General features: G+C 43.8%; 2 protein-coding genes and 1 long non-coding RNA gene across 14 annotated transcripts; 1 reads left to right on the top strand and 2 right to left on the bottom strand.

Moving 5' to 3' along the window:
* Nucleotides 1-21,836: 21,836 nt before the first annotated feature.
* On the bottom strand, nucleotides 21,837-61,026 carry LOC124487466 (rho-associated protein kinase 2-like). 7 transcript variants are annotated; one of them, XM_047049822.1, is made up of 34 exons: nucleotides 60,443-61,025; nucleotides 52,574-52,655; nucleotides 51,911-52,011; nucleotides 51,423-51,560; nucleotides 51,048-51,308; nucleotides 47,677-47,821; nucleotides 47,269-47,407; nucleotides 45,454-45,545; nucleotides 42,128-42,287; nucleotides 41,358-41,451; nucleotides 41,073-41,158; nucleotides 40,643-40,691; nucleotides 40,403-40,538; nucleotides 40,069-40,160; nucleotides 37,326-37,572; nucleotides 34,808-34,914; nucleotides 34,350-34,509; nucleotides 33,994-34,154; nucleotides 33,631-33,815; nucleotides 31,511-31,580; nucleotides 31,124-31,227; nucleotides 29,647-29,833; nucleotides 28,880-28,973; nucleotides 28,558-28,652; nucleotides 27,963-28,157; nucleotides 27,079-27,247; nucleotides 26,549-26,770; nucleotides 26,092-26,159; nucleotides 25,896-25,984; nucleotides 25,311-25,389; nucleotides 24,925-25,192; nucleotides 23,962-24,232; nucleotides 22,880-22,970; nucleotides 21,837-22,480 (listed from the first exon to the last, which is right to left on the bottom strand). In XM_047049822.1, the coding sequence occupies exons 1-33, from the start codon at nucleotides 60,539-60,541 to the stop codon at nucleotides 22,895-22,897; spliced, it is 4,521 nt and encodes a 1,506-aa protein (XP_046905778.1). In that variant the 5' UTR covers nucleotides 60,542-61,025; the 3' UTR covers nucleotides 21,837-22,480; nucleotides 22,880-22,894. The 7 variants fall into 7 exon arrangements, with proteins under 7 accessions (XP_046905778.1, XP_046905781.1, XP_046905779.1 ...); XM_047049825.1 differs by lacking the exon at nucleotides 22,880-22,970 and having other exon boundaries at nucleotides 60,443-61,024; XM_047049823.1 differs by having other exon boundaries at nucleotides 22,426-22,970; nucleotides 41,073-41,146; nucleotides 60,443-61,026.
* Nucleotides 61,027-62,667: 1,641 nt separating this feature from the next.
* LOC124487467 (sine oculis-binding protein homolog) lies at nucleotides 62,668-73,542 on the bottom strand. Of its 6 annotated transcripts, XR_006958384.1 has the most exons (9): nucleotides 73,232-73,542; nucleotides 70,434-70,569; nucleotides 69,675-69,863; nucleotides 69,411-69,562; nucleotides 68,273-68,368; nucleotides 66,053-67,929; nucleotides 65,585-65,744; nucleotides 64,863-64,926; nucleotides 62,668-63,881 (listed from the first exon to the last, which is right to left on the bottom strand). XR_006958384.1 is itself a non-coding variant. In XM_047049830.1 (7 exons), exons 1-6 carry the CDS (start codon nucleotides 73,322-73,324, stop codon nucleotides 66,064-66,066), a joined length of 2,511 nt encoding a protein of 836 aa, XP_046905786.1. In that variant the 5' UTR covers nucleotides 73,325-73,542; the 3' UTR covers nucleotides 62,668-63,881; nucleotides 66,053-66,063. The 6 variants fall into 6 exon arrangements, 3 of the variants coding, with proteins under 3 accessions (XP_046905786.1, XP_046905784.1, XP_046905787.1); XR_006958386.1 differs by lacking the exon at nucleotides 64,863-64,926; XR_006958385.1 differs by lacking the exon at nucleotides 65,585-65,744.
* Nucleotides 73,543-75,484: 1,942 nt separating this feature from the next.
* LOC124487364 lies at nucleotides 75,485-77,567 on the top strand. Its single transcript, XR_006958372.1, has 2 exons — nucleotides 75,485-75,627; nucleotides 76,502-77,567. It is a non-coding gene; the product is annotated as an uncharacterized LOC124487364 (long non-coding RNA).
* Nucleotides 77,568-105,700: the final 28,133 nt, after the last annotated feature.

Genomic DNA, 105,700 nt, shown 5'->3' with positions numbered 1-105,700 from the left:
ATTTTTTCTGTTCTGTTGTGACAATAAAACAAACACGTTTATCTTTTAACTGCATTATCATATTATTTTTGCGAGGAAATAATAACAGGAGTCAGATGGCTGAGCGGTTAGAGAATCAGGCTATTCAGAAGGTTGCCGGTTCGATTCTGGCCGAGTAAAATGACGTTGGGTCCTTGGGCAAAGGCACTTCACCCTACTTGCCTCGGGGAATGTCCCTGTACTTAATGCAAGTCGCTCTGGATAAGAACGTCTGCTAAAAATGACTAAATGTAAACTACAGATAAATATTAGGGAAATCAGTTTGTTTTGTTACGCGTTTCTGGATTTTTTTTTTATTTTTTATATTTTCTGAATTTATGGAAAAAGACTTCAGACACAGTATGTGGTCAACAGGCCTATATAAAAGCATCCAAAAACAGCATTTAAAGCACCTTTAAAGTAACAGCTCCATAAAAAATACAATTACCTATTAAGACAGAGAGTGGCACGCTTCGTACAAGTAGCTGTGTCAGTCTCAAATAATTTTTTTCTATAACAGGCTGACATTCTCATTTGGCAACATCTGCATTCCCTGTAAACTTTTTGGTTAATTTCTTAAATTGGCAACATCCCCTTTTAGAGAGATTACTAACCTGTAATACTTTTTAACATCTCCACCAGGGATGGAACAGTACATGTATTCGTACCGAACCGTACGGTACGGGCATCACGGTTCGGTACGTGAAATTACACGGAGAATACACGGTATAAAAATTAATAAAACTCGCGTGCAAATTAATTAATGTAATGCGGAACTACTGTAAGATATTTGTGTTCTTTAGGGACAATCTGTAGCCCAGCCTTAGCTCTGAAACTGATTGGCGCCGCCACTTGTGTAGCCGAGCTGTGCCTGAGTGAGTCAGAGATAGCCAGCAGCAGCACTAAAGACGTAGCCTATGCAACGCTAGTGCTAAATATGAATGTTCGTAGTGTAAGTATAGCGAAAAATAGCCTAAACTTTCCTAGACTTTTAGCTGTGGTACTTATGCTGAGGGCTCGCTGATATTGCTGTCTTACTAGAACGAGCATTTAGTCTAGCAGACGCTTTTATCCAGAGCGTAGTATCTACGAGTTGTTGCTAACGTGTGCTGACGTTGTATACACCCAATAAATTCAAAATTTCCAGGCCTCTATAGTTTCTACTCTGCCACGATCTTCTGTAGCTTCTCAGCTAGGTGAGTGCTTGTGTGCTGCTCATACAGGGGCCGTGTCTGTAGAACTGACGCTTTCATTTCCCACTCAGTCAATAAAATGAGCAATCACCTTGAGGTAGCTTTCGGTAGCACGAGAAGTCCAACCATCAGTCGTTAGTGAAACGGAAGGTGCTGCTGACAACTCGCGCTCCATCATTGTCCGTGTATATGTAAGGGTCCAGGGCCGGCGTTGCTGCAACTGTATCCCTGCCTGTGTTTGCGCTGTTGCTCAGCTAGTACATTTACATTTAGTGATTTGGCAGATGCTCTTATCCAGAGCGACTTACAGTAAGTACAGGGACATTCCCCCCGAGGCAAGTAGGGTGAAGTGCCTTGCCCAAGGACACAACATCATGTGGCGCGGCGGGGAATCGATCCGGCAACCTTCTGATTACTAGCCCGACTCCCTCACCGCTCAGCCATCTGACTCCAGTAGCCAATCGTGTCGTAGTGTAGGAGGACTGATCGACAAGCGCATCATACATTTAGCTAAGACTTGCATGTACAGTAGTTAGTCTGGAGCCCTGCTTCTGCATTTTTGTTTTGCTTTTCCCCCCATTGTACCGAACTCGTACCGAACCGTGATGTCTGAACCGCGGTACGAACCGAACCGTGACTCCAGTGTACCGTTCCACCTCTAATCTCCACACAGCAAGAGAAGAAGTTGGTCGACTCTTCTGTTTGCCTGGCCTCGTAGAAACTGGTATTTCAACGTAAGGAAGAATCTTTAAGACAGATAGGCATGAAAAACGTGAAAAGCTTGACAATTACAAATCTGACACCCACCATACAATCTCCTCCATACCATCCGCTTCCTTTTAAATTCCTATTTAAATTACATCTATGCATTTAGCTGACGCTTTTAATCAAAGCGACTTCCAAGAGAGCGCTTTACAAAAGAGCATAGGTCACTGATCATAACAAAGAGGTAGCCCCAAACATTGCGAGCAGCCTAAAACATGAAGCATACATTGTGAAAAACCAAATAAGTGCCAAAGGGAAGAACCATAAGAGCATGCAGTTATACAAGTTACAAATTAAGACAACATGAACCCCAAAAAGTGCAAGACTGTACCTGTAGAAGAACAATCAACAGTAAAATATTTCCCTCACCAGCTCTCCACTGGTGTCCCACAGGGATCCGTCCTTGGACCCCTCCTCTTCTCTCTGTACACCACCTCACTTGGACCAATCACCTCCCATGGCTTCTCCTACCACTGCTACGCTGACGACACGCAGCTGTACCTGTCGTTCCCCCCGACTGATCCGGAGATCTCAGCTAGGATTGAGGCCTGCCTCGCAGACATCTCCGCCTAGATGACCGAGCACCACCTCCAGCTGAACCTCGCCAAAACAGAACTTTTCATCATCCCGGCTAAACCCTCCATCTCCCATGATCTTACAATCACCCTGGGATCTGCAACGGTGACCCCTTCATCCTCTGCCAGGAACCTTGGGGTTACCATGGATGACGAGCTCTCCCTCACAGCCCACATTGCTGCAGTTTCCTGGTCGTTAAGATTCACCCTCTACAACATCCGGAAGATCAGGACATACCTGTCTGAGCACTCCACCCAGCTGCTAGTCCAAGCACTCGTCTTCTCCAAGTTGGACTACTGCAACTCGCTGCGCGCTGGTCTCCCAGCATGTGCAACCCGCCCTCTTCAGAGGATTCATAACACAGCAGCCCGCCTGGTCTACAATCTACCCAGACGCTCCCATGTTACTCCGCTCCTCATCTCTCTCCACTGGCTACCCATCAACGCCCGTATCAGATTCAAGAACCTGGTACTGACCTTCCGAGCAGTGAACGGGACTGCACCCGACTACATCAAGTTTCTCCTGCAGCCTTACACCCCCACCCATCAACTACAGTCTTTTTCAGGCAACCGCCTGGTGGTCCCACTGCTCAAGACCGCCCGGTCCCAACACAAGCTTTTCTCCTGCCTGGCTCCCCAATGGTAGTACCAGTTCCCCACCTCCATCAGGTACACTGACTGTCAGCCCACCTTCAAGAAAAGGCTCAAGACGCACTTGTTCCCGGGAGTACAACGGCACTTAGGAATGCTTGATTGGACCTGATATTAGTTTCCTCCAGGATCACAATGACTCTTATTGAGAGACTTGTTGCTCTTGTAGGTTAGTTATAACAAAGTTAACTCTTGAACTCTTGTATTCGCTGTGAAATATTTTACTGTTGATTGTTCTTCTACAGTTACAGTCTTGCACTTTTTGGGGTTCATGTTGTCTTAATTTGTAACTTGTATAACTGCATGCTCTCATGGGTCTTCCCTTGGCACTTGTTTAGTTTTTCACAATGTATACTAAATGTTTTGGCTGCTTGCAGTGTTTGGGACTACCTCGTTGTTATGATCAGTGACCTATGCTCTTTTGTAAAGCTCTCTCTTGGAAGTCGCTTTGGATAAAAGCGTCTGCTAAATGCGTAAATGTACATTTGTTATTATCCATTTACTATTTATTAATATTATTATTTGCTACTATTTATTTATCTAAATTTTGCTTATTATTATTGTGTATTAACGGCTATTCATTATCTATTACTTTCTTATTTTATTAGTCTATTAACTCAACTTATTTATTCAGTAATATTACTCTTTCGGATAATACCTTTGCAAATGTTACCTTTTCAAACAAATCCCTTTTTAAGTGTTACCCCTTGAATAAATCCTTTTTAAATGTTACCCGGGTAACCAAATAAAATAAAATACATACATTTAAATAATATTTAATAGCCCCATGCCATTTTGAGAACAGCCAGAGACTGGCACTGTATTTGCATACATGCATAATTTGAGGAACATGATGGTTAGGCTATAAGCACAACAATGATTAGAAGTATTATTGGCAAATGTAAGTAAAATACCTTTCAGCCTTGTTGTTTGTCTCACTGCTACAGTGATAGAACGTTCTTCCAAAGTTGACCCACAGCTCCGCATAAGTAAACCAATTTGTCTTCAGATAAGTTGTTACATGGGGACTACCCAAAAATGTGTTGATCTCACTGCATGTCTTGGCAGAGACATTGAGAAACTCTTCCTCCTGAGGGGATTTTTTTTCTCTTTTTCGTCTGAGATGCTTATATACCAACATTAAAAAGAAAAAGCATAAACTTAAAGTCACTATTATAATGTAGACTACAGAATACATAATCTGGCCAGGACTCCTGCGGTTGCACTGGGGTCATAAATGTAAAAAATATAATATAGTACTGTTACGGTCGTCGTAACAGCGGCAAGCCCCGACAGGTGGAAAGTGGAAGGAGAAAACTGGAACACTCACCCCAGCCAGGTAGACTCCCACCCCAAGCTCCGGGACAGCCCAAACCGCCGTTCCGTTGGACAGCTCGCTCGTGGTTGGTCGTATTCAGATGGTAGAGGTTCGGCACATTAAGCACGGCGTGTGCAACATAAGTATGGATCCGCAGATTGGGTAAACAGAAACCCAGGGGGACAACCGATCGTGTTGAGGGTGACACACTTAAACAACTCTCAGGTCCCCCCCCCCCTTTCCGCCATCCGGGAGTTCCTCCCCTTAATTACCCGGGCCCCAATCAGGAAACCGTTCCACTCTCCTCCAATCACCACCATGTGTAAGGCCGCCGTGCCACTAAAGTGTTACAATTAAAAGTTACTCCTGAGACAGGAATCTACTAGCCTGACGTTGTCAAACTCATAATTCTAGTCAGAATATGAGTCTGAGAACTCTCCGTTGGGCTTTGACTACAGGACGTGTTTCAAACGAGCCTGGAAAACAAATGCCTCTTCGCTCAATTGGATAGATCTACAACCAATCAGAGCAACAGAGTATGTGACGTATGTTAAGCACCGCATAGTTGTTGTCAACAGAACTAAACTACAAGCAGACTTGAAGTATGCTTGAAGAATGAATACAAACGATTTTTGCCGGTTTTGTAAAATTAATTTAAGGGTAGGGGGAGTACTTGTTCACACGGTCAACCTTTTTGAGCGAAACAATAAAGGGCAATGCATATACGAACAAGTTCTCCGTTTAGGATTACAACTCCACAAAAGAAAAGGAGAAACCACAATGGCCACTGGGTTTTCATTGTGTCCCATCTTCTTCGCGACCATCGGGGCCAGCTAATAAATTCAACTTTTACCGAATCCCGTAGGAAGGACGGCAAAAACATATTTTCCATCGACAAATGCCTTGATTGCGTCTCTCTGTTCCTCTTTCAAAATTAATGCGCTGTCGATGTCTTCTAAAACAGACTCGATGGCAAATCATAACATCCCAGATCTCCAGCGGTAGCCATGTTTGTTCAAAACAAATTCAACTTAAGCGCTCTTTTGTGACGTGGGTGATTACGTTACTGTTGATCATCTGTCCATCATCGTATAAAGCCCGCCCTGGCAATTTCATTGGTTCGCCCAGATTCTGGTTTTCTGTAGTTGGTCCCCAATACGAGACCCTCCAGACCCAACTTCCCGACCAAATTTTCTTTTGGGGCGGGGAGAAGTTGGGCTGGCAGCCAGGCTAGGAATCTACCTCCCTCTCACCCTGCCACTAGGCGTGTGCGTAACAGTCCTCCCCCCTTCAAGAGAAAAAGACAACAAAAAAATAATACCATAACACTTTTCGCATTTCATTTCCACTCCCCTAACCCTAGAGGAGTCCAATAAAATAATTTTCAATATCAGTAGCAGTAGTCCTAACTCTCTACTCTAACCACCCTACATCTTGAGTAGAAACTTACTTGTCACAGTCCGGGTAAAAGTCACGTCAGGAGAATTTGGTATCTCCGAAACCATGGCCAAGGGAATCCTATCTCCACCTCAACCACCGTCATTGATGTGCATCACCACTGGATCTCTGAACAATGCAGGGTAGGCCCCTACCAAGTTCACCACATAGGCACCTCCCAAGTCCACGATATCCCATCTCGCACCCAAAAGGACAGGCCTTGCCACATCCCAGTCCTTGGGACACTCCACACCAAAGGTGTGCACCATTGCCCGCAGGGTCAGCTGGCCACTCTCAAGAGCCCCCTGTGACTCGGGGTGATAGGCAGAGGACCGTACCAGGGTGATCCCAAGCGCACACATGTCCTTCGGGAAAACACCAGATTCTAAATGGGTCCCCCTACCTGACTGAACCTCTTTAGGCAGCTCCACCAGTGAACCAAACTGCAGCAGTGTCTCACCGCTCGTCGGCGCCCAGAGGTCGGGCAAAGGCACCACCTCTGGAAACTGCGTGGCCACATCCATAAGGGTCAACCAATATTAATTCCCCTTCTTGGTTCTGGGCAGAGGGCCAACCCCCTCTGCGATCATCCGACCTTCCAACTCATCATCCCGCCCTGGAGCCAGAGGGGAACCAAGGCCTTCCTTAATGGAACACAGGTGCTCACAACCCACAGCCTGAGCAAACACCGTGTCCGCCAACCCAATTAGATCCTCCTCCCCTGCAGAGGGCGAAACCCCTGGCCTCACCTCAACCAGAGGCGGTACTGGACCAGCCTGGGCTTCTGCTTTCCTGGTCGGAGCACGAGTCACCACATCCGCAGTGACCCCCTTAGGATGCTCTCGCACCACCGCCTGCGTTTCTGGCAGCTCCACTGGAGCAGACACGACAACAGGTGTCACCCACACCTGGGAACCTGCCAGGTCATTCCCCAGTACCAGGCTAATGCCTGGAACGGGCAGCGTGGGCACCACAGTCACCTCCCCAGACACAATACCAGAACTTAAAACCACTTGGTGCAGGGGCACACGGTCATACTGCCCTCCTAGACCTTTAATTAGGGCAGACCGGGTGGAGGCAGCACCGGATGGCTCCACCACCCCTTCCAGCAAGAGAGAATGAGCCGCACCAGTATCCCTCAGAATGGTGATCGGCCTCCCCACTCCCCCAGGGGTCACGGACAACATCCCTAGAGAGGTGAATGGTTTGTAGCTGGATGGGAGGGACAAAGCTACCTCCCAGGGGCCCCCATAGCCTAGCTCCTCCGTGCCTCGGGTCAGGGCGGCCACCAGTGCCACTGCCTTGGTCTGACCTTCCCACTGACCACGCTGGGGACACTGGGACTGCACATGGCCTGGTCGCCGACACCCGTGGCAGACAATCTCCCGGTCCCTCTTGAGGAGCGGGCAGCGGGGCTTAATGTGGCCCGGTTCCTGTCAGTGGTGACACACTACGGTGAAGCGAGACTTCCCTTCTCTCTCCACCCCAAACCGCTGGGCACTAGCTCGGCTGCCTTCCCCTACAGCCTCCAGGCCACGTTACTCTTCAGCAGGCCCCCAGGCATTGTGTCCCGACCCTGTGGGCCCACTATGGATGGTCTCATAGGCATCAGCGGCTTGAGCAGCCTCCTGGAGCGTAGCCACCTTCTGCTCACTGAGGTACATCTCAACCGCCCTGGGGACGCAGTTCTTAAATTGCTCCAGCATAATCAACGCCTTCAGTTGCCCAAAGTCATAAGTTGCAGTGGCCTTTAACCAGCGACCACACGCTACCCCTAACTTCCTGGACAGGTCTAGATGAGATTCACGTTCCTTCCGCCTCACTGAGCCGAAATGCTGCCGGTAGGCCTCTGGCACACCACCATAGGCAGTCAGAACAGCCTTCTTCAAGGCCTCATATTCCAACCCCTGACGAGGATCCAAGGCCGCAAAAGCCACTTGTGCCTTGCCCTTCAGCACACTCTGCACCAGCAGAGGCCATTTAGCTTCGGGCCAGTCACATTCCCGAGCTACAACCTCAAAAAAGGTATCCACGTCCTCCACCGAGAACATTGCCATTAAAGGCAGGGCGGAGCGGACATCAAACCGGGGCTCAAAAGGGCCACCCCCCCTGGTGGCCTTTACTCGCCCCAACTCCAGCTGAGCTCCCTAGATTCCCGCTCTTCCCTTTCAGCATGAAGGCCCCTATCCCGCTTCTCCTCAGCCCACAACTCTTCCAACTCCAGTGAGGTAATAAGGAGTTTAACCAGCGCGGGTTTCAGGGTACCTTCCGGCACCTCTACCTCCTGCTATGCCGCCAACTGCAGCAGGTGAGCTTTTGTAAGCTGTCGGAGCTCTCGGCGGGAGGGCAACGTCATCCTCCCCCCTAGCTCATCTCCCTACCCATCATTCGACATGACCGCGGTAATCACGGCAACAACACCGAGAGAAAACTGTCTCCAACCGGCAAAGAGACCTGCACCACCAGTTAAATGTGAAGAGCTTGCTTTGTTCTTCAAGAACAAAATAACTTTGATCAGAGTTAGTATTATTAATAGTGGGGTCGAAACTGACATCAGTAGATTCTGCAACATCTTCTCCAAAAGAGAGATGCTTACTAAGAATCTAGGAGGCTTAACCCCCTGTCTTAACCCCTTCAGACCTGAATTTCTTCTGCTGGGAAAAAAAATGGTTCCTAATTGATTATTTCTATGCTATAAAGGAGTAAGAAAGGGGAAAAACAAGTTTTTTGAAAACTTTTATTGGTATTTTTTCATGTCCATTACAATGGACGCCAGGACTAAATGAGACCATGAAAACTTATTTTTACATAGGCCATGTTTTTAACATAGGAATCATGCAACAGTGGAACCTCCAAACACAATTAAGTTGATTATTATCTTATTATCTTATTGTTTTACTTTTAATATTGTAAGCTAATAACAGATCACACAACTGTTAAACAAATGGAAAATAACAAAAATATCATAAAATGATATAAATCTCCCGGATTTTCCCATATATTCTCTCATTTGCGATGAGCAGCCTTAAAGCAGTTTCGGTGTGGCACAAAGCAAAGGTGGATGTTGCATTTGTCACAGAATACACGTGTTTTTCCTGTGCAGTATGGCCTCTTGCACCTGGTGGCCTCTGTCTTCTCATCATAATTTGGCATGTGGTCAACCATATCATACTGCCCTTCAGGTAGAGGTCTTGCATCTTGAACTCGTGGTCTGTGGGCATGTGGTTGTGGCTCTGGAGACATACTGGGCCTTCAATGTTTTACTGCCACTGGTTTATGGACATTCACCAGACACCGGGCCACATTCATCTTGAAATGGAGGAGATCCAGGGTGTCTTTTGTCTGGAGATTGGCCCTGTTGGCATCCAGCCTGTACTCCAGCCAACTGTTGACCACAGCCAGATCAAAAGCGTGTGTGATCATTCTCAGGGTCCACTTTCTTGACCGAATTTCTGTGCGGTACAGACTGACAAGTTGATCAAGCAGGTCAACACCTCCCATCGCTTCATTGTACAGCTTGACCACCTCTGGACGGGACACCTTCAAAAATATTTTCTGCTTTTTATCCCACCGCTGCACCTCATCCATCCTGCCAACACCAACAAAGTTGAAGGCCATGACAACTGATCTGCTGTCAAACCATTTGACCAGTGCGACCTTACCATCACGGCTTACAGCTTCATCGCAGCTTCCTCGTGGCATTTTTGTCATCACTGTCGGACTGTAGAGGAGGGTTGGCAAAGCGACAGATCCTTGCTGTTCAAGCGGCATGAATTTTCCTCTCAGCCAGCAGTTCCAGAATATTGTATGACGGTGAAATAATTGTCAAAATACAATTTGTGGTTGGCCTCTGTGATGCGCTGGCAGAGATGGTACACCACTCCAGCTCCAAGTCCTAGCTGCGTCTTCAACTGCTCTGACACTTCCATTGTAGCCCATTAATGCAGCAGGAAGTCATAGGCCATGCCACTTTTCCCACACAGGAAGTATAATTTCACCCCCCAAGGGTGTGGCTTGCCTTTAACATACTGCTTGACGGAGAGAGCTCCACGAAATGGCACCATTTGTTTGTCAACACAAAGGTTTTCCTAGTCTAGTGGAAGCTCCAAGCATCTCCTGCGCAGGGCATCATAGAGAGGACGTACCTTATAAAACACGTCATTGTTCTCTGCTGGCCTCTCCAAATTGTTAACCAAATGCAAATGTGACCAAAGCTGGAAGAATCTGTCACAGATCATAGTGTTACGAAAAATACCAATGTCCATCCCGGCTTCCCAGTACATGGAGACTCTTGGCATTTTCATCACGCCCATAGCAAGGTGGAGACCAATGAGGGTTCTGAGTTCTCTTGAACTGGTGGGTTTGAAACCTAGTGTGCCACTTTGCATTGCATAGATGTTGGTGCTGTCAGACATGAGATCGAAGAGTTCATCTGGTACATCTGGTGAAGTATTCGTATGGGCTCATGGGATGTCGGTCATAAATGAAATGATTCTCAAAGGAAGTATCAATGATTGTGGTAAATGGCCTATGGCGCCACTTTATCTCATCCTTCCTGGTTACTGTAATCTGCTCATGGACATCTTCCTCTCTGTTCACAGTAATCTCTTCCTGATCCTCTGTCACTACACTTTCTTCTATCTCAACCTCAGCTGCCACCTCAAGTTCCTCAAGCATGCATGGAACCTCTTCACTGTCACTTTTCTCTCTCCCTCGTCCTATCCAATAACAAAACAATTCGATTTATAACTATTTTTCCATAGTCATACAACTTTTTACTATACTCTCAATATCTACACTTAATCTCTATCTCATTCCTGCTCTTATCTTCCTCATTTCCTGAATCCAAGCAGTCAAGATCAGATAACTCTCCATTTACAAGGTGATCTAGGAAGTCTGTGACTTTATACTCTAAAAGCATGTGTGATAAAATGGGTTATATACCTAATATACATATATATATACACAATATAAATCAATTGTGAAGTCATAGTTTAGCTCTGAAATGCTTATAGGTATTTTTTTCTTTGCATGTAGACACTGACTAAATGTGTGCTGGCTAATATCTCTTGACTCCCAATGTCCATTGGGATGGACATTAAACTTTAAAAAAATCCTGTAACTTAATTAAATGGAATATTGTCAAAATAACTTGAAATATTAACACTTGAAATGGTTAAAATTATGCTGAGAGAAAATGCATTAGGCTAGCATGAACATTAATTAACATTTTTAATGAAATATAGGCACTTACTCCTCCCTCTCTCGAGCTTCAGAGCCATGCTTGTCTTGTTTAATGTCTGAAGCGCTCTCAGATGAAGTCAAAGGTCATTGCACCATTGTGATTGGATAATAAGGAACCAATGAATGATAAGCATCATTCAAATAATGAAATCACAGATTTTATATTGGTTTAGACCCAGAAATATGCAATGTCCATTCCAATGGACCAGAGGTGACGAGACTCAGCTCAAAGACTACAGCTCATTCAAAATTCTGCAGCTAGATTATTAACTAAAAGGAGAGAACACATTACTCCTGTCCTAGCTACTTTACACTGGCTCCCTGTTACCTTTAGAATTGACTTTAAGGTCCTTTTCCCTCACATACAAAGCTCTACACGGACAAGGACCTAGCTACATTGCTAACTCCCTTATAAACTACACACCAGCTAGAACACTGCGATCATCAAATGCAGGCCTATTAGAGGTCACCAGAAGCAGTCATAAGAAGATTGGTGATTCGGCCTTTGCTAATTATGCAAAACTATGGAACAAATTACCGATAAATATTAGGGAAGCAAACACGCGAAACATTTTTAAAAGACATCTTAAAACCTACCTTTTTACCGAAGCATTTAAGTAATTTAGATCTCAGAAGGGCTTTACTACTTTTATTAGTTATATTATTGTTGCTATATTAATTACTACTTTTATCACTTGTATTATTGTTTCAGGGCTCTCAAGTTTTGAAGACAGGCAAGAGTCCGCCCCCCCACCCCCTTCAGGGGGTCAACATTAATTAATTAATTGCTTTTTACCTGACATCTTTGAAAGGCAGCAATGATTAATGCATCCATGGCCAGGATATAATAATAAATCATGACATTATTTCAAACGTCAAAGGAATCGGGCATGTGTACATCCCGCACTGGGTTCGATCCTCCCACCTCTAACATCCCAAGCGCCGCCACTACCAACTACGCCAACGAAAAGCTAGCCAACCATTGATGCGGGTGGCCTGTTACTTACGTGACGAGTGAGTTTCACCAATACACACCGGCTACATCTATGAACTACTTGTTCTGAGCAGGTGTTGTCAGTGAACAGGCTGTAAAACTGTTGGTTAAGAGACTCATGAAAAACTGATGCTAATTATCTGGGAAACATTATTTTACAGTAGTCAAGTTGTCATTGTTTGGGTCAAACAAATTGTGAATTTGTTGTAACATTAAAACAGGAGATCATGACTGTGCTCAAAGTGATGCTCGAGCTCCAGCGGTTTGCTTTGTAGGTTAACAAAACCTTCGGAAGACGTAGCAGAATCCCGAAAAATGACAGGATATGCTTTTTTTCCATTGGTTGTTGCATTAAATCTTACCCAGATACAATGGTGCTATTTTCCGATTGGCTATTGTATAGACCCTTTCTTTTTTTTGATTGGCTGATAAGTGGCAGGCTCGACTAAGAACTCCAGGGGAGACGCGCTTGACTGCCGGTTCCATAGTGAGAGTGGGGCGGCCAGAGGAATTTTGGTTGGGTGCTGCGGCATATTAAATATATTAGAAATATTTTATTTCGGCGTGAGAAATACAATGTGTGGCGGGAGGGCGTGACTAAAGACCGAAATGAGTGACTGTCACTCTCAGTGCGTGACACTTGAGAGCCCTGTTCATTGTTTTTATTGATTTTATGTAAAGCACCTAGCTTGAGCTACAATTCTTGTATGAAATGTGCTATATAAATAAAGTCTTACTTACTTACCAAGCTTCTCCCACAATAATAACCAGGCAGCACAAAACCAAATCGCAGTCACAGACGTCAACTCAAAACTGGCTAACAAAATGCAAAGCAACTGCTGTCAACAATACCAAAAATCCCTCACTTTACCGATTAGGCTACTAACCTAACTAGCTTCTAACCTCAAGACCTAGTTCCGCTAACCCAGCAACAAGCCCGACAAAACAAACGGAGCTCTACCCCGCTGTACTACTAGTCTGGTCTAAACAGTCAGAAATACCCTACCTGTTAGCTAATACAATTAGACCAAACAGCTTGATATTGAGATTTCGGACGAGCTCCCCAATTGTTACGGTCGTCGTTGTCTAGGGGGTATATTAGGGCTAGCACAGATGCTAATTGAAACAGCGGCAAGCCCCGTAATTCCCACGGTCACAGCCATAGTGATAATAGTCCTGCCGGGGGCAGACTGGGGGTCTGAAGTAGCAATGCTCCTTCTCCTGCACTTCGTTGATATAACCTTCCATGAACTCCTTGGCATCCCCACTAATAATGCTAACATCTTGGTGGACCCTGGAGTCAAGTGGCTTCTTCAACTGTCTTTTAACCCCATTCACCAAGTGTGTCGCCATATTCTGAAATTAGAAAAAGACACTGTACACTGACTTCAGCATGTCCAACAACACTGGAGGGTGAAGTAAACAGGCAATGGGGTAACATAGTTTAATAATAATAAGAAAACTAACATGTCCTTTCATCTTGCTCTTTCCTATTTACAAGTCTTGGCTGCATTTATCTCTCCCCTGACTTCTTTTTCGCTTGATGGAATATTGAGCCCCTAATGGCGCCTTCCAGACAGCCCTGCCTGCAGTGCAAGGCACAACCTTAATCATAACCCCCTAAACCCGACTTCTGCCCTGAGACCAGGAGATTCACCTGCCCTCAGACAACCTGCCCTGAGACCAGAGGAGACAGTTGACTCCCTGCCCTGAGAACAGAAAAATACAACTTCTGCCCTGAGACCAGGAGATTCACCTGCCCTCAGACAATCTGACCTGAGACCAGGAGATTCACCTGCCCTCAGACAACCTGCTCTGAGACCAGGAGATTCACCTGCCCTCAGACAACCTGCCCTGAGACCACGAGATTTCGAAAATTGCAACAAAAACTAAATTGCAGGAAACGATGGTCTCTGCCCTGGGACCAGATGAGACTAAACAGCTATCAAGAAAACCCAAATATATAAATTTGACTACACTGCCCTAAATAGCCATTGTTTTTTTGAAAACGAGTAGAGTAAAGCTTAATGCAATGTACATAACAGGCTTTCTAGCTAGCTTAGCTAAGCTTTCTAGCTCACCTGATTAGCTTGACTACTAGCTAGCTTAGCTACGGTTTCTAGAAGTTGTGTCGGCGCAATTCCAGCGAAAATCAAATTAAGATACTTGTTGTGCAGAAGCTTGGATGAAGGAACTAAAAAAATACTTTTGTTCAGATTTGTACATCCAAGCACTGAGCAACTGTTATGCTTCGTTTGTTTGCTCGCCATGATGTCTCTCCAGGAAAAACCGGTATCGCACTCGCCCTTGCATGGTGGTAGTTCAGTTTCTCATGGGCGGGCCAGATAATCTGGACGGGCAAAGCAGAGAGAGGGGAGGTAACCTTCCCCCTATCTACGTCACTAGGGGGAGATTTTCAAACAGAGCAATTGAGCCTTCATTTTGTCAAAGGCGGAGAAGAACACGCAGGGCTTGGTTCAGTGTTTCCCACACATAGACTAATTTGTGGCGGTGCGCCACAGATTCAACACCGGCCGCCACACATTGCGTTTCGTAAAACTTTTTTTTAAATCGCTATTTAGGTTAAGACACGCAGCGTATTCGTTCAGCTGCATTTCCTTTCCCCTGCTCTCCCTCCGTCTCTCTGTCACTCATGCGTCTTTCTCACATATGCACACAGTCACAACGTCAGCACACGCTAGAAACAATGCATACATATGCCGTTCTAGTAAGACCGACAGCTATATCAGCGAGCCTTCAGCATTAATGCCGTAGCTAAAAGTCGAGGAAAGTTGAGGCTACTTTTCGCTAGGTACCTTACTCACATTTACATTTAGTCATTTAGCAGTCGCTCTTATCAATGTCCATTCAACAACTTACAGTACTCGAAGTTTCCCCTTCGTTCTTTTGGTGAGAAGTCTCAAGAGCTAGCTAGTTACTTACCCGGCGTCATGGAGCCGACCAGTTAAATAGTTGTTTAGCACTAGCGTTGCTACATGCATAATGCACAAATGATATGTTAGTTGTTGTTAATTTGTGAAGGTGTGAATCATTTTGGATTAATATTTAATGTAACAAATTATTAACAAATTAACTGTGTAACGAATTATTAACGAAGGAATTATTACGACCCCCCCCCCCCCCTGGATTTTTAATGTAACAAATTATTAACAAATTAACTGTGTAACGAATTATTAACGAAGGAATTATTACGACCCCCCCCCCCCCTTAGATTTCTAATCTGTGGGAAACACTGTGGTTTACACTTATCGAAAATAATAGCCACTGAGGGACCAAAGGCAGGCTAGGGGAACTCATATTAATGTTAAATAACCTCACAAAATGAGGTTTTCATGTCATGTCTCCTTTAACCGTCCCTTGAAAGTGTCGCCTACCAGTAGAAATTTCTACTGGCGTCGTCACAGTATTGCGCAAGTGTGATTGACTAGATACACGGCACGCGTCTTTGACTGCATAGTTTTGAATTTTCAGTGAACGCTCAACAGCTGTTTAAGATGGAAAGAATAAAGGAGAGATTGGCAGAGCAAGTTAGAACATATCAACACCTTTAGAATGCCTCTAAAAATTAGCTACAGCCATTTTCTCTGATCGATCACCTAGGCTACAGAGCGTAAACAATGTAACCATAGTTATATGTTTGCCGAAGTATAAATGCAGCAGCCTGAGCAACACTTTTTTTTCCCGTCAGCGACCATTTCAAAAGTGTCGGCAACATAAGTATAAATTAGGCTTTAAGCCCAATTTATACTTTGGTCGCAGACACTTTTGAAAAGGTCGGTGACAGAAATGGCGTCACGGTCGACACTTTTAACCGTCGCTTGAAAGTGTCGCCTACCAGGAGAAATTTCTACTGGCGCTGATGTCATCACATAGTGTCGCGCAAGTGTGATTGGCTAGATACACGGCACGCGTCTTTGACTGCATAGTTTTGAATTTTCAGTGAACACTCAACAGCTGTTTAAGATGGAAAGAATAAAGGAGAGATTGGCAGAGCAAGTTAGAACATATCCACACCTTTATAATGCCTCTCAAAATTAGCTACAGCCATTTTCTCCGATCGATCACCTAGGCTACAAAGCGTAAACAATGTAATCATGGCTATGAATGTAACGGTAAAATTATTCTGTTTACGTCTCGAGAACTTTGAACACAGGCGACTGTTTGCCGAAGTATAAATGCAGCAGCCTGGGCGACACTTTTTGTTTTTCGTCGGCGACCATTTCAAAAGTGTCAGCGAAATAAGTATAAATTAGGCTCAAGCCCCCCCCAAAAGTGAGAACCTAGATTCGCCCCTGCAGCCGACCAAGGTACAAAGTCGCAACAACGTTGTCCACGGGACTTAAAATAACGTAACCAGCCGACCGATGTAGGACGTTGCGGCAACGTTGTCCAAGGGTCTAAAAATAACGTAACCAACCAGTAGGACGTCGCGGCAACGTTGTCCACGGGTCTAAGCTAACGTAAGCAGCCGACCAATGTACGACGTCGTTGTCCACGGGACCAACTGGCAACATTCCCTTTATAAAGTTGTTACGACGTTGCCACAACGTAGCCAGAAGGTAAACGTCCAACTGAGGGTTTCCAACTGAGCACTTCCTGGCAACGTTGCCGTAACGTCATGTGTTAGCCGGGAGGAATGATGAGATCCAGAAGAACAATGTTCGTCAACCAACAACTTGTACACCATCAAAGGCATCAAAAGTCTTACATGTTGGTCTTGGTCTATGGTCCTACTGGGTGGTTTTGCTGGTGGTAGCACTGGGCTGCGTTTCCCGATAACGATGGATCGTAGCAACTATCGAGCAAAAAACGGAACAATCGATATTTCTTACGTGCGTTTCCCAAACATGCTTGTAAAGGAGTAGGCTAATCTATGCGCTTTCAAGAGTTAAGAATTTTCAAGAAACAATTCAGCTACGATGTCTTTGGGAACGGCCCGTAAAACTAAAACTCGCCCTATGATGGATTCTACAATCAAATTAGGCTTACGACGTTTTCGGGAAACGCAGCCCTGATGGTTACCGGTGTTATCTCCATACACAAAAGCTGACCGTGGGCCTACAGTAGCCTACATAGAAAAGGTCTCGACTTGTCTCAGTCTTTGCAAGTACACTGTAAACGTGTTGTAAAACATCTTATTGGGTTAACCCTAGTGTTGTCTAAACATTCTGTACAATCCCCTTGTCCTAAGGGTAAAAAACGACCCACCTTTACCAAACCCCTAAAATAAAGCAACTTTATTGAATTTTAAACTCCTAATCTATTTTGCATGGAGAAACAGCATGTACTTCTTCACAACATTTGAGAATATGCAGGGTTTACCTCTTCACATTGCAGAAAGAGTAATCAGTGGATAACTATTCGTTTTTATTACAGCAGACCTGTCATAACTGTTTTCTTTACTAAAGTAGAAGTGTATTATTGCTTCAAGCTCCGGGTTGTATTATTCCCCATGTTCTTCATCAGATACCTCCTCTTCCAAATCATTGTACTCTTGTTCCTTCTGGACATCTGAAAATATCAGATCTACAACCTGTAGATCTGAGAGCTGAGACCCTAACCCTGTTGGGCACTGAAATATGCAGTCATGGCTTCAGCAAAGAATACTGGGGGTACTGTCATTTGCAGGACCTTTGTAGCCTCTGACTGCATTCCCCATTATTAAACAATGCTTTGGAGACATTGTTATTTAGTCTGAAATTTGGTTTAGTTTGTCTGAAATTGTTTTTATTTTGTCTTTGAGCTTGAGTCATGAAGGGAGGGGAGATGCTGCACCTGCACACGGAAGTTTTAACTTTGTCTGAGTTCAATCAGTAGCACAAATAATGTAATTATCTTATTGTATCAAGGGCGTAATTATATGGGGGGACAGGGGGACACGTCCCCCCCAATATTTAAAAAAGGACAATTTGTCCCTCCCAATATTTGTTCATACTGTATGATTAGGCAGGCAATATCGATGACTAATAGCTACGTCTTTCCAGCTTCGAAATGATCAAATCCCGGCCAGGTCATTTCCCAAACGTGTCCCCCTGTCCCCCCATATAATTGCCTATATGCCACGTACTTCCGCTCCACGGTCTCAGCCACCACGTTCACTTCCTGTCTCTCTGTCAACGCAACAACAATGGCTGCATTTTTCACCCGCTCACTCCTGGATCTCCCAACAATATCCCTGACAGATGTGAGCAGAATTATCCAGGCTAATTCAGCCACAGCCACCGCAAGAAAGGACAAAGGATTTAAACTCTAGTTTCGAATTATGTCCATAATTATGAAGGTAAGGTTAAAATTAAGTGTTTGCCTAGCGTACATGTTAGCGAGAGTAGCTAACGGCGTTACTGTAACGCTCAGTTGCACTAATCATCCTTATTACTGTTGTATTTTGTCCAGTGTCTTATTGGTATAATGTATTTAACCGTAATTCAATGTTAATCACAGTTTCAAACCAGGGTCTGGCAGGGCTAACAATTAGGTGTCAGTGCTACCGATCAATGAGGAAAAGTCAACCTTTATTAAGTCGCAAACAAATGTGATGCATTCCCAACTATCTTTTGTCATGAATTTCACTAACATTGCAGGTACCGGTAGACATTATCCTGATATTAACCACAGAAGAATTCACCTGGCATGACGTTTGAACAGTAACACAATGTTGGCATGTCGACTGTCCATGTGATGTCGATTCAACCTGTAGCTTCTCATGTAGCGAGCTACTTCAAAGCTAACAAGCACAACAAAAGTAGCTCGATACACGCTACAGGTTAAATCGACATCACATGGAGACTTAGCTTGCTACATTTACTGGTAGCTTAGCTCACTACATTTTCCAAGTAGCTTACCCAACACTTATTTTTAGGCTACACGTAGCCACATACCCAATACACTGTCCTCTACAATCTAGGTAACATTAGATTACATTGCAGCGGAAGTAAACGTGGTGACTGAGAGTTTTAGGCGGAAGTACGTCAGCTCACCGTGGCATATAGGCAATTACACCCTTGATACAATAAGATAATTAAAAACAATTGACTGTTTGCCGAAGTATAAATGCAGCAGCCTGAGCGACACTTTTTTTCCGTCGGCGACCATTTCAAAAGTGTCTGCGAAATAAGTATAAATTAGGCTTAAAGAATGTTCAGTTTATGAAGTTTAACGTCTTTGGCAAACTATTTCTCTGCTGATCAGCACTACGAAAGACACACTGTGTTAAGTAATTTTTTTGGCAAGTAGCCGTGTAATAAGCGGGATAATGTATAGAACGGCGTTGTCATTATCGGGAAAATAAGCCCCTTCAGAGCGAAACAACACCCCGACGCGAAGCCCCTGACGCGAAGCCGTCGGGGCTTATTTTCCCGATAATGACCAGCGTTCTATACATTATCCCTTACGTATGATGTGCTTTGCTGCAATCGATGGAATAGTCCGTCGTAAGCCTAAATTGATTGTAGAATCCATCATAGGGCGAGTTTTAGTTTTACGGACCGTTCCCAAAGACATCGTAGCTAAATTGTCTCTTGAAAATTCGTAACTCTTGAAAGCGCATAGATTAGCCTACTCGTTTACAAGCATGTTTGGGAAACGCACGTAAGAAATATCGATTGTTCCGTTTTTTGCTCGATAGTTGCTACGATCCATCCTTATCGGGAAACGCAGCCCAGTGCTACCACCAGCAAAGCCACCCAGTAGGACCATAGACCAAGACCAACATGTAAGACTTTTGATGCCTTTGATGGTGTACAAGTTGTTGGTTGACGAACATTGTTCTTCTGGATCATCATTCCTCCCAGCTAACACATGACGTTGCGGCAACGTTGCCAGTAAGTGCTCAGTTGGAAACCCTCAGTTGGACGTTTACCTTCTGGCTACGTTGTGGCAACGTCGTAGCAACTTTATAAAGGGAATGTTGCCAGTTGGTCCCGTGGACAACGACGTCGTACATTGGTCGGCTGGTTACGTTAGCTTAGACCCGTGGACAACGTTGCCGCGACGTCCTACTGGTTGGTTACGTTATTTTTAGACCCTTGGACAACGTTGCCGCGACGTCCTACATCGGTTGGCTGGTTACGTTATTTTAAGTCCCGTGGACAACGTTGTTGCAACTTTGTACCTTGGTCGGCTGCAGGGGCGAATCTAGGTTCTCACTTTTGGAGGGGCTTGAGCCTAATTTATACTTATTTCGCTGACACTTTTGAAATGGTCGCCGACGAAAAACAAAAGTGTCGCCCAGGCTGCTGCATTTATACTTCGGCAAACAGTCGCCTGTGCTCAAAGTTCGTAGCTTTCTACAGCGTTAAGAACAGCCGTCTAATAACAGTTGGTTAATGTGAGACAGTAGAAGAGTGAAGTGAATGCAAAAACCAATTTGCTAAATGTAACGAAACTCCCCAAGCGGAGCACAAAAGAGAAAGACAAAAGAGGAGGGTAAACAAGTAATTGCCAAACTGAAACTACAGAAGGAAACGTAATTTTCCTCCACTGGTATCCAATGATGCGGCAGCTAGCACAAGTGCTGCTCAGTGAAGTTTGGCTAGCAACAGCAGCTAGGCTAGCTTGCTCGTAGCACAATTTACCGGGGTCAGCTTCTCCACGCAGGGCTCTAGACTGAGACCAGATTTGGCATTGGTACTGACAATGATCGCCTCCAGCAAACGTTTTTTGAATTAAGCATTTCCCCCTAAATAATTGTCAAGCTTATGTACGTTTTTGGGGGCCTATTTTCAGTTAACAGATGGTAACTACTGTACTGTTTGAAATGCCATTCCATCTGAAATACTGCCGGTGACAATGTTGTTACAATAGCTTGTTTCAAAGGGGGTTCTTGATGAATTAATGCAATATGAGTAGGCTAAATGCTTGAAAATATCCCTAGAAGAGTAATAGGTGACAAAGTCATAGAGGTTAGGACCGTTTTCACCGCATTGCCCAATATCTTCATTTGATCCAACTTTTCAACTGAGGCTGCTATAGCTTATCAATATTATATATATATATGTATTAATAATGAGTATATGGATTGAAAAGAGTAAGAATAGGAGTTAAGGGGGCCCCATGCCTGTCTTCGCCTGGGACCCCCAAATCACTAAATCCGCCACTGAACAGAGTAGTAGTTAATTTAACATGTTTTAAGGTATTTTAAGGACACCAGACTGACATTAATAGCTTTTAACTGACATTGTAAGTGATGGGTAAGATGGGGTAATAAGCCCAACACAGAAAGTCCCACAGCTGTCCCCCCCAATGTTTGACTATTTCGCCCTTGTATTGTATGTGTGTGAGTGTGTGTACATTTTCTTTTTTGTGGTGTGTATAATGGTTTTATAACTGCCGGGTTAAAAATGACCCCTAAGACAATCGTTGTACCCTAGTGGTGTACAGCTTTCATGGAAATGTGAACAAAGACAATGTTTCACTTTTTCTAATGTTGGGGTCATTCTAGGAAAAGTCATAAATGTTCAGGTAAAAAAATAACATTTAGGGGGTTTTCTCTGCCGATAAACATACCTATGGGTCATTTTTGACCCCTAAGACAACACAAGGGTTAAGAGCTAATACAAAACAAGCAAACATGCAATCAAAAGATTTCTGAGCAAAACTATAATTTTATGAATGCACAATAAAACCTTCCACATAACATTTATTCATCTTTTTTCAAACATGATAGGTAGTGAACAGATAGTTAACATACTCAGTTCTTTGTCTGGCTGTGTACATGGCAATAAGACGGCAAAAAGATTATTTTCACATTTCCCTGTAAAATGAACACATCCTTTTCTGAATAACAGCAAAAATATGTTTTGTGTAGACATAGAATTCTGACAGCTGACAACAACAATTTCAATTTTGTACTTTCATCCATTTTGCAGGTCCTGTGATGTACGGAATATGAGGAAAGTAATATTTTGTCTTCAGAAAAATAAAACGATCACATGAAAGGAGACATGCTTGAAGATAATCTCTATTTGGCAACAAACCTTATAGACCATTCACTCTGTTATGTACAAACTCTCACTAACTTTGCCAATACCACCAAATGACACTTGAAGAAGTGCAGGTAGATACGATGTTTTGGTTTGTAGCCAAAAATGATGACAATAAGCCTAGCAGTATAAATATAATTTTCACAATTTATATTGGACTTTCTATAATGCACAATATTTGGTTGACGTGACCATTATTGAATAAGAAATGTAAATTTCGGGCATTTTGAAGTGACAATGTCCATGTGACAGGACGTAGCACTCCTCCGTGTAAACCAGGTTAGCTGTGAAGAGAAAAAAAAAAACAATTTTTTATAACAAAAGTCAATGGTTATCTGATCTGTTCTTAGTCCATTCCCTGACTCGTGTGTGTGTGTATATATATATATATTTTTTTTTCTTGCATCTTTTGCACTCACTCACTACATGCAATATATTAGCTACAACAGACCAGTTAACATCCTTTTGTCAGACTTCAAGTACCATGCTTTACCTCAGTATTGACTCTTCTTGTTTGGTTGGAAGAGAAGTGGAAGTCTCTTAGAGAATCAAGTTTGAGTTTCAAACCACAAAAACTTGGCACATTACAAAATGGTAGATCATCTCAAGAGGTTATACTATCCAAGCAACTCAAACATGCAGGCCTCAAGCCCTATGCATCACAGCAAGCACTGCTGAGTTACCCTCAGTTTCCTTCTTTAGAAGTCAAACACATCGTCATCATCGTCCTCATCCAGTGACCAATTCCAGTCCTTAAGGCCAAACTCAAGCAACCTGAAACAGTCCATATTCACCCTGATCTCAATTTACTGCACTGGTTCTCAATCCTGGTCCTCATGCCCCTTGCCCTGCATGTTTTAGATGTTTCCCTGCTACAACACACCTGATTCAAATGAATGATTCAGTATCAGGCTTCTGGTGAGCCTGATAATGAACTATTAATATGAATGATGACACAGTTCATGCGCAGACAACTTGATGGCAGGATTGAGGCATTGTGGTTCGTTTTTTTTTTACCAGTGAATTACATACAACATGATGGTAAAGCTCACAGTAAGAGATGAGGAAAAGATTGGTTGGTTAAAAGATAATACACAGCAGCAAATGAACAGGCAGACAGACAAACAGAAAGACAAGCAGGCAGGCAGACATACTGCAGTCTGCTACTTACTTTCTGCCACAGAAACACAAGAATGGTGAGTGGTCAGTGAGATGAGGTTGTCAGTGCAGGATAATTCGGAGCATAGGGCCACAGCTGGGTATGGGGGGGGGAGTGACAAAGTTAGACTAGCTCTATATGGAAGCAGTTAAGAGTACAGAGCAGCTAGTAAAGCTACAGTAGTGAAGGATGTGTGTTGTCTACGGCATACAATGTTGAGCACATTGTCCCGGAAACTGAGAGAATATATTTTATGTTCAGCCACATACATCTGACTGCTTGGTATACTACCATTTAGCTTTCATGGTAGAGGGATATCTACAGTCACCAGATGTGTTAAACAGACGCGCTGTAATGTGAATGCTGAATAATCAACATGGCCATGACGTGCAATATTGGAGTGCTGAGTTGAAAAGAATTGTGAGTCACCACCATTAAAATTACAACATTGCTTTAACTCTTGTGTAGTCAAAACATTCTGTATACTCCTCATGTCCTAAAGGACATTTGTCAGGTAATTTTTTACATGACACATTTTTGACTTCACAAAGATCAAATAACCACCCACTTTGAAAACCAACCACAAAGCCCTTTCCCTCCCCTCACCTGGGCTTCTCTACAGGTTGTTGTCGGCTGGACTGCAACTTGATTGCCATGCGGTGGGTGGACAGGGCAGGGGAGTTCCTGGGGGAGGGCCGGGGTGAGATCCGGGGAGACGAGCGGGCTGCCGGCTGCAAGGGAGAGCTTCCACCCGCCGGGACGGTGGTGGGGTGTTTTCTAGGTATGCGTTTGATCAGACGGCTGACCCATCGCTGCTGTTCCTTTTGGGAACCCGCCAACAGGAGGAGGTGTTTGGCTGTTGACATGTCGTAGTTCACTGAGGAGGAATGAGAGGATGAGAGTAGTAGAAGAGGTAGCCAGGGTGAGAGGTTTTAGGGTTCAGGTTTGCATCATTACCGATAAGCTCACAAAGCTGTTCCACAATATTGCTTTTACATACTGTGCATGGATAGGTGTTATATAATGTCTCTATGCTAGAAGAAACAAGACAAAAACATAGTTATTCAGTATGAAAACATGCTGTAAAATAAATTGGATTTCCTATGTGCTTATGTTAATTACAATCAGTATATCAGCTGATATTACCTTATGAATTCATATATTCTCTCTTATTCCATGTATGTTTTCCTACTGTAACCTACTGTGTTCTGATGACAGTCACAGTTCTATGGTGCAGTATCTGCCTGCCTATAATGACAAACACCTATTGGCTGTATGTTATTTTTGTTTTTCTCTATCCACTCAACACCGTCCTCTGGCTTTCAGAGCTGAGAGACATTATTGACTGAAGCCTGGTGTTGTGTTGTCATTTATTGTTGAGGTTTAGTTTCCTTTCCCAATCTGCAGATTGCTAATACTTATAAAACCTAGAACTCATTGAAATTAGTCACTCTGTTAATAAAGAAAACGAACACTCAATTGACTCATGTTCTGGCTGCTGCCAATGCCTCAAAATCATCATATCCTCGTGTCGAAAGCCACTGGACTATCTGCGTTGTGGGTACTTACCCTTACAGGGGGCAATGACCTCCTCCTTTCTGTCCAGGTGGTCTTTGTGGCACTTGGTGTGGCAGCGGCGGCACTCGAGAGCAGGCGGAGGCTTGAAGACGTTCCAGAGGGGCCGTGTGCACGCCTCGCAGCTGGAGGGGAAGTGGTAGAGTGTGGGGATGAACTCGTGACCTTTGTGGCCAATGTAGGATGCGCGCTCACTCGGAGGCAGCGGCTCCACTGCTAACTCCTGCTCCCGCTTGCTCTCACCCTCGTTGGCGTACAGGATCTGAAGGGGTGGAGAGGGGAGAGGATGGGATCAGGTGTTAACAAGCTGGTTCTGCAGATGCTGATCGCGTTAGATCCTGGGAGAAGAATGTTCTCTAAACCATATATTTTGAACCCACCTGAAATATCCTTGGTATCTCTCGGGCATCAGCACGGTAAACATCTGTTTGAGTGACTGGTCGAACGTGGAACAGCTTACTGTAAGGAAAAGAGTAGTGACAATGTACTGAAAGAGGAGAGACGGAGTAGTGTGTGAGAGAGAAGAGGGGCATGAACATTTTGAGAAAGTACACACACACACACACACACAATACAAACAGCTCAGACTTGAACGTGAGGGATAACTTTTTTACTTCTGAACCTTCATTTTTGAATGCATTTTCTAAATGCACTATTTGTACGTATATTGCTTTGAGGAAAATAATCTGCTAAATTAATAAATATAATAAAATCAAATGTAAACGTTAAAACAGCACAGGATCAGCAGTGTGATGCGTTCTCAAACGTATACAGTGAGATCTAAAATTGTCAAGACCACTTGTCAAGATACTTCCCTTTTGCTTTCATTAAATATCTCATCTTCATAACTTCTTATTTTTTGAAATGTTTCTGTGGTACTCTGAATTATTTTCAGGTTTACGTGAATAATTTTTTTGATTTTCATGTGGTGTCAGAATTTGACCCTAGAGGGTCAGAGGACTCACTCAATATCCAGGATCAAGAAGGGGTTGGACTGCTCTCGGTCTACCTCGCTGTTGTAGAACAGAATCTTCCTACTGCTCATAACCACGTACTTCAGAGCAACAGACAAACACGAGCTGTTAGTGTTACCACCCCACACATCATCCACCTCAGGGACAACCCAAGAGCAATTCTGGCCTTATGAGTTACTGCTGTCACCTTTCTTTCCCAGCCAAACCTCTTGGTGTTCTTGGAAGGAAGTGACAGCCAGCCTTCCAACCTGGCATCTGGGGAAAAAAACAAAAAACAGGAAGCGTGATGGTCTGTTTGATGCTGAGAAAGGATTCACAAAGCACACACTACTCTGGAACATTGTGCAACATATTACTCTAGAACAATTATAGTCCACTGACGAGGTAGTACATTTTGCGTATGCATTTCATGTTAACAATGCCATACAACATTTGAAGTGTGAGGGTTAACACACACAAAAACAACAAGCATTTGCAAGCTCACAAATTCACTCATTTGCGTGCATGCACACACACAGACATACACACACACATACAGACATACACACACACACACAGTCTGAGGAGGGCGAGCAAAAGTGAGTGTGAGAGGGGCCGAAGGGCATAGGTTCCACTGTTGCATCTGAGCCACCATGCTGGGTCACCTGCGTGCTGAGGCTCAAGGGATTGGTCATGGGTGAGAGCCAAGGGCAGGTGACCATGATTTAACCGGCTACCCCCTCCACACTCCTCCTCATCCTCAGAGTCAGATTCAAAGAGGGTGTGAGCGGCTCTGAGGTTGGGCCGGGTGTCGATGCAGACAGATTGGTGGGTGCGCTGGTATTTGAAGGACATGGACTCAGAGGTGTGGGAGTGAGTGATACGCACTGCACCACCCCAGAGGGAGGGGAGGAAGAAAGCAAAGTGGAGGGGAAAAGAAGAAGGAACAGTCAAAGCAGAAAGGTTTAGGGACAACAAAAGTCAGTGACTGGACTGTGCAAAGAGCACAGACAAGAGGTGGCCAAAGAAAAGGAAAAGGTCTTGAAGTTTTGACATGTATGTCATCATGGAGTTAAGAAACTGATTTTGATTTGTCTATCATTATGTTTAGTATGTGTGTGTGTGTATGTATACACAAGTAAGCAGTGTGTCTGTGTACTGTAGATGTTGACAGTTAGTGTTTGTACATTGTTACCTGGGTAGGTGTCATCCATGTCCAGGTCATTACCACTGCTGATGCTGGTGGACTCCATAGAATGGACACTGAGAGAGCTGATCTGACAGCGAAGCTGTTCAATATCACTGTCCTTACTGTCCAGAGCCATCTGCAGCTCCAGACGGACCTGGCTGTCATCTGAAATCAACTACAGAACACACACACGCTCAACTAAGTGAATTTACTTTGCTTCAACCAAGTTGTGCAATTCATTTGGCGTACGTGGGCAAGTGTACGGCAGTTAGCTAAATGGTTGTTTGATAAGTTGGGTCATGTGATACAGGAAGTCATATAGATACTTAAAGTGCAATTAATCTTGCCAATTTAGGCTTTAAACTGCCCCTTAATATAAAACAAATGGGTAAATAATTTATTTTGGAGCTTCCCTTAAATGCTCAGAGTAATACACAAACTGGACCAAATAACATAACCTGAGATGCAAATTTCTTCAACTGTTTTATGACCACTGGAAGCAAAACGTTTCTGGACTTGCCACCAAAAATCTCAAATAACATCTTTGCAAAGATTTGTTTGTGCATGGGTATGGGGTTACCTCAATAAAGAGGGTTTGGAGTTTATTTACAATTTAAAGACAGACCCACTTATAAAAACTTCACTTTCAAACATGTGGAGAGGCATACACCAGATAATATCTAGAAATGAGAAACTCAATTATACTGTCCGTACCTGTGGAAATAACTTAATAAAAACAAAGGCATAGGCCAACAGACACTGAAAAAACATTTGTTACTTCATCTGTAGAGGGAAATGCCCCTTGTTGTTTAGAGCCTGCCTTTAACTGGAGCTCCAACTCTCATTGGTCAGTGTACAGCATGTTTGGAGGTGGGTGTGTTAATACTGACCGCCTGCATGTCGTTGATCTCTTTCTGGTATTTGATGATGGTGCTGTTGAGCTTCTCACGCTCCGACCTCAGCTGCAGCTGTAGCTTCCTGTTCTCCTTCTCTTTCCTGTGGACGTCCGTGTCCACGCTACTGACTCGGTGACTGCCACGCACCCCCTCCTTCCGGTTCATGATCTCCGCCAGCTTGTTGACAGCCTTGGAGGTATAGACATAAGATACAGCTATGGAGACACTAATTATACCCAGCCTGGCACACATTATGTGTAATGTATGTCAAGAATATGGAGATCTCTGGCAGATAAGATTAAACTGTATCCAAGTGGTGAGTCCATACACCTGTAGTGTAGGCCTCAAACACACACAGACACTCTCATACATACATATCTGTGCAAAAGTCACAAATACAAAAATTTCTCCTAAAGTAACAATGCTTAAAGACATAAGGAAATGAAAAGACTAAACAAAAGGTTTCTCAACATTGCACTTTTGTACTGCAGCACAAACACAGAAAAAAATAAAATATTTAAGAATATTAGATATAATATAAAAAACCTTGGCTGCCTAAGACTTCCTTACAGTACATGCATATGCACACCTGTATTTTGAGAGTCCTCTCATTCTGTAGCTGCTTCTCAAAGGAGAGTTTCACAGAGTTCATCTGTCTCTCCTCCTCCTTGGACTTTTGGAGCTCTGTACCCAACAAAGGGAACAACTATCACCAAACCAAACCCCAAACATACTTCCACCACCCCTGTTCTAGATGGATAAACTAAGACAGCTCGAGGATGGATGAAAGCTAGGAAGGAAAGATGCATTTTTGGAGATCCCAAAAAGCGACAGGAAACATGGAGAGATAGGTAATTTCAGAGAATCAGGAGCAGAATTAATACAATAGAGGAGGAAGAGAAGAGACGCACGCTGCTGCATCTCCTTCAGCTGGTTGTTCAGCTCTTCTTTTTCATTGGCCAGGTTGGCCACGTCCACTGTCAACGTGCGGTTGGATTCTTCCAGCTGTAGGGGGCAGCACAGGACAAAATAGTTGAGTGTAGGGGGAATAATCTGTTTGCCTAATCCAGATGTACACACTGCACAGGCAGACATCATACATGTGTGAAATTACTACCAATGCAACTATAAAGGCAGGTATCTCTGTCTTTCTGTGTGCGTGCCTGTGGCTCAATGATCTTGAGAAGCGGGCACCTGTGTGAAGTTGAAAATGGGACCCAAGGACATGCAGTGTAAAGTTGTTTGGATGAGCGCTGAAATGTGTTCAACACCATGTTGAGCTGCTATAATCCATGGAGCCTTGGATCTCATGAGACATAAATATGACAGCATTGAGCTGCACTTAGAGACGGATCCATGGATGTGGCGAGCCATCAACGGACACTGCACGAGCATTTGCCACATGGCCACTACAAACGGGCATTGCACTCATGAGGTAACTTCAAGAAAAGCTCTTCAATCTCATGTCAATGTTTGTCCCTAAAGTGGAGGACACCTTGTCTTCCAGTATTCCTCTCAGACCAGATTTATGTCCCACACTCCCTTTGCATTGTTGCTTGCTAATGTGCCGCTCTCACAGGCTTTCAATTAGAACCTTTTTCCTACCTCCCTTCCCTCTCACCCCTCTATCTCTCCTGCATTCCTACTCCCGAGCCCCCTCTCCCTGTGTGCTTCCTACAGAGCTGATGGTGGCCTCCTTGTCTCCCAGCTCCTGTCGGTGACGGGCCATCATATCCTTGATCTCCAGCTCCTTCATGATCTTCTCCTTCTCCAGGTCTGAGTATTGCTCCTCGGCTATGGAGCGGGCAAGCTGCTCAGAATCTGCCTTGGTCAGGCTCACCTCCAACTGGGCAGCCAAGGAGTCCCTGTAGGCAAAGGCGAAAAATCCCAGTTCACTAGGATAAACCAGGAACGTGGCCAATCTAAGATTGATTGTGCACAGTAGCTGAACATCAATATATTGCGCTAAATTCCACTACAATCAATGAAACTACTAAAAAGTTCAGGAGCAAACACTAGAAGATCACTGAAAGTATCAAAATAATAATCACCTCATACATATTTATTATTATTTTCCCACCCTTAGAACACTGTAAATCTTTGCACTGCATACACAATGTCGGTATCAAAATGTTAACCGTGGTCCCGATTGGGTTGCTTGTATCTCCTCGAATGATCCATTTGACGGTTTGACGGTTTTTGCGTCTAAGGCGTTTTAAGTTTTTGTGGCGAAAACTGAAGGTAACGGTAGCTAACTAGCAAGACAAACGTCCCTAACTTCACAACGTCACAAACCCATGTGCGATAACCTAGAACATCAGTTTAGTAGCTGTTAACTTCTGGGAGATCTTCTATCTTATGCAGAAATATCAGTTAAGTACACCCTTGAAAATTCTCCAAATGTTTGGACATTTGGACATGTTTGGATATTAGCCTAAACAATAGGTTTGGAGGTGAAAAGAAAGAAAGAAAACTGTCCCAGGTGCAACTGATGCAACCACACCTCACAACTTCCCCAGAAATGGAACCCTCTCTAGTTTTCCATATTTTAGCATATACTGCAGATTAAAATAAAACTCCAGCCACACAACTAAAACAAAAAAACAAGAGACCACAACAAATTTTGTACCCAGTATAATTTGACCAATAAAAGAACTAAAGGGTCATACTACATGGATTTCTCGGCTCTCAGTTTCTCAGCTCTCAGCTCCTATTGATCTAATAACACCAAATCCTCCTTACTGGCTGTGAGGTGATTTACTTATTAGTGTAAGCTAATACCGAAGCTAGCTTTTAAAGACAAATCATGTTAGATCCTTAAAATTTCTGTGGAGATTTTGTCAACTGCCCAGGTACAGTAACACTTCTAATCCTTGATCATCAGCTGTACTTTCTATATGCACTATTTGTACATGGCTTTGGATAAAAGCATCGGCTGAATTGTAAAAGATTATGTAAAATCTGATACAGCTGGCTATTCAAGTACACCCCCACAGCACAGAAAACCACTGTGAAGTGCCAAGCAGTGCATTTTAACATGGATAATTTTTCTATGACTCCCCTACCTTTCAATGTCAGTCCTGTGAGTTGGTGACAGTATAACTGCTGAAGTATTCTGGGCACGCAGTACGTCTTGGATATTACTAGTTTCTTACCTCTCCTCCTGATACTCTTCCAGTCTTTGCTGGGCATCCTTATACAGTTTATTCTTCTCATCACACTCCTCCTTTAGCTCCCGGATCTGAGTCTTATACAGGGTCTGGAACATAGAAACAACTGGGCTTCAACATGCTTCCAGTGAATACTAACTCTATTACACACACAGTAGGACTGTACATTATTGACATTACACTGCTGTTAGATTACTGAATTGATTTGCTTTACAAAAACGTAGCACAAACCAGTATCAATGATATTTCAGATGTGTTCTCGGATGCTTTGCCCGTCGATGATATAGCAGGTACTGCATGTTTTGTATAAGTCTAAGTAGGTACTGTAGGAATTATGATCAAATAATTATTCATTTATGGGGTGAAAAGTACCGTGAAATACTGCTCTGCCTCCAACTGGTCTTTTAGCTCCTTCAGTTGCCCGTCAGCCTCTTGCCTCTCCCTGGGATTGGACAAGCCTGCCGTCAATCACTGTCATCGACTAATTGTAAAGAACAACTAACCAACCAGTATTGCAAACAACAAGAGAAGAAATGTGTGTGTCTGTGAAGGTGAGAGTACAAGTGAGTAAGTGATTGTGTGTGTGAATATCCCTGTAAGACCCCTTGTTGTAAAATTACAACGTCACATTTAGCTCTTTAATTGCTCATTTCTTTTTTTGAAAGACTAAATTTATCCAATAGTATTGCAAGGCAAGACAATAGGACCTATTGGCTATGTAAATGTAGTCTTTCAAAAGCTAATCTTATTTGCAAATGTGTTTTTTGGAGAGCTAAAAGTTATGTTGTAATTTTAAACCGGAGTGATTAAAACAGACGAGAGGGTGAGAGATTGTCTGTGCTTACACAGTCATGGCCGAAATTGTTGGCACCCCAGAAATGTTTCCAGAAAATCAAGTATTTCTCACAGAAAAGTATTGCAGTAACACATGTTTTGCTATCCACATGTTTATTCCCTTTGTGTGTATTGGAATAAAAACAAAAAAAGGGAGGAAAAAATGCAAATTGGACATAATGTCACACAAAACTCAAAAAATGGGCTGGTCAAAATTCTTGGCACCCTTTCAAAATTGTGTATAAATAAGATTGTTTCAAGCATGTGATGCTCCTTTAAACTCACCTGGGGCAAGTAACATGTGTGGGCAATATCAAAATCACACCTGAGAGCAGATAAAAAGGAGAGAAGTTCACTTAGCTTTGATTGTGTGTGCCACACTAAGCATGGACAACAGAAAGAGTAGAAGAGAACTGTCTGAGGACTTGAGAACCAAATTTGTGGAAAAATATCAACAATCTCAAGGTTACAAGTCCATCTCCAGAGATCTAGATGTGCCTTTGTCCACAGTGCGCAACATTATCAAGAAGTTTGCAATCCATGGCACTGTAGCTAATCTCTCTGGACGTGGATGGAAGAGAAAAATTGATGAAAGGTTGCAACGCAGGATAGTCCGTATGGTGGATAAGCAGCCCCAAACAAGTTCCAAAGAAATTCAAGCTGTCCTGCAGGCTCAGGGAGCATCAGTGTCAGCGCAAACTATCCGTCAACATTTAAATGAAATGAAACGCTATGGCACGAGACCCAGGAGGACCCCCACTTCTGACACAGAGACAAAAAACTAGACTACTGTTTGCCAAAATGTACTTGAGTAAGCCAAAATCCTTCTGGAAAAACGTCTTGTGGACAGATGAGACCAAGATAGAGCTTTTTGGTAAAGCACATCATTCTACTGTTTACGGAAAAAAGAATGAGGCCTACAAAGAAAAGAACACAGTACCTACAGTGAAATACGGTGGAGGTTCAATTATGTTTTGGGGTTGTTTTGCTGCCTCTGGCACTGGGTGCCTTGAATGTGTACAAGGCATCATGAAATCTGACGATTACCAAAGGAATTTGGGTCGCAATGTACAGCCCAGTGTCAGAAAGCTGGGTTTGCGTCCGAGATCTTGGGTCTTCCAGCAGGACAATGACCCCAAACATACGTCAAAAGGATGTGAGAAATGGATGGCAACAAAGCGCTGGAGAGTTTTAAAGTGGCCAGCAATGAGTCCAGATCTAAATCCCTTTGAACACCTGTGGAGAGATCTTAAAATTGCTGTTGGGAAAAGGCACCCTTCCAAAAAGAGAGACCTGGAGCAGTTTGCAAAGGAAAAGTGGTCCAAAATTCCGGATGAGAGGTGTAAGAAGCTTATTGATGGTTATAGGAAGCGACTGATTTCAGTTATTTTTTCCAAAGGGTGTGCAACCAAATATTAAGTTAAGGGTGCCAAGAATTTTGACCAGCCCATTTTGGGAATTTTGTGTGACATTTTGACCAATTTGCATTTTTTCCTCCTTTTTTTTTTTTTGTTCCAATACACACAAAGGGAATAAACATGTGTATAGCAAAACATTTGTTACTGCAATACTTTTCTGTGAGAAATACTTGATTTTCTGGAAACATTTCTGGGGTGCCAACAATTTCGGCCATGACTGTATATGTGTGTTGACCTGACCTGCGTAGCTCCTGGTTCTGTTTCTCCAGGCTGTGCTTCTTGTCCAGCAGGTGATTAAGTTCCTGCTTCAACTGCTTCTCAGAGGAGCGTAGCACTGTGGCCTGCTGGGTCTGTACCTTCAGGTCAGTCTGGGTAAGTCTACGTTTCTGCATCTCCTGCTCCAGGAGCAAGGTCAAATTTGATGCCTGGGGAGATGGGCAGAAGGCCGGGGGCCAAAAAAAGGTTGGGTTGAAACAAGAATGTGAAGGCAGCGATTTGAGAGAATGAGAAAGAAAGGGAGAAAGAAAGAGAGAGAAAAGGGCGAGAATGCAGATAGACTCACAAACACAGAGACATGCACTGATGCCCCCCCCCTCCCCCCACCTCCTCGGTGAGCTTGTCCTTGGTTGTGTGCAGTTCTTCCAGTTTGTTCTGGGCCTGCTTGTAGTCACAGACCAGCAGAGAGTGGTCTTTCTCGAGCTGCAGAAGTTGGCCCTCCAGCTGCAGCTTGGTGTTATGTTCCTCATGTAGGCTCTTCTCCATCACTGCTCAGAGAATACAGTTTACACATTTTATGTAGAGGTGTGTTGCATATAATAATACAAAAAAACATTTGACAGACATATCCTTCTTTATTCCTTCTCATAATTTCACTCTACATATCACACTCTATCAAATGCTTTCACTCTACATATCACACACTATCTTGAAGCATTTATGGTCCAATGTTCTTCTCTCACCTTTGAGAGTTTCAGATTTGGCCTCCTCAATTGATTGGTTGATCTGGCTCTTGTCTGCTAGTTTTGCCTTTGTGGCCTTGTGCTCCGCCTCTTCCTGCTCCAGACATTGTTGGAGGGACTTGAGCTTGAAGGTCAGATCGATTGCCTGGTTGCTCTTCGCCTGAGGATCCACCAGAGGTTTGGACACATTTGCTCATGTATGATCTCTCAGTTAAGGCAGGTGGATTAAACAGAAGTGATTCAGATGTGTTAAGTATTTCCTTTTCCAGGTAATTCTGCTATATTGACTTGAATTTGCCATGCCATGGTTGTCAAATTATAATTATTTGAAGTTACAAGAAGGAAACAATAGTCCGAACCCTAACCCCAAATATTACTGTTTAACGAGGGGGGTTATGTTATTTAGGTATATGAGAGGATGATATGATTAAAGAGGCCTAACTCAGAATTGTTCTTACTCTTTCCAGGTCTGCAAGCTTCTGCTGTAGCCTTTTCTCCTCGGTCTGGGCCAGAGAAAGAGAGATCTTCATCTGCTTAACCTCATCCTCCTGAACTGATAAACGCCCTGTAGGACAGAGAAAGAAGTCACTTCACTGTGTACAGTGCCCTCCAAAAGTATTGGAACAGTGAGGCGAATTCCTTTATTTTTGCTGTAGACTGAAAACATTTGGGCTTGACATCAAATAATGAACGTGAGACCAGAGATCAACGTTTCAGCTTTTATTTCCAGGTATTTACATCAGGATCTGATGCACAACTAAGAAAATATCACATTTTGTTTGAATCCACCCATTTGTCATGTGATCAAAAGTATTGGAACAGATATACTTAAAACATATTTAAGTGAATAAGACTTAATATTTAGTTGCAAATCCTTTGCTTTCAATAACTGCAGCAAGTCTGTGACCCATTGACGTCACCAAACTTTTGCATTCTTCCTTTTTGATGCTTTCCCAGGCTTTCACTGCAGCCTCTTTCAGTTGTTGTTTGTTTTGTGGGGTTCCTCCCTTCAGTCTCCTCTTAAGCAGGTAAAATGCATGCTCTATAGGGTTTAAGTCTGGAGATTGACTTGGCCAGTCTAATACCTTCCATTTCTTGCCCCTGATGAACTCCTTTGTTGTTTTGGCAGTGTGTTTTGGGTCGTTATCTTTCTGCATGATGAAGGCTCTGCCAATCAGTTTGGTTGCATCTTTCCTTAAATTGGCAGACAAAATGTTTCTGTAGACTTCCGAGTTCATTTTGCTGCTGCCATCATGTGTTACATCCTCAATGAAGATTAATGAGCCCGTCCCAGAAGAAGCCATGCAAGCCCAAGCCATGACATTACCTCCACCGTGTTTCACAGATGAGCTTGTGTGTTTGGGATCATGAGCAGTTCCTTTCTTTCTCCAAACTTTAGCCTTTCCATCACTTTGGTAAAAGTTAATCTTTGTCTCATCAGTCCATAAACCTTTGTCCCAGAATATTTGAGGTTCATCTCTGTACTTTTTGGCAAATTCCAGCCTGGCCTTCCTATTCTTCTTGCTAATGAGTGGTTTGCATCTTCTGGTGTAGCCCTTGTACTTTTGTTCATGAAGTCTTCTGCGAACAGTAGATAGTGATACCTTCACTCCTGCCATCTGGAGGTTGTTGCTGATCTCACTAACAGTTGTTTTAGGGTCTTTCTTTACAGCTCTCACAATGTTTCTGTCATCAACTGCTGATGTTTTCCTTGGTCTACCTGTTCGACGTCTGTTACTTAGTACACCAGTAGTTTTCTTCTTCTTCAGGACATTCCAAATGGTTGTACTGGCTATGGCCAATGTTTCTGCAATGGCTCTGATTGATTTTCCATCTTCTCTAAGACTCACAATTGCTTGTTTTTCACCCAAAGACAGCGCTCTGGTTTTCATGTTGTTTTCACCTCTGAATACAGTCTGCATAGACAAAACCTATCTTACCCAATCTGAACCTGAGTGTAGACATTCAGTGGTATTTATTGATTGAATAATGTATGTAATAGGACACACCTGGGCAACAAAACACACCTGTCAGTCACATGTTCCAATACTTTTGCTCACGTGACAAATGGGTGGGTTCGAACAAAAAGGTGATATTTTCTAATTTGTGCATCAGATCCTGATGTAAATACCTGGAAATCAAAGCTGAAACGTTGATCTCTGGTTTCACATTCATCGTTTGATGTCAAGCCCAAATGTTTTCAGTCTACAGCAAAAATAAAGGAATTGGCCTAACTGTTCCAATACTTTTGGAGGGCACTGTATGTCAAAACAACAAGCATCAATGTTTATTTTCACCGCCACCTACCACACCCTAGTAAATACTTGGAAAAAAGATGCTTGTTCAAACAAGCAATGTGCCTATTAGAATTTGTGCCCACTGCCCATGGAGTTGTGAGAGCAGGCCACACATTGTCCATGCAAAATTTTCAAATGTTCTCACAGTGGCTAACACCTATATGTATCGCAAAACAGGAACAAGCTTTACTTTAATAAAAACTTGCTTTTGGTCAAGGCTGCAGTATGTGGCTCTTCGTGACAAGACATTTCCAGCTTTGATGAGACCAAACAGTGAGTCTCTAAACTCACATGTTTTTTTTATGTGCATTCTAACTAAATATTGTAGTCTACATGTTAATCCAAGTTTATATCTGGTCTCATTCTTCTCCATAGTTCTGCTCTAAAACCTAGTCCTTGTTAAAGGGTCATCTCTTTATTCTGAGAAATTAAATATGCCATTCTACACTCCCTGTCTAAACTCAGTCATACTGAAAGTAAGCCTGCGAAACAGACCAATCTGCAAGCGTATGGTTTACTTGCTCTGGCAGATAGGTATGGCTACCTACCATTCAAACAGATTTCCCTCAGGCATGAAAAGTGCCGGATCAATTGCAACCATGTTTGATATGGGCAGGTTTAATGCAATGACTGTACAGAGGAGCACCACTGAGGCATTTCGTAAACCACCAAGACTTACCCTGCAAGTCAGCAATGATCTCCGACCCTTGGCTGCGGTCTCTCTTCTCTGCCTCTAGGGCTGCCTGGAGGCTGATCAGGTGCTGCTCCAGTTCCATCTTGCTGTTCTCCAGCAGGCTGAGCTTATCCTGGTGATCACGGAGGCTGAGCTCCAAAACTTGGGTCTGCTTTTGAGCCTCCATCTGGCTCTTTTTCAGCTTCTCCCCGGCCTCCTGTTCCCCCTGGAGCAATGCCGTAGCCTCCTCCAGCTGGGGTTTGATTAAAAAGAAAAAGGGACGAAAAAGGAGGGACAGGAGATAAATAAGGGGGAGAGGGAAGAGAGGAAGAAGCTCTAAATAACCGTAATACTGTATTGTTCTAGAATAATGGATAGTTTGTCTGAAGTATAGTTTTGTTTGACATGTAAGCGGCAAAGGTGATATTTGACATGTGGCAAAACAGCTCACTGAGCACCTCTCCTCAAATCAGCTCTATGAACCTCTCCAGTCTGGATTTCGTCTTCACCACAGCACTGAAACTGCATTAGCCAAGGTAGTCAATGATCTATTATTAGCCTCTGACGCGGGCTTTAGCTCTGTCCTTGTTCTTCTAGACCTAAGTGCAGCTTTTGACACTGTAGATCATGAGATTCTCCTGGAACGTATGGAGAACTATGTTGGGATTTCTGGTACTTCACTTCAGTGGTTCAGATCGTATCTATCTGATAGATCACAATATGTCCACTATGATGGTTGCTCATCCAGGAGCTCCATTGTAAAATACGGAGTACCACAGGGTTCAGTTTTAGGCCCTCTGTTATTTTCACTCTATATGTTGCCTTTAGGAAACATAATTAGAAGTTTTGGGGTAGATTTTCACTGCTATGCAGATGATACTCAGCTATACATGTCTATAAAGCCGGGAGAATTTCCACATGCTATGGAAACCTGTGTTTCCGGGTTGAAAACTTGGATGACTGCAAATTTCCTTCTTCTTAATTCGGATAAAACCGAGGTTCAAATTTTTGGTCCGAAAAAACACCGAAATAATTTATCCCATCTAACCTTAGACTTAGACGGCGTCAAAGTATCTCAAAGCCAGCTGGTAAAAAATCTGGGAGTCACAATGGACCCAGACCTTTCATTTGAGTACCATATTAAGCAAATCACCAGAACAGCATTTTTCCATCTACGTAATATTGCCAAAATACGAAAATTCCTCTCAAAGGATGATGCTGAAAAACTAATACATGCTTTTGTTACGTCCCGATTGGACTACTGCAATGTGTTGTTCTCTGGCCTCCCAATTACCTACCTAAAAAACTTACAGCGGGTGCAAAATGCTGCTGCTAGACTATTGACTAAAACTAGAAAGTTTGAACATATAACATCGACTCTTATCTCTTTACACTGGCTCCCTATCCAAGCCAGAGCTGATTTCAAAGTTCTACTACTAACTTACAAATCTCTGCATGGATTGGCACCACTGTACCTCTCCGGTCTCCTTGCACCCTATTGCCCCGCAAGGTCTCTAAGATCTCAAAATGCCGGCTATCTGGTAATACCCAAAGTTAAGAAAAAAACTGCTGGAGGTAGGGCGTTCTCATATAGAGCACCTCTTCTTTGGAACAAATTACCCATCTCAATTAAGGAAGCTGATACTGTCTCGACATTTAAAACTAGATTAAAAACGTTCTTGTTTAGTCAATTCTATGATTGTTAAAGGGAAGTATGTGTGTACTTTCTATGTAAACCTGGGATGTGTGCTTGCCTATGTGTGTATCACATGTAACTTTTAAATTTTAATTATAGCTTATGTTCACATTGCCCAGCTAGATGTTACAAATAAAGTAAACCTGTTACTGTATATTGTTAGTATTATTATTATTATAGTTCCGTTGCTGTATATTGTTACTGTTATAGTTTTTATTACTAGTTGGAGACAACGGGGGACTGGCTGTTTTCATCCTTATTCGTATAAGTATAACCTACTTTAGAGTTCTTTCCCCTGGAACAGATTTCATGTTCCAACTGAGGGGGGCTGTCGTTGTTTTGGTGTGTGGGGCTGCATCAAATACCCTTTTTGCTCTGTTAAATTGCTGCACTAGTCCACACTTGACCGGTGGGGATCTCATTCTATTTTGACTGTAACTGTTAGCTGCTCCTGGCATTCTCTAATCCCTGCTCTCCTCTCTGTCCCCCCCCCACACATTCCCTGTGGTGTGGGGGGTTTGAGCTGTCAGGACCTGCTTGGTCGTCGGTCTGCCAACGCTGAACCAGGTCGTCACCCGGAATCCAGTCTCCATGACGGCCAACAGCGAGTTTCCCGGTCCCATCCAACGTCTATAAAGCCGAACAATGGATTTTGGTGTTTCAAAACCCATTGACACTGTATGACTATGTTTAGCTTGTGTTCTGCTCCTCTCTCTTACCAACCGTCTCTGGAGGAGGGGATCCCTCTCTGAATTGCTCCTCCCAAGGTTTCTTCCATTTTTTCTCCCGGTGGGAGTTTTTCTGGGAGTTTTTCCTTGTCTTCCTTGAGGGTTTAGGTTGGTTGAGGGGCAGTTCTATGGGCGCATGTGAAGCCCTCTGTGACATGCTTGCGTGTAAAAAGGGCTATACAAATAAATTTGATTTGATTTGATTTAAGCAGGGCTTCCCTGAAAGCTCAGTCTGAATAGAACTGCACCGATCAAAAAAGTAATCAAGTTTCAACAAAGATGTAATTCAAATCTCGTCGAAGTGTTTCTATCAGGGCGGACTGACCTGTCTCTGCAGTTGGATGTTTTTCTCATTGAAGACCTGAGAGCTGTGATTCCTCCTCTTTAGCTCCTCTAGCTGGTCTCGCAGGCTGTTGACTAAATATTGAGATACTAATGAGTTTGAATCAGAGTTGACAAAGAGATAAGAAGTTCCTACACTCAGATCCAGATCTGACCTGTGGAGTCTTAGCATGACCAGAATCAAGAGAGATCAAAACTCCATCTCTGGTTGATATAATACAAATGTAGGATTATTATTAAGAACCTGCTTATTGGTTAATAAAACCTACTAATGTGAAACTGAATTGTGTTAAGTATGTGCGACTGCGGAGGCAAACCTTCGTTCTCTAGGGTGCGTTTGCGTTCCGTCTCAAGCTCAACCCTGCGGAGGTTCTCCGAGCTCTGGTGCTGCAGTAGGGCTCTCTCTCTCTCCAGCTGCCTCAGGGACAACTCAACCTTCTGTCTGCTACTCATCTGGGTAGGAGGATAAGGTAAAGATGGTAAGAATCCCAAAACAACAAATAGTACATTAATGAATGAATGTTGTAACTTATATCCATTCAGTGGTCTGTCCTTGCCTCCTCGTCAAGTTCTCGGACCAGTTTCTCTAAACGGCTGGTGGCATTTCTGGGGGACAGAGAGGGTGTATTGGGACTTTAATGAGTAAAAAAGTGTGTGTGTTGAGTTGCACTTTATTTTTAGCAGTTTCATACTTCAACTAAATACAGATGTTAAAGAAGTGGATATTATGTACTGGGGCCTCAAAAGGAAACGCGAGACCAGCTTCTTGACTTTAACCTTACTGTCGATACAATACAATAACGTGATCTGTAGTTAAGAGTATTCAAACAAAACAGCTCAGCTGGTTGTAGATGGTATCACTGAGGTATATTTTGTCACGACTGTGTTTGGGTGGATATATACTGTATACAATGTGTGTTCATGAACGTACGTTGTACGGGTTTTTGTGTTTCTGTAAGCATGTGTGTGTGTGTGTGTGTCCTATACCTGCACTTGAGCTCCAGATTGTCTTTAGCTTGCATCTCATGGTTGAGTTGTTCCTCGAGATGATGACATTTCTTCTGCAGATCAGGCTTTGAAAGTGTCATAATCAAGTCATTTTATAACAAATTATATTCAAAAACACAATACAGAGTTAATTTACAGCATCCCAGATACAGTAGTAAATGTAATAAATGACGCCTGTTGACTACTATACCTACCACTCACCCAAACTGAAGTAAACAATACCAGCATACGCAAGGACTAAGCAAGGAATAGTTGTGTATTTACCTCTTTGTCTTCAGAGAGGTCCTCTTGTTTCTTAAAGCAATCCACAACGTCGTCTGTTTCTTCTAAAGTGCCCCCTATTTTTCCTCTTAGTAGCCTAAAAGACAGAAAGAGAGAGAGAGAAGACCAAAAATTTTAGAAAGAACACGAGGTAGTGCAAGAAGTAGAGGGAAAACATGAGTAAGAAGTGGGTTCATCTGAGGAGCCCTGCCAACCCATGCCAAACACCATCCCTCACCTCCTGATCTGATCGCTACTGCCACTGCTTGTATTCACATCCTGCCCAGCCCCATGTCTACTACAATCCCCATTCACTGGTCTCAGTCAGGCCTAGGACCAGTCCTGGGTATGAGACTGGGGGTCTTAGTAAAAAGCCTCATCTGAACAAGGTGGCAGTGTAGGACTAGAACAGTCTTTCAGTGTCTGGCTGACTTAACAGTATTACAGGTTTTGGGGGTGAAGCAGTCAGACTCTACTGTAGCTCTCTCCTTCTCCTCACAGCGAGCATAGGGCCTGTGCAGAACACGTTTCCTGTACTGCATAAAGAGTCTAACAATTCCAGTTCAAATACAGACACACATAAAAACAAGTACATTTATAGAGCACATTTTTATCGCCATGAAACCTACAAGAAAAAAAAGAAAACAAATGCAAAGGCTTTGATAGGCCTATAATACATTCCCAGGACCAAAACATGCCAGAGATGACTGTTCCCAAAAAAATTTAATGCATGAAAGCTGATTACATAGACATACGCCGATAAAATAACTTACTCATCTTCCTTGAAGTAAGTAAAGCCCACGAAAGGCAGGTGGTTTCCCACAAAGGCTCTGGGAGGAGGGAAGGTCTCTGCATCTCCTTTATCATCCTCAATCTCATCAAAGTTGCTGGTGTCTATGTCACTGTTCAGCTCTGGCACCACTGGAGCCACCGCTGAGAGCGGCAAAGAGGGAGAGAGGGAAGAGGGAGAGAGGTATGAGTGAGCGAGAAAGAGACGAAGAGACTAAGGAGGTAGAGACGGGAAAAGAGAGTGATCGAAAGAGAGGAGTGAGATGGAAAGTGAAAGGGAATAACAGAGGGTGAGAGACTAGGAGAGGAAGAGGTAGAGAAGGGAAGGGAAAAGAGATAAAGATACACAGAGAGAGAAGTGAGATGGAAAGTGAAAGGGTGAGAGACTGGGAGAAGAACAGGTAGAGAAGGGAAAAGAGAGAAAGGGAAAACGAGGTACAGTATGCGAGAGGAAAGAGTGGGTTTGGGAAAAATAGTCCTCATGTGACTCTCTAATACTTGCACAGTCCACGTGTGATTAAATCTAAGTGTGTGTGTCTTTTCCAAGCACCAGCTCCCAGGTGTGCATGCTGAGCCAACATAGGCACAAGCAGCAGGAGAGGTAGCAGTGAACAGCAAGCTGACGACACTCCTCTCCTCATTCCCACAGTACACGCTTTGTGCCCTGCACACACTGTGCCTTTCAGACACACACCCACATACACTCAGAGAGAAAACTATCCTACTTGTCCCCACTCAAAAGTAACAGAGTATCTTTAATGGCGTTTCAACTGTAGACTCAGAAATGTGTCAAAGGTCTAAAGAACAGAGATATGTTTTGGACCCAAATTCTTGTGAGTCCTGGGGTCAAATATCAAATTCTATATTCATTCATTCATTAACGAATGCATAAGGAAAAAACTGAAATACTGTCCAATAAGGTTTTTGTGAGATTTATAAACACAGCATACGTGAAGAGTAGGCCCATTTGTCTTCATAGATCCTTGTCCACAACCCTGTCAACTCCGATATTTACCTCACATGGCTGTTAAAACAGCCATAATTTGTCTGATTTAACAAGTAAATGTCTCGCTGAACTGGTTCTGAACAATGAGTGATTCTTGAGTGAAGACAAATTATTGAAAAAATATTCGGGATTGTGAAAAGTCGGAGAAGTGTCTTGTTTGGGGGCCTTAGGGTCACAAACAACATCAAGCAGATTGATTAAACAGAAACTATTGCATAAGTAAAGTTAATTATATGAAAAACAGATATGTACATTGGAAACTGGCATTGCCGCAATCGGGCAAGTGTTGCGTCCACTGGGGGTCTATCTTTCAGGGAAATGGTATGTCCACCATTGTAGATGTGTGCCATTCTAGACAACACTGTTATCAGTGGAATAGTGGGAAAGGAGAGAATATGGCACCTTTACACACTGCCTTTAATAAATTACACGCTATAGAGCAGGTGCTTTTATCCAAAGAAACAAGAGTACTGCACATTTAAGTGCTGTATATGGTGCCGTGCTTATCAACTGATACTTTGATCATTTTCAGAAGAGTTCATTCTACCACTGGAAAGCAAGGATGGAGGAGGATCCCAGGGTGGATGAGTGGGAACCCTTCTTTCCTTACATGAGTGCAACTTAACGTCTATTCCTTTGTCGTATTTAGGCATAATTCACCAGTGGCCCAAATGGACAAGAATTCTTTCATACTGTAAAAATAAATAACTTATTACTATGTATGTTTTTAGCAATGGCTTTATGGATACATTAACAACTAGTCAGTGTGGACATGGTAAATTTATCTCTTAACTAATTCTCTCTTCGCTTTTTGGCTAAACTGTCGTCTTGACACATGCGTGGAGTTAAACTGTGTAGAAGTAAGCAGATTCTCGCACTGTCACTTTATTTATATTTTTTGGGGGATTTTTTAGCAAACGCTGCTTCACACATTTGACCCATGCCCTCTGCATGTAAATGCTAGTGCTGTCTACGAGACATCATTGGGATCTAAGTATCTAGGAAACCAGAAGCCATTTTTGATTGTATCTATCTAAAGTGGCTCCATCTATCTCCAGCCAGAAGACTCGAAGTATTCACATAACTAAAGCTCAATAACGTAATTTAAAATGGTAGAACAGACTTGAGACGGATAGGGGAAATAAAAGAAAACAGAATGAAAGGGAAAGAACTAAGAAACGCACAGTGTGTGGTGAGACAGAGAGATACAAGCCACTCCAACCCAGTGGCCCCTTGTGGCTCGGCTTTTCCCAGCATGCTCTCTGATAGGGGCTCGCTAATGACAGGCAGCTGTGGCCACAGTGAGAGTGAGGAAGAGGGACCAGCTCTCAATCTGAAGCACCCTTTCTCATTTTGCCAATCCACAACGCCAGCCCCACCCGCCACCCTCACCGTCTCTCACTCACTCACTACCCAGTCACCCACATCCGAGGGCTTAATTTAGAGCAATAAGGAATGGGCTGGTTTACCCCGGCGAATGAGAGGACTGGGTTGCGAGCAGGCCTCTGTTGTTGGCTGTGGCAGGGCCAAGCTGTAGGCGCCAGACACGTTCACAGGTGTGTGCGTACACACGTGCACATGCAAACAGATAACGTGTGCTTCAATAGTTGTTGGTTCTGTTTGAAGCACATTAAGAGAAAGTAATGATGAAAACAGTGGGGTTTGATAACACACACACACACACATACACACAGGGGTTCAGTGGTGGTTTAGTGTTACGCCTGCCTTGGCAATGGTCTGGAGTTATGACTCGTTCTTAATCAGAGCCAGGTGAAGGAAAGAGAGAGCAAGAGGGAGAGAGACCAAAGAAATATACACTTCCTTTACCCTGTCCAAGGTGGCTTGAGGTATTTTAAATAACAGGAGTAGAGCAGGCAATGTCTCCACTGCTGATCCCTGGTGTGCAATGATTAAAATAGGCAAACAACTAAGTGACGTAAGGAAAGAATGAAGGGCAAAAGAAAGCATGAAAGGAAAGAAAAAAGAAAGAAAGAGTAAGGAACTGATTAAAACAATCCTACACCTTCATGTGTGTTTTACTCAGGGTGTACATAGAATCTATACAGTGCTATACAGTCTGGTAATTATATACTTTTTTCAATGGCCTCACTGGCTCCAGCATCGGGAATGAACTACGTGCAGAGTAGAGTAGAAGAAGAAGGTGACTGGTAGGAATATATGGAAACATGCGCAAACACCTGCACCCACATACGAATAAATGCAATACGGTCATTATCAGATTAACTGGCATACAGAGTTTATACATGCATAGAAGTACATAGACACACAAAAACGCATACATACTCTCTCGGATGGTCTCGAAGGTCCACTGGTCGTTCCTGAAGAAAGGGTGTTTCTTGATCTCATCCACACTGTTGCGACCCAGACGCACTTCCCTGTACATAGCAATGGGACGGAGCGGTCAGACAGTCCTAGCCCAACCGGCTCTGCAAAATTGACACAAAGAGCACTATCCCCAAGGCCAGTATAACCACTAGGTTCTGACCATTGACCAGGCTGGGCAATCAAATCAACCACACAATTGCAGCAATGGCAGTGAATGACAGCCCCTAGACTGACCTCTGTGTCTACTGCACAAACCAGGAAAGAGCAGGGAAACTAAAATAGATTTTTGATCCGAGAAGATGGTGAGAATAGACGCCAAAGGCTGGAGCTAGGGTAGGGTAGTGAGGCAGGACTAAGACAACATCAACACCACTGACTCTCTCTCTTTTTCCTCCTCCCTCCTCTGCATTGGGTAAAAGACTGAAGGGGTGCGGCAGTTTGGGCTGCCACGTGTGGGACATTCCAGCCCCAGCCAAGAGGAAGAGAGGATAGGGGGTGCGGGGGCTGCACAGAGCAGAGGAGAGTAGGGGGGGTGTTATCCAGCTCAGTCGAACTAAATCTGAACACCCAAGGTAGACACAGACAACAGAGACAGCGAGAGAGGGAGCAAGAGGAAATTAGAATGGGATAGTAATGAGTGAGTGTGTGAGTGAGTGAATGAGTTCGAAACAGAGATACAGAGAAAGGGTGAGAGAGCGAGAGAAATAGAGGAGTGGAAAACGGAAAACTTGAACACATTGAGAGGCAGACCAGAAACAGTAAAACCAGAAAAAATTTAAAAAGAGGTGCTGAAACACAAGTCTTCTATAAGTTAGAATACACTAAAGAACTGAATGTATGAAGGAGTGAGTCAGTGAATGAGTTTTTACAGGTTCTGTTTTTAGAGTGTGTGGTGGGGGTGACTGAGCAAGTCACAATGTACACTAAATTAATAAATTGTATTATTTTTTTATTTACAAAAGGTAAATGTACACTGTGTGTAGGAACAGAGAGTGTGTTTGTGGGGTTGTGATGAGTGATGGTGGAGTGAGTAAGAAAGTAAATAAATGGAGAGAGAGCAAGTAAAAGGCAGGCTTGTGCTGCAGCAGAAGGGCTCAGTGTTCGATCTCTCCAGTAGCCCTCCCACTTCCTCTCATGGGGCGGGCTACTAATGTAAACAGGAAATGGGCTCTACCTGAGGGCAGGGCTCCTGATCTTCCCTAACACCCCATTCAGTCTTCCTGTCTTCATTAACCTATAGCTGCTTCCAACACTACTGCTAGAAATACAGTTATTACGACATTTATTAGTAAACCATCTCCACTACTATCACTAATGTGCACTATTAATAATCTACTATAATTGAAACTCATTCGATACAATCACAGTCTTTATTTGATAAATTATTTTGTGATGACACAGAACATACATAGCAACAAAAAAAACTATTCTGGCCAGCTTTCCTTTCATCATCTGACCCTCAACTTTTCTCTCACGCACACCTCACTCTCCTTCCCCATCTCACTTCAAGAAGAGTACTATGACTTCACAGGAAGGTGTGACTAAGGTCATCCTGCCAGGTGAGAGAGGTCAACCAGGATGGAGCTGTGGAATGCCATGGTGAAAGTATTAATCTGTCCTAATTTGTTCTCATCTGGCACAACAGGACCATTGTGCAAATCTCTGCAGACACAAACTGCCACCTATGGTGCTCAACAGCCACCGTTACTCCAGTAACGTAAGTAAGTGCAATGAACCAGTAAGGATTTCAAATTGTTTAGTTTTGTCCTGTACCTGTCAGATAGAAAGGCACAGATGAGGTCCTTGGCATTCTGGGACATCTCCATGTCTTCTGGGAAGTAAAGGGAGTTCTGATGGTCCATGATCTTTCCGTAGGTTCCCACCAGTGAATCTGCGTAGAACGGAGTTTCACCTGAGAGAGATGGAAAGAGAGAAAGTCTTATATTATAAAAAGCTTAGACATACAGATGTAAAGATAAAGGAAAAAGTGACATGGACAGGCAAAAACTGTCTGTTTTTACATGATCAAGCACGTAGAGAGATTACAGTAGTAAGGGTGGTAATAGTTAAAAGTCAAAACAAACAAACAGGAAGCAACCACTTCTCTAATCCAGCTAACACAGATTATTTGGGACACAATATACAAGTCTTGTGACAAGAGGTGAAAGTGAAATCACTCACCGACTAGCATCTCAAAGACGAAGACACCCACAGACCACCAGTCACACTCACGGCCGTAGTACCCGTCACCACCCTGAGACTTCAGGACCTCTGGTGAAATGTAGTCTGGTGTGCCCACTGCCGTGTCACAGTGCACCATGCCCGTCTGAGACAGAACACACATACCCCATCTTATTTGGTACTCCGTGTCTTGTTACTGGGTAATTCCTACGGCTACGCACATTTTTTTTCTTACATTTTGACATTGTTTGTTCTGAATAGCGGTTTTGTCATGTTGTTGTGTGTTCATGGATTGTTGGCTGTCAGTCAAATTGGCCCATTGGGAAAAACAAGACTCTCCTGTCTAAACACACATACACACATTGAAGGTACAGCCAAGGCTTAAAGCTATTTTCTATTTGCTATTACCTCTGTAAAATCCAATTTAACTTAAATGACATAACATAAGTAAGGGGTAAAGTAATTAGTATAGAGTCATTTCCAAAACCCAACACAAGGTGGTAACCGGGAGCACTGGGAACCTGAGTTCACTCCTGAGTTCTCTCCCCCCACACATTTATATATACAGTGCCCTCCAAAAGTATTGGAACAGTGAGGCGAATTCCTTTATTTTTGCTGTAGACTGAAAACATTTGGGCTTGACATCAAATAATGAACGTGAGACCAGAGATCAACGTTTCAGCTTTTATTTCCAGGTATTTACATCAGGATCTGATGCACAACTAAGAAAATATCACATTTTGTTTGAATCCACCCATTTGTCATGTGAGCAAAAGTATTGGAACAGATATACTTAAAACATATTTAAGTGAATAAGACTTAATATTTAGTTGCAAATCCTTTGCTTTCAATAACTGCAGCAAGTCTGTGACCCATTGACGTCACCAAACTTTTGCATTCTTCCTTTTTGATGCTTTCCCAGGCTTTCACTGCAGCCTCTTTCAGTTGTTGTTTGTTTTGTGGGGTTCCTCCCTTCAGTCTCCTCTTAAGCAGGTAAAATGCATGCTCTATAGGGTTTAAGTCTGGAGATTGACTTGGCCAGTCTAATACCTTCCATTTCTTGCCCCTGATGAACTCCTTTGTTGTTTTGGCAGTGTGTTTTGGGTCGTTATCTTGCTGCATGATGAAGGCTCTGCCAATCAGTTTGGTTGCATCTTTCCTTAAATTGGCAGACAAAATGTTTCTGTAGACTTCCGAGTTCATTTTGCTGCTGCCATCATGTGTTACATCCTCAATGAAGATTAATGAGCCCGTCCTAGAAGAAGCCATGCAAGCCCAAGCCATGACATTACCTCCACCGTGTTTCACAGATGAGCTTGTGTGTTTGGGATCATGAGCAGTTCCTTTCTTTCTCCAAACTTTAGCCTTTCCATCACTTTGGTAAAAGTTAATCTTTGTCTCATCAGTCCATAAAACTTTGTCCCAGAATTTTTGAGGTTCATCTCTGTACTTTTTGGCAAATTCCAGCCTGGCCTTCCTATTCTTCTTGCTAATGAGTGGTTTGCATCTTCTGGTGTAGCCCTTGTACTTTTGTTCATGAAGTCTTCTGCGAACAGTAGATAGTGATACCTTCACTCCTGCCATCTGGAGGTTGTTGCTGATCTCACTAACAGTTGTTTTAGGGTCTTTCTTTACAGCTCTCACAATGTTTCTGTCATCAACTGCTGATGTTTTCCTTGGTCTACCTGTTCGACGTCTGTTACTTAGTACACCAGTAGTTTTCTTCTTCTTCAGGACATTCCAAATGGTTGTACTGGCTATGGCCAATGTTTCTGCAATGGCTCTGATTGATTTTCCATCTTCTCTAAGACTCACAATTGCTTGTTTTTCACCCAAAGACAGCGCTCCGGTTTTCATGTTGTTTTCACCTCTGAATACAGTCTGCATAGACAAAACCTATCTTACCCAATCTGAACCTGAGTGTAGACATTCAGTGGTATTTATTGATTGAATAATGTATGTAATAGGACACACCTGGGCAACAAAACACACCTGTCAGTCATATGTTCCAATACTTTTACTCACGTGACAAATGGGTGGGTTCGAACAAAAAGGTGATATTTTCTAATTTGTGCATCAGATCCTGATGTAAATACCTGGAAATAAAAGCTGAAACGTTGATCTCTGGTTTCACATTCATCGTTTGATGTCAAGCCCAAATGTTTTCAGTCTACAGCAAAAATAAAGGAATTGGCCTCACTGTTCCAATACTTTTGGAGGGCACTGTATATATATATATATTAGTGCTGTCAGTTTAACGCGTTATTAACAGCGTTAACGCAAACCCAAATTAACGGCGTCAATTTTTTTATCGCGGGATTAACGCTCTTTTTGGCCTAGCAAACTTTGTAGTTTTTTTCACATGCTGTTGCAACAATTACCGACGTTAGAAAGACTACAACACCACACCGGATCTAGCTAGACCGGAAATAAAACAACAGGCACGCCACACACACACTTGTTTGGCTTGCGAGCCGGCTAAAGAGTAGTAGCAGAGCCCGTTTACGGATATTAGACATTCTCCGGTAGTAGGCTAACGTTGTTTTGAGTGGATGGCGAGTGCGAGACGCCGAAATGGATGCCAATAAGATTCTGAATGGAAAGTTTACTTTTAAAAAGTTGCCAAATGGTTCCATTGACAAGACCAAAGTGATCTGTGTGTTTTGTCGTTGTAAACTGAGTTATCATCGCAGCACGTCCAGTCTGAAATACCACTTGATGGCCAAGCACACAGCTGATGCGATTCATGCGAATTCTCCGCCCCCTCGTCAAAGCCAGGCGATTGCAATGTTGTTTTTAATAAAAAAATATTTGCACGAAGCAATCCGAACCACTTTTCCATGTTGATAAGAGCTTTAAAATTGAAAAAAGAATGGGACAAAAAGAAATCAAGGGACATTTAGAACAGATAAAAATGTGTGATTAATTGATTAATCGCGAGTTAACTATGACATTAATGCAATTAATCGCGATTAAATATTTTAATCGTTTGACAGCACTAATATATATATATATATATATTGCATTTAGACTTTATATATATATATATATATATATAAAGTCTAAATGCAAGGAATCCGCTGTGTCCTTTCAGAACTAGAAATTATTGGAAATAATATTCTAACAAAAGCTTTTGCCAAGTAGTACATTGAAGAGTTAGTTAAAATGAAATCCTGTTATTTTTGTAAATGTTCTCTTGCGGCTGGTACTACGTCTGTAAAAGTGTAACTTGCCCCCCAATATCAGTCAAGTTTGATTAAAGTCTGCTCTACTCTCTCAGAATTTTTATATCTGGGGCCTGCCCATATATATACATATAAAAGATACATTCTGAATTCACTCAGTTGTATTTCTGACCCCAAATAACTCACTGAGTCCATCTTCATGCAGGTACCGAAATCGGCCAGTTTGAGGTGTCCTTTCCCATCCAGTAGCATATTGTCTGGCTTCACGTCCCGGTGGATGAAGCCCATGGAGTGGATGGCATCCAGAGCTAGAACCACCTCAGCCAAGTAGAAGCGAGCCCACTTCTCTGGCATATCATAGTTCATCGTCAAGGTGACTAAGTCCCCGCCAGGCATGAACTCCATGACCATGTAGAGATAACGATCATCTTGGAAGGCACAGCACAGCTAGGGATGGTACAGAAATGCTGATTGACTTCAGTCTTAGTTATATTATATGAAGGTAGATACTGTGTTGGGATGTGTGTGTGTGTGTGGGGGGGGGGGTACATCATGTCCCACCTGGACTACCCAGGGACTGTTGGAGAAGGCCATGATGTCTCGCTCCTCCCAGAAGAAGGCAGAGTCTGAGCGTTTGATCATCTCAAACTTGCTGAGTTGTTTCATTGCGTACACATTTCTGGAGGCCTTGTGTCGTACCTGTCGTCAGGGCAGAGAGACATGATGAAACGCACACACACACCCAGACAATAAAACATGGATCACAAACATTCACATGCCAGAATAGCAAAAACCCACATGGAGGACAGGCCCCCTCCAACTCCACCACTCTTTCACGGAACACTTCAAACAAGGAATGAATCTCTCTTTTCTCCTACGTCCTAAGCCTGTTCAAACTAGTTTTGATTACAAGGAGAGACACGGCAGAGGAAAAGCAGATGCCCATGGCTCTACACACAAAAACAGGAACATGTCCCCTCCTCCACAATCATCTCATCCCTTTAAGAAGCTCCTTTAAAGGAGCTTATGATATAGAGAAAAAAACTCACCAGTTGCACCTCCCCGTAGGCTCCTCGGCCTATCAGCTTCACCCTTTCAAAGTCCTCCAGTTTTACCTGCAGCTCGCGCAGGCGACCCACCACCTTCTCATCTATGGGAAAGGAGACACACTGTGTCACACAGGTTACAATACAACTGTATCCCGAAAATAAATTTTGGCCACAAACAACATACAAAGTAAGACTGTGCTATATATATTATTTCTTCAAAAAGCTTTGTTAGTGTTTGATGGTATTACATATGGCCATTTAGAGGTCAAGAATACTGTAATCGTAGTTCAATACATCCTACTTCAGTACATATACATCCACAAACTGAGCACAATCACTATATATATTAAAGCAGAGCTAGAATGACTCCACTACATGCCCCCTTTCAGTCGAGCCAACCCATTCCATTTAAAATAAATGTCTTCTCTACAAATTTGTTGATAAACAATTACTATGTACTTAAGCCCCTGGAAACATTTGTGTCAAAGTTTTTTGGGGGGCAAATAGATTATGGTAATCTGCAGTTAAGGCTTCTTCTGAAGCAGTGTAAATATCCTCAACAGTCTCTGAAGAATCTATGTAGACATGTATTTACATCTAAACGTTTATATGGAGCATCTAAAATATGCTTAGGGGCAATACAAAATTAATGAGAGGAGTTACATCTGTTCAGAAAGGCCTCTATGTTTTTGTTTTTCCGTAGCGCTGGGTAGTCTAAGTCCACAGCCAAGGCATTCATAGAATCCTGAAAGAAAACAAAATGGACATGATCAGACTTTACACACTCACTGTGGTGTGGTAGGTCATGCTACTAGATGATACAGTAAAAAGGAGCATTTGTAACTAGAAGTAAATTTCCTGCAGAAAATGCATTGGAATGCTGAAAGCTGAAATGAATTAAAAAATATTGAATAGTTTGGAAGCTGATTTTTTTTTTTTTATAGTGTACAGTTTTGTCAACATTTTAAGGTTTAAATGGTGTCTGTCTCTGAAGGATTGAGGAAGAAGGATTTAAAAGTTGAAAAAGTTTAAGAGGATTTCAATTTGAAAACCATGTTAAAAATATTATTAAGCATAAGAGGTAGAAAGCTGAAAACTCATAGCTGGAAACCCCTGAAACTACTGAATTTTTCGATAGCTGAATGGTTTTAACAGCTGAAAATTTGAAGGAGCTGAAAGGTGCGACAGAAGAAATAGAATAATAACTTGAGAGGGTACAATTTCTGGGGAAATTGTAGGGTGTGCTTGCTTGCGTCGGTTGCAGGTGGGTCCGTTTTCCCTTCTAGTGATATTTTCAAGCATTTAGCCTACTCATTACATAATTCATTAAGAACACCCTTTGAAACAAGCAAACCCCCTTTGAAACAAGCTACTGTAACAACTAGGGTTGCAAAGAGGCGGAAAGTTTCCGGTACATTTCTGGAAAGTTTCCACGGGTATTTTGGCTTGGGAATTTGGGGAACTTTGGAGAAAAAACACCTGCCAAAGTTTTTTTTGCAAAAGCATATAACAGGAAACTTAAATGTAGTTGAGACCAAGGCTATGCACGCCTAGCTCAGCTGGACCCTGAATGCAGCTGGTTGGGAACATTGTCTGCCAGAAACATAAACTTAAACATAAAACATTCTGTTATTTTTTAACGTCTTTGTCATCAGTGTTGCGTCTGAACATTTCAGCCCTATGCCTGGCAAGTGTGAAAGTGACGAATTGCGTAGAGGCCAAGAGCAGTATTGCAAACAGAGAGATTTCAATTATAGCTTGTAACATATTGAAATACATTTTTGGAGCTGTGAACTTAGTTAAACATTTTGAATTATGAACTGAACTAGTTCATAAAAAAACTTGTGAACTATGAACTGAACTAGTACATGTAAAAAGTGAACTTTCCCAACACTGTTTGTCATTACCTAGCATATTGATTACTTGGTAAACTGAAGCCATGTTCATTTTAATACCAAGTTTATTTATATACAGTAGACTACATTTATACAGCAGTGAGAGTAGGATGTCTGTATGTCCACACAAGTTGTATTATAAATGTTTGCATGCATGTCTGCTTATGACAATGCATGCATGTCTGCTTATGACAAGGTAAATACAGTTAAATTACCCCCAAATTTCCAGTTTATTCCTGTTAATTCCCGCTTATTTCCGTTAATTCCCGTGGAAAGTTTCCAACTTTGAATATTTCCGGAATTTTGCAACCCTAGTAATAACGTTGTCACTGGCAGTATTTCAGATGGAATTGCAATTCAGACAGTACCGTCTGCTAACTGAAAATATGCCCCCCCAAAACGTAAATACGTTTGACATTAATTTAGGGGGACATGGCTAATTCAAAATAAGTTTGCTAGAGGCAAGCTAGCTGCTGTTGCTAGCCACACTTCACTGATTGTTTGAAAGCGCCGGAAATGAGAATGTTTCTTTTGACATAATTAAGTTTAGCTGTGGCATCAGTGTTGCCAGGTCCGCGGTTTTCCCGTGGAATTGGGCAACTTTTGAAGTGTTGCCGCGGGTTTAACTTTTTGTCCGCTGGTTCGGGTAGACCTATTGTGCATGCAAATTACATGAATGTCTTTAAATAAACATTCATATTTTAAATGAAATAATTAATTTTTACCCAAATCCTACCAAACTGACTCCAGATCAGCACGTGCACACATGGACATGGGACACGCCCACATACACACATGCACTGTGCGTGTGCACACGTGCCTAATGCTCTCAGTCTCCTGAGAAAACCTCCTGAAAACTGGTTTTAATGCTGGCATACTAAACATTTGGTGTTACTTTGTAGATATTACAATACATTTGGCAATGATAGCAATGCTGTTGGACTTTAAAAGCAGTGTATATGGTTTGGCAGGGGCATATTTTGAGTTCTGATATTGGGCTGGTTTTGGGGCTGGTTTTATTGGCCAGTGGGCTGGTTTTGGAATGGTTTTGATTGGCCATTGGGCTGGTTTTGTCAGAAAGACCTGGCAACCCTGTGTGGCATGGAAGACAGTACTAAACACTGCCAACGAGCCAAGTCTGACTCTGAGGCTAACGTCAAAACAAGACACGGTCTCACTCAAATTCCAAGTTTGACACAAATCACAAAAATATGCTGACCTGCTGGCTGTCTTCGCAATCGCCATATTACACTTTAAAACACTGCCCTCCCTTTTGATGTAGAATTGACCCGGTACAAAATTAACTCTTGTGCTGCCTTTGGGTCATGACGATTGTGTTGTGACAACTTTACCCAATACAAAAACAAATAAAAAGCATTTTCTCTTAACCTTCGCACTGTGGGGGGTCTGAGACAGCCCAACTGTTAAAAGAAAACGCCTCACTTTATTTTTGTATTGGCTAAAGTTGTTGTAACACAACGGTGGGTCACAAGGACTGAAGGGGCCCCATGACCCTAAGGTAACACAGGGGTTAAGAAAATACTCATCAGACGCAGATCGACAACAGCTGCCGCAATCGTCAATGGAGGCTGACAGGGCTCTCACGTAGTAAACAAATCAAAGTTTTTACAGCCACCTACATTAAAATCTCACCACCTGGCTGTCTTCACAATAGTCATTTTGTCATAACATTTCCTTCATTCTGTTTTTTTCGTATAAAATTGACTGAACTATAAAATTACGAAAATACTACTATGACGCTTTCTAGCATGGCTGCCGCCTAAGACTAGGCGGTCTCACGGGTGACCCGCACTCGCTCAAATTCCAAAGACTACACGACCTAAATAAAAAAAACGAGATTGCAGTTACACTCAAAATCGCTTTCTCAACAAAGCCCAAAGGTTGGTAATTTTTGGGGGTGGCATTTTTCACTCATAATCCAAGCTCCAATTTTCGTGCTAGAACGTATCCATGCGTCATTGCTAACGTGTAATGACGTTGTGACGTAGCTAGCTACCCTTTGTTGACAGAAGGCACTTTTTGCCACAAAAACGCAACTTCAACTTAAACCGTGCAACGGAACGTAAATAAAAATACAAGCAACTCAATCGCTAGCAAGACCAAACTTTTTTCACCTACGTTGTGGTCCAAATATTGACTGATCCTTAGGGGTGGGAAAATAAATAATAATAAAAAATGTGAGAAAACAATATGTTGCAGCTTTGCTGCTTGGCCCCTAATAATAGTAAGAAAAGGTAGAAAGACTTAAGTGGCTCCGCAGCTTCGCTGCACCAATAATAATATATGAGAGAGAACAATGGTTGTGCTCGCCGAAGGCTTGCAAGGCAATAATATGAAGAAGTTGAATAAAGATTCGAAGAACAATAGTGCTGTTGCTGAGGCAGCATTCCAGCAATAATAGAAGAGAACATCCGAAAAATATGGGGCCTCAAAGACTTGAGCTTGGGGGATGCACAGATGCACATACTTTGAACTAGTTTGAGTGTTCTGCAAGCATTGTTATTAAACCCTTCTTAAAACCATCCGCTTCCGCCCCTTGGCCCCGTCTGCCCTCCATAACAGTGTTCAACCAAATGCAGCACACCCACTAGAGAAGACGACACAACATAACAACAATTAAATGCTGCAGTGTCAATGTGTGCGCAAGTTCTGATTAACAACACAATTACCAGAATTCGGGACATCTTTCAGATAAAGTCCAGGTGACATGAAACAGACCCCATCCAGACTCAAGTATACTATACTATAGGGCTGTCAAAATTGATCAAAAGTGACGTTCGAATATTCCCTTAAAAAAAATAACACATATATTCGAATATTTTCGAATTTCTGGTTGCGCATTAGGTCAATAACAGGACAATTTAATGCGAGACATACTGTAGGATTTTTGTAAAACTTTTGTAGGAAGTTTAAACATAGGCCTATTTAACCTACACAAAAATAAGTAAATTAACTAATGGCTAAGACCGCAGACCTTGGCGTCTCTCTCACTCTCTCACTCTCTCTCACTCACTCTCACTCTCTCTCACTCTCTCTCACTCTCTCTCACTCTCTCTCACTCTCTCTCACTCTCTCTCACCCTCTCTCACACTCTCTCACACTCTCTCTCACTCTCTCTCACTCTCTCTCACACTCTCTCACACTCTCTCACACTCTCTCACACTCTCTCACTCTCTCACTCTCTCACTCTCTCACTCTCTCACTCTCTCACTCTCTCACTCTCTCACTCTCGTTGTCTCTCACATGTGCAGGCAACATTTATTGACGTAAGCAAATAAATTGTGTGCTAGTTTACCCTTTCGGATTGGTCTCAAACTTAGCAAAAATAGGGAAAATGTATTCTATGAAAAAGCTAGCAGTATGAGCCAGGTTCGAGAATCCAACAACAATTATTGGAGGAGATAAAATATATTAACTACATTTCATGTATGTGTGACAACCATTTGCTAAACTTGCTACAACAGGGCAGGCAACTCAAGCCATTTCTCCGTGCCCGGCTCATTCAGCACCAAGTAAATCGGCAATCGGCCAATGTGAACTTTTGTGCTCGTGCCCTGTTCATATCCGCGAGCACATTTGCAGGCATCATTTATTGACGTAAGCATAAATAGGGAGTCAGATGGCTGAGCTGTTAGGGAATCGGGCTAGTAATCAGAAGGTCGCTGGTTCAATTCCCGGCTGTGCCAAATGATGTTGTGTCCTTGGGCAGGGCACTTCACCCTACTTGCCTCGGGGGGAATGTCCCTGTACTGTAAGTCGCTCTGGATAAGAGCGTCTGCTAAATGACTAAATGTAAATGGGGGTGCTGGTTTATTCGGATTGGTTTCAAACTTAGCAAATATCAGGAAACATTTTTAAAAGAGGAAAAAAGCTAGTAGTTTGAGCCAGGTTTGAGAATCTAAGAAAAATTATTGGGGGAGATAGTTTTGTAAATGTTGACTGGAGTTAATAGATAAAAAACGACCGGGAGAGCCAGAAGTCTAACAAGAATTGCAATACCACCTAAATCCACCGGGGCCGTTGCTCCAAGCCGAGGGGCGAGGGGTGGGGGCCTGCACCCAAGCTGAGTTCTGCACTTTATGCCATCTTCCACGAAAGTCAACTGTCAGCAGTGACGCTTAGGCGCGCACCCACCCGCAAAGCAGACAGACGCGCTGCTGCTGCCGCTGCTGCTGCTGCCGTGGTTGTTTTTTTGTTTTTTACATTCATATATTAATTTTCACATTCGGAATTCTGTTTCGAATGTGAAATATATATTCGAATATATATTCAAATTTAGAATATTCATTGACAGCCCCACTATACTACCAACTACTATAGACAGTATACAGTAGTCACTCAAGTACATAAGGGTTCCCCAATAATGTTTATTTGTAGAATTGTTTGCCATTTACTGTGGGGTTTTAAATTAGTGTTTCTTTGTGTTTCAGTGGAGTTCTGGGTATGAGAGCTATAATGAGTTGCTACAATGAGCATTGATTTAGAGAAACCTGAATTCAGACCCTGAACCAGCTTGAATGAGTGGAGCAGGAAGGGGTTTATATTATTTCCCCCGGATAGGGCTCAACTGGAATCAACCCGGGGATGTTGTATTGGCATCTGAGGGTCTGACCCTCATCTCAGGCAAGGTGAGAGTTTGATAGTCCCTGGCATGTGGAACAATTCTTTAAATAGAGAGAGTGGTAGCCAGAGCTTGAGAGAGAAAAGAGAGCTGAAGAATAATAAAGATTTAGGGGAAAAAGAGGGATGATTAGAAATGTAATTGGAGAGAAAAAAAGGAGATAAACAATAAGAGAGAGAGAGAGAGAAAGGTCACTTGGTAATGGTGGCAGTTGGAAATAGACTAAGGAATCTGTGTCTAAAATGGGACAAACAGCTTCTCAGAGTCCAGACTTTACTGGGCATTCTGTTCTGGGAGATCTGGAATAGGATCCGTTTGTGTGTGTGTGTGTGTGTACGTACGTTCTCCACACAAATCCTGATTAAGTTACCTCCCAAATTCATACAAATATGAACAGTTTGTCCTCCAGAAAACAAACTTGAACAAACAGGAAATAGTACAGTGATGTTATGGGAGGTGGTGTTATCTACCTCAATTCCAGGATGTGATTTCAACTTCCTGTGGTAGTGTGTGTGTACAGTATGGGAGTGAGTGTGTGTGTGGGGGGTTGTTTTTTCATAGTTAGACCCTTGTCTACAAAGGAGCTTTGACACTAACTCTTTATATCTCCCCAATCACATCTAACATCACTACGAATACACATTTTGCTTTTGGTCTCCATCTATGGGTACATTAGGTACAGTGGTTGGGTAAAGAGACAGATCAGAGTGATGCTGATGATTAGCGGCTTTTGAGGTAGGGATAGCAGGCCTTGGCTAAAGAAGATCGTTTTACTGTAGTCAGTCACCACTACTGACTACGGAGGGCAATCTTTTCAGAGCATCACTGGTTTATTCTAGAGGGTTCTCTTGGCCTCTCTCAAGCAGTGACTCATGATGTCCTTTAATAACCAAATAGTCAGCTGTGTATTTTTGGAGGAAGACTTGTTTTCACGTAGGACCCACATGCTTGAAGCACCATCTCAGCCTGACTCATCGTATAAGAGTCCTCTCTAAGGTCAGCATGAGACAGAAGTTGTATGACTATGGTGTTAATCTAGTTGGTCCGTTTCTGACTTTAATCCCACAACAATGTAATCTGCCTGACAATCAGTTTAACATTTTAATTTATAGCACCTATTTAAAATCCTTAAGAGTATTAATGGGGACTGAAGACATATTTAGCCCGATTACTTTAGCATTACCTCATGTCCCTTTTGTGCTGACAGAAACATGAAGTGAGGGAACGATTTCCTCAAGAATTAGTATATTTCCAGACAAAGGCAGACGAGTGACTACAGTACAGTTCCGTATGGTGAAGTACATGACTGGCACTCTAGAAAATCACGTTTATCCAGTCTACATTTTTGTTTGTGGATTATCTCAAAAGGTATTTACAAAAATGTATGTTACCTGCACCACAACAATTGCAGATGATAGAGGAAATACAAACATACTTTTGTCCTAACTATGTAAATAGAGACGAAGATAAAGGTTGGCTTTAATGTGGATGGACTGTGCTATTTGACTTCAGATTAAAACATATGGCTAACTGTAAACAAACAGAGCCTACTTATCAGACAAACCCTGTCGGTTGTCAAAGACTTCCAAAGCTGAACATGGGGTAACTTTGCTATAGAGACATTCTTTGAGGGGTCATGACTTTAAACAGCAACCAGCTAGGTATGCATTGGAGCAAGTCCACCCAAAGAAGGTATGTCTCTCAAAGATAATGTAGGTCCAAACATATAGGCTTGTGTTTTCTTGTTTGAACTGTGGAACTGCTGATCTAGGAATACTTTGGAATGAATGGGGAAGTTGTGGTTTTGTAGCTCTCAAATTATAGTTGCACTTCAAGTTTTTACATGTGTTGGAGTTGCTTTAAGTCTTATTTACCATTACTCTATGAAGTTCATTTATTTTACTTGGAAAGGTTTTCACTTAAAGACTGCCAGTCCTAATGAATACCCTGAGCGTTCATTAAGCTATCCTGAACATAGCCTACATAAAAACTTACCAGAAGGCTTTCCAAATTCAATACAGACTTCGGATCACTGATCATCGATTCCAGCTTTCTTAGCCGGCTTTCTAGTCTCCTCTCCGCTCCAGACGACATTGCAGCAATTTGATGAATCCAGGTCTTTCAACTGTCGACCGTAAAAATTCTGAATGTCCGAGATCAGCTTGGCAGTACCTGCAATCAACGGACGAGGTCTGTGTTCCTGTTTCACAGCTTGTTACGAGATTTGTTTAATGAGCAATACCACCTCCAAACACGATTTATGACGCTTTAATGAACAAATTCGGTTCTTATGCACTGGTCCCCACTGAAATGACCTAATCCGTTTTTGTTTGAGTCCTGGTGTAGAATTGATTCTTCGTCAAGTCAATTTCAAATCCAAGCTCTTCTTTTCACAACGTTGCCAACCTGACTTCCAAATGCATAGATTGGCACTAGATCAAGGCAATTACACTTTCTCTTTCCGAAACAGTTAGACTATATGGCGGCCGTAGGCTCAATATCGGTCTCACTTACACCTCCCTAACAACTCCGCACATTGCTACCCACAAACCCTAGCGGCAGCAGGAATTCCTCTCCTCTTATCTCATTGATCCCTTTCACCGTCGGCTCGCCACAAGTCGGTATTTTTGGAACGTTGATGCGTTGCCTTTACTGGTTGCCACTCCAACTATAAATAGAGGATTAGTCTACATATTGCGAAGCTTACAGATATATTTCCTTCAGTAGCCTGCCCTATTGGTGGCATCGGTAGGCTACTTTTCATGTCTTACTACTCATGAATTTATTGATAGCTGCAGTGGCTATTTAGCATTTGTATCCTGGTCTGGGGATTATGCTGCCTTCAAATTCATCTCAGATTGATGACAACAATTGTACATTATCACAAATTAAACACAACGTGTGTTGCTCGTAACCTTTATTTACTTTACAAACGGTTCCCAGTTGAATTATTATTTAATTATTACTCAAAGTACAAACAATCTGTAAATGATCATACAATAGGATAAATGTTCAACAAGTCTTTAGAGATCGTACTGGTAACGTAGGTTGGACAAAGTGGATACGCAGGCTAATGGCGATGGTGATTAAAGATCGATGCGCCACATGATAATGGCAGTTTGTGTAGTTTTCGGCCACATTAGGCATAGTTAACGTACCACCTTCTCACATTAGATAGCCTACGTATATGGAGGAAGTCACAACAGTCACTCCCCCAGACAGTGTTGTCTGGAATGAGTTGGGCTATAATGAAGTGTGTTGAATTCGCCGTCGCATTTCATGCATTTTGCCTGAACTTTTGGAATGCGTTTTTTATAAGGTGAGAAGGTTGATCTATAGACCATGACTTGAGCACCAAGGACACCAATATGGTCTCTTTTCGGCAAAGAGAAGCCCCGAATACACATGAACATGCATTTTCCGGTAATGTTGGAGCAATGTTTTATTTTGTGAGACAATGCCAACAGATGGTATTTTTGGTGTTGGATCAAGGTGTAGAAAACGTTATCACCTAACTGTAAAAAAAAAGAAGCAAATGTTGGCACTGATTGCAACGTTTTTGCATATGTGTATAAATGTCTACATTGGCGTGTATGCATGGTTTTTCAGACAGTTTGCCATTCAGGCAAAGTGCTGTGCTCCAAACTAAAGCAAACACTGCCCTCTAGTGTACACATGGTACTACAAGCAAACATTTCGACTCTGATAATAAGAGCTTCGGCACTCATGAAATATAATCCTAAAACAACAACCACTTTGTAAAAGATCTTACAAAGGCATCGTCCATAAGTTAATATAGTCAAAGTAGTATCTTTGTGTAAGAAAACAGAAGTATAATCTTGGGCTTTGTAACATGTCTTGGCAAATGCCTCTAGAAGGAATCTTGTCATACATCCCCATGCTAAGGGTATCTGTAATACTGATGGCATTTGTCGTCGTCGTCGTCATCTGCCGCTTGTCCGGGGATCGGGTCGCGGGGGCAGCGACCTAAGCAGGGAGGCCCAGACTTCCCTCCCCCCGGCCACTTCCGCCAGCTCTTCCTGGGGGACCCCAAGGCGTTCCCAGGCCAGCTGAGAGACATAGTCCCTCCAGCGTGTCCTGGGTCTTCCCCGGGGCCTCTTCCCAGTGGGACGTGCCCGGAACACCTCACCAGGGAGGCGTCCAGGAGGCATCCTAATCAGATGCCCGAGCCACCTCATTTGGCATTTGGCTGATGGCATTTGATGGTTCAAAATCATAGTAATACCATGAATGGTAAAATTACTACCCTGTTGTTGAAAACCCTCTGGTGGGGTACTGGCTACATATGAAAGGTTTGGTGCAAGAAAGTTGAGAAGGATTGTATATGCTCCCTCTTGTTCAAAGGCAGACGGCCTGTGTAACGGAAATCAGTACAACCTCTCATCTCTGCTGTCACAGGTTCACCCACTCCCTAGAGTTTTGGCATGAATGTTTGGGGAGTGGCAGGGATCTGTCTTGCACTCCATTTCTCCTCCTCTTTCTCAATGTCTCTCTCTTACTGATAGCTTTTTACAACTTAATTTTCCCTCTGTTTACCCCAAGTGAATCCTTCCCACTTCCAAACATCCTGGATGTAGTCTTCACCATGAAAGGGTAAGGGTGTGAGAGTGGACAGGGAAGAAGGTGAGAAGGAATTGGGAGAAAGATGAGGGGAGAAAGTGTGTGTCTATGTGAGGGGAGGGGAGCAGGGGCAAGGGAGTACATATATTCCTGGCCTCTGCAAAAGAAAACTTAAAAAAGAGAAGCTTGAAGCCTGAACCCCCATTGGCCAGGCAACCCAAAACCTGGAGTGGGGAGTCAACGTGGGATATGTGGAGAGGAGGAACAATATAGCTCTTTGTGTGAGCCAGGCAGAGAAAACAAATCGTTTCCCCTGGAAAGAGATCATTTTCAGTCTCCATCTGAGAAGACCACACAAGGTTGATCAGAGTCTTGTCTGTTGCTACTGCTTGACAGAGGAGCGCATCTGGGAAGTCTGGTCACCCAAACACAAACAAAAAGATGCAGACACACACACACACAACCACATAAAGTCACACATATGCACACACAACACACTGGCTTTCTCTCTTTCTCTCTCACACACATACCCAGAAGCACAAACATTCAGAGTGACTGGAAGGCAGAGATACTGAGACATACACAATGGCCCTCAGTGATGAACATAGAGGACAACTAGTGTTTTGGTCCTAGAATATATGCTTGTCTGGGTTCCATCTGACTTGTGCTGGATGTCCTTCTTGTTTCTTGATGATATGACTGGTGGAAGTGCTTCCTGGATTGGCACCCTTGTCGTCAAAGGGATGGTAGAGCAAGATCCCTCTGGAGGCTGTCTAATGGGTTAGTGCTGGTGATGGCCACTAGAGGGAGTGGAGCTGAATCTGGCACCACTGTACAGTGTAAAACAATTTGTCTGTTCGAGAGAGAGGGGGGGGAGGGAGTGAGATAACAAGGAAGGAAAAAAAGAGAAATCACACATTAGCAGTCCCATTCTATTGAATTTGCATCTCCGATGTATCCTATGATGGCCGCTCCTACTCTGTCCTTCCTTAATTCACCCACTCAACATAAACACTGAGATGAGGCTTTAAGACATGTCAACACCCAGATAACTGCCGTAAAGGGCACTATCAAACCAAGAACATCTGTTCTTTCTCTCCCTCGCTCTCTTTCTTTCTTACTCTTTCCCTCTACCTCTCTCACCCACACACACACATGCTCACACATATAGACACAACCACACACTCGCATGTGTGGTTCTTTCCCCCAGCACTGACCCCCTCCCATCCTTCCCATTTAAGTTTCAAACTCTCAGCGAATACCCATGTTGGGGGGTCAAGTCAGAGAAAACTGAGACCAGAACCCGGGATATTTCCTGAGGTGAAATTCTCGTTAGCCTCTGATCCTGTCTGATTCTGTTGGTGCTAGAGAGTGTTTTTTTAATAATCTTTAATCCTTTTAGCATTGGATAGTATAGAAACGGACAGCCATATTCAAGTCACTGGAAAACGAACTCCGGCTCCCGTTACACAGAACACAAGATCATAAATCCGCCTGTGCTAGGCCGGCAACATGCTGTGATTTCATATGTATTGGTTACTAAGGGGTCGCTGGAAAGCATAACCAATGACAAAAGGCTGAAGTGGGACCTCATCTAGAGAAAGGTGATCGTTGATGCTTCGTCTTTGTATTAGATAGACAGTAATATCTTTCCCTCTGTGCCAACTGCCATGGTTCATTTTCCATTATTCAGTTGACCTTTGACCTTTAAAGGGACCTGGTGTGTTATGTCCCGCCAGGGGTAAATCAGGGCTTTGTGTGTCACTTTGTAATCACTTGGTGAGCTATGTGAAATGAGTCAGCCACTATCTTGTCGAGATTCTTGGAATTTTACCTTTGAAATAGTATGCCTTCTTTGGACTTCATGTACCCAGCATTGCACAGTGGGCTCAATCAACCTGTGCAATACATACAGACAAAGAAGAAAGGAACCAGAATGGTAAGATGTCATCTTTTACCTCAAGTCTATAATCTTAGAACTATACGATTTTGTGAAATCCTCATCTGTTTTGTCATTCCAGGTTGAGCTCCATTTCAGGATATGAACTTGAAACAAGACCACATCATTGCAGATGGAGTGCTAATGGTTTAAACGATGAGTTGGTATTAAGGGCTATTCGAATAAACATTCGAAAGTGAAAACAAGGTTTTTGGATTGGTCAGAAGGGATGGGAGGTCAAGGTTGTTTGGCCATACAACAACATCTGGTAGGCAGAACATTGCAGGGAGTGCAGGGAAGGGAAACCAGAGAAGGGAGAGCTAAACTCATACATGCGAGAGAGACACAGCTTAGCCCTGGTATAGCATGTCATTATGACACAAAACCAGATTGCTCTGGTTCTGCTGCTGTATTCTAATGAAGCCACAGAGCTGGCACTTGTATTGGTCACCGCCTCACAGTCTGCCTGACGATCACTTCTGTCTCCACGGCAACCTCAGAAAGAGGGCTGCTTCATCGGAGGAGATCTAAAGAGCTCAAATTGAGCAACAGTGCACTTTCTGTCTCTCCCTTTCTCTCTGTCTCTCTCTCACACACACACACACAAACACACACACCTTCATGCCCTGACAGAGGATGAACCGGGCTGCCGTCGTCCAAACAAAGCACTGTCACAGTCAGACCTTGTTGTAGTGATCTCCTTTCAAAGTGACTCCCACCGTCTGTGCTCTCCTCCTCTCTTCCTTTCCTCTCGCTTCCTCTGCAGTAACCCTAGAGCTGAGTGGAGTGCCAAGTTACTAGGATTCTCTGTCTTTGGCGCCTTTCTGTTTTGTGGCCATGAGTGTATTGTGGGAGCCCTCTTCTCGCTTGCCTCAGTTTGTATGTGTGTATGTGTGAGAGAGAGAGAGAGAGAGAGGTCAAGAGAGTGTGTGTGTTCGTGTGTGAGTGAATGTGAGATAGTGTACGTATAAGTATTACTGTGTACTGTGTGTTCGCTTTCACTGTAAGCATGTTTAACCTTTATTTATCCTACCACAAAAGGAAGTTCTGTTAGGACCAACAACAACAATGTGTCGCTCACTCACCTTTCCATCCTCTACTTGTTCTGATCTCTGATGCGAAGGCAGCGTCTCTTCAGGGCAGGCTCCAGGTCCCCAGGCCCAATGCTGGCCGCGCTAGCCGGGTTCCTCAGGGCCCCCTTATCCCTGAGCTTGGGAAGGAGCAACATGGTGGGGGTGTCCCCTGTCCTGGGTGCAGTAGGCAAGGCATAAGCATGGTCCTCATCAGGCACATGTGGATCATCTCCCTCTCTGCAGGCCACAATCTCCTCTGAATAGCCAGCAGTGCTGTCAGCCCGCACCTGGCTCACAGTCCCAGAGAAGCTGTTTTCTTTGACTGCTTCTAGCTCGTTGAGGGTAGGGTCCGTGGGCAAAACTGCCCTCTGTGGCTGGGTGTCCAGGCTGGGAGGGTCCGGGGGTGAGATCTCCAGGTCAGGCCTGCTTAGGGTACATGGGGTGGGAGAGCCCTCCCCGTGGGGGCCAGGGGGGCTGTTGGTGTTTGGATGGTTGGGTGTGTCATGTGAAGGGAACTGGGGGGATCTGATGCTGTCGTAGAGCCCTGCCCTGGTGCTCTGTCTAGCTTTTGGCTCCCCTGGTCCAGATAAGTCCACCACTCCCTGGATATTGGGCTCCTGCTTCACCTGGGTCCTCACCCTCTGGATAACCTGTCTCTCTGGCTGCTGCAGGGACTGATGAACCAGCTGAAGGTCTGTCATCCCTTCAGGCCCCGGGCCTGAGCAGGAGGAGATGTTATAAAGTTTGCTAGGGGAAGTCTCTCCGCTGTGGGGTGTGGATGTAGAGGCGGGGTGCTGCCTTTCGGACTTCACCCAGTCAGTGTCCCACCAGGGCAGGCCTGAAGGCGAAGGGAGCCCCTGGTTGGGTCGGCCCACCCTGGTGAAAACCTGTCTGTTCTCTCCTGAAGGTATCCCCAGATAGGGCTGCCGGACACCCATGGAGCTGGCCCTCTCCGCCCCCTCCGGTACAGGCTGGATGACCCCGCTGTGGCCTGGGGCCTCCGGGCCGACCTTGGACCCTACTGGGATGGGGATGGGGATGGGGATAGGGATTGGGAGGGGTACGATGATGGGGTAGGGCACCAGCACAGTGGGCTGGGGGAGGAGGGGGCCGAAGGTGGGGATGCTGAAGTTCATCATGGGGTGCATGGGTACATGCCCATGGGGCATTATGTTGATGGGTGGCGAATGCAGGCCAGGGAAGTATGCTCCAGGGTAGGGGTGCACTAGACTTGGGGGGTTCATGGAGGAGGTTATAGGGGGCTGCAGGTGGGGGGAATGTGGGGGACGGTGGATGGGGCTGGATGGTGGTCGTGAGTGTCTGGGGGGGTTGGAGAGGGGGCTTTTGAGGCCCTGGGCATGAAGAGGGGGCCTGATAAAGGACAGGGGAATTTGGGGAAGAGGCTGGGCCGGGTGGTGCTCCATGTGGGGGCGAGGAGGGTGCACGGGGTGGCTCATCATCTCCGGGGGTGGAGGCGGGGGCTGTGGAAGTCTCTCCGGGGGCCGGAATCCCGGGAGAGGGACCTTGGAGGAGGAGGATGAGGCCTCTGAGGGGGACACGGATGCCGACGCTGCCGTCCCGTGGATGGGCGTGGGTCCTTTCGGGGACAGGCTCCTCTGGTGGGTGTCCCCTCCCCCACTGTTCCAGGATTCAGGGGTGAAGAGTTGCTGGGCTCCTCCCTCGGGCCTCCCCTCTGCGGGAGGTCTGGCTGGGCTGGAGCTGGTGAGAGCAGCTCGGGCCTCCCTGTAAAACACGTCCATCTTGTACTGGTTCAGACACTTGGTGCTGCAGAACTGGAGTCTCTCCTCTCCTGCGCCAAAGTCCAGGTACTCCTTGGTGTGGCGGATGTGCTTGCACCAGTCACACACCTGGGGTACAGGAGAGAGAGACTGTGGAGGGTCACCAGCTTGTCACAAAATCCATTCCAAGAGTCCATTCTTTACTATAAAGTGCATCAAGACTTTATCTGTATTTTTACAAACTAGTGCTGTGCAGTGCCACAGTGTTTCCATAATAAAGATCCAAACAGATACCCATTAAGTTTCAGTGTCCGGCGTTTGGGAGCAACACAGCATTATAAAGCATGCCTGACAAGTCCTTACACCCCGCTACATTAAACACCCCCCTGATAAAATATGTTCCTGCGGCTATGATTTCATGTTGCCATTTGAATATATATTGATTGGGTGTAGATAAGCGTTACAAAAAGTTGTGGACTTTGTGGTTTCTTACTCTGGCACTGCTGTTTTTCAGAACCAGCCTTGGAGAATCCTCGGGGTGGGGGGGTTGTTGTGGGGACCTCTCCCCATGCAGGTCCTCATCTCGGGCCTAATGTTGGGACAGTGGGGGGAAAAAGGGTGGGGAGTTTGGATGGCACATGACCACACAGATCAGTGACAGATCATTTGTCGCCCGGTTTTATGAAAGTGTGCCTGTTGGGGTAACAGAGACTAAGGGAAACCATTGTAGATGTGTGTATGTGTGTGTGTGTGGGGGGGATTGATATATAAACATTTTCTCCCCAATTTATGTAAGATGATCCACAATGATCCACCCCCCTCCCCCCTTGTTGTCTCTGTGACCCATTGAGTCACGTTGAGTTACGAAACATGAGGCAGCTGCAGGTAAGGTATGCACTGAAAGTGGACACCACGCCCCCCCAGGCCCCCTTGCCGTTCCTCTCCACAGACAAGCAGGGACAGGCCGACAGCGGCGTGTTCATCCCTTCCTCAACAAAAACCCCAGAGGGTTTATTGCAAGGAGGGGGAATTCTCCACCATTTCCCTTACTTTCGTCTCTGTTGTTGTGTCACTGCGACTAACGTAGAGCAAACAACAGGTACGTTGAAAAGCGATACCCCTGCTGACATTGCGCGCCTCTAGCCTCTAAGAGGGGTATCCGTTTCGTGATGGAGGGTGAAAATGCTTTTGTAATGTGTGTTAGACAGTAGTAGACTATAGCTACTACTTCCCTGTTCCTCTGTACCCAAGCCTCTTGTAACTTCTCAAACTGATACCAAGTGTCCCCTGTGAACTTTGACCTCACTCCCACTATCCCAAAACCGGCCTCTTTATTATTAACTTTTTCGAATAATTGTGATTTTAAATGAATATCACTGCATTTAGAACTGGGATATTGTGTGTCGCAGGGTCTGTTTATTTGCCTGCCATCTCCTTTTACCTTTTAAGTGTGCGTTTGTGTACTGACACCCATGGTGCCATAATAATAATTACTTGTACGTATGTCTATCAAGCTGTCTGTCTTTCAATCAGAAACTGAGGTTTGGATTGAGGGGTCCCCTATGAGAATTACTTAACCCCCTCCCAGACGCCAACACCCTGGGACTGTAATGTAGGTAGAGGTTTCTCACCTTGTTGCGTTTGAAGTAGGCTCGTCGGCAGGCTGCAAAGCACTTCTCGCTGCAGAAACTCTTCAGCTCCGAGCCCATGCACAGAGAGTAGCGTTTCACACCTTCTTTCTGACACCACACACACACTATCTGCACATTCTGCACATCATCCACTGCAGAGGGAGAGGGCAAAGATGAGAACCCAGTGTATGACTGGCTCTGTACAGTGTGTGTGTGGGTGTGTGTGTTGATGGGGAAGGGACATGATGTGTAGGTAATTCTCACCTGCGGAGGGTTTTATGAGTGGAACGATGACAGGGGCACTCTTGTGCTCCTTGGGGCTGGTCATGGAGGAGCTGGGGGAGGAGGATGAGGATGAGGGGACGCTGGGAGACTCTCTCTCTCCGCTCCTCATGGCCACAGCCGATGGACTTGTCTTATTGTTAAAACTCTTAATTTTTGGCCCTGAGTTTTCTGCAGGATACAGCACAAGCAAGTATTTTTTATATATTTTAGAAACACATGATTTTATACCATATGCAATACTATACTAAACTACAAGATCGTTCCGAACAGCATTACCTCAGAACAACAACAATACTTCCCTGAGATTCCCTGTAATGACACTGGGTGAAATACAAGAGCCCACTTTGAAGAACAACTATGTCTAGCAACCCTGTAAGGTGATTCAAGAATTCCACTGAACCACCTGTATTGTCTGTCGCAAGGTTACTTGTGAATTCTGTATGAACTCTGAAAGGACATGTTCTTATGTCAGTGGCTGCAGACGTGTGTATATGTGGGTATGTGGGGCCCTCTTTTGAATAAGGGTGGGGTTTGTTGTAAATAATGTTTTTGGGCATAATTTCGATCCCCCCAAAATGCCCCTGTTGAGTGAGGGGAAACTGCAACTAATGGAATGTTTAATGAATAAAATGAAACTCTTAAGATGGCAAGTTGGTGTGGTCGTTGACCAGGAGGTCCTTGGTAGCTGTGGGAGCCTTGCATGCAACACTGTTCTCCTCATAAGGCCTTCACTCTCACCTTTTAGAACCGACACATGCTGCCGTCTGTCTCGGTTGGGGTAGCTGCGGATCTCTGAGGTTTCGGAGTCTCTGAGCTCGACTTTATCGTAGCCATACCAGCCCAGAAGCTCGTTCATTGTGCTCTCTGCGAAAGTCTGCATGATGGAAAAAATATCCCTGAATATCATTAGATGTGAGAGGGTTTGCCAAGGCACCACCCTCCATTAGGGGAAACAGTGACCTTATATCTTAAGTTTGTTCGTGGAACTTTTTTATCCGACTCTTAAATATAAATCAAACCTTCCAACCCTGAATAAATGCTCTGCATTCTCTTTTAGCTGTGTCCCTCCCTTGGAAATGAATATGAGCACAGTGAAGTACAGTGTGACACTTTTTCCATGATGTATTCAAGCTGTTTACTTTTGCTAAATCGGATACGGAAAAGTTTAGAACCTAATACCAGTGTGAAATCTATGAATCATCCTTTGTTTATCTCTCTGAATCGGGGAAAAAGAGGGAGAAAAGAAAACTGTTCTCTGCAGATGGGTTGCGAAGTTCTTTTTTTATTGCGACCAGATGAAAAAAACACAAAGGTCTCTCTCTCTTTACCCACCCACCTCACTCCGTACCTCTGGGAGAGCGTGATTGGAGGCGAAATCCGATCCGGACGGGCCAGAAATCAGAGTGGGACACCCTATACCTCTGCTTGGTCCCACGCTTCTCGGAAATGCCCCGCTCCCCCTCTACCCTCTACCCTCTCTCTCACACTCTTCTCCCTGATGAGCCGGAGCTCTCTCCAGTCCTCTCTGTCCTGCCGCCCCAACCCCTTGCCTTGGCCCACAACGCCCTGCCATAACCCTCCTCCACCCCCAACACTCACCCCAACCCGGCCTCCACCCGGCACCTACCAGCCCTGACACCCAACACGACTCCCTATCTCAGGTTTCAGCCCTTTCCAGCAGAGCCAGTCTGCTGTGGTGGTGTTGTGTAGTGCTGTAGTACCGACAGCACATTCTTTCCCTTGCCTTCCGTACTCCTACCTCAGCTCGGCACTAGGGCCTCAAAGAAATGGAGCTTGTGTGTAAGTGAGTGATTGAGTGAGCAAGAGTGTATGTGTGTATGACTGTGCACCCATGTGTGTGTGTGTGGCGCACACATTGAGGTATCATATCCAGCTAAATATGCCTAATGATGATAAAGACAAGTACAGTATCTGGTGTCTCCGCTGTGTTCTACGGTCTGGTGTGGAGGTACTGGGTCTGACTGTGGTGTTGAAACAGATCCATTACTGAGACAACACAAGGCCCTGGGCTCCGCCATAGCAGGAATCACAGTGTCTGTCTGCCTGTCTGTCTTCTATCCCTCTCCCTCCCTATTTGAGAACCTAACACCCTGCACTGGGACCTGGACCTCTGGGCTCAGACTCCCAGCTCATTACCTCTGTAACTCAAATCCTGTTTCCGAAATTCACATGCATCGGAAATCATGTCCGCAAATCACAAAATAGAGTTCCCATCCTGCTACAGTGGGACTGTGGAAGGGAAGTCTATATCATTACAACTCTGCTATATTACATTTGACTGAGTTTTGTTTTGTCTCCTCATTAGTGAAAGCCAGGCATTCCCTCCCTCCCTCCCCTTACTCTCCCAACAATGTTGTTTTTGTTTCTTTTTGGCAGTTCAGACAAACATCTGCTTTGTGAGAGTGACAAACCATATCCCAAACCACAGAGAGGGTCCCAGCCAAAGGCAACAAACTGAGTCGACCCCCAGATCCCGCCCGGCAGACTTACATCAAGTAGGATAGCATTTCGCCTGTTTTGATTAAAATTAGTTAACTTGTCATCCTACACCCCCCCACTATATATCAAAATCTACTGCCCAATCCACTTATACAGAAAGAGAACTTTTCCTTTCTCATGAAGAACAGAAAACCTTAAATCTGTGTCTTTAAGCTTTTTCGGGTGGTTTGGGTGTCCGTTACCTTTGACTCATGAAACTCAAATTACCAATGTCAAAACCCAAGACTGTTAGCAGAGAAACCTTGGTTTGTTCCATGGTTTGTTCTGACGTAACAACACTCAGTCAGAGAGCATTTTATTATATTAACAAAATGGTGATTGGGAGAGGAAACGAAAAGCACGGTTTTGAAAATATAATATATCATAGGCCTATATGTGCCTGGGTCACTTTTAAAGGTATATGTGCGTCTGTTACCGAGTTGGAAGAATAGATTACAACAACAATATTTAAAGTTAACACACACAGACCTTTCGATTCGAAACGTGTAGGCTAATGTACGTTCTTACAACAAGTGCGAAGGAAGAGGTGATTGCATTCTTGTCTGGTGTGACGCACATCTGGAACACCACTGGACACGAATGCGCGCGCAGTCACTGCTTGTCCGATTTGGCGTAACTTCGCGAAAGGGGTAGCCTAAATAGAGCTGGTTTGTCGTACACAAAGTTGAATTATATTACAAGTTAACATATTCTACTTATTTAATTAGAACCTCTCTTTTATTTGATTCTGAAATTGTTTTTTCGACCCAGATTATGACACGCTTAACCCATATTTTAAACTGTTTTAAAATCCTCGGAACCGCTTTCATTTGCGAGTAGGCTATTGCAGAGGCTTTTCAAGACTCGTGTCTTGAAAACAGAAAACAAGAAAAAAGTTGCATCGCGTCTCCAGAAACACTGATTTCTGCGCGCAAAATACATTGATCCGAGATGGCCAATTATTCTTCAAACTGTTCCCTGAACACGTATATCGATATACTGAATTATGTAGAAGTGACCTGGTTACATGCGCTCACCTTCATCTCTTGGTTAATCTCCCTCTTGACGGGGTGTGCGGGTTTCCTACTGCGTTTATTTTCCGGTGGTCTCACTTTCTCCATCTCTGGCATAATTCTGACTGGATCCGTGTCACTGTATGGAGAACGAGGGACGCGTCACGTTGGGGCTAGTCAAGGGACAGAGAGCGAAAGCTGTCACTCTTGGTGACAGCGGCTGTCATTCCCAGACGTTTGCGTCCGTCACCCAGGGCTTCATCCATTGAGTCCACTGAACATGCGTACACTGTGGGCTGGCACAGCCGTGGAACAATCTATCTCGCTCTCTCTCTCTGGGTCCGGAGAGCAGGGAGGGGCCTCCGTTGTAACCCAACACCTGGCACTCACCCCTCCCAAATCTCAACAGATACATTTCAAGTGGAATGCAAGGACTGTGTTTTATCTCTCTAGACACAGTACCAACACTGTCTGTTATATTCTTTAAATAAAGAGATGAAAAGCCTTGTGAGTAAACGATACCATGGCAGAATGTTTGGAGTTTCTCGAATGGAATGTGTTTGATCAAAGAGATGGAGAGGCAGAGAGAGTGAGAGAGAAAGAGAATGGTCAAAATAGCAATCCCTAGCAGTAGGCATACTGCTACAGAGCAAAACATTTGAAGTCGTTAACCAAAGAGACAGTGCAGTCTCTTTAGCGTCTGCCTTACACGCGGTAAAAAAACAGACGTCTGGTGGCCAAATTTCTCATAAACGACATGTGTTCTGTGTCCATGCAGAGGGAGAAACACACACACACACACACACACACAAAGAGAGAGAGAGCTACAGATTAGCTTGCAGAGAAAAGAGGGTCTAAAAATTTGTCTCTAAATTACTTTTGAATGGTCTACTATACATTTACCCCTTGCTTTCTCCCATGTAAAGGGCAGATATTTTTCTCAGCACTTACACTCTTTCTCTTTCTTTCTCCACTGTCTCATTTTTCCATAATGTCCTCCATTCTTGTTCTAACTTGAAACCTTTCAATGTAGCCTATTCTAAAACTGAGACTGGCAGAGAGACAGACCCGGGTAGAAGAAACATTTAGTGTTTCTAAAACCTTCTTCTCTCTCCGCCACACTCTGATTCGAGGAATCCAGAGACCACGCTCGTGTAAACAGAAATCTGATCCAGAGCGCGGGGCTCCGGTTTCGTCCCCGCGTAGCCTCGCTGTTGACATACGATACGCCCGGGATTTAGGAACCGGGCTTATCTGATTCCTTTACAAAAGGCTCCTCTCTCTGCCTCTCAATAACAGAGCACATCTGGTGGCTCTGTAGGGAGTCCTGTATGTCCCCTTGGATCCTTAAGGGGGTGGGTATAGTGGGGGGAATCAGAAAGGCTAACACTGTCCCCACATAATCTGTTTACCAAAATGGCAGGGGACCACAGAGGGTATTTATAGGGCTAAAATTACAATCCCCAACATCTGGATCTAATAATTAAACAACCAGTTGAGCCCGTTACTTATCGTGTTTTGCAGTACTGCGTCCACAGATAATTATAGTTTATTAAGGGTGTCAATTAAGAGCATGATCTATTTTTCTTTCTCTTTCTTTTTTTCTTGTCATTTCTAAACCTGAGTGGAGGACAGAGATGTCGTGACACCCCTACCCTCCACCAGGGGGAAACATTCTGCCAATTTGTTGTGTAGTTAGTGCCTCAAAAGAAAGATTGGCTTTTAAGATACATCTTCATGGATATTTTCATACATTCATAGATTCAAGGAAAGCTGTTATCTATTCAAATACGACGACTCCAAACAATTTGAAAACAAGTGTATTTTATGAAGTATTTCAATAAACCCTCAAATTAGTTTGAGGGTAACAAAAACTATGAGCCACGAGGAGAAAACTCTTATTTGACTTCGTGAGAATTGCTCCAATTTACTTCATAATGTGGGCAATGTCAGACTACGGACGCCAGACGTCGCTGCTGTTTAAAATACGGTTTTACAAGCGCAACAAGTTGTTGTTGGTTCAGCACGATCATGCGTCTGCACATTTTCATTAGATATGTACAATTTTCATGGGTTTTTCAGGACACCCGTTTTACACTGCTTTGTTTTTTGTACGTATTTTCACAATAAAATCCCATTGTGCGAACATTTGCATTAAACGTTTGCCTATGTCATGTTTTACATAGGCTATTTCATATATTTTTCCATTGCTGTCCTACGCGTCTATGCTGTGTGTGCGCCCGCGCAACACGTCACATCGATGCTGGTATAAAAAGGTCCGGCAAATACAGTGGTCACTTTCGAGAGAGAGACGTTGTCCGAGGCAGTGTGCGTTACCTGGCCAAATCATCACGAAAATGTCTAAAATGACGATGGTTTATCTCGGAGTGATTATGTTCGCCATATGTTTATCAACACAGGTAACGATTCATTTATTTTTTATTTGGTTTTGGAGGATGGGAGAACATTATGTTTTATTTCTTTATATAGGCCTAGATCTTTATGATTATTGTTTAATGTAGGACAATTGTTGTGTGGAAGAAATGAAAGCGTATACTTTGGGTTAGATCTTTGGAAATCAGGAAGATTTTACCCAATTCTTTATGAATAGGGCACATTAGACTGTTGCATTCATTCTCACTTGGGACCTATAGGACCAATGTGAATACTTAGGCCTATTGGCTGACACCTAATCTACTTTTTTATTATGTCCATTTAATTACATTACAAACCACATAGCCTACACCGTTTGAATTATGAGTTTTCGAATCTTCATCTTCAAGTCATCATTAGAACACCAAAACGAATGAATGATTTAAAGCCACTGTGCGCTACCTGAGTCTGCCCGTGGGGTAGGCTAAAGTTTCTTTCAATGCAACGCTCCGAACGAAACCTGAAACGTACAACAAAGGCAATCTCTTTGCGTGTCTTATTATACCAACTACGAAACGTAGTCACCTAAATGAACACAGAGCACCTCTAGTTTTCATGCGTTTCAATTTGCGTGCTTGAGCTGTGACCTGTTTCACACTATTTTATACATTATTATAATGGTCAAAAAACAATGATCTAACTAAAAAGTTTTTAAGTTGGCTTGAATATGTACCACCAATATCAACCTATTTTTGAACAGATGTAGGTCTACAGTTGTACATGATCATATGTTATCCAGTGACATAAACCTAATCTTCAAAGCCCCAGACTACTGATTTAGGTTTGGAAATTTCTGAATGTGGAACAGAATGAACTCAAAGTCCATTAATCATGAAAAAAGCCTTTTCTTTTCATCCTCAGCCGGTGCTCTCTATGAACACAACCATGTCAGGGGGCAACCAGACCAATGCAGGCTCAAACGCCACTACCATGGCGACAGGCGTCTACAGTAGCTCAGCCAACTTCATCTCTCCTACTGGTACCGGTGTGTCACTGCAGTCAGCCCCTTTCTCTCTCTTGCTCCCAGTTGTCATGGCAACCTCTCTCCTGCACCGTTACTGTTGAACCAAGATACCACCTCCCCTTCCCCTGCCTCTTCCTGTTCCACCTCCACCAACCCACTCTTCATCTGCACTGAACCAAGACCACAAGACCAACATCATCCAGACACAAGACCAAGATGGACTCCCACCATGGACCCCCGCCCCAAATAAACCACCATTTCTGATTTTTTTTCTGAGTGAGGGTTGCACACATTGATGGCTACTCCACAACCTCCTGTCATACCCTCATGGGAAGTAATGTTAGCCCTGGCTCCAGGGATCGCCACCACCACTACAACATCAGAGCTACATTTCCCAAACTCGGTTATTTGACATCCTGGCCAACTGTTTTGGACATGCGCTGGGGCCCAAGTGTCACATCACACGTATCAAACCCTGTTGGACCACTCAAGAGTACAGGAGCTCTGGTACAGTTTTCATTTCATCTGGAAAACGAAAAAGAACAGAGATGGTTTTGTACGTAAGCTGAATGTCCTGCATTGCAAAACATTATATTGTAAAAGAGAAAGTAAACCCTTTTAAGATTTAAAGTTTTAATGTAATTTTTTTCATTTGGTTCTGAGTTCTGTTATTGGAAAATATGTTCTATGTAGCAATTAGCTATTGGGCGTTTGTTGGTTTTGCCTCGTGATTTCTAAAGAGTACAGCCCCTTTATAAGGAGGGTATTACTGGCATCTTTCCCTTTTATATGCCTAGGTTGGTCTTACTGTGCTGTAAACGAATTAGAAGGGTTGATGTTACATTTCTATTTCCCCCGTATAGTTTATATTTTGTATACATGGAAATGTTACTGTGTCCTGTTAGTTTGAGTAAGACAGAGTAAAAGTAAATGAGAAATGTACAATAAATTATTCAAAAACAATGGCCGGCCTGTGTCTCATTATTTGTTGTTGAATACTAGTGTTAGTGATGGCGATATATCGGGGGACTTATTAACTTTGTTACAAAACCGTTACTTCCTGTCTTGTTCAGAAGATCCGTTCATGGTTTTCCACACAACATCACGAAAAATGATTCCTGGTCAATATCACCTGCACTCTGACTGAAATCTCCACTGATCTCCAGACCATGACATCCCTTTGGTGCAGTTTGCAGTAGGGGCGTGGCAATGCATTCATATCAGTGAGTCTAGACAGAGCTGCTGAGCTGGGCTCTGCCTGCCTGCCGTGATGCCCCCTAGATCCGCTCTGGCTTGGATCTGGCACACACAGCCTGGCTGCTGCAGTGAGCTGTATCTTCCATGTTTTCTCCCAATGTATGAGGTTTCATTCCAAATGCACCAGCACTGAAAACATGTGCTGGTGCATTTGGAACCCCACAACCCCCTTTCCATCATCAGCCAAAACTTTTTCTTTAGCTATGTACCTTTCTCTTACCTCCCCTGCCCCCATGGTCCCCTGCCTCCTCTCCTTTGCTGCTGCTTAATGCCCTCCACCCTCGACCCCCTGTCAAAAGTCAAATTTTGCCCTCATACACTTCACTTGCCAAGTGAAGGTAGACCTTTGCAAATGATGGCACATTGGATGAAGCAACGACGAAACACACATACTGTATGTCCTTGGTTTCACCCCAATGCTGCATTCACTTTGAAACTTCAAAGTCACATGTACATGCAGTTTTTACATGCAACGAGTGTTGAGCTGGAACATTCCCCTCCCCTTCCATCCCCTCCTTTTCAAACCTCACCCTGTTCAGGCCTCAGATGGACCTGGCTTCATCCTTAACCTTTGTTTTGGCTATTGTCTATCAATGTTTATTTCTCTCTCCCTCTCTCATCCTTCCTCTCTTTCTCTCCATTTGTTCTCGTCACTTTTTTTATTTACAGTAACTGTAAACTAGAATGACTTCCTTCAGTGTACAAAAAACTGCCATGCTTAGATGTTTTCTCCTTGACTCCATTTCCCCTCTTTCCTACTCTTCACCCTCTCCTCCACCAACCCCTTACCCCAGCCATGCGCACCTACTGCCCCCTCACACCCTCTAGGGCCTAGGCTCTACCTCACCTTGTTGGGCCCTACCTGTTCATTCTCCGTCGATAACACAAATCCAGCACACACACCCCCCCCCACACTCACACACTCCCACGGGTGTAAGGTGTGACACATAAAATACCTTTAATCATTGATTAAGTTATGAATTATTCAAGTGCTGCCTGAGTTTCTGTTACAGGGGCCATTATAGTTTTACACATAGTTGTGCAGGCACAAAAAAACAGCACACACACAAACATGCACTCACACACACTGACACACACACACACACACACACACACACTGAGCAGACTTCAAGTTTCCCATGCATGCTGTGAAGCAACAGAACTCTGAACTAATTGACTGCTTACTGTTACCTCAACAAAGAAGGAGTCTGTTTATCGGTAAGAATAGTTGGGGTGGGTGGAACTAGTGTAGGTCTCTGGCAGGCTACAGTGGGGTCATGAATAATCCAGCATCAGCCATAGACTGTCACACCTGTCCTGAGCTAGGCTTGTTGCCTAGCACCAGACAGCTGCTGCATGTTTGGGTTTGTTGATGGCCTCGGGGCTGGAAGATGGATGCCAAAGGCTGGGGATTAGAGGTTGAAGGCTGGGGTGGGGGGGAGGGTTGTAGCTAGGGCTTTGGATTCTAGATGCTTCATGCTGAAGGCTGGGGATAAAGCAAGAAGGCTACATATTCTGGAGGTTAAAGGCTGGTGGAGGCTGGATGTCACAGAGGTCTCCTAAAAAGGCAATTACCAGCTGCTCACACTGTTTTTCTGAAAGTGGCAAATCCTCTTTGCTTTCACAGTCTAGAAGCCCAAAATTATCTGAAAAAAGGAAATAACATTTGTGCGTGAAATAGTGTTACAGGATTGTACCAATCTGATAAAAATCACCTTTCCTGAGTGTAAGAGTGTCTGGATGTCTAAATGACCATTGTGGTGGAATTTTATCATTAAAAGTCTGACGTCAGAAGAATTTGTCTTTATCTGTTTATTGTTGCAGCAAGGAGGAGCACTTCTAAAACAGTACCAAAACGATATCTGAATGAGAAGGCTCTCTGAGCATGATATTTTCTGAGCACTCTTTTAACCAGTTAGTTCCAGACCGTTGTATGATCAGTTCAAAAGTTCATGTCACACACAAAGAGGAACTCCACAATGTGCAAGGAGAAAAAATAAACAGGCTGTAAAACTTAATACAGATGTTCAAACAGTCAAGTTGTAAGTAAGTAGGCAGTAAGCAGAAACTTAAGCAATACTGTCTGAGGCCAAAGATTATTCTAGCTTAACAGAATTTAAAACCTAAGCAAAAACTGTTATAGGCCAACGAATATTATAGATGTCTTAAAGAAAGTAATTTTCTATTATACCTTCAAACTCGAAGCTTCCGGTTACAGAAAGCTTCATTGTTTAAATGGGAGACAAAAACTAATTCCAAAAGTATGTAAAATTCACATTGAGGAATTTTCCATTTTAGATCAAATTCAAACACGTTTTGTTTTTGTGTTTTTTTCAAGTAATGACGCAACTTGTAGTTCACAATTTCAGCATTTATGTAACACAAAGCCTTAGAGATTTCAATCCTGATTAATGTGATGTCCACATTGATACTGAATGTAAAACAATCAAGGGAGTAAAGATAGAGAATTGCTGCTTGGAAGGTTCCAGGCTCTATCGGGTTAGTACAGAATGGGAGGGCAAAGCAAAGTCATTCAAATTGTGATGTATCATTGTGGAGAAACCCCAGACAGGGACAATGTTTACTGTTTGGATAAGGCTTAACTTCAGCGAGAACTTTGCATTGATTTACACATTTACAAAGTCAAATTTAAATCATTCTCTGTGTTTTCTTACATGAACCTGTCAGCAGGGTATTAGCCACAAAGACAAAGACAGAAAATAAATGTCAATATAAAATCATATATATAACTTTTTTTCTATAGGAAATCCGCCTGAAACAAAAAGGAAACTCTGAGACCACAGGGAGTGGTCTTCCTGCCAGATGTTTTTTTTTTTTCACTGATTGATGTCATTTACATGTTTGGAAATATGTCATTGTCAGACACCTTCACTGTGTCAATAGACCATGCACCATAAATCCTGAAATTGTCATGTTCAGAATGTACACAACATGATCACGTTAATGATATAACATGGTTTTATGTTTAGACAGGAAGTGATTAACGATCACACAATGATTGATTGTACTAGGTTCAGGTTGAATTAAACAATTAATTCTCTTATTCTTATTAATTACCCTTTAATAGAACAAACAATTGCGACAAACAAAAAGAGCACATTAGTAGCATTTTTTCTTTTTTCTGCTTACGCGACCATAAGCCCTGCCAGCCACAACAAGCACTAGTACCTTTAGAAATGGTTGTTCTTGGGCCCAGGTGATATTGACATGGTTGTAATCATTACTGTACTGTATGTAACATGGTCATAGACATGGTTTTTCTTAACTAGTTGTGTTTCTATGTTGTTATGAATGGAAAACAACATGGCAACATGGCTGTCTGAGTCACAAGACAGCCATATGGATCACCTGATTATTATGATGAGTTATATCCCACTTGGTTAACCTGATTTTATAAGTAATTCAGGTCCCATCCCAGATTAAATTGACTACGGTTGCTCTTAGTCGTTTGATTCCCTGCTGTGTGCCCTCCGAGATGCCTGATCCAGTAACTGCATAACTGGGACAGGCTCTACACTCCCCTGTGTGGCCCTAACCTTTCAGAAGTACATCTGATGCCTCCTGATGGCACCTGTTTGCTGGAAATAGCGTCCACCTACTCTGTGTGGCAAAAGAGGGCCATTTGAGACTTTTACTCACCATATATATGGTATATATCTGAGTATGGTAAGAAGCTCAATATACATGGATGTCTGAGCCACTCTGTCCGACCATCTGCCGCAACGGAAGTTCTTCAGTAAGGCAACCTTGCTTGCCTGTCCGAAACAACTGACGGGTCTCTATACAACACACTCAAATGTCACACGTCAAACTGATCTGTGAAATATTTACCTAACAAAGCTGTTGCCAAATAAACAAGCTATATGGATTGCAAATGAGTACATTGGAAGCACATCATTTTTACATTAACCGATCCCCCTCCTAGAGGAAGTTCAAGTTCAAGTAAAATAACTTGAACTTGAACTTCCTCTATCTTCATTATCTGCCCTCATTTTCTGACAGTAGTGACAGGATGTCCTGCATCACTATCTGTTCCATGTGACATTCTGCAAGAACCCGCTGTGACTGTTGTACGTAGTCTCCGTTCCAACATGGCAGAACGCCTGGAGAATCTCATTTTCTAAACTGAGACACTCTCACAAGAGATGAACTGTAATTTTTTGACAGTGAAAAAACTAACTATGGTATATTTACAGTAATACTGCTGACAGACCTGAATCATAATTCCTGAAAATACAAATCAAACTGAATTAAATTTCTTTGTGAGGGTATGATGAATTATTAAAATGATAATGTTTTATGAGGTTGATCTATTAACTCACACAGAGACAGAGTTTGTCAGCAAAAAGTTGGTTCATTTTCACATGCACATGAAAGCCTTTCCTCTATCAACACAAAATGATCAATGACAGGTTACTTTAGAAATCAATCTACTTCCTGTTCACGCCAAATGGATCACGCCCAACATCCCTTTCCTGACAATGCTTCATCTGGATTTGAGTAAACCAGGTTACGCTTGGAAATCAAATGCTGTAGCAAGGAGACCCTTGAACTAAAAGAGATGCAGGGAATCAACATCAGGTCCGTATTCCCATTGAGAGACAGAGATAGGCATGTGACGTACACAACAACATGGCTCACAAGCTGGTGCGGACACATCTGTCAGGTGTCTGTGCCAGTGAAGTAGTTGGCAGCACACACACACAAACACACACACCCAGTCTGGGAGTGTGGGATGAGGAGCCTTTGCGCCTCGATGCAATCTCATTAACGGTCTTGCTGCTTACTCTCCCCCCAACTCTTGCCTTCACCTCCTAGCACTCTGACGTGGGCAGCATGGCAGTGACATTTGTATAATGACTGTGGTGCGTTTTCCGACGTGCACCCAATTAAGACACAACCTGGTCAAGGGTGTCAGATGTCTGAAAATGAAAGTTAAATGCACATTTTTGTATGTGTATTTCAATTAGATGTAGTATGTATGCATGTGTGTATGTTAATGTACTGTATGTAAGCCAGATAGAACAACAACCCCTCTACCTTGTCACACACAAAAGACACACTTGCATTTAGGAAGTAATCTCTCAAACAATACAAAAAAAAATACATGAAAGGAGAATAAGAGGTTGTGATACAACTGTTCATGGTATGTGTTGGGCTTCCGTTAGTGTTGAATGGGACTGTCTGTTCCCAATCAATGTGCCGACCTAGGGCTTTTCTCTGTACTTCCAAACAGAAGGCAATAACTCACATCAGCATATACGGCTCACTAATCCACAGGATAAACAGAGTCAGGATGGTGTATTATATTCCTGATGCTGTCCTTGCACAGGGAGGAAGTCCGACAGATAAGATGATATCTCTCTGTTGAATGACAGACTGCATTGTATTTCCTGTGGCAGAGTCCCTGAGGCACAGTAACAATGATTGTTTGTGTGTGTGTGTTTGTGCACAGTGTTTTTTTTTTACACATTTTCAGAACAAATAAAACCCTGATGCATCAATTTATCTCTCTGATTTTGACATGATAGCACACTGTCTGTGAAAAAAAAACATCAGTCTCAACAAGTGAATGAACATGTAAAGTGGCAAATTCCAAATAAACATGAAACATGAAACTTGTATATCTTTTGGCATTTTCAGGATGGAAATCAACGTTCAGAGAGTATATTCTCCTACAGTTAATCATCCCCAATCATAGCTTGAGTTAATCTATACTGTGATAAACATATTGTTAACTGGTTAAGTGAAACTTAAAGGGGTCATTGATTGCAGAACCGAATTTACCTTGTCACAGTTGAATAACGACAGTTCAGTGGGTAAAATGGACATACAGTGAACCTCAAAGTCCATTGACACCTCTTTCCTGTGCAAATCTCGCAATTAAAAAATGTAGCTGTAAAACGGTAGGTTTTGAAAAAGGCACCGAACTGACCTCAGTGTGGCTCTTGTCTGTACCTTGGTCATGCCCCAAAATTTGCTGCGCGCTGCTCTGTGTACTTCCACAGAATTACAAAGAAGAAAGTTTTTCTAGTACACCGTAGTACTACACTGGTAAATGCAGTGTTCCATGCTGTACATGGAACGCTGACACTTTTCATAATCTTCCCAAGAAACCAGACACTCGATGGTCATGGCTGATGATTTTCTATGAGAAGATCCATGTGAAGTTCGACACTCATTTATTCATTTGCTCGAACATTTTCACCAAAGACAGTTTTGAATGAAAACCTTGGACAATTTAAAGAAAGATTTGCTAAGCCGCTGTTGCTGAAAAGAGGTGCAGTTCCAACCGTATGCTCCTCACAAACGCAAGCTGCAAGTATGATTTTGTCACTTACAGTGAGCCTATTAGCAATGCTAACGTGTCCTGTATCTAGCATAGGTAGAATGCTAAATACGGTTCTGAACACATCAACATACCTTACTTAGCAAATCGCTCTGGCTAGACTAGCTGTAGTCGGCATTAGAAGGGAAGCTTCCCCAAAAATATCCAGAAAACTAATAGCAGTCTAGTAGGAAGCTTACGAAAAAATTACCAGAAAACCAGGAGCAGTCTAGCCTATTGCTAACGCCTGTCTAGATTATCTTTTTGAAAGAACTGGAGAAATGCAGGTGCTAGATACAGGATATGTTAGCATTGCTAATAACTGTTACCACAAAATCATACTACAGCTTGCGGTTGTGATGAACATAAGATCGGAACGGACCTCTTTTCAGCAACAGCTTCATAGCAAATCCTGCTTTACATTGTCCCAAGTTTTCAAAATGTTGGGTTAGGGCTGTAACCTTGGTTCTGTGAAGGAAAGAAAGGCTGCCAGAGGGCTGGAATATAATCCATGCATGCGCGATTTCTGAGGAAGACTTATTTCAAAACATTATTCACGCGGGGTGTGCTGCGTCACTGTATATAACTGAGCGTGGCACACAATCATCCTCATATAAATCCTGAACGCGAAGTCCAGAATAACGACAAGGTCTGGCAGCCTTTCAAAGGTTACAGCCGTAACCCAATGTTCTGTTTCAGTCAAGAAAGGCTGCCAGACGGCTAACCCAGAGGGCTGGAATACATGTATGTCACAACGTCGCGGAGGACGGACCACCCAGCAGAGTTCAATAATGACAGGACAAAGAAATATCTTTCAGGCTTTTATTGAACCCTGCACACAAAAGCATCCACCTGGAACTCTGTAGGATACTCAGTTAGAACTCAAAACTGCATTCCCGAATGACAAGCGGGATGTCACATTTAAAGGAGACATGACATGAAAACTTCATTTTATGAGGTTATTTAACATTAATACGAGTTCCCCTTAGCCTGCTTTTGGTCCCCCAGTGGCTAGAATTTTCGATAAGTGTAAACCAAGCCCTGCGTGTTCTTCTCCGCCTTTGACAAAATGAAGGCTCAATTGCTCTGTTTGAAAATATCCCCCTAGTGACGTAGATAGGGGGAAGGTTACCTCCCTTCTCTCTGCTTTGCCCATCCAGATCATCTGGCCCGCCCATGAGAAACTGAATTACCACCGTGCAAGGGCGAGTGCGATATCGGTTTTTCCTGGAGAGACATCATGGCGAGCAAACAAACGAAGCATAACAGTTGCTCAGTGCTTGGATGTACAAATCAAAACAAAAGTATTTTTTTAATTCCTTCATCCAAGCTTCTGCACAACAAGTATCTTAATTAGATTTTCGCTGGAATTGTGCCGACACAACTTCACAAAGTTTTGTATGTCTGCGCCAAACATTTCAGCCTCTACTGTTTCCTCAACTTGAGCCAATACAAAACTGGCCTTGCTGAAATAAAATTCTGGATCATTACTAACTCTCCTTGGTCAAGCTACAAACCTTGGACAAGTAATTTAACTAACGCTATATCATTTTGTTGCTTTACTGTATATGGTTACCTAGCTTGCTACCCTTAGAATGTGGCTGTAACATTAGCTCTGCAGCTAACAGCTGAGTTACTGTTGCTAATGTAAAGATAGATGGCATCAAGTATGTGTGTGAATACAAACGATGTAACGCCAGTGTTGTACACTTCTTTGTTATTTGGATAACCGTTATGCTGTTGGTGTTATGGCATGGGCGATATCCGCCTTTCTCCTCATTGAAATTATTTATGAGTGTGTACCTCTGCAAACCAGGGTGATCAGATGAGAATGGGCAAATTCAAGGCATCTTACAGCAACGGGGCTACGAGCTAGCTGAGTTACTGTCGCTAATGTAAAGGTAGATGGCATCAAGTGTGTGTGTGAATACAAACGCTGTAACGCGAGTGTTGTACACTTCTTTGTTATTTGGATAACCGTTCTGCTGTTGGTGTTATGGCGTGCGATATCCGCCTTTTTTCTTCATTGAAATGACTATGAGTGTGCACCTCATAATCAACACTGCAAACCAGGGTGATCTGATGAGAATGGCTAAATTCAAGGCATCTTACAGCAACAGGGGCTACGAGCCATTGCAATACATCCGTTGTAAACATTAGCGCATGTTGCCGCCCCTCTCCTCCTCATTAGCATTTAAAGCTACAGACACAAAACAGCGCGTTCTGAGGAAAGCTCATTGTAGGACTACTCTTAGTGGCTATAATTCTGCACCATGGCTGAATTTCGGGAAAGAGACTTCAGATACAGTATTAAGGGACCACTAAGGCCTATATAAAAGCATCCAAAAACAGCATTTCATGTCTCCTTTAAGGAGGAAAACCTGGCAAAGGTCAAAGGTGAAGACCAGCAAGCTGCTTAGCAAATCTCATGCAATTGAACTCCTTTCAGAAGAGCCCACCCCGTGTGTAGCAATACCCCGTGTCAAATTGGCCACCGCAGTTGTTGGTGCAGAGAGTCCTAACAGCTCATAAGCACACTTAATAGCCTCCACCACCCAGTGTGACAATCTCTGTTTGGAAATGGCTTTCCCTTGCTGACCTGCACCATAGCATACAAGCTGATCTGTTACCCGGACACTTTGTGTACGATTGACGTGGCAGAGGAGGGCCCGCACTGGGCACAGACAATTCAGTGTTTCATCCTCCTCTGACCCAAAGGGAGGGGGATGAAATGGGTCCAAGGCAAAGACCTGGTTCAAGTTCTGGGCTGAGAGGATCTTGGGCACGAAGACTGGGTTAGGACGCAGCACAATCCCAGCCCCGTCCGGCTTGACATAGAAACAGTCTGCATGCACAGAAAAAGCGTGGAGTTCTCCAATGCGCTTTGCAGACTTGATAGCCAGTAGGAAGGCTACATTTAGAGAGAGCCATTTTATATCAACATCTGCCAAGGGTTCAAATTGAGATTTTGTCAGTGCCTGGAGGACTACATTGAGTTGCCATGCAGGCACAGAGGGAAGCCGTCTTAGGCGTAGTCACTGAGCTCCCTTTAAGAATTGTATGGACAAGGTGTTAGCCCCCACAGCTTTGCCATCTATACGCTCATGGCGGGCTGAAATCGCTGGAAGATCTCTTCAAACCATGGTGCTTTGTGATGGCGTGGAGCTACCAGCAAAACATCCAAGTTCTCTCTCCTCATCTTCTCCAGCACTGCTGGGATGAGTGAGGTTGGAGGGAAGGCATACAGGAGGCCCTGAGGCCACACATGCGCCAGTGCATCTACCCCCAAAGAAGCCTCGTTTCCGCATAAGGAGAACCACAGTGGGCAGTGGCCCGACTCCTTTAAGGCGAAAAGATCTACGCGTGCCTTCCCAAAATGAGCCCAAATAAGGTGCACTGCGGCTGGATGCAGCCTCCATTCGCTCGGATGCGGACGGCCTCTTGACAACAGGTCCGCCGCAAAGTTCAATGAGCCCAGAAGGTATACCGCTCTGATGGAGTAGAGATGTTTGTCCACCCAAAGAAGGAGTGTCTGAGCCTCACTATGTAGCGCTGAAGATCTCAGTCCCCCCTGGTGGTTTATGTAAGCTGACATGTTGTCTGTCTGCACTAGTACATGTTTGTCTTTTAATGCCGGCAGGAAATGGCAGAGAGATAGGTAGATTGACCTTAATTCCAGTTACATTTATGTGGGCTGAGTCCCATGGAGGATACCACACTCCTTGAGCTCCAACACCGTTCAACACTGCTCCCCAACCTGAAAGGGAGGCATCAGTGGTTAAGACCTCGCGTCGGCAGAGCCTGCCTAGCTGAACCCCTCTGCTCAGATTTTGGGGTGTATTCCACCAGTGGAGAGCTCTTAAGCACCTCGATGTTATCAGAAGGAACTTGTTCCGATCTTTCACAGGGTGGAGTGAACCGGACAAGTACCATCTCTGTATGGGTCTCATATGCAACAGGCCGAGGCGAACCACCTGAGAGGCCGCAGTGATCAGGCCCCTCAAGTTGCAAGTGGGCCACGACCGCTGCTGTGTCTGACACAGCGTGCCGTCTTGATGGTTAACAAATTAGCTAGTCGTCCAGATAATTTTGCATTCTGATGCCCTGTTGGCGCAGAGGGCTCAAAGCTGCATCCATGCACTTTGTGAACGTGCGGGGTGCCAGAGATAAGCTGAATGGGAGAACATTGAATTCAAAAGCTGTGTCTGTTAGTGCAAACCGGAGGAACCGCTGATGATCGGGGTGGACAGAGATGTGGAAGTAAGCATCTCGCAGGTCTATGCTCGTGAACCAGTCCCCCACCTGAACTGAGCTGGATGATCTGCTTGATGGAGAGCATCTTGAAACCGCTGTGGGTCTGGCTGGTGAGTGAATAGAATGCCCTTGAACATGGGCGGACGACGCTTGAACTGCAGCTGATAACCAAACATTATTATATTAAGTACCCATGAAATAGGAGAATAATTTTCCCATTTTGGTGTCAGGAAGAGTGTGGTGGAGCCACCGGAGGGGCATTGCAGGGGTTGTAGCCGCCACGTTGTCGGGGCTTGGTGAAGGTTCCAGGGCGATGGCTTACAGCTGCGGAGGAGTGTGCAGGACGTTTCTGTACATGCTCACGGGCATTGGGCCGACTCTTCAAAAAAGGCACCTAGTTGCCAATCGCATGAGCGCTCGCACGACCCCACCCGGGTCGCAGGCGCTTTGCCAGCGGGGGTCTAGGCAACAGCTGCTCCCTCTGTTTCTTGGACTCCCTGGACTCCTTAGCTCTGCGGAGCATTTCAACTGCTCCAGGCCCGAAGGTAAAGCCAGGATTGAGGAACAGCTTCATCAGTGTATTTCTGTCAGGCTCTGGGAGCTTTGACTGAGTCAGCCACAGGTGTCGCCGAGCCATCCACAATGAAGCAATGGAACGCCCACTGGAGTGTGCCGCTCCTCTAGCAAGGTTAACCAGCACCTCTGAGACCTTCCTTAGCTCCTTCATCACCACGACATCCGGTGCGCCTTGAGATGGCTGCGCCGACAAGAGCTCCGCAAAAACCTGGATATTTTTGGATTGTCATGTTAGTGTTCGTTACTTGTTTTGTCCATGTTATATTGTCGTTTATTCAGTACGACCGGCAGACACTTCTGGACATTAAGTTGTCACTTGGCAAGGATTATTTTACGAACTTCAATTCCACTTTTCAGAGTGCGAGCTCGGACTGCAGCTGGCCCTTTACATTTAGTCATTTAGCAGATGCTCTTATCCAGAGTGACTTACAGTAAGTACAGGGACATTCCCCCTGAGGCAAGTAGGGTGAAGTGCCTTGCCCAAGGACACAACATCATGTGGCACTGCGGGGAATCGATCCGGCAACCTTCTGATTACTAGCCCGACTCCCTCACCGCTCAGCCATCTGACTCCCTTTGTTGTTCCGCCGCTCTGTTTACCGGAGAGACGGAGGAAGAAGAAACGAGGCCGGCTTGCTGGAGTTCTTGTTCAAACTCATAAACGGTGCTTCAAACCCGCTTTTCCAACCATCTTACTTGCTAACGTTCAGTCCATCGACACAAAATGGATTAACTTAAAGGGGTGATTGACTGGGTTTTTGGGGTATTTCACACTGTTCCTTAAGGTAGGGAGTCAGATGGGTTCAAGAGTTCAATTCCCGGCTGTGCCTATTGGCGTTGTGTCCTTGGGCAAGGCACTTCACCCTACTTGCCTCGGGGGGAATGTCCCTATACTTACTGTAAGTCGCTCTGGATAAGAGCGTCTGCTAAATGACTAAATGTAAATGTAAGGTCTCCGAATAGGGTATGTAACATTGGTTGGTTTGAAAATGGCCCGGGTGCTGTTCTATGCCCCCTGATAGATCCTCTGAAATGTTCCCGGTAAAAAAAAACTAGCTTTTCTGATTTTATGGTATGCTCATTCATATTTAGATAAGCTGCGCGCTGATTGGTTGGTTTTCATCGAGGGAAGCTGGGGAGCAAAAACGCAACACGGCCAACAGCAGCACTCACTGAAACACCGAAGGTGGAGACTTGAAATAAAAACGCGCAAAAAAATATGTTGTGTCTACACAACACTGTTTTCAACAGATTGACTACATATCATTTGATATGATAACATTACTTGTTTCCACTTCTGTTGTTGAAGCAAACTGGATTGATTTAGGTGGGTAGAACGTTAGGCTACAGCTTAGCAACCAAACCATATCGTGATTCTACTCGGCTTCAGTTAGCTAGCTCTAGATATCTTGCTGAAAAATAACATGACAAAGATCTGGATAAACATGCATCGTGAATTGTAGATTTACATAACACAGGTTATTTATTTGAATGAAACACAGTCAGGAACATGAAACAACGTTAGCCCCATTGCCAATAAACTAGGCTAAATTATGACACATTCTACCTATGCTCTTGCGTTAGCAAGCTAAACTAGTTTACATGCCTACAGTCTAGGTGTTAATAGTAACAGTTACTAGCAATGCTAACGTATCCTGTATCCTGTATCTAGCACCTGCCTTTCTCCAGTTTTTTCAAATAGATTATCTAGACAGGCGTTAGCAATAAGACAGACTGCTGTTCGTTTTCGGGCTATTTTTTCTGAAGCTTCCCTTCTAATGCTGACTACAGCTAGTCTAGCTAGAGTCATTTGATGTGTGTAGAAACGTATTTAGCATTTTACCTGGTATGCTATATACAGGACACGCTAGCATTGCTAATAACTGTTAGCACAACATCATACTGTCCTTATAGCTTGCGGTTGCAATATGCATACGGTCGGAGCAGCACCTCTTTCCAAGTTCAGTTTCCTAGCAAATCCTGCTTGAATCTTCTCATAGACAACAGCAGCCATGCCTGTCGAATGTTTGGCTCCTTCGGAAGACTGTGAGTGTTAAGCCTAGTTTATACTTTTGTCGCCGACACTTTTGAAATGGTCGCCGACGGAAAAAAAAAAGTGTCGTTCAGGCTGCTGCATTTATACTTCGGCAAACAGTCGCCTGTGCTCAAGGTTCGCATGACGTAAACAGAATCATTTTACCTTTACATTCATAGCTATGGTTACATTGTTTACGCTTTGTAGCCTAGGTGATCGATCAGAGAAATGGCTGTAGCTAATTTTGAGAGGCATTATAAAGGTGTGGATATGTTCTAACTTGCTCTGCCAATCTCTCCTTTATTCCTTCCATCTTAAACAGCTGTTGAACGTTCACTGAAAATGTTAAACAAAGCAGTCAACGACGCGTGCCGTCTATCTAGCCAATCAAACTTGCGCGACACAATGTGACGACATCAGCGCCAGTAGAAATTTCTCCTGGTAGGCGACACTTTCAAGCGACGGTTAAAAGTGTCGACCGTGACGCCATTTCTGTCGGCGACCTTTTCAAAAGTGTCTGCGACCTAAGTGTAAATTGGGCTTTAGCCTTCCCTGTACAGCCTGGAACACAGCATTTACAACCGTGGTCCATTTTCAATATCCTTGTTAATTCAAAACGTTCTTCTTTGTAATTCCTTATAATTAGCCTACACAGAGCAGCGCGCAGCTAAACTAGTATCGGAGATAGACGCTACCTCGGACTAGTCTGGATGTAAATTTTGGGGCGTGACAAAGATACAGACCAGAGCCAAAAATGGCAGTCCCCCGTCCTACGTCACACGGGTGGCTTTGTTGAAAAGCTAGCGTTTTACGGTCACATTTTTTCTTTTTGAGATTTGCATAGGAAAGTGGTGTCAATGGACTTTGATATTCACTGTATGATCATTTTACCCACCAAACTGTCGTTATTTAACTATGACAAGGTAAAATCGGTTTTGCAATCAATTGCCCCTTTAATGCTTGTGTCAAATTCCAAAGGGACATCAGGAACTGCTGTGTACTGGCGTTCGTCGAGACGTGGCTGTCTCCGGAGATCTCCGACACGGCGGTTACACCGTTGGGATTCACCATATACCGCCAGGATAGAACAGCTGATTCAGGGAAGTGCAGGGGCGGAGGTGTCTGTGTTATGGTTAACTCTCTCTGGGCTATGGATGTAGCGGTACTAGCATCTCACTGCATACATACACGCCCCGACAGCTCCTTATAAGGGCACGCAACAGCAGCGACGTGTGCAGTCAGAAAGCAACAGGAACGCAAGTTATGTCCAAGCGAAAAGCAACCGGTGCACAGGTGCAACGGTGCAACATCATACCAGTAAGATGAGCAGTGGAATTGTACTGTTATGGATGTCTGTTATGGCAAGCTGTTTTATCATTTAACGAATGAATTCTTGATATCCATAATTCGAATTCTTGATATAAAAAATACCATTCTAAGCTCTTTTAGCTAGTATGACAAACCGTTTTATCACTTAAGCAATGAATTGTTGATATCCAAAATTCGAATTCTTGATATCAAAAATGCAATTCTTGATATCAAGACTTCATTGGTTAAATGATAAAACGGATTGGCTGGCATAGTCTGTAGAGTAGATGTGAACGCAATCCCCAACGATTTCTCAGAACTTCATTAACACTTCAAACTAGGAGAGTTTTCTTTCTGCAATTCCTTTGATCCTTGTGGTTTTTTAAGGAATCGCATTTGAGATAACTCTGGACGATTTACGACTGCTATTTCGAGTTCGGAAAGTCTTCTGAATTTCAGAACAAATCCCAGATAGAAAACTTTTATGACTTAAAAGCGTTCGAGAATGAGGCCCATTGACTTCTTCACACGTGGAGACCTGATCCTTGACCATTGTTATACAGCATTCAAGGTCAGTTATAAACCCCTCCCTCGCCCTGCTTTTGGGAAGGCTGATCACACCTCTATTCTTCTCCTCCATGAACAAAAGCTAAAATGGGCCAGACCGGTTGAGAGGTCAGTTCACTTTTGGAGTGACGAGTGTGTGGCGACCCTCCAGGACTGCTTTGACACCACTGACTGGCTGATGTTCAAGGAGGCAGCAGATGGGGACATTAACGAATAAACGGACAGTGTTTCCAGGTACATCCAACACTGCATTGATGACGTTGTCCCCAAGAAGGTTGTCCGGTCTTTCCCAAATCAGAAGCCCTGGGTTGATGCCGTGGTCCGGGCCAAGCTGAGAGCCCGCACTATCGCCTTTAACTCTGGGGACCCTGATGAGTACAGGAAGGCCAGATACGACCTTCTGAAGGCCATCAAAGCAGCGAAAAGGGCTTACAGGACCAAGGTGGAGTCCAGCTACCATGGCTCTGACCCCAGGCGCATGTGGAGTGGACTTAAAGCCATTACTGACTACAAAGGGAGAGGCTACAGTGAGACCCAGTCCTCTGTCCTACTGCCAGAAGCTGAATTCCTTCTATACTCGCTTTAAGAGGGACAGTGACCTCCCTGCAGAGTTACCTGAAGGCCAAGCCAGTAGTGTGCCTACACTAACTGTAGCCAAGGTGAGGCTGTGCTTTAAGAAGATCAACCCTCGCAAGGCACCTGGCCCAGATGGCATATCAGGTAGGGTCCTCAGGGGTTGCGCTGACCAGCTGGCAGGGGTCTTCAGTGACATCTTCAACCTCTCCCTTAACCTGTCTGTACTCCCCACCTGCTTCAAGAGGATCACCATTATCCCTGTGCCCAAGAACACCAAGGTCACATGTTTGAACGACTATCGCCCGATAGCACTGACCTCTGTCATCATGAAGTGCTTTGAGCGACTAGTCAAATCATTCATCTGCTCCTCGCTGCCCCCAACCCGGGACCCTATGCAGTTTGCATAACGATCCAACAGGTCTACAGACGATGCCATAGCTCTGACTATGCACACCCCTCTCTCCCACCTGGACAAAGGGAATACTTATGTGAGGATGCTGTTCATTGACTACAGCTCAGCATTCAACACCATCATCCCCTCCAGACTGGTCTCCAAGCTTGTGGACCTGGGACTAAGCACCTCCCTCTGCAAGTGGATCTTCCACTTCCTGACGGGGAGGCCACAGGTGGTGAGAATCGGTGACCGCACCTCATCCTCACCCCCCAGGGCTGTGTGCTCAGCCCTCTCCTGTTCTCCTTGTTCACTCATGACTGTGCGGCAACGCACAGCTCCAACCTCCTTGTTAAGTTTGCTGACGACACAACCATTGTGTGCCTCATCTCTAAGAGTGACGAGTCAGTCTACAGAGAGGAGGTTGACAGCCTGACATCATGGTGCCAGGACAATAACCTATCTCTCAACATCAGCAAGACCAAGGACATGATTGTGGACTATAGGAGGTGGCAGGAGGAGGAGCATGCACCCCTACTCATCAACGGGTCTGAAGTGGAGAAGGTCAGATGCTTCAAGTTCCTCGGGGTGAACATCAGCAACGACCTCACCTGGTCTGTTCACACGGACAAGGTGGTCAAAGCGGCCCGTAAACGCCTCTTCTTCCTGAGGAGACTGAAGAAGTTTGGTATGGACTCAGTCATCCTCACTAACTTTTACAGATGCACTATAGAGAGCATTCTGACTGGTTGCATTACAGTGTGGTATGGGAGCTGCACAGACAGGGACCGCAAGGCCCTATGAAGTGTGGTCCGTTCCGCTGAGTTCATCATCGGCAGGAAGCTCCCAGCCCTACAGGACACCTACCACACACGTTGCCTCAGGAAAGCTGGCAGGATTCTAAGAGACTGTAACCACCCATCCTTCAGTCTCTTTACCCCGTTGCCTTCTGGCAGGTGTTACTACAGCATCCGGTCGCACACACGCAGACTGGACAACAGTTTCTACCCAAGGGCCATCAGTCCTCTGAATGGACACTGATATGGACATTGATTCACTGCACACTAGTCACTTATACACTGTCACTTCAGTACTGGTTGCACTATCAGTAACATTGCACTACTTTACCTCACTGTACTTCGCCATCAGGCTCCTGTATGGTAATTGACATAGTCACTGATCTGCAATTTTGCACTACTGTACTGTACTCCACCTAGGTTAGAATAGGTTACAGGGTTGTAATAGGTATTATGTACATTTAGGGTTAGTATAGTGTATTATTTATTGTTATCTGTATATTTAGGAAGTTTTAGTATTAGGGTTAGTATAGTCAATTATTTATTGCTATCTGTATATTTAGGAAGTTTCACTTATTTAAGCTCAGCATAGATGTAAATTATGTTCTGTGTACTTATATGTTATGTTATGCCAGGCGCTTGCGTTGTCTTGTCTTAAGAATTTCAGTGCCAAGTCTGACCTTGTGTTGTTCTGTGTACCTGACAATTAAAAGACTTGGACTTGGACCTCTTGTGCGGGGGCAGCAGAGAGGTCCTCTATGAGCTCCATTTGATACAGCGCCAGAACGGATATACTGTAAAATGTCCTCTTAAGCCATTTGTCAGTCGTGCGATAATGCTTATTTGGGCATGAAGGATCTTTCCCCATGAGGGCTTTAGGCGGGTGTACAAGAACAACTATGGAATCATCCATTTCTGGGTATGCACCAAATCCTACCTCATCTGCCCCATTGATGTTGGCAAATTGTCCCCAGTGTCTCATGGGTGGGGTGGCAGCTTCAGGGTGCTTCCACACAGATGTCATTTCCCTGACAAAATCTGGTAGCACAGGGAGAGAAGATGGTGTACAGGGGATCAAATGGCTGAGCGGTTAGGGAGTCGGGCTATTAATCAGAAGGTTGTTGGTTTGATTCCCAGCCATGCCAAATGATGTTGTGTCCTTAGGCAAGGCACTTCACCCTACTTGCCTCGGGGAGAATGTCCCTGTACTTACTGTAAGTCGCTCTGGATAAGAGCCTCTGCTAAATGACTAACTGTACTTGTGTATCTATTGCCCTGTCAAATCGAGATGGTGGGGCCTGCGTTGTAGCTGGCATCTCCACCTTTATACGCCTAGCAGCTGTGCACATTAGGCCAATGAACTCATCATCAGAGAGTGCAGCAGAAGCATCAGAAGGCACAGAATGTGAGGATGAACTTTGGTCAGAGCTCAGCTCCGAAGGATGAGGGGATGTTGCAGCTCGGTTGCTAATGTAATTGTCTTCAAGGTTATCAGATGCAATCAGTGAAATACCTTCACAGTCATCAGTGACCCCCGAGGGGCAGGCCAGTGAGAAGAAGAGGCACCAGCAGAATGCTCACCTGGGGCGGCTGGGCGGCCAGTCAGCTGCTGCGTCATCCACTGCTGATTCACAGCCAACGACGACACCTCTTTAGCCAAAGAAGTCATTGTAGTGGCCAGAGCCTCGTATGTCTCATGCTTCCTTTTCCTGTGTTTCTTACCAGAGGGGGGTGAGGTAGACTCCTTGTTTTTACCGACTTTGGTCTCAAAAGAAGCTGCCCGGGGTGAACGTTGTGAACCACCCTCAGAAGATGCCCTTGATGACACAGATCCATCACCACCAGCAAGCTTGTCCACTCGACTTGACAGGGTACGAATGTAGAATGAGGCACAGCTTGGAGAGCGGACGGGTCTGCCCTGGAAGCGACAGAATGCTCCGGGCCGAGGCACACCACACAGAGGGTGTGGCTGTCCTCAATCTGCATTTATCTATTGCAGTTCGTGCAATCGTGAAATCCAGACATGGTATTGGAGGAGTATTACCCCTAAATTACAAAACACAATCAAGTTCAAGTCTTTTATTTGTCAGGTACACAGAACAACACAAGGTTAGACTGGGCACTGAAATTCTTAAGACAAGACAATGCAAGCACCTGGTATAGCGGCCATATGTCATGGTTGAATTGGTCTGTGCTTTGGTGCTTTTATTTTGGTCTCTGGTGGGCGTGTATGCAAGCCACGTGGGTATTGGCATAGGAATTAGTGAATGAATATATGCACCTGGGCATCTGTGGTAGTATGGCAAGGGGGTGAGTAGGGAGAGCACATTTTTTGTTGACCGCTAAATATGCTGACTATTGGAATTTTGGATGAACTAAAACTTTTACTGGAAGAATTGCATGTATTTTACTATCGCCACTTTGCACAGAAGCACTTGCAGTTTTCTATCTGCTGTCCTGTTTAAGAAATATATGTACCTGCCTATAAATAAACAGAAGAACGTAACTTCCAGAGCGGACATTGAAATTGTTGGCAGCGCGTCACTCAAGTGAATCTCCCTTATTTAGCCTCTCAGCGACATTCTGGTGGTCGCTACACCTGGCATAACATAACATAAAAGTACACGGAACACAATTTACATCAATGCTGAGCTTAAATAAGTGAAACTTCCCCTAAATATACAGATAGCAATAAATATCGACTATACTAACCCTAATACTAAAACTTTCTAAATTACAGATAACAATAAATAGTACACTATACTAACCCTAAATGCACAAAAAACCTGTTTCAACCCTATAACCTATTCTAGCCTAAGTGGAGTACAGTACAATAGTGCAAATTTGCAGATCAGTGACTGTCAATGACCATACAGGAGCCTGTTGGCGAGGTACAGTGAGGTACAGTAGTGCACAGATACTGATAGAGCAACCAGTAGCTGAAAGTGACAGTGTATAGGTGACTAGTGTGCAGTAATCAATGTCCATATCAGTGTCCATTCAGAAGCCTGATGGCCCTTGGTTAGAAACTGTTGTCCAGTCTGCGTGTGCGCGACCGGATGCTGCGGTAACGCCTGCCAGAAGGCAACGGGGTAAAGAGACTGAAGGATGGGTGGGAACAGTCTCTTAGAATCCTGCCGGCTTTCCTTAGGCAACGTGTGTGGTAGGTGTCCTGTAGGGCTGGTAGCTTTCTGCCGATGATGAACTCAGCAGAACGGACCACACTTCGTAGGGCCTTGCGGTCCCGGTCAATCAGTGCACTTATCTGCAATGAGCACAGATGCAGTGATACCAGACGTGGTACCAGTAATTCTGCCACAGTGGTACCAGAGATGGTACCAATAATAACAACGGTACTAGAGGTGGTCACCTCAGAGTCTGTGGTACCAGAGGCGGTACCAGCAGCCACAAGGCACAGATATTGAGCCTGTAGCTACCTATGCGAGAATAAGACAAAGAGATCTTCTCTAGTCAGCCAAACGACTACTAATGAACAAAGATACTCTCTGTACAACTGTAAAATCTTGTCTACTATTCATATACATATATTGCTACATTAAAACGTGTACAGACTAGCAAGCTATAGCAAGTAGGCTAGTATGTTAACTTAACAATCCTAGCACTCAGGCGAGTGACTCACTCAATAGAGCGAGAGTTGCACACAATACAGGGAGACAAATACTGTTTTCTTATTAGAAGCGACAGCTACCTTAAAAAACAGTAGAGCACAAGTAATCCTAGCTAGCACGATAGCCTGGAAAGGGGTATATCTACCAGCTTTCAGACTACAGTCAGTAGGCCCCTCACGCTAACTGTCATGGAAATATCTTACCTTATCGCGTGAGGGATTAAAGAGCACAATTGTGTGCCGCGCTCAGTTTATATACAGTGACGCAGCACACCCCACTTGAGTAATGTTTTGATTTAAGTCTTCCTCAGAAATCGCGCATGCACGTATTATATTCTAGCCCTCTGGGCTAGCCGTCTGGCAGCCTTTCTTGACTGAAACAGAACGGTCCTTGGTGAAATGGTTCGCGGAAATGTGTCGAGGGTCGAACTGCACAGGGATCTTCTACGCTACGGTATAGACAAACATCAGCCATGCCCGTCTAGTCAATTTTAGCTAGACTGTAGCTCATCTGCTTTTTATTAAAGCTGATTTGCAAGGAATGCAAGAACAGCTAGATAGCAAAAACACCTAGAATGCAGGCATGTAAACTAGTTTAGCTTGCTAACGCAAGAGTATGGGTAAAATGTGTGATGATTTAGCCTAGTTTATTGGCAAAAGGATAACGTTATTTCATGTTCCTGACTGTGTTTCATTCAAATAAATAACCTGTGTTGTTATGTAAATCTACAATTCAAGATGCATGTTTGTCCAGATATATTTTTCAGCAAGATAGCTACAGCTAACTGAAGCTGAGTTGAATCACGATAGTTTGTTAGCTAAGCTGTAGTGCTAACGTTACCCACCTAAGGCGATCCTGTTTGCTTCGACAACTGAAGTGGAAACAACTAACGTAATCATTTCAAATGATATCTGTTCAATCTGTTGAAAACAGTGTTGTGTAGACACAATAGATTTATTTGTATGTTTTTATTTCAAGTCTCTACCTTCGTTGTTTCAGTGAGTGCTTTGGCCGTGTTGCATCTTTGCTCCACAGCTTCACTCGTTGTAAACCAACCAATCAGCGCGTAGCTGATCTACAGTGCCCTCCAAAAGTATTGGAACAGTGAGGCCAATTCCTTTATTTTTGCTGTAGACTGAAAACATTTGGGCTTGACATCAAACGATGAACGTGAAACCAGAGATCAACGTTTCAGCTTTTATTTCCAGGTATTTACATCAGGATCTGATGCACAAATTAGAAAATATCACCTTTTTGTTCGAACCCACCCATTTGTCACGTGAGCAAAAGTATTGGAACATATGACTGACAGGTGTGTTTTGTTGCCCAGGTGTGTCCTATTACATACATTATTCAATCAATAAATACCACTGAATGTCTACACTCAGGTTCAGATTGGGTAAGATAGGTTTTGTCTATGCAGACTGTATTCAGAGGTGAAAACAACATGAAAACCGGAGCGCTGTCTTTGGGTGAAAAACAAGCAATTGTGAGTCTTAGAGAAGATGGAAAATCAATCAGAGCCATTGCAGAAACATTGGCCATAGCCAGTACAACCATTTGGAATGTCCTGAAGAAGAAGAAAACTACTGGTGTACTAAGTAACAGACGTCGAACAGGTAGACCAAGGAAAACATCAGCAGTTGATGACAGAAACATTGTGAGAGCTGTAAAGAAAGACCCTAAAACAACTGTTAGTGAGATCAGCAACAACCTCCAGATGGCAGGAGTGAAGGTATCACTATCTACTGTTCGCAGAAGACTTCATGAACAAAAGTACAAGGGCTACACCAGAAGATGCAAACCACTCATTAGCAAGAAGAATAGGAAGGCCAGGCTGGAATTTGCCAAAAAGTACAGAGATGAACCTCAAAAATTCTGGGACAAAGTTTTATGGACTGATGAGACAAAGATTAACTTTTACCAAAGTGATGGAAAGGCTAAAGTTTGGAGAAAGAAAGGAACTGCTCATGATCCCAAACACACAAGCTCATCTGTGAAACACGGTGGAGGTAATGTCATGGCTTGGGCTTGCATGGCTTCTTCTAGGACGGGCTCATTAATCTTCATTGAGGATGTAACACATGATGGCAGCAGCAAAATGAACTCGGAAGTCTACAGAAACATTTTGTCTGCCAATTTAAGGAAAGATGCAACCAAACTGATTGGCAGAGCCTTCATCATGCAGCAAGATAACGACCCAAAACACACTGCCAAAACAACAAAGGAGTTCATCAGGGGCAAGAAATGGAAGGTATTAGACTGGCCAAGTCAATCTCCAGACTTAAACCCTATAGAGCATGCATTTTACCTGCTTAAGAGGAGACTGAAGGGAGGAACCCCACAAAACAAACAACAACTGAAAGAGGCTGCAGTGAAAGCCTGGGAAAGCATCAAAAAGGAAGAATGCAAAAGTTTGGTGACGTCAATGGGTCACAGACTTGCTGCAGTTATTGAAAGCAAAGGATTTGCAACTAAATATTAAGTCTTATTCACTTAAATATGTTTTAAGTATATCTGTTCCAATACTTTTGCTCACATGACAAATGGGTGGATTCAAACAAAATGTGATATTTTCTTAGTTGTGCATCAGATCCTGATGTAAATACCTGGAAATAAAAGCTGAAACGTTGATCTCTGGTCTCACGTTCATTATTTGATGTCAAGCCCAAATGTTTTCAGTCTACAGCAAAAATAAAGGAATTCGCCTCACTGTTCCAATACTTTTGGAGGGCACTGTATATATTCATGAGCATACCATAAAATGAGAAAACCTAGCGTTTTTTCCCTGGAAAATTTCACTGGATGTATCGGGGGGCATAGAACAGCACCTGGGCCATTTTCAGGCCAACCAATGTTACATACCCTATTCAGAGACCTTAAGGAACAGTGTGAAATACCCCCCAAAAAACAGTCAATCGCCCCTTTAAGTCCCTTAACATATATTTTTACCCTGGAAAAGATTGGAAATCCCCTCCTATCCATTTGCGATAAGCCTTCCAGGGGTTATCCAGTGCCCCAGACCATGACTTTACTGACATCAAGTATCCAATCAGTGAGGCAGCAAAGTAGTTTCCAGGCAGAGCAACTCCTCAACCGCTCTAAAAATATAAATCGAGACCCCAAACGATACACACAGCTTTGGTGCCTCTCTATCGCTCAGGCTTTCTTTAATAAAAGGAACCTCCAATTTTCAGTTGTGCCTAGGGCATGGTAAGTTGCTTTTTATGTCCAACCATGAGCGTATGTTCATTAGATGTATCTGTGTATTTTGCTATAGCGGCATGGTGATTAGGTTGTTAATTAGTCTGGGACTGAGAGAGCTGTGTGAAAGCAAGACGATGGGGGAGGGAGAGAGAGAGACAGAGAGAGATAGGAAAATGTGAGAGAGGAAGAGACGGAGACAGACATAGATGGAAGAAGAATGCAATGAGTATGCAAAGATGATTTTCCTATGATGCAGAAATGCATCATAGGAAAGAGACCGTGTTTAAAAAAGAGAGCAATACAGGCAGAGAGAGAGAGAGAGAGAGAGAGAGAAGGAGAGAGAAAACCCTTAGGGGTCAGGAGGGGATTATAGATCAATCCTTGGTCAGTGCAGGTGAAGTCCTCAGGAGTAGGCCAAGCTATCCCTGATCAAATGGTGACAGTGCACATATCATGCTGCTCTGTGCCTCGAAACTAAATGAGATCAATGGAAAAGCCTTTTTATTTAGGGCAGAAGGACCATGTGATTTGGGTTATTGGTCCCAAGGTGGACTGAAGGCCCAGATAGCAAGCTATACCCTGCTGTTCTCAGAACCAGGACACAGATTGCCAACCTCTCCACGAACAGCTTTTAAAATGAGATGTTTTGAAAGACTGGCCTACTCCTGTCCATGGTGGCTAAGGAGGAAGGTCAAACTATTAAAGACTTGTACAGATGTAGAGAATAACAGCACCTCCACTCAGACAAACGGGGAACTGCCTGTTCCTAGTTTTGTTTTTTAAAGCGGTCTGCCTCACACACTTCATTAGGCAGCCCAACTTTAATGAGGGGGCTAAAACAAAGCGGCCAATATGAGTTGGTGTCTCCCCCTCCCCTGAGATTTGAGATAATAATGCTAGCTCTGTTTGCTGTTTGGTGTCATGCTGAATCATCATTATTCTGGCTCAGGGACCCTGGGGACTCTCTTTCTCCTCTCAGTCAACAAAACATTTATTGGAGACAGGCAGAACACCATGAAACTCTTTGTCCTAATTTGCCCTGACTGAATAAAGAATATGTCTGGACTAATTTTACAGACAGTATAGGGGAGAGTGGGGTAAGTTGTTCCAGCGGGGAAGATGTGCCACCCCCTGTTTCTAGGAAACCATAGAAGAAATTGGTAATGGGACCACACATTTTTAAAGAGTCAGTCATTTTACTCATCCTGTAAAGAAGAGAGCCTCATTGCATGAGAGGTAAACACATTTAAGTTCAAAAGTTTTTTTGCCTTCCAAAGTAAAATTTCTATGATCAAGGTTTTTTGATTGTTGTGTCTGAACAGTTATAGACACGTTTGAAAACATTTCACACATGTTTTAGTGCTTTGGTAAGCTACACAATGAGGTATATAGCTAGCATGATTTTAGCTCAAAACTGCTGGATGATGCATTTTTTCCAAAAACGTAGGATGGGGGTAAATTGTGCCAAAGGGCCTGGGGTAAGTTGTGCCAGATCTGGGAAGAGAATTGCAGTCAATTTGGTCATCATTTGAATTTCGTTTTGTTCTGAACATGTGTTTTACCTTTAAATTACCATGTGAATTACCTTTAAATAGAATAGCTTTTTTCTTTTTCATTTGAACTCAACTTTGTTCTCATGTGTTCATGAAGCCCAAGGCCTTGTTTAAGAATCTCATTTCAATAGCGGCTCCCTGACGCCAGCAAATGCTATACAATCTCCCGAAATCTGGGATTTTGTATTTAGAGCGAGCGAGAGATTGTCCAATGGTCATTTCTGGTCGAGACAGGTGCATATCGCACAACCTGATTGCGTCCCGGGGCGGGGGGGGGTTGTGCTGGTTGAGGGGGGGGGGGGGGAGAAGCCACCTCCCTGAAATGAGTCTCTGCAGGTTGGGATGTCTGTGATGTGCTTTGATGTTGTAAAATAACTTTAAATAAGCCTTAAATTAGTAATTTTGTATTGAATTTGTCTAGCTTTTATATAGCATCACAGTTTCTGAGATAATAGTATACAGTTTTACTTCAATAATCAATGGCACAATTCACACCAATGTATTCTCTTTAAAGGCACAACTTACCCCGCACCGGGGGCAAGTTGTGCCACCAGACCACTTCTTTTTAGAAAGCTGTATTTCTTAAATACTATATTTCAGATCCAAAGTGATTGTTCCCAGGGATGCGCCACATCCTGAAATATATGTACTTATTTTAGTTGGGAGCATTACTGTCATGGCCTTGCTTTAATGTCACTTTAAGTAGAAACTGGCACAACTTACCCCACTCTCCCCTACTCTCCATTGATGAACTCATTCTCTTGATAGTGTGTGACTACGTGTTTTTTCTGAAAAGGGGTAGCCTTTAGGGATTCATTTGAACAGCCTGTGTCTTGGTAACAATGGTGGCGTTAAGAGTACATGGCATGTCCTCTGTCTTTTTTGTTTGTTTCAATATATGAGATTTTTCTTGTTTTGGTTTTAAAACTGTTTGTTCAAGGCCAGTTTAGTCTCGATGCAAAATAATCAATAATTCATAATTGAAAACAAAACACTACAATATTGCATACAATACTGTGCAAACAATAGATTAAATCCATTCCTGGAAGTTGAAGACAAGTGTCACGAACCCGGCTCAGTGGTTCGAGGCAAAACTAAGGGAACACATGCGCAAAGGTGATCTGCTGTGATGATTTATTAAACGATACTAACGGAACATAACCAAAGATGAAGCATGCCAGTCAGTGAATCAGTGGTATACATTGGTTTGGGTGACTCATGTTAATGTGTAGTGTTGAAAGGTGTATTAACAAGGTTGCCACAACTTAAACGTGCTGCGGACAAAAGGAAGGGGTTTCCTCTCTCCCTCCGACGTCCTGTTAAAGGGGAAGGGACACGCCACCCAGGTGTATCCACTCAATCCGTAATGGCCGAGGAGGAGGAGGACGTCACACAAGATATAAATGGGTACACAACAAAAACACAGTTCCACTTTGAGCTCCACTAAGTGAGGGAGCTCAAACGGGCTTTAGACAAGAACACAGTGCTTGAATTTAGTAGGTAGGCAGTGAGGCAGTGAGGCCGGTAATCTCTCTGGCTTTGTTAACTGTTGTGATTTAGCAGCTAACCGTTCTTTAAACTCCTCATATCTTGACATTATTAACGTGTTTTTTTTTTGGGGGGGGGGGGGGGGGTTTGTAGCCTGGTCCTAACCAGACTCTCGTACATTGCATATGTACATAGAGTCTGGGCTCGATCCATTGACAAGCGTTAACTTCCTTGAAGGCGGGTACTCTGTTGAAGTTTAAAATTATTGGATCTGCCCAGTCGCTAGCGTTTGCCTTAGCCAACTCCTTCACCACTAACGGACCTAGCTGGAAAATCAAACGAACCCTGTGGGGATCAAAGATTGTTCTTGCTCCGGCTTTAACTTCTGGATATTCGGCAGCGTTGCCACAATGGACTGAAAGGCTTCGCTCGCATCTTTCTCCGCTGCTATTACGTAACTAAAACTCAAACTAGCGCATTATATCAACGTCGTTCTCAGCCTCTCCCTCTGTACGCTGTACCGGGGACATCTGACCAATATGCCTCAAGCCCAGACGCAGTACAGAAGCACAATGAAAACTGAGTGGAAGTACGTAGGAGGGCAGAGCCAGGCTAGGATTTTGAAGCATTATGCAAAAACTGCTTGGCTGCAAAGCACCCCTTTAATGCATTTGGGCAAAAACTCAAATTACGTTCACACCCATAGTTAACCCCAAATAAACTCACCAACATCTTAATCACCAACGACATCACAAGTACAAGCCCTACCTTAATTGGTGCGTACTGCACTGAGCTAGGCGGCAATTGGTGCTGTGTCCTCCTGAGACAAGCATGCGCCTGCTGTAAAGTGTACACTGTACACCTTTTAGGGTGACTGGATGTCCGGATTTTGGCCGGACAGTCTGGTTTTCCAGCCCTTTGTCCGGACCGCTGTTGCGTGTCCTCCTTTTCGCCCTTTTGTCCTCCTTTTTGACCCTTCCTGCCCACCGTCACAATTTACCACTCGTGTAGGCTTTTAGATGCCAAAAAGAATCAGAATCCGAATGGGATTTATTCGCCATGAAAGTTTGCACTGACAAGGAATTTGCTTTGGCAGGAAGGTGCATACA

The sequence above is a fragment of the Hypomesus transpacificus genome, chromosome 26 (genome assembly GCF_021917145.1).
Source record: "Hypomesus transpacificus isolate Combined female chromosome 26, fHypTra1, whole genome shotgun sequence".
NCBI classification, from domain to species: domain Eukaryota; kingdom Metazoa; phylum Chordata; class Actinopteri; order Osmeriformes; family Osmeridae; genus Hypomesus; species Hypomesus transpacificus.
Note: the sequence above shows the minus strand (reverse complement) of the source record. Positions and strands in the feature narration are given on the sequence as shown.

Coding starts and splice junctions, on each gene's coding strand:
- LOC124487466 (XM_047049822.1), bottom strand. CDS start 60,541: ATGTCGTCTGGAGCGGAGAGGAGACTAGAAAGCCGGCTAAGAAAGCTG. Junction 41,452..42,127: donor ACTTACTTCAAGGAAGATGA/GTAAGTTATTTT, acceptor TCTGTCTTTTAG/GCTACTAAGAGGAAAAATAG. Junction 40,539..40,642: donor TCCGAGAACTTGACGAGGAG/GCAAGGACAGAC, acceptor CCTCCTACCCAG/ATGAGTAGCAGACAGAAGGT.
- LOC124487467 (XM_047049828.1), bottom strand. CDS start 73,324: ATGCCAGAGATGGAGAAAGTGAGACCACCGGAAAATAAACGCAGTAGG. Junction 70,570..73,231: donor AGATTAACCAAGAGATGAAG/GTGAGCGCATGT, acceptor TCCATCATGCAG/ACTTTCGCAGAGAGCACAAT. Junction 68,369..69,410: donor CCTACTTCAAACGCAACAAG/GTGAGAAACCTC, acceptor TCCCAACATTAG/GCCCGAGATGAGGACCTGCA.